The following is a 122261-nucleotide window of genomic DNA, read 5'->3' as shown; positions in this document are numbered from 1 at the left end:
AAAAGTACCGAAATGTATTTTTTTTTGTCGGAGACCGGGTTCGAACCCGTGTCGCCCAAATTGCAGTCCTTATAAGCCTCGTATCCACTGAGCTACGACGCCTTACTCTAATCGGGTGACATAATTAAGCTATAGACCTAACTCGGTAATATCACGTGATAATATCGACTAGCCAATCACGCATAAGGAATGAATTATATTAGGTAGACATACCCAGTAATCGTTTTTAATGGAAAAATACGAAATAACTGCTAAACTTAAATAAATTGTAAACTATGTGGTACTTCAGTTAGTAATTTTCAATGCATTGTACACATTAATACCAAGTTTATGTCAGTTTTCGACAATTTTCTTTTTTCTTGGAAATTGATCATCTGGTGCACAGTTGCTTTAAGGCTGCAGTAGCTAGACGTCTCACAGATATACCGTTTTTACAACTTTTTTATATTTTATCATGGAAAGGGCAAATTTTTGCGTAAATATCTGCAAAACAGTGATAAAATACTGCTGACAAAGTATTAGATAAATTGGCATGTTCCAAGACAATTTTTTTTTTTTAAAGTTGTCAAAACATTCAATATGTGAGAGTGCAGCTTTGAGCATCTCTTCGCGATGTTTGTAACCACATTTCTGTAAAATGCAACAGTAATTATTCGATTGTGCTTACAAAATAAGCAAAACGGTTAAAAATATGCAAATGTGTTCACTTCTTATTTTTGCAAATTTGAGATCCACCCAGTTATTAGCAATGTTGATTTGTATACATAATAAAGTGTTCTTATTCTGAATCAGTATAGTCATGACTTGGGAATTGTTTCTCGACCAACAAGTTTAACTGGTTGCAATACTATCAAGAACGGCACGTTCACCTACCACACCATATAGGTCACCACTTTCGATAGACTAGTTCAAATAACCCGCATAGTCGGTCCAAAAGTGCCACAAGATCCGTTTTCCGACAGGGTCTAAATGCACTAGAATGAGGTAGGCAGAGTACAACCTACTAGGTAATTGTGGTAGTGGACACGCCCGCCTACCATCCCATGTAGGTCACAATTCTGTGAAAACTCATGTGCTTATTCAAAAAGTTGGTTCTAATTATATGGCAACAAACCGCGTACTCCTGCAGCGTCTGGTACTCACTAGTGAAGTAGGCGATGTACCACCTACTAGGTGTTTGTTGTTACGGGGACACAACCGCCTACCATCCTACGTCACACGTCTGGCAATACTCATTTACTCCTTCAAAACACTCGTACAGTTGGTCCCAAATGACATTAAAACACGTATTTCGGCTGCGCCCAGAATAATAGGTATCAAATGGAACAAGCCTACCTACCATCTCATAAAGGTAACCACTCCATGAAGGCTTGTAAACTCGTTTTAAACTCAAAGTTGGCCCAAAATGGCCCTCGAAACCATTTTCCTCCTTGATCTTTTCTCAACACTGTTGAGTAGGCGGAAAACCGTCTAGTATTTTAGGTAATATTTTAGTAAAACCACTAGGAAGTCAATGAAAAAGATGCACCAATGCAACAATAAATATCGCGTGTTTTACTATCCAGAAAATAAGCAACGAGGTACATATATTGTCAACTCTCGAGTCGCAACGAAGTTCATGTAAAATTTCGCATCTTTTTTAATTGAATTACAAATGAAAACACAATAGTTTTCCCATATGAAGTACAACAAATTTGAAAGAAAAAAACTATGTGATTATGTAACAAACAATTACGGCATTCTTTTCTCGGGCAATTTAAAACGCAAGGTGTGATATCGCAATGGCTTTAATAGGCTTCCGTATTTCTGAAATCCCCGCCATGTAATTCTTTCTATATTTAATTATATTGAATTGCCGTAATTCTCTTCTATACAATTCTTAAATGATAGCAAGGCTTATATACGGATTATCTCTACCTTAGTCTGACCATACGTACATGACAAAATTCAATATCCTCACCATCAATCATATTTGCAATTGCGACAATTTGCATCAATTGTTGATGTATAATTATGCCTCTTCGAAAAGCTGGTTAATATTGCTTTGCACATGTATGTCGGTCATTCAATAGATCAAGTTAGTATAACTGATGAGTTACCATAAGCTCAAACAGCTTGTCCGATATATGGAGGTTGGTTATGACCTGCAGATGACCCCTAGTGATTTGAGGTCAGAAGGTTACGGCAATCATCAACACATACAACTGATTGATAACTACAGTAGGCGTGGTAAACGGTCCTCAAACTTAATAGGGAGGTTGCTTATAACCAACAGATGGAATGTTGTGATAATGAGATCAGTTGTTTAAAGGTCGCAGTGATCATAAACAAAAACATCCTGCTCGATTGATATCTAGTGTATGCTTCGACATTAAGTCCTCATACTTGGTAGGGATATTAGTCATGACTGGAAGATGACCCCTATTGATTTGAGGTCAGTAGCCAAAGGTCGCTATGACACAGTAACCTTGAACATTGAAACCTGTCTGAATGATGAAGAGAGTCTGTGTATGGGGTTGGTAAGACCAGCAGAAGACCCTTATTGAGCTGCAGTTCAAATGTCAAGGCCTCCGTGGACCTTTTAGACACAAACTTCTTCTTTAATCAATATAAAGAGAACGTTTGGACAGGCGGTACTCAAACAAGGTGGGGAGTTTGGTCATCGGCAGGCATACTATTTGTACAAACATCTCTTGTTACATAAAGTTTCATAGACTTAGGTCAAACCGCTTTCAGATTTTGTGCACATAACATTCTTTTGAAAACCATGACCTACTGACCTAAAAAGAAATAGCGTCAACAGCAATCCTACACAATAGCTTCATGGAACTAGATAAAACTATTCCCCAATTCGAAGTTTTCCTAAGACTGTTGACCTTTGAAAGTGGTTCATCTACTGGTCAAGGTCAACCTAGCAGTGTTTTAGGGTCCAAAGTCATTGTTTTACGGTGAAGACAACACCTGGTCAATGACCAACCTATCAAATGACAGTTGCAAGCATACATTCCAGTTGTGACCTCTTTTCGAATGAGGGCATAATAATTAACACTTTGTTTTATACAATAACTATTTAACCATTGGCAGAATTAGGTATATATACATGTCAAACTTTGGGTTTAAATCTGAGCAGACACAGTAGCTTTCAAAGTGTTATTTAACAATTTATTTCTTGACATCAATCAACAGTTAATAGATCCAAATATTAGATATACATTTATATATATACATATATACATTATAAATGATATGACATTGATAAAATTTGATTTGTGAGTAACAATAAAAACAGAAAATTGCCCCAAAAATTAACAAGAGCTAGACTTTTAGCCATACTTTTTCCTTTTAAAAGGCAGGGTAGTGCAGACAAGGACAGGGTGCTTAAGGTTAAAAGGGCACATTGTATCTGGTTTTGAAGAACTTTTACATAATCAACTTGACAGAACAATGTAAGAGAATGTGTCAAATTTAGGTAATTAATTTTTTTCTGAATTTATAACCATGAAATAATATTAACTTTAAAACAAAGCAAAGGAAATATTTGATATTCTAAAGCATTAAATTCTAAGAAGGCATAAGGGTGCACATGTTGGTGGTCTCCAAGAGGGCTGAGGGGTTCTTCCAAAACGGGACAGGCTGCAGCACCCTACAATAACTCATTTGCTAAAACCCTGAAGTATATTTATACATTGTTTTTATTGTTTTCTTTAAAACAACTTTGGAAAACAAATGTCCTATATCATTTGCGTAGTATTGTGAATGTGGCTTTAATCACACACACTAGGCTATTGTGTGATATGGAAAACAAAGTCTGTGACGCAGAAATTAATCTTGGTGTACATATTTTATGTTTGATAAAGTCATGCAGTATTTTAAATGTTATGAAATAAAATATCATGTCATAAAAACAGGATATCAGATTATTTAGTCATCAAATTATCTGTCTTAATGTTTGCTTTTTAATGGATCATGGTATTTTTTACATGGTATGTAATGATATGAAACAAAATGTGGTCTTAAAGGCGAACAATATAGGTTACACTTGATAGATGCGAAAAATAATTAAATAAAAAATATGCATCATTATGTTTAACTCATTTGACTTTCAGATCAAAACAAAACAAAAGCATATGATTTGTGTACAGAAATGAAAAGTGATAATATTTTGGCGCATTTTGAACTAGGGAAATTGTGGCTATGGTAGCTATAAATTGAAAACCCCATTAACAAGAGATGTTTGTCAAACATTATTCCCCCCCCCCGAGCGCCATGTTGTCAGGATTATATGGACAATTGAATGAAATATGCATGGACCGAAATGACAGCTGATTTGTTGCCATTAAGGCAGTTTTCAGATTATGACCATTAAAGTGTGAGGATAGAGTGTGTTATGACCATGACCTTTGACTCTATGAACTCAAAATCCAGAGTCATCAGCTGGTCACCAGAAACCTAAATGTCATGTTCGAGGGCCATGGGTGCAGGCATTGTCAAGTTATCACACAGACAAGTTTTTTCGTTCAAGGTCACTGTGACCTTGACCTTTGACCCAATGACCCCTTAAATCATAAGGGGTCATCTACAAGTCAGATGCAACTCCAAGTCAAGTTTGAAGGCCATGGGTTCAGGCATTGTTGAGTTATCACTCTGACAACCTTTTACCATTCAAGATCACTGTGACCTTGACCTTTGGCTCTGTGAATCCTAAAATCAATAAAGGTGATCTACTGGTCAGGCTTAACATCCATGTCAAGTTTAATGATCATAGGTTCAGGCATTGTTGAGATATCAGTGGGAGAAGATTTGTTAACTTTTTTGCGTTAAAGGTTGCTGTGACATTGACCTTGGCCTGATGATCCCCAAAGTCGATAGGGGTCATCTACTGGGCAGGCCCAACCTTCATGTCAAGTTTGATGACCATAGGTCCACGAATTGTCGAGGTCGCTTTCAAGGTCACTGTGACCATGACCTTTGACCCCTAAAATCAATAGGGGTCATCTACTGGTCAGGCCCAACCTCAATGTCAAGTTTGAGGGCCATGGGTGCAGGCATTGTTGAGTTATCACTCGGACAACCTTTTATCACTCAAGGTCACTGTGACCTTGACCTTTGGCCCAATAACCCCTAAAATCAATAGGGACCATCTTCTGGCCAGGCCCAACCTCCAAGTCAAGCTTGAGGGCCATGGGTGCAGGCATTGTCGAGTTATCACTCGGATAACCTTTTACCATTCCAGGTCACTGTGACCTTGACCTTTAGCCCAATGACCCCTAAAATCAATAGGGACATATTCTGGCCAGGCCCAACCTCCAAGTCAAGTTTGAGGGCCATGGGTGCAGGCATTGTCGAGTTATCACTCGGACAACCTTTTACCATTCCAGGTCACTGTGAACTTGACCTTTGGCCAGATGACCCCCATAAACCATAGGGGTCATCTCCTGGTCAGGCCAATTCTCCAAGTCAAGTTTGAGGGCCATGGGTGCAGGCATTGTCGAGTTATCACTCGGACAACCTTTTATCATTCAAGGTGACTGTGACCTTGACCTTTGGCCAGATGACCGCCAAAAACAAAAGGGGTCATGTACTGGTCAGGCCCAATTCCAAGTCAAGTTTGAGGGCCATGGGTCCAGGCATTGTCAAGTTATCACAATGAAAACCTTTAACCATTCAAGGTGACTGTGACCTTGACCTTTGGCCCGATGACCCCCAAAAACAATAGGGGTCTTCTACTAGTCAGGCCCAACCTCCAATTCAATTATGAGGGCCATGGGTGCAGGCATTGTCAAATTATCACTCGGACAACCTTTTACCATTCAAGGTCACTGTGACCTTGACCTTTGGCCAGATGACCCCCAAAAACAAAAGGGGTCATGTAATGGTCAGGCCCAATGCCAAGTCAAGTTTGAGGGCCATGGGTCCAGGCATTGTCAAGTTATCACAATAAAAACCTTTAACCATTCAAGGTGACTGTGACCTTGACCTTTGGCCCGATGACCCCCAAAAACAATAGGGGTCTTCTACTAGTCAGGCCCAACCTCCAATTCAATTATGAGGGACATGGGTGCAGGCATTGTCGAATTATCACTCGGACAACCTTTTACCATTCAAGGTCACTGTGACCTTGACCTTTGGCCAGATGACCCCCAAAAACAATAGGGGTCATCTCCTGGTCAGGCCCAACCTCCAATTCAATTATGAGGGCCATGGGTGCCGGCATTGTTGAGTTATCACTTGGACAACCTTTTACCATTCAAGGTCACTGTGAACTTGACCTTTGACCCGATGAGCCCCAAAAACAATAGGGGTCAGCTACTGGTCAGGCCCAACCTCCAAGTCAAGTTTGAGGGCCATGGGTGCAGGCATTGTCAAGTTATCACTCGGACGACCTTTTACCATTCAAGGTCACTGTGACCTTGACCTTTGGCCTGATGACCCCCCAAAACAATAGGGGTCATGTACTGGTCAGGCCCAACCTCCATGTCAAGTTTGAGGGCCATTGGTGCAGGCATTGTTGAGTTATCACTCGGACAAGCTTTAAAATTATTTTACCATTAAAGGTCACTTTGACCTTGACCTTTGACCCGATGACCCCCAAAATCAATAGGGGTCATCTATTGGTCAGGCCCAACCTTCATGTGAAGTTTGATGACCATACGTCCAGGAATTGTTGAGTTATCACTCGGACAAGCTTTGGTCTACCGACGGACCGACCGACCGACATGCCTGTGCAAAGCAATATACCCCTCTTCTTCGAAGGGGGGCATAATAAAGGCTAATACATGTATTTGTTTTATCTGTACACAAATCAAATGCTTTTTTGTTTTTATTATTAGAATAACCAAATGAGTTAAAAATAATAATGCATTAAAAATTTAACACTTTTTAATTTAATTATTTTTTTTTGCATCATCTTATATTGTGCCCCTATAACAAACTTTTTATAGTCCAAAGCATACACCTTACAGCAAACAAAAATAACAGCTGTGCAACAAGTACAGACGAAAATTGCAACATATTTTAATATATTTCTACAAAGAGGAATGTTATATAATCTGTAGCATGCTGGTTGAATGGGTCTGACCCAATGGCATAAGGTTTTACCAGCTACCAAACACCCCCATAGCATTATGTTATAAATTATGCTTGGTTTGAACAAAGATCAGATTCAAATAAAATGTATTAAAAACAGCAAATCAATTAATTTGATCAGCATAGCATCTGTCTGAATGGTGGTTGATATGAATAATGGTATTATTGACATTGTACTTAAGAAATATATTATACCGAACACTTTTCATTACAATTTAATATTTTTAAAGCGATTTATATGTGTTTTATTGAACAAAGTTAATAATGTTTACTTGCGACAAGATTTCGCTGTTGTGAAAATAGCAAGCCACACTTACCAATTGTATGACGTCAGCGGTCCATATTAAATTTTTGGCCGGGTCCGGACCGGCCAAAAATATAATATGGACCGCTGACGTCATTAAACTGAATTTTCATCAAAATACAGTGTTATACGGACCGATCAAGTTTATATGTACATAGAAGGGACAAATTTATGTGAGGTATAATATATTATGATATAAAACTGAACATAATCTTATAGTCAAAGTATCCATTGTATATCCTAGGAACATTAGGACCTCCATTAAATTATATAAATAGGCATATCAAAATAAAATTGTGTGGTAAGGTTTACATCTTGTCCAAAAACAGGTAGGGTAGGGTAGGTAGGTTTTTATGGTTGTATTTTTATATTAAGCTTAGAACATTATTGTCATCATAGCGAAATGGCGTTAAAGTTATCTTCAGTAGGAAGCTTTTTGAACTACGTCTTCAAACCATACTATACCATCTCCCTGGCTTAGTGGTTAAGGCGTCGGCCTACGGAGTGGGAGGTCGTGGGTTCGATTCCTGGCCGCGTCATACCGGAAGACGTTAAAAGTCGGTACATTAACTCCTTAGCCTGGAGCTTGGCATTTAAAGAGTTGTGCTTGGAAAAGTGGTGTACACGCACCCAGACTTCCTTGTATCCCACTGCTGTCTCTTCTGTGTGCTGTCCCTTCAGCAAAAACAAAGGACCCCGTTTGAAATAAGTGCTTGCACTTTCACAGGTTATCCTTGACTGCAAAGTCTAAAGAAATACATACACAAATACATATATACAATAGGGTCGGCACTTATTTTGTAAGTAGGGTTCGAACCCGAACCAGAATTATTTTTCTTAGCCTTATTTAAAATGCTTGGTCTCAACATAATTTAAATTCAAATAATGCAGTTCATAAAATGACGAACACATTTCATTCTTCCCCGCTTTGCAAAGATACTCTCCAAACGGATTTAACCGATAGTTAAACTTCAGGAAACCTAAATCTTCAAGCTTTTTCAATAAGTCATATTTCTCCAATAAATCGATTTTCGATGGTTTATACTCGATTTCTGATTCAAACGGGGGTGGAAAAAGGTGGACTTCAAACGCGAGCTGTTTAACGTTGTGCAGAGAATCGTCACTCAGCATCCATTTAAGGGCGCTCCACTCATAATACTCGATGTCAAATTTGAGGTAGTCAATCACTCTCTGAAAATATACGGAAATTGTAACATCAATGTAAAAAGAAACACATCTGGCTAATTTAATTTTTTTGGTTACTCATTGGACCCATTGCTAAAAACTTCCTGTGCCAAAAAAGGCAAAGCTAAAAGCTTAGCTACAGGGCTTCCATTAAAGAAAGTTTGGAAGTATATAACTCCCTAGAAATGTGTCAAAACTTCCAAAATCGATTTCTTGGAAGTACAAATACTTCCATTATTTTGAAGAAAACTTCCAAAGTAGAAATCTTGGAAGTTCAAAATAGCAAAACCTTGAGTCAATATTACTTTTATGGTCACTATTTCAATCAGTCTTTAAGTAAAAATAAATTATTTCAGCTAGGGTTGTTAAAGTTAACAATCTTGTTAACATCATCATTGTTACCTTTCAGATTGTTTCTGCTCTGGCAATTTAATGGATACACTTTTAAACTGCAGTATTAAGTTGAACAAGGTCCGAGTCATAGCTGTACATGTTTATACTAAAACATGTGAGCGCATCATCAAATATTTCATGTTGAAAGTTAAAAATGATCTCGTTTATTAGTTGTGTAACAAAATTCTAAAAATCTGCCCATAAAAAAAAAATTAGCTTTACATTAATATAATGCAACATATTGCATAGAGAATAATTGTTTGTTTCAGTGTAAGATCGTAATATATTTCATCGAGTGAGCAGCAAAATTTATATATTCACTTTCATTGTTCATGAGGAGAAATATAATGCTATCTTACACTGAAACAAACAATTTTTCTTTTATTGTGTGACTTAAATTGTAATTCAAGTCAATTATTTACATTTTTTTCAGAAAATCGCATATTTTGCATGTGCAAATAGCTTCATCTTGAAAATGACAAAGTTCAAATTGAGTCCCATGCCTACGCACACTGACATTTGATTTGGAACTGAAAGCAGGTTAAAATTTCAAAAACAGTGAAAAATATCAAAGTGATATTTTCACTGTTTGTAACAGTGAAATATCAATTTTACTTCACAGATAATTCTCTATAAACCACCAGAAACTGAAAGCATAAAATAAATTGCGGTAACTGTTGATAAATAATAACATTATGATATTGAAAATTTAGGCGGGACAATGTTATTACATTTATATGACATTAGAAAGATTCAAATTTATTAAACATTTCGAGATTCAGTAAAAAGCAAATGTCATGCAGTGAAAGAAATTATTTTTTTAAAGTTAATACAATAAGGATAAATTACAACTATATGCAAGTTCTTACATTTAGATGTCCAGCATCCCTCAGGTGTTCGCGGAATGTCTTTAACGTCCAATCAGCATCAAGATTGAAGTCATTTTCCCCTGCAAGACCCTCAGGCTTGAAGTGTATACGATCCTTACGAGTGTGTTCATTGAGATTCATACTGAAAGTATTGGGAGAAAGTATAATTGACAGTAAAGATAACTTGATAAATTAGTTTAAAGCTGCACTCTCACAGATTTACCATTTTTACAACTTTTTTATTTTTTGTCTTTGAAAGAGCAAATTTTAGTGTAAATATCTGCAAACCAATGATATACATGTACATGTAAGATTGCTGACAAAAGATCAAAACGCAGATTTTCATATTTCCGTTCGAAAATTAATGTTTTATGGCTTAAACCGTTACTAACGGTCTAATTTTTTGTCAGCAGTGTTGTATAACTGGTTTCCATGGATTTTCGCAATAATTGGCTCTTTCCAAGACAAAAAAATAAAAAGTTATCAAAACGTTCAATCTGTGAGAGTGCAGCTTTAAAGTGACCCTCTTATTTAAAATCAATACATAAAAACATTAACAAACATTAATTATGAGTGATAAACCTTTAACTACTTACTCAACTAGAACTGTAAGCCAAAGGCTAACGAATACCCCCCCAACCCTTCCCTGTCTAGGTTGTTTGCCCTGGCCTTAGTTATGGTATCATTAGAAAGCACAAGGCAATACATTTATTTAGTTTATTTAGAATACCTATTACTGAATCAGGTTACAGGTGCACCAAATCACATATTCAACAGTTCATATCATGGTCATTGACATCTGAAAGTTTGAAAAAGATTTATAGAAAAAATGAGAAAAAATGACCAAGGATTAGGCTAGACAAAGCTGTATAATTTTTGCCTATTTTAACTTATTCAGGGGTCATAATTGGAGACATGATCATGTGATTCCAACCACAATCACAGGGGCAAATGTTCTCACCATGGCTAAAAGTTTGAAAAAGATTCATTCAAAAATGACGAAGGAGTAGGACGAACAAAACTAATTTTACCCAATTTAACTCATTAAGGGGCCACAACTCCACTCAGGATCATGTGACTCCCACCAAATTCATGGAGGCAAAGGTTTACATCATGGCCATTAATATTTGAAAGTTTGAAAAAGATTTGCTCAATAGCTTCAAAGAAGAATCCTGGACAAAGCTAATTTTGCCCAATTTAACTCATTAAGGGGCCACAACTCCACTCAGGATCATGCGACTCTGACCAAATCAACGGAGGCACAGGTTTACATCATGGTCATTAATATTTGAAAGTTTGAAAAAGATTTGTTCAATAACGACAAAGATGAATCCCGGACAAAAAAAAAACGGACGGACAGACGGACAGACGGACAACCCGATTCCAGTATACCCCCCCCAAACTTTGTTTTGGGGGGTATAATTATGCATTTATGGAAAACATTAATTACTTATAACTATATTGTAAGAGTGTATCTAATACATTTTGTAACTGAAAAAGCACAGATATAAAATGACTGGTGAGTCCAAAAATATTCACAGTGATCAACAATCGTCTCATAGGGTAGTAATATGATGTTTTCTGTACCTTTCTTTCAAATTAAGCATAGCAGCGTTATAACCATTGTTTTGGAAATTATTCATCAATTTTGGTAAAAAAAAACAATTGTATTAATTATGGTCCTGTTCATTTGGTAGCCAAGGTCTTTTTACCAGTAATGGGGAAGACACTCTTGCCCTTTTTGTGGGAAAAGAGCATGTATTTTCAGTTTTTGGGAAAAATTCTCAGAGTAATTCTTCTAATAGCTTCTTCGGATTTTTATACAATGTATCTTAAAGATTTCACCATTTCTACCTGGGATCAAATGCCATCACTGTGCAGCCATAGAAGTCATTCAGATCATCTTCAAATCTCCAGTCCCCTCCAATCCTGAAAAGAAGTTAATAAGAATTTTATAAGGTTTAAAGGTTAAGTTATCTTACTGTTTGTTTATGACTCCTTGTGGGTGTGAGGTTTTAATGTCAGTTTTCAAAGTTTTCCATGACTGTACAGACATGAGTTCACGCCCCACTAAAACCATTATAGTTTTTTATACATTATGTATATTCTTTTACTGAGTTATGATATCAAATAGTTAAAAAAAGATAATATTTATAAGTGCAGATTTCAGATGCATTACTTGAAAAAAAAGATTTGGTGCCTTAACATGAGCAGGCCAGTCATGATAGCTTTGGAATATAACATCAATGAAAACATAACTCTACATTTATGAAATAAAGAGTTATTGCCCTTACAAGTTTTCAACAACTGGGCTGTATTCACTTATGTCTTGAGTCTAAGACTAAGACTCAGACTCGGAGAACTGAGTTCTTAAATGGTTCAAAATATCTATATTATATCATTCTAATTTTGGCAAACGATGTGTGGCTGACTGTGGAGAAAATTATACGGCATTTTTTTTATTTTAGTGTCATAATTTTATTATTCTGTTGCATGCAATATATCAAATATTTTGTAAAGATTGATAAGTAACACATTAAGGTACCGTGGAACACGACCCTGAACGAAATTTCCAGATAATTGGTATACAAAATAAAACAGCATACTGCTCAATTAGGGACTATTTTAACTTCTTCAATAATCAAAACAGTTTTGCAAGGGTTTGCAAAGGACATATTCAGTGGTTTAATAGCCTAGTTTAAGCTTTCTATAATTGACCCCCCACCCCCACCCCCCACAAAACCGTGTATTTGTACACAACCTCTGTTAATTGATCTTAATCTTATAATTATTGCGTAATTGGCTTATCATATCTCCCATCTGAGTATTCTGCTGTGCAGTTTTCGATGTTTTAGTAGAAAAATAGGCCCTAAATGGTCCTGATCCAATAAAAAAATACACAGAAAAGTGGCCCCTACTGTGACACCAGTGCGATTAGCAGGAGAAGCACAGCAGGGGATTATCATGCCAAACATTCCTTAAACTAGACCTTTAAATTCATTGCCATGAATGAACAATTGATGAAAATATCAGCTATGGTAGCTGAAACACAACAGACAGACATTGATATTGAGGTAAGTGGTATACTTTAAAGACTTGTAGTTTCAAAAACTGTTTTTAACTGTAATGACTCAACAGAGAGGATTTTGCTTGTTAAACTTATTCAACATCACCCACCCGAATGAATATACGAGGCAAGATTTGTTGAGCGTAAAGGGAGGTGACATACACACATTCCACCCTCCATCGTGTTGGAATCCAAGCCGGACATCATTGTCACACAGTATTTTCTTCTGTTGCAGAAACCTTTTGGGCAAAATAATAAAATATTTATCATACATTATATACAGTGGTCGAAAGACGCACAAGCATGCAAGCCCAGCCCTGGTAAAATGTTTTCCAAGCTTGCTCAAATTCTCGATTTTATCATTGGTAGGCTTACTAAGCAGGGCTTGTTGTTCTGTTGCAATAACCTAAATAATAAAATATTTATCCAGTGGTCGAAACAAGGACAAGCCTGCAAGCACAGCCCTGGTAAAATGTTTTCCGGGGTTGTTCAAATTCACGATTTTATGTGTGGTACTTAAGCAGGGCTTGTTGAAAAAATATTGGCAAGCTGTAGTAAAAGAAGTCAGGATTGTTCATGTGAAATTCTAATTTCATGTTATTATAAATAGGTTCTGTACCCTCAACCCTGGTTATAAAAATATGGCCAAACAAAAAAATTGTTTGGTTTTGGTTACATCCTTTTCAATAACAGGTACACGTAGGGTAGGTAGTGATTTTATTAAAAGATGCACTCTTACTCCCAGATAATATTTATAACAATCAATAATATTGTTTAAATATTCCAAAAAAATGAATAAATGTCGAAAACAATGGAACTTATGAAGGATACTTTGTTTAATTTGAAAGAAATCAACATTAAACACGTTTTTCCTACCTTATGAGACGATAGTAGACCACAGTAAATCTTTTAGCTTTCACAAATCATTTAATATTTTTGCGCTTTCTGCTATTAAATACATGGTTACAATCTTGTTACCAGTAATGAATATTTTCCATAAATGCATTATTTAGTAAGTAGTTAAAGGTTTGTCAGTCAAAATTGATTTTGGTATACATGTGTATGTAATGATTTTGAATAAGAGTGTCACTTTAAAAAAAAAATCATTCATTTTTTTAGGCTTTTTGTAAGAAGGTAATTAATGTCATCATTGGAGAATTCTGGTTATACCCCCATCACACTAAGGCCAGGTTGCCACCAGACATTCAAATTTCACATTATTGTAAATAACATACATATACCTTAATTCATAATTCCTTTTTGTGATTGCCTTGATTTATACAATGAAAGGCAAATATTTAAGTACATTGTACAGCACGCACAATCCAGACAACAGAACCATTGCTATATCAATAATAGTTATAATCGTTTGAATTCATTTATCATACTGATAGAAAATACCTGTTAAACAGCTGCTCAATGTGTGATACAGTCATTCCGTCATCGATACGCAGTTCAGTCACGTTTGTCATGTGCAGACTTCCCGCTACTTTGTTATGCTTGTTCTGAGATATAATAAATAGGAATTTATGAAACAAATTTCTTCCAGAGTGTGTACGGATATAGCTGAATTACCTTTATGGAAGGGTGCTGCACCCTGTCCCTTTTTTGGTAGCACCTTCTGCCCTAATGGAGACCAGCATGTGCACCCTCCTGCCTTCATTAAGAATTTAATGCTTAAGACAATCAAATATTTATTTTTTTGTTTTAAATAGAACTCCTGTGACTATAACTTCTAAGTGAAACACAAACAAACATTACATGTTTTACAGTTGAAACCTATTATTACTTCCAATTAAGCTGAATTCTTAACATTATCTGTGTTCAAATTCTTTTCAACCCAATACAATGTGCTTTTTTCCTTTAAAGCTGCACTCCCACAGATTTACATTATTGGCATTTCTTCTAATTTTGATGCAAAATCAGCTGATTTTTCTTAAACAGTTTGAAACACGTTTAGCCATAAAAAATCAATTTTCGAACACAAATATGAAAAACAGCAATCTGATCTTTTGTCAGTAGGCTTTTATCACTGTTTTTCAGGAAATTTTCGCAAAATATTTCTCATTCTAAGACAAAGTTTAAAAAAGTTGCCAAAACAGTAACTGTTGATCTTAGAGAGTGCAACTTGAACACCATGTACATGTACCTTTTTTGCAGCACCCTGTCCTTTTTAAAACCTTGTGTGTTATTCATTATGACATTATTTTTATACAAAAATATTTTCAAATATCATGACCTTCAATTTTCTTTCCATTATTTCCATGCCAGCAGATATAATTTCAAACCAAGTACTACAGGTCTATAATTTGGTCAAAAACAGAAATTAACTGTCAATAGAAATTTGATAGAAATTTGATCAGGCCTAAAAAAAAAATTGTTTGGTTAGGGTTACATCCTTAAAAAAAATAGGTAGGGTAGGTAGGCTTTTTATTTTTTTTTATTTTTTTTTTTTTTAGGTTTTATATAAGAATATACTTTTCATCATTGGAGAATGGTGTTAAAGCTATCTTCTGTACAAGCATTTAAGGTTTAAACTTAATATTAAAAAGCAATTAAAAAAAAACGATTTTTTTTTTTTTTTTTTTTTTTTTTTTTTAGTTTTTCATTTTTTTTTCAAACTGACTATAAAAACGGTAGGGTCGGCGCCTATTCCGTAGGTAGGGTCGGGTAACCCGAACCAAATGTATTTTTTTTTTAGGCCTCACTTTGGAGAAGTATGGCCCCATTCCAAATGCCAAATGCAATCATCAAATCGTGGAAAGGTTGTAGGCGTGACAAGCGTGATTTCACTTTTTACAATACTGTTCAGAGCCAATAAAAATCAAATCCAAAAAATCTTTTTGGTCATGTTCCATGGCAAAAAGAACCTTTTCCAGGAAATTCCCCAATTTTCCAATATAAATTCCCAATCAGAAGTTCAGAAAAATTCGAAAGAAAAATGACCATTAAAATATAATACATAATAGCCATTTCCCTAACAGGCAAGTGTCTGTTAAGTGTAGTGTGTAGGGTCTTAACTGAGTTTGTGCATATTATGTTGAAAATACACATTTATATGTTGGACAGTTTTTATTCATAGTATATGCTCAGTATTATACATGTACACCGTAAATAATTTCAAAGGACATAATTTATATAATACTACAATGAATTGGAGAACTTCAGTAAGGCCATCCTTAAAAAATTGTATGTTTGCTGTAACGCTACCCATCATTTTTACAGTGAGTAGGTAGGTAGGGATTTTTTTTTTCCCATTGTGTGCCTTAAATTACTCAGTAAATAAGTTTCTTATCATTTCAGATTGCTTGACACTTCATTTTGGACAGACCTCATCCATTAATCCATTATCATGTAGTACAGTGCGATGACTATCATCAGACATGTCTCATTCCATCATCCTCATTTGGACAGATCCCATGGACACAGACTTAGATACTTCATCAGTGTGTCTACATAGTTGTACAACAAACTCTTAGGATTACAATATAAATAGTTACAGAACATTATAATAATAAATTTGGTATTTATAATGAACATCCAAAATAAGTTTCCTGTTAATAAAGTCATATTGCATCATTTTTGTTTATTGGCTTTGTTTGAGTAACATTTTTAGAAACCTACTCACAATGTTCCTGGGCAATCTCAGTCATCCTGAGTTGTTTACCAGTTCTATAAAGTTCCCATACTCCTATCAGTAACTGAGAACAGCAAGAGGGACCAAAATGCTGTAGAAATCATGTACAAATCATGACCCATGAATGTGTTGTAAACCTGGATTTTGGGCACCTGCACCGACGCAATTTTCTCAAAATGTTCATCTATTTCAGGGTCAATTGCGACATTTTCAGTTAAAGCGGAAAAGACATCAAACCAGGACTCGTTTGTGCTGACTTTTCTAATGGAGTTTCGAGCATGGAATATGGTTTCAGGCCCCTTTTTCTCGATAACTGTAACCGCAAAGGTTACACGCTCGCCTTCGTCGGCCATTTTGTCGATAAAAACAAAAGTCAACCGCATGACGTAATATAAATGAGCCGAAGGAAAATAATGAGCGGAAAGAAAATATAATGAGCGGAAAGATTATTTTCCGTACGCTCGGAGATGCGAAAAAAAAAATTTCGTCCTGAAGGGCCTAAAAAAAAAGTTGAGTCGCGGTAATTTCTTGAGTCGGTCGCGCTACAGCAAACATTCAATTTTTTAAGGATGGCCTAAAGTAGGGAGAAATTCCCAATTTTGCCAAAAACAATGCGAAATTTCCTAAATGCAAAGGTATAGGTCATATGCCAGAATGCCAACAAAAATACCTGTTGCTGAAAATTATTTGATTATGAATTGATCATTGATTGCTATTAGTCTCCAGTAATCAATAGTAAAATATGTTTTAATTATAACACTTTAGTCTGTCCATCTTCAATGTTTACTGTATTACAAGTACCTAATCTGACAGGTTGTGTATATGTATAAAAGGGGTATTCTCGACCCAGAATATATTTATGTAAAAATAACAACTCTAATGACAAATTTAATCCAGTTTAGATCACTGTTGGGTATATATTGAACAATGTTGTCATTATTATTCAACATCGATGCATAATATTACTATATATTCTTTCGCCCGGCATTAAATGGTAGAGAGTTGTAGCATCACAGGGATACACAAGAAATCATCTAAAATGTCAAATTAATAAAAAGTATCCCTGATCGCTCAGTATTGTAGCTAGGTAGTGGGGATTCAGCATATCATCCAATATTCGATTTTTTTTAGATTTCAGGTGAACTGGAGGAACTCACCCTAAACCCAGCCGCAACTTCATTTTCAGCATTTGCTTTTCGTTGCAAAATAGCGAGTTCAGCAGAAAGTTCAGCAGATCGCTTTAACTCATCTGTTTGAAATGTTTTGCTCAGCCATGAATAAGTAGTCATCAATATGAACACAAATATAATTATTGGTAAAATATATCGTTTCTTATGACGCGATATTGTCAAAGGCATGTCTGCAAATCATGTTTTCAAAGTTTTGGATGTTTACTGTATTTCCCGCAATATTTATTTTCAACGGAACCGGAAACATGAGTAAAATAAACACCGACTTTTTGATAGTCAACTCGGCAAAGAGCATTTTAAGCAAATGGTCGCATTTACATATTATAAAACTCGTTTTTTTTATTTAATTCTAGTTTTCAATGAAATTCTATCCGAGTAATGATTTTTGGAATCCATCATTTATATATAAAATTTGAACATGATACGAAATCGAAAATCAAGAAGATAGTCTTTCCAAACATTATCAAGTATTATAATTTTATGTTACTTTATTTTTTTAATTTAATAATAGTTTATTGCATGTATGTTGACAATAAAGCAATACAAATATATCATATATATATATATATATACCTTATTTAAAACAAATGAGTGATTATCTAACATGCAAATGGATCGGGCCACGAGTTATACCAACATCAGTTACGGCCCTCTTCCATGTTTATGTTACTTATGTATCATATATTTAATACTTATTGTTATTATTATTATTATTATTTGGTACGGAATTGTTCCGGTCCGACCAGTCTTAAAACTATCAGGGAGTAGGATTTGTTTTTGGTACTAGAATCTATGAATATTTTTTTATGATATTTCTATACAGTATCTAGTCACAATAACATGTGCGTTTAGGGAACTTTTTTAACATTTGGATATTCATTTTGTTCCCTAACCGCCACAAGTCGACTGATTCATACCAGTGTAAAATATATTTTGCAATTGTAACTTCACGATATTTGACACTGCATTGTTAAATAAAAACACAAAAGTTACAAATAAAATATTTTGAGTCAATACCTTTGTCTTATTGCACTTAGTGTTTCATAAAACAAAAAATCAGATCAATGTGTCAACAAAGCATCGCCATTTTTTAACTACGTAGCAGGTGCCCGTCATCTTTCCGCTCAATATACTTAGCGCAGGGATCTGTCATTCTTGGCTAGGAAAACAACAATTGGGATATGGACGCGTAGAGTCGCCAAAACAAAAATTGTCAAAGACTCTGAAGCCGTTGTTTTATATGGACGAAAAAGTATCATGCAAAAAAAAAAAAATGAAACTTTTCTTCAGACAATACTTGTTAGTTAATTATACAATTGTAATCATTTTCACTATTCTGTCGTTCATTCAAAGATATTCAAAGTCATAGTTGATTTTTGTGGAAATTGATACCGGGCCTATCGATACGCTGATTACTTTAGAGAATAATGTATAACCCGGTACCGACTGTGACGAAAACGCCGGTATCGACTTGGTCTGGTAGCATAAACTGTGATACCGGCTTTTCCCGATACCGGGTACCGGATTTTGAGCACCACCCCTATTTTGAAAACATTTAAATAGAAAATATTTTATTACTTTATGTAGATCATAAAATAAGCTTTCCATATGTCATTAAAATATGTAGGGTACCCTGTTATGAATTTAATTTTATTGATACAACATTTACATCCCAATGATAAAAAAATACTTAACATAAACCGTTTCCAGTCTCAAAAATAATAATCACAAATACACGACATAGAACAGATTCACTTTAAAAGTTAAACGTATTATTCCTTAAGATTTTGGAGAATTAAATGGCATTAATACCTTTTGTTAAATATATTATTTTAATGCATTTATTAGATTTTCTTTCATGCTTTTTTATGAAATATGAAGTTTTATCAGTGAAATAACAACAGTGAAAATATCATTTTGACATATATTCGAGGTCGTTTTCGATAAAAATGACCGAGGAATTCCGAATGTCAATTAACAGTTGTTGTGTTTATCGAGAGCATTTGATTTAATTCTAGCCTTTTCCCAACGTACGTCCCCCCTTTGTATTTCATTTCTGTATGTGGGTATTGTCGCTTCCAATTTGCGTGAGGCCCGTCTTGACCTCTTCTTGTGATCAAACGAATTATCTCCGAAAGATTCTTTCGGTTTGTTTTATTTGCTGCCATTGTTGTTGACAATTTTATAATTCACACACAAAAGCATTACGCTTTTAAAACGCATGGCAAATGTGATTACGTTTCAGCTTATTTGTTAAAAAACTCCAAATTTATTTTTCGTATCAAACGTTTAGAAAATTGAAAGAAAAAATGATGTTTGGTACATACATCTTACCATTAGAGGACATTTGAAAATTCTTCGTTATTTTTCTCATACTGATTTATTTTCAAGAGACCTTGTACTTTCGTTTTGTGCACATGCGAACGTGTAAATGTTTATTAATGTATTCAATGAACCAGACTTTTTTTTATAAATTACTTAACGATCGTTTTGACGTCTTCTTACACTAATTAGTATACATAGAAATTAAAATAGTATTTTAGAAAATGCAAAACAATTGACAGAACGCATTGAGAATTTGATAGACAATTCGATAATTTGTTTAACAAATAAAATACTAAGACGGTGCACACAGTGAATTTAGATATTCACAAATCTAAGCATATATACATACAATTATTTTTGCTACACTTTGTGATTGAATACACTTATGTATCGTTGAAAAATTAAAATACAATTTTACGATACCCAAAGTGCAAGTTAAAAAAACAACAACATGAAATAACAACGTTAGCCCAGAGTGCTGTGCCAATTATTCCAACAAGCTGAAACATTTTATGACTTATTATACAAATTGTAATGACGCCATTATAATAGTGTAATGAAGCGCTGAAGCCGAGACAAGCGAGATCTTACTTTTCAAAATTATACTCACATGTAATAGATATCTAATCCAAAATATCTTTCGAGTGGCCACAAACTGTAAACAATAAGTACCTGTTATTTCAAAAGAATATGTCACATGGATTGGTGATTTTAAATGAGCTAGTCTCATAATAGAAACTATATGTAATAGGATATATGAAGATTGTTTTTATGTACGAAGTTAATTACTAGTCTAAGGTTAAGTACATGAAATCCTATATTGAATGAGAACGTTTCAAATATCTGAGGTAGATTATGTTTATTGGGCTTGCTTTTTAAATTAACATTGCACTCTTCTAAACGTATTTAAATAAAGTGGTCGTTTACTTCGCACTAATTTAAACCGAACAAAACCATACGTTCCATTTTGTAGCTCCGGCGCGCAAATTCAATTAACTTGTCAGGTCAAGTAGATATGACGAAACCTGATTTCCATTTGCGGTACTAAAGATTGCAGTCATGCTGCCTACAGCCTTCCGTTGTTATAAAAGAGTCATGATACCACGATGAAAAGTGGTCCGAGTGTTGTTATTTCTGTAACCTTTACTTCTCACTGAAGTTTCCATTGCATTATAACAACGCAGGCCTTAGCCTTGTGGTATTAAACAGGGTCTTCGTTAAGTTGCTGGTTCCTAAACGTGACCCTGTAAGTTCCATTGTATTGTTACAATGCGTGACGTAGCCTTTTGCCTTCATACAGGGTCTTTGTTGAAGTGCTGGTTTCTAGACGTGCCCCCTTTAAGTTCCATTAAATTATTACCATGAGTAACGTAGCCGTGTGCCTGTATACAGGGTCTTTGTTAAAGTGCTGGTTCCTGGACGTGCCCCTATAAGTACAACGATATTATTACCATGTGTACTATACAGGGCGTTCGTTGGGTTGCTGGTTTCTAGACGTGCCCCCTGTAGTTTGTATTACTAAAATTCGGGCATTAGTCTTGTGCATTTATACAAGGTCCTTGTTTAGTTGCTGGCACATGTGCTTGTCTCTGTAGTTTCCATTATCTTACAAAAACGCGGGCATGAACTTTGTGCATTTATTCAAGGTCTTCGTCAATTTGCTGTACTGCTTCCTGGAGGTGTCCCTGAAGTTTCCATTGCATTATTAGCATGCTGGCCTTAGCCATGTGCCAATATACAGGGTCCTTGTTTAGAATTTGGCTCCTGGGCGTGTTCCTTTTCACAGTATTATTATGATGCAGAACATTTACAAACAAATGGTTCGCATTGTGAGATGCGGTTTGTGAAATTAAGGAATGAATTGCGGGCTTGATGTCATTATCGGGTTATGAACGTTCAATTGCGTTCATATCCCCGATAATGACATCAAGCCCGCAATTCATTACTTATATTTACACCAGTATTCCATTATTTCAGTCAAGAATTGTTTAATAAATACTTCATTTCATTTAAAAAAAAAATAATCAGTAATCCTTCCTTACCCATTCTATAAATAGAACGACCCGACTGTAATCGGAAACGTTTTTTCAAATGACGTCACAATATCGCGGGAAAAGATCAACCACTTGAAATCACTTTTAAACGTAAAATTGAAACACTTTTGGCAACACTACGTTTAAAATATAATAAATTAACACTTTCTTAAATGTTGATTTATATTTTACTGGACCTGCTGACACAATACAAACAATAACAAGATCAATAGTTTTCATGTATATTGTTATGCGATGAATTGCGATCCGAACATATCCGAAGATGTTGCGTTCATCGATTGATAAACGCAATTGCCGAAAGGCAGTTCATTTAAGGAATGGAAGTTGAGGTGTAAATATGATAAGATGAAATTTGTTTTTAAGTTTTCGATGTTTGTTATTGTTTTGTTCATACCAAAAACGTTATCTGCATTCGAAAAATGAGGTAAAACGGTATTTTATTGCTAGTATATTATCCAGTTTTACAACCGGCATTTAAATGTTTACAATTTTCCTTTTTAAAAAATCAATCTATTTGTACTACATTATATCTGTAATTTTAAAGAAGAGGAAGATTTATTTGCCCTTTATTGATAAAAGCTATTTTAATCCGTGTAAGGTCTGTTGGTAATGTTTGTACGTTTTTGTATCTCATTCGGTTGCCGCAGTCTTGATTACTAGGTTTGTATCAAGCGAATGATAAATCTCTATAAATGTCTTTTAAGACATCCTAGTAACTTAATGTTTCTTCTAAATCACATTTTGTAAAGATTTTTATAGGGTTTGTCAACTTAACTCTAGCCTAAAATTCATACTATTTTTGGTATTGTAAAGGCCCATTAGCTGTACATTTGAAGTATTTGAATGTACAGTAAGTCGGTCAAAGGTTAGAACTATTATATATTCTTTGTATACAAAACTAACGAAGAAAGCATTTTATTATGAATTTTAACTGTCTCATGACAAGCAATTCTTCAGTGACGTAGTATTCTTGTTTTGCGAATAAAAGGTATACATAAATTCATAAAATGTTTTGTTTATCATAATTGAAACCACTAATTCTTGGATGAGAGGCGGGCGACTTAACTAGACAACTCTCATCCTGGTAGTGATGGAATCTACAATATCTTAGGTAAAAGAGCGACGCTTTAACCACTAAAACATTCACTATCTGATTGGGATAGAACCCACAACCTTTTGGTGAATTGGTAGACAAATAACCAGAAGCATGCTTACACCTTGTGATGCCATGAAAAAGTTTCCATGATTGAAATCGATCACCATCTTTTCGGGAAAAGGTACTGGTGCTGACTGAAACCCGCAGTGCCAGGTGGAATACACCTATACCACTCTCACCCTCTTGTGTGGCCATGATTAAGTACCCCTGGTAGAGATCGAACTCACCACCGCTTGGGTGAAAATTACCTTAACAATATACCAGTCCCACTCTCCGTGATAAAGTAACAGTGGTGGGGTTCGAAGTCACAACATCTGAGATGATGAGAGACGAACGCCTTTACCACTTTACTCTCCCGACTTTTCATTCATACTCTCACCAAAGTTTAGTAAAAATAGAGAGCGTACATGTAAAATCAAATTGCCCAAAGTGTGCGGGGGGAAAGTGTTACCGATATATGTACGTATATACAGTCGAACCCCGTTGGCTCGAACTCCCAGGGACCGGCGAAAATACTCGAAAGATTCGAGCCAAGCGCAATGTCTTGGTTAGACGAAAAATAAAAACGCACTGAAGAAAAACGGTAATAGACTATGAAAATGTTTTAGGGTACATCTATTTGGTGAAGAAATTTTGGAACTTCATATATTATAATACCATATATTTGCCTATTTCTGGTAACACAGAAGAAATTGGACTTAAAAGTCAAATAATAAGTAAAACGCGATACTTTCATTAGCATTTAATTATATTGTTTGTTAAAGGATATGTTTATATAAATGGGAATATAAACATCTGAAAAATTAAAGTGTTCATGTGTTGAAAACATATTTTAAACATAGAATATATCTATCGCCCAGACCTTTTTTCCCATACAGGTATAAGACTAACAGGAAGTGTCAACTAGATATATATTTCTATTGCTGAACATAAACTTTAACGCTGTCTAATGAATTGAAAATACATTCATTTTATTGACTTAACATTCCTGTATAACGATTCAACGGTATTGGCAGATTCGACAATTCCTTTTTATTGCTATCACATTGGTTTTTGTGAGTTAAACGGATTTTGATCAAGATGGAATTACACTGGGTATAATAATAATAATAATAATAATAATAATAATAATAATAATAATAATAATAATAATAATAATAATAATAATCATCATAATAATAATAATAATAATAACAATAATAATAATAATAACTTTATTTCATAAAGATAACACATTAAGTTACATAGGTATCATCTTTACCATATGGTTTTTAATGGATTCTACAAACGTATTAGTATACATTTCTCATTCAAACAATAACAAACAAGACAACATTGAAACACAATGTTCAAAATTGTGAAAGATAAAAATAAATCGCATTTAAACAAACAATTGAAACAGACAATCATTCACTAAAGTCATTGATTTGTTATAAGGTGTTTTTGAATTGTGTTTAGTGCAAATAAAGATTATGATTCTCGAATAAAATGCATTCCATAAAGAATTCCATACAGATTCAGCAAAATAAGTAATTATTTCTTATCAAAGTTTGTCTTGTAACAAAATGTGAACTCAAATCAATATTAGTGGCAGACCACAATAATTAATTTGTGTTATCGGTAAATGAAATTACTACACTTAAATATTCTGGCATGAGACCATGCAAAAACATATAGATAATAAGATAATAGGTCCAACATTAAATTTACGTCTATCATTAAACAAAAAACAGTCTAATTCCTTGAACAATGGACTGGATGATATTTCAACAGGCTTAAACGGTAAGTAATACTTTTTGACAAGAAACAACACTTTTCGAATGTAAATATGAAAATCAGCCATCTGATCTTTTGTCAGCAGTCTTTTTGTATTGGTTTCCAGATATTTACACATGCATTTGCTGATTCAAGACAACAAGAGCTGTCGTAAAATAGCACACTCATCTACGCCGCCTTGACTTATAATTGAATACAATAATTTGCCTGTCAAAAGCAATAAAAAATCAAATTTAAAAGTAAACAAAAATCGCGATGTGACAAAACCGGGTTTTTAATAATGGGCATAAGAGATTCGGTTTCAACTGCTATGTATTTTGTAGCAGTGTCGTTGATCCTAGGGCCCCCAAACACAATCCATGGCAGTTCTCCATAAGCACGTCCTACACATCAAGTTTGGTCACAGTATGTCAACCATAACTATAACCTGATTTTAGTATTTTTGTTGAATAATCACTCAGAGAAGCTTTGTCAACCTGTTCGCGTTAAAGGTCACTGTGACCTTGACCTTTGAACTGATGATCCCTAAAATCAATGAATTGGGGACATCTACTGGTCAGACCCAACCTCCAAGAAAAGTTTGATGACAAAAGGTTCAGCCTTTGTTGAGTTATCACTCGGACAAGCTTTGACAACCTAATCCTGTTAAAGGTCACTGTGACCATGACTTTTTAAACCGATGATCCCTTAAATCAACAGGGTCATCTACTGGTCAGGTCCAACCTTAATGTCAAGTTTGATGACCATAGGTCCAGGAATTGCTGAGTTATCTCTAGTACAAGCTATGGTCTACCGCTGACGGACGGACCGACCTACCAACATTTGCAAAGTAATATACACACCCTATTCTTCGACGGGGGACATACTTATTTGATACATATGTGGCTTTGAAACTTTGAATTATACTTACACAAGCAAACTGGCTGACCGGAATCTGCAAAGGCTCTTTTTTTGCTCTCTTTGGTAATGGCAAATCATCCTAATGTTATTGTAACTATGTAAATTCAAGCAATATTTAAATTCTCATTCCTTTAAACTAAACTACACTTTGTTTGTTATGCCATGAAATTAGCCCGTTTAATATCTAGTAAGGCTTGTTCCATATGCAGAGACTTCCACGGTATACATGGGGTACAAAGGCAATGTATTGCAAAACATACTGCGGTAAATCTGAATAAATATATATTTTATGAAAAATAATGTACGCATTATGCTCTACATCACCCCTATGATGGTTATCAAATTTTACAATACAAAGAGTAATTAGTTTACTTACAGATATGTCCACAACACTTTGTGGGGCAAAGTATCATATGTCATGTGTATAAATCTGGACCCAATACTGTACCGGGGCACTACCGGGGGATATCTATAACTAATACGATGTACAAAATACTTTCAGGTGCCATTAATAAAAAGCTATATAATTGGCCTGAAGACAACCATAAAATTGATGAATTTCAAGCTGGGTTTCGTCGTAATTACTTGTCGGTCGATAACCTGTTCTTTTCACAAGCCATGGTGCAGAAATATTTATAAAAAAGAGGGTGCTTCTCCTGCTTATACATAGACTTTCGTAAGGCTTTTGACAAAATAAACCACGTTAAACTGTTCCAACCACTCCAAAATATCGGTATACATGGTAATTTTTTAAGAGTTCTTAAAAGCTATGTATCACGATTTAAATTATTGTGTTAAAGCACCAGATGGTGCAACAAACTTGTTTCCATGCAATTTCGGTACAAGACAAGGAGATAAGTCAAGTACGATTTTTTTATCCTATTCATTTACGAGTTATCAGCCATTTTACGAGAACATTGTGGTTCTGAGATGATGTGATCCGATGACGTAGCTAATTGTGCGGAAACAGTTTTTAAATTGCAACAACAATTAAACGTAATAGATAGTTTTTGTTCAAATACCAGTATGGATGTCAATCTTGGCAAGAGTAAAATAATTAACTTTAGAAATGGTGGCCCTTTACGAAATAATGAGAAAAGTTTTGGTGTAAATAAATGCACTAATATATGTATGATTCTTGGTTAATGTGGAAAATTGCCTGTATGTATATTTTATTTTTCTAATTGTATTAGATATTTTTGCAAAGTACTTTCTAATAAAAGATACCCTAAACAATGTTACTTAATGCTCAAGTCGTTGAAGAAGTTGGACGTACTTGCTGGGCAACTTATATTAAGAATATGATTTTTATGTATGGCTTCGGTTATATCTGGATATTTCAAGATATCGGCGATATCGATATTGATTAGAGAATTGTTCATTGTTTCAACCAAAACTGGCACGAATCTATTAACAGTTCCAGTCGGTGTTTTCATTATAAAGAATACAAAATTTTGCTTAATGTAGAACGTTATTTATCTTTAGACATACCTTACAAGCACAAATTACCTTAAGCAAATTTAGATGTTCAAATCAAAAATTGTTAATTGAAACTGGTAGGCATAATAATATCCCAAGAGAAGAACGCGTTTGTCGGTTTTGTCTAGATAATATTGACATTTTTGTTTTAGTCTGTGAATACCATGCTTTCTTTATATGCTGTAATAATGATATACGAAGGCAATATGTATTTAATTGGTATTATAATGGTACTGAATTAAAATATTTTTTTAGGTTATTAAACACAAATCTAAACATTTACGAAAACTAGCTTATTATGTATACCATCTCATTTTGAATATTAATAGTTAAGATATAGGGGAAGTAATCATGATTTTTATTTACACTTTGCTTGTGTCGATTAATTACCCTGACACAACTCATGCTTTTCTTGTATGATATGTATTTTGGGCCAGTGGCTGCCGTAAAGGAAAATTCTGGCCACAGCTTATACAGGTTTCTTTCAAAGCGTCATCGGGAATCTGGACAAATAAAAGTAAACAAATGAAGAAGACACTTATAACATACCTAGATGAGAGTTGAAGAAGCACACCTGAGATTTTTTTGATTTTTTATGGTTCCTCATTATGAGCCTATTAATAAGTACTGTCAAATTTGTTTTGTCACACAAGGAAACGGAGATGCATGTTTCATGAAATAATTGATTAAATAGTTAAGACATATTCTTAATGTTTGTTTTCTAAAACAAAATCAAATCAGAGATATTATCAAATATCTCATATCAATCTTCTAGCAAAGACCACATTTTGCAAAACCATACCCTCTTTAATAAGACGGGATTACATGTTTCTAATCATATATCATATACTCTTACAATTGTCTTTTATCATGTAAGTTAACTTACATCTTCACTTGCATCAGTTTTATTGGTGTCCAGATCCCTTTGAATTGGCCTTATGTAACACATAGCCTGGAAGAGGTTACTGCTGTCATTTTATTTATGTTGTAATTTATGTTGTATCCCCCCAGGTGGCATGGGAATAACTTCCAAGTTTAGCTGTCTTCTGGCTGATGAACGCAGAAGTTCATAGCCCCCACAATTTTCCAGTTTAGGAAAATATTCCTCTACTTTTGAATTAAATTCAATGGGGTCAGAGTCTTTAATGAATGTAAGCTTCTTCTCTCCAAGGACTGCAGCATGCAATTCAATGTTTTCCTCTCTAGTTGGTGTAGCATCCTGCAACAAATGCATTCATCAAATTATCTTTTTAATTAGTATTAATTGCTACAGTAATTTTTGGTGCAGTTTACTGCCTTCTAAAGGGTGTTTCCCCTTGTGAAAAATTGTTTTTTTTCCCAATTTGATAAATGCATATTACGTTAATGAATACATAAGCAATGCATTTCTTGAAAAATAAACAAAATCTTGACAATACTAAGTCTTACTCTTTCACAGCATACTGTATGAACAAAAAAAGGGGAAAACATGTATATTTGTCATTGTATTAGCTATTTTACCAGATTTTGTTATTTCCCAAAATCTACTTTTTGCCCAATTGCAAGGCATAGGCAGTGAAAATAATTCCAAAAAAAATCACTGTACTATAGATTCTGTTTATGTTTTCTAACAATCAATCCTATAATTAGACTTGGTCGGAAAACCTGAATCAACATATCGTTTTTAAGCCGTAATAATGCAGAACACGCGCTGCAGATCCAGTATTTTTTTTGCAATTCATTCAGAAAACGTGCAAGCATTTTATGCGTGACGCTTGACTGAGTTACAGATAGTTGCTAAGAAATATAGCATTGACCTTAAAGAACTATAGGAATATATATAAGCCAAATTTTGTGTATGACACACAATTTCATTGTTCTTGAACATTCTGTAAATGAACTCACATCAATAATAGTTATCTTTGAGACAAGAATGTGACATACACACAGACTAATAGACAGTGCTAATTAATACTATACTTCAGGGCATAACAAAAGACTGTTCAACATTTATTATAAGCATGCTCTTATTTCCCCAATTTAGGGCACAATTATACCTAACGGTAATCAAGTAAATAACAATGTCAAACAGGCTGAAACATAAATATTCTTAAATCTATATCTCATTTGAAATCATTATGACTCCACAGCAAAGCAATATTTGATCATTATTATAATCATATTATACATACCTGTTTACAACTGCCTAAGACACAAAATCGGTGTGTCCAATAATGTGTCCACCTGGCAACGTTCGCCTTCCTGTCACAGCTGTGTTGGAATTACGGTAAGGGGCAAATAATGCCCTTGTTGCTGCAATCAAAGCTGTTGATGGAGTCTGACTGCAGGCAGCTGGTATTTAAAGTAACTGAAATAAAATTCGCACGAACAGAAATCACACAAACGACCAATTTAGACTTTGATCCATTGGTTGAGCATGGGAGAGGTGTAACCTTTTCCTTTTTCAGGGAGGTCTTAACTCGATCCCTATCAAATTTATTAATTTGAGAACCTAATTAGAAGAAGAAAAAAATAATACAAAGTCCCTGTCCATGCCATCTTTATCTCTTTTTTATTCTTCACAAACAAACACATTACGCTTTAAAAAAATCAAATTTTATTTTCCGTCCCGAAAAATTTGAAAATCGAAAGAAAAAAAAAAGTTATTATATTTGTCATGGATTTTTGATGAATAATTAACTGCATTAAATAATGCGCAAAATCCCCTCAATCAAGCAAAGCGCACATAACTTACACAAGACTTTATCATTTTTCACATATTTAGAATACACTAGTCTTTTTATCACTTTTGTTATCAAGCTTGCATGCTTGACACAAACATATAGGCAAGTGACCGATTTTACATATTGATTTGTCTAGTATGAATGACATGTTCATCTAACATTTCACCTGTGCAGTTTATTCCATAGTATCTTCGAAATATCGCGTACATCAGTTTAACACTGTTTTACAACTTTGTTTATAAACATGCTTTTTACCTTTGCAGGTGATTATAGTCCCAATTGTTGGTCTGTTGTTGTTTATCCTGGTCATCATTGCGTGTTGTTATGCATGGCGTAAATGTGAGAAACAACGAAAAGGACAGGTAGAGAGGTCATTACGGAGAGAAGAGCTAGAAGGATCCGCTACGTTTGAAGATGGTTATAACAGAAGAACCTTTGCACATTCTGCATCAACGGGAGATTATGGATTAGTATCCGCTACGTTTGGATATGAGGTCGCAAAAATTGTTCCATGTTCTGCATCAAGAGTAAATGATGTTTATATTGTACGTTCTGCATCAAGGGGTGGTGAGGGATTAGTATCCGGTACGCGTCGGGGTGAGAATCTCAGAACAACTGCTGCAAGTTCTGCATCGAGGGTAGATGAGAGATTATTATTCGGTGAACGTTCTGTATTTAGAGGAGGTGAGGAATTAGTATCCGCTACGCGTTCGAGTGAGAATTTCAGAAGAACTGTTGCACGTTCTACATCAAGAGAAAATGAGGGATCTTTTGCACCTTCTGCATCAAGTGGAGATGAGGGATCTGTTGGACGTTCTGCATCAAGGGGAGATGAGGTAGTATTATTAGCTAGGCGTCAGATTACCGGAGAAAATTCAGTTACTCTTGAGGAGTCCAATCATCAATATACAGCAAACAAAAACACCGGAACAAAGCAACCCACCGTGGAACATATGGATTACAATGCAAAAAATGCAATAAACATTTCATTTATGTTAACCAAAACATCGATTTTAGGAAGGTTTTGTGTTTCTTATCACCTTAAACATTTATTGGAATATCTTTCCGTAAACATGTCATACCCTTCTGAGACAATATTGGCAAGCAATCGAGATGCGATCCCAAATTTCTGTACAATGTTTCAAAACGATTTTGCACACGGCATGTTAACAAGCGTTGTGTTGTCAAATACTGCTGAACGCAAATCTGGCTTACACCACTATCAATCAGAAAGAGTGAAAATATCGTATTACCCAAATGGAATATTTGTGCATGAGGTAATAGGAGGTATAGGCGGCAAGATTACCTTACAAGACATCATATTGCACATTCCTTCAGAGGCTTTAGAGCAGGACACATTAATAACTCTTGGAGTGATCTGGGAAAGGCAGATGTTTGATTCCTTAAGGTCTGGCAATGAAGATGTTGTTCTGAGTCCCATAGTCGTCTGTCAGCCAAGCGGGTTACAGCTCAAACGAAAATGTACATTAGAAATACCGCACTGTGCTTACCAACCCAACACCTTTTGGGTGATGGATGTGAAGACGTGCCATGGAGATCTCTTAACAACTTGTTCCTACAAATGGATCACAGTTTCAACCAATAGTATTGCAATTGAAGAGAGAAAGCTGTTGATAGATGTCAACCATTTTACACTGTATGCATGTGTAGGAGTAACAAAAGCACCTTCCCATGCAGCAAAGCGGATGCATCTTGTTAGTTTTCTCGATGCAACACAAACTACACACAACACGGTTAAACAAAGAGTCTATTGCTTGAACGACTACTCGGTTGATTTAAAGGTCAGTAAAAAGAGACATGTTATACATAGTTTTATTATATGCTTTTCGGTAGTTTAAGAGAGTAAAATAAAAATGACGTTTCCTTGATCTAGCGTCCCAATTTAAACGTCAGGTCGCACTAGGTCCGTATTCACTAACGTCTTTAACCTGAATACGAGACACAGTGAGTTAAATGTTACAAAGTTTCTTTGATAGTTTTTAAGTTACGAACATTCGAACTATTTATAAGAAAAACTACAGCTACAACTTTTAAACATAAACCCCTCTCAATAACGCAGAGTAGCACGCTAATGACAATGTCTGGAATCAGACTCTGAAATTCAATTTTAATCGATCATAAAGAATCATCGTTATTTCGTTCGGTTTAAAAAAAAGTTAAATAATTGTGCAATTTTTAATATAAATAAATTTCGGCAAACGTCATCATCAAAACGAAGCTATAAAGAAAGTTACATTGAAATTAAGATTTGTAGTTTTTCAACTGGACAAATGTTATGACCACAAATCACGAAACAATAATGGTTTTTATTTATTATGTTGTATAAAAATACGTCACATCAAGTTACAAGTTTCGTTTCATTTTATATTTCTTAGACATAAGATAAATCTTTAACATTCGTACTCAAATAAATTTCAAACGTTTGCGAAAATGTTTTACTCTATATTTGATCACACTCAATAGTAGCTAAAAGGCCTTCTGCATTTTGTTTGAGAAACAGGTTGCAGCTGAAAGAGAAATCACGTTAGGTGCACCTCCGAAAATGTCTGACTCCACCCAACTGCTCGTCTACGATACTGGAAAAGATGTTATTGTAGAAGTGGACAGCCTCAATGACCAGTGGAGGGTTTTAGGTTCTAGCTCTGAGGTACGAAATTGTTTGCCGTCTTATAATTTGGCTAACCGTTACTTGGTGTCCATATTGGAATGAAAAGTTCACTTGTGCATTTCACATTAAACAGCATTTTTTGTTATAAGAAAATCAAAAAATAAATAAACGTAAACACTATGCATCCGATGTATTCAAGTTGTATCACAAAATCATTCCGCTTTAAAATCTACTATCATATATGGTGTAACCAGGATTTAATGTACTGCCAACTGTTTATAAAAAAAAATCACATATCATACTGAGTAGTAACTTCTAAAATGTAAATTTTCCCTCCAAAATCATGGTTGATATAAGATTCGTATTATGAGGTTAGAAATTATTTGTCGCCTTAGAATTTCACAAACTGTTGTTTGGTACACATTTTCGTCGAATAAATTACATGGATGCAAATGAAAGTTGATCAAACAAAGGCAATCGATTATTATTGCGTCTTATAATTATCTCATTCATATCAAAAGCACTATACCTTATTTCAAAAACGTTTACAGCCCCGTGCAATCATTCGGGTATGTTCACCGTTTTAAGGGTGTTCCAAGTTAGATAAAGAGTAAGGCGAACCATTTATATTTCTAATTTGTCTCATTCTTTTGGAAATATTATCGTTTTGATTTCTCCAGAGATTACCGTATGCTCTTGTCTGGGAAGCTTACACGCCTCACTGCACGTTGGTTTTTGAGGGAGCCACAGTTGCTGGAACAAAATCAGAGAAACTCGTCTGTGATATACTAGCATATCAAGATGGCAACGACAACAATGTTGGGAAACTGAAAATTGCCGAAAACGTGTTTGGGGTAAGTAGTTGTGCTTGGTATAAAAATGTAATGCAATTTGTTGATCAAGTAACTATTTGACGCTCTTTTCATTCAAGTTGTTTTTGTCATATTTCGTTTTAATTTGAATGCCAGCGTTTATAATAACCATGATTTCCGATGGTATTATATTTTGTTCAGGAATTACCGGAAAGCATTGTTCGAATCCAGTCGCAGAGGAATCAGGTAGCTGAAACATTAAAGGAAATGCTAGACCCAATAAATGAATGCGCAACAAACGCTGGCGACTGGCAAGCGCTAGCCGAGAAAATGGGATGCAGTTACGTACGAATAAAATGGCTTGAGACACAGATTGGAAGTCCAACGGTTGTACTGATTCACCAGTGGTTTGCTGAAGGAAGAACGCTTGGGGAGCTGATTCAGAAACTCGAGGAAATCAACAGGCCGGATGCGGTCCAAGAGTTAAGGAATCTTAAAACACAAAATGACCTGGACAATCAGAAGCTACATCTGAATGAAAACATGCAAGTGCATGGGCCATATCTGAATAAAAACAAAACACTAACTCCAGCCCAAATGCGTGAGTCAGAGACGAGCGGACCACTAACGACATACTTATAGTAATGTCAGCTTTGGAGCTATAAACCCAGACGAAAATCATGATCATAAATTTGGGCTCATGCTAGGGAAAGGAAGATTAAGTTCAAAGCATGCATGTGAAAGTTAACAAACAGAGAATAATTTGTTAGCAGTTTAAGATTTGTGCATCAATTCAATTAGTTTTTGGATTAGTTTTTGGATCTGTGAAAATTACTTTTCATTCTTGAATGTAAATGAACTTTTACATTCGTTTTGTGTATATGCGAACGTGTGAATTTGTATGTATGTATTTATTAATTATGTTAATCTTCTTCACAGTGTATAAAAGAATATAAATGGTCTTCAGACAAGCGCAGTGAACTTTGAACGTGTGTGTTTGAAAAGGTCTAAAAATGCCGAGACGGCGCAAACGATGTGCCTAAAGGTTTTATAACATAAACATATAGACATACATTTACAGCTACATCTCATTGTGAATGTTTTTACTATGTACGAGGTATGTTCGGAAAGTTCCCGGACTGTACTAATAACTTTGTTATTTTTCAACATAGAGCTTTGAAACTTCGGTCAAGTTGAGACATATATATATTCATTATGATAATAAGCGGACATTTGCCTAAGTCGATACATTCTAAAAATATTGTATCCATAGCAACATACTATTTGCTGTTGTGGAGCAAGCCTTATATATTCCTATAATGTTCACATTAAACGCATTTTGTAAAGTTAAAAAGCGCGGGAAACGTCATCTTGACGTCGAACCACAACATGACGTCATTAGTAAAATAAGCATGACGTCATTTGAGCAGACACCGCCTCGCAAAACAAAATCCAAAACAGGTGCTCAAAGCAAACATGCAACGCGAAATTATTGAAAAACAGCGTGTCGTGATACAGTTTCTCCAGAGTTTAGATGTTTCACCGTCGAAAACATTGATAAAGTTGAAGAAATCGTTTGGAGATCAAGCTTTGAGTCGCACAGCTGTTTTTGAGTGGCACAGACGCTTTAAGGAGGGGCGCGAGTCAACATCCGACGACGAGAGATGTGGGAGGCCGGCACTTGTGGCGAAAAAGCGCGAAATGGTAAAGTCGATGCTTGATAGGGACTGACGAGTGTCTACAAGGGAAGTGGCCGAGGAATGTGACATTGGGGTAGCAACAGCTTATAAGTTAATTACTGAAGAGTTTAAGATGACAAAGGTGTGCGCACGTTGGATACCAAGGCTGTTGGATGACAATCAGATGAATGATAGGGTGAATAAATCATTGAACTTTTTGAGGTCCTATCGACGTGAAGGGGACAAATTTCTTCAAAGAATAATCACAACGGATGAACCGTGGTTTCTGTTCGACCCAGAGACTAAACAGCAAAGTAGGGTCTGGAAAACATCGTCTTTACCACCACCAAAGAAGGCCCGGGTGACGAAATCGAAAGGAAAATTCATGTTCATCGTATTTATGGACGCCAACGGTGTAATCTTGACACATGCGGTCCCGGCGGGCGTTACCGTAAATGCAGCGTATTATTCAAAGGTAAACATTTTTATAAACATATTTATAAACGAAATTAAACATTTATATAATCATGCTATGAATCAAATATAGAGAACTGATGCATAAATTTAATCATAACAGCAGTGAAACGGTGTAACCTCACAATGCATTATTTTTCAAATAGTCAACTTGGTATTTAATTTTGTGTTATTTATTGAACAGGTCGTGAGGCGGGATATGGTCCAAGCACTGCGCAAGAAGAGGCCCGGCATGGAAGAGGACATAGAAAATGTTCTCTTACACTAGGACAATGTCCCAGCGCACAGGGCCCGGTACACAGAGTTGGAGTTGGATGTTCTCGGGATCGGCAGGTTGGAGCGCGCCCCCTACAGCCCAGACATTGCGCCACTTGATTTTGCGCTTTTCTCGGCCGTCAAAGCCCAGATACGCGGAATCCGATTCGACGATCTCGAGAGCCTACGTCGTCACGTGCAGACAATAATGTCTTCATTTGATAAATAATGGTTTCAAACTGTTTACACATCATGGGTCAGGAGACATGAACGTTGCGTGCAAGCACATGGCCGCTATTTCGAGCAAGAGTAAACTGAATTGACATTGAGGTTATAAATTTTAACGTCGGGTTACTCCGCCATATCGTTGGTACATGTTTTAAATTTATTGTAACTTATTTACTGTTATATGTATGGAATCGAAATTTTAGAGTGATATGGAATACTAGATGTAGTAAATCCGTACTTAGTTTCATTATAATACAATGAGCCTTTCAAAAGGAATGCGTTCAGTCCGGGAACTTTCCGAACATACATGTACCTCGTATTATTGGAAGAAACAACAGTTTTACGACACCAACAAAATGAAAACAACAACAATGTTATCCCAACGTGCAGTGCTCAATATGCAAACATGCTAAAACATTTTACAATTAAATGTTATGACATCATGGAAGGCCATTAGCATTACCCCATAGGCTTTAATGAAACAGGCCCTAAGTTCTTGTTTCTGGACTTTCCTTCTAGTTTTTTTATTGTATAATTATCATGAGGCCTTGTGCCTTTAAACAGGTATTTCGTTAGATGTTTGGTTACTGTGATTGTCCCTGTAGATTCCATTGTATTTTTTATCATGCGAGGCTTAGCCCTTCGCCTTTAATCAGGGTCTTTATGTTTCTGTTCCCGGGATATTATTACCTGTAGTTTTCATCCTTGTAATGTTATGCAAAACTTGTAAAGCAATATCTTGAACAATATTAAACATAATATTGAATGCTCGAGCACCACTAAACGACTTGGAAATTAAGGAGCTACAACTAAGTGAAAACAGGCACATGTTGAGCCAAACCTGAGTTTAAACATGCAAATGGTTGAGCCAAGTCTGAATAAAAACAGGCAAGAGGTTGAGCCAAGTCTGAATAAAACACAGGCAAATGGTCGAGGCAAATCTGAATGAAAACAGGCAAGTGGTTGAGCGATATCTGGAATGGAAATGGGCAAGTGGTTGATCCAGATTTAAATGAAAACAGGCAAGTGGTTCAGTTACATTTGAATGAAACAAATGCAAGTGGTTGAGTCATATCTGAATGAAAAAAGGCAAGTGTTAGAGCCAAGTCTGAATGAAAATATGCCAATCGTTGGGCCACAGTTGAGCTATGTCTGAATGAAACAGGCATATGGTTGAGCCATGTATGAATGGATAAAGGCAAATGGTTAAGCCAAATCTAAATGTAAACGGAAAATGGTTAAGTCAAATCTGAATAATAACAGGCAAGTAGTCAAGGCAAATGTTGATCCAAATCTGAATGAAAACAGGCAAGTGGTTGAGTCATATTTTAATGAAAACAGGCAAGTGGTTGAGTCATATATGAAGTGAATGAGGCTAGAGGTCGAGTCATATATAAATGACAACGAGACTGTTGAAGTTTGTGAGTCATGGACGGGTGCAACACATATGACAACACTGTAGTCATGACAGCTTTTGGAGTTCGAAAGAAGGTCGAAAATCCGGATAAAGGTCATAGTTTTGCGTTCATGCTTTGAAAATCATAATTAACTTTAAAGTATTTAGCTCATCTCACAGTTAAAATACAAAGAAGGTTTTGTGACAAGATTGGCCTTTGGAAAATAATCCTTTAGAGGACACGTGAAAATTCTGCCTTATATGTTTCATACTGATTCCTTTTCAAAAGACCTTGTACTGTGCACATGTGAACGTGCAAATGTTTGTGTTTTGCAGACTTGTTTTTATAATTAGTTAACGATAAGTTTGACGTATTCTTTTTATAATTAGTATTCATAGAAATTAAGATACTATTTTAAATAATGCAAAACCATTTGACAGAATGCTTCGGCATTTCGATCGACATTTCGATAATTTGTTTAAAAATAAAATGCTAAGAGGGTGCAAACGGTGAATTTAAATGTCCAATAATTAAAGCATAAATACAATTATACTTTAATACTACCGCACTTTGCGAATAAAAGCTCTTATTATCGTTGGTGAAATACAATACAAAACAAAGGAAACTTTGTTAGACTCAAGCTGTAATCATCAAAGTGATATAATTGTATGGCGTAGAAATACTGACAGATCAGCATATTTTACGATACCCCAAGTGCAAATTTGCGGGAACAACATGGAATAACAACGCTCACCAAGAGCGCTTTGCTTAATATACCAACTCGCTGAAACAGTGTATGACTTATTGTACAAATTATAACGATAGCATTATTATCGTGTAATGAAAGGCTTTAGCCAAGGCAAGTGAGCACTTACTTTTTCACAATTCATTCTGTTAGACATGTAAAAATCTAAATATTGTTCTTTCGAGTGGCCACGAACTGTAACAAATAAGAGCCTGTCATAACAAAAGAATAGGTCACATGGGTTTTCTAATGAGCTACAGTCAAACCTGATTGAACGGTCACCTGCTTTAAAGGGCCAACTGCCTTTTCGGACCACGACAAATACCCCTGTACGGTTTTTGCTGTATAGAGTACATGCATTAAGCGGCCAACTGTCTAACGCGGCCGCAGTCGCGGCCACTTATTTTTGCTCACATGAAGCCATTGAAACACTTATTAGCGGCCACTTATCCCTTGTCACTGACACTTCCGCTAGTATTTTTGCCAATTCACAGCTTTATTGATACTGAAGTTGACGGACAAGAACGACAGCTTCGGATATTTCCGTCGTCCAATAAAAATGCATAAAACATCACTCGATTACAATGTGTATTTCCTCATCGAAAAATAATGTTTATAAGACGTCGGCGAAAGTTTTGATCAGAATTGACACACTTAATGAATATATTTAAATAATTACGAAGTTAATTGTCAAATACTGACAAAGAACGCCGGTTATAATAAATATGAATTTAACATTTGCGCTGTCACTTGACTGTGTGAAACGAGTTACGACGCGTATTAATTTCCGTATTAATTTTAAAAGTGCACGGCTTTTTACTTCCACGAACGGATCTTTACATTGCATTGTTCGTGATATTTGTTTTAATTTTGATGGTTAACGAAAAACAAATCGGTGTTTGTTTTTAAGAGAACGTGTCGGGTGTATAAATTATTAGAAAGGGCGTTACGTATAAGAAGAACAACGGACGGACTCAATGCATTTCTTGCTTAAAAATGCTAACAATTGAAATGCAAACGGTGGACAAAGGAAAACTTCAGGAAACGAGGAATTCAATGAAATCGTGTATTCATGGCTTTTGACTCACAGAGTTACATGCTTGGCATGATAATGTCAGTTCAATATAAATGCACTTTAAATAAGAGAAAGATGTTAAGCATACGGAAATGAAGGATTACTTTAAAAATTGAACTTAAAAATATACATGTATTTTTGTGGACTAGATTTTGGTACTTTTTTATGCCATATATTTTTATCTGTTGCATTTTATTTGTATTTTTGCAATAAGGTTATTTTTAGATTTTGCATTGAACCTTCTTTAATGGTACTGATGTGCGGATTGTGGGGTGAGGTTGTGGTTAAGATACATAATCGACCTATGTTTGAACAAAGCCAAAGTGTCAGAAAAGTTCAACATAGACTAAGTGACCACCCGTCGTAAGCAGCCACTTATACCTTTTCCCAAAGGTGTCTATTTAATGCAGGATTGACTGGTTTCATAACAAAGCTCATTATCCGATATGTAATAGGATATTTGATATGATGCCGAAAAATTCCTGTCTACATTTCAAAACGTGTGTATGGTGCAACCTGATTTCGAAATGCAGTTCTCTTTACAGGTATAAGGTGACAGGAAGTTTCAACTAGATAAACCTTTGTTAAGCTGAACATAAACTTTAACGATATCTTATGAATAAAAATTATATGTGTTGAATAGACTAAAACTTCCTGTTTGGCGACTTAAAAATATTGTTAGATTCGACAATACGTTGCTATTGCTATCACATTGAATTTCTTGAGTAAACGGATTTTGATCAAAATGGAATTACTCTGGGTATGATTTATTGTCGTTAGGTCCTTTCTTGGTATTATTTATATTTGTTATTGTTTGTCTATGTTATGCCGCTTCTTTATATAGGTCTGAGTGAAACAAATTTCGATGAAGATGGACTAATACTGAATATGATTGTATATGCTAGTTATATCGTAGGTACTTATATACTTTATATTGTTTGGCGGTTTTATATTGGCTCTTAAATGTTAGGCCTTAAATTATACAAATTTATATTAGTTCCTTTGTGAAAACAGTTGAAATAAGATATGAATTATTCTTGAATCCACGTCCTCAGAAGAAACCATTTCTAGCGTCCTTTTTGAGAGGCCCCTTATGTGGTTCTAATCAATGAACTCTTAGGTCAGAAGCAAATACCATATCCACTTGACCACGTTCACCATTGTAAGGTCTTGAACCGATGTTTACCCATGGATAAGTTTTATAACAGAACCTCAGTTAAATTCGCACGAACCTTCTGTAACGAAGAATTTAGACTTTGTCCTTGATCTCTGTTAAATTTTCGAATTGTAGTTAAATTGAGAACCTAATTAGAAGAAACAAAATAATAGAATCCCTGTTCATGAAATCGTTTTCTCTGTTTCATAATTCGCACACCAAATCAATACGCTTTTTAAACGCATTTCTTAAGTAAGTACGTTATAACTATTCTTATTATTCGTTTCGAAATTTTAGAAAATTGAAAGAAAAATAAGAATAATATTTTAGCTACATTAAATAATGCTCAAATTTTACAAGGAAAGCGTATATTACGTTCACAAAACATTATCATTTTTCAAATATCTAAATTTCACCTGACTTCTTATTATTTTCGTTATAAAGCTTTTCTACTTGACATAATGGTTATATTCATTGATAAAACTAGTAATGACACGCAAGTGACCTATTTATCATATTTTTTGTCGCGTATGTATTACGTATTCATCTAGCTTTCTAGCTGTGCAATTTATTAAATATCATCTCCGAAATATCGCTCACATCAGTGGTTTTAAACTTTAACACTGTTTTTTAACTTTGTTTATGAACATGTTTTCTTTACCTTTGCAGGTGATTATAGGCCCTATTGTTGGTCTGTTGTTCTTAATACTGATCACCATCGCATGCTGTTATGCAAGGCGTAAATGTGAGAAACAACGGAAACGACTGGTAGGGAGGTCATTACAGGGAGAACAGCGAGTAGTATCTGCTACGCTTGGAGATGGTTATAACAGAAGAACTGATGATTCCATTCACCGATTAAGAGATAACATAAACTCCGTTATGGGTTCTGATGAAACTATGTATATTAATGATGATAGTAATATTGTAGCAGAGGGAGAATATAATACATATGTTCGATGGAGTCTTGATTTAAACAATTTTATGATGTATAATTCTAATGATGGATATGAATCATGTGGAGAAGGGGGTTCCAATGACCAATATAGAGCAAACAAACACACCGGAACAAAACAACCCACTGTGAAACACATGGAATATCATAAAAACAGGCAAGTGGAGAAAACACACATGACTAAAAAGAAGAAAGTGGTTAAAACACATGTGAATAAAAACAGGCAAATGGTGGAGACAAATCTGAATGAAAACCGGCAAGTTGTTGAGCCAAATCTGAATGAAAACATGCAAGTGTTTAAGCCATATCTGAATGAAAACAGGCAAGGGATTGAGCCATATCTGAATGAAAACAGGAAAGTGGTTGATCCAAATCTGACTGCAAACAGGCAAGTGGTTGAGCCATGCATGAATGACAATGACCCTGTCGAAGAAAGTGAGTCATAGATGGGTGGGTCACTTATGACAACACTGTAGTCATGACTGCTTTTGGAGTTTAAAGGAAGATCAAAAATCCGTCTTGCAGTCATGAGTTTTGGCTCGTGCATTGGAAAGCGTATTTAAATTCCATTTATCTTATCTGACAGTCAAAAAACAAGGAAACATTTAATTTCGTAAGGATATCTGAATATTCTGTCTTATATTTTGGTATTGGCAGTTTTAAAATGATCATGTACTTTCGTTTTATGCGCATGCAATCGTGTAAATGTGTACATATGTATTCAATAAATATATAGACTTCCTTCTATAAATTAGTTAACCATATGTATAGTGATTTACGTCTTCTTAGCATAATTAGTGTATACAGAATTTAAGATTTTCTTTAAGAAAAAAATAAAACACAAACAAAACGCATTGACTTTTTGATGATTTGTTGATTATTTTAACAATAAATATCGGTGCAATTGGTGAATGTAAATGTTTTCTAATTAAAGCATACGTATGCATGCGTATTATGTTACCGTACATAGTGAATGCATTGTTGGCCAAACAGCAGATTAATTTACACATCCATGTGAGAATCAATCTTTCATCATCGAAGTGAATCAATGGCCTTGACATGTTGACAGCTCAACATATCTTACGATACCGTAAGTGATAATTGAAATAAATGAAATAACAACATTATCTAAGGGTGCTTTGCCCAATATGCCAATTTGCTGAAACATTTAATGACTAATTGTGCAATCTGATTGATTGACTTAATTTTCCTGTTTGGCGAATCAACCAATTTGAAAGATTAGACAATATATTGATATTGCTATCACATTGAATTTTCTGTGTAAACGGATTTTGATCAAAATGGAATTAAATTTGGTATGCTTTTATATAATTTTTGTATATACGGTACTTCATTGGTATTAATTATACTGGTTATTGTTTGGCGATTTTATATTGACTCTCTAGTTAGGTATGAGTTAAACAATTTTTGATCAAGATGGAAATTACACTGGGTATGATTGTATATGCTAGTTATTGCGTAGATACTTTGTTCGTTATATATTTGTAATTGTTTTGGCGGTTTTATATTGGCTATGTTGTTAGGTCTTAATTCATACCAATTTATATTAGTACCTTTGTGAAGACAGTTGAAATATGATACGAATTACTCACGAATTGAAATATGATATGAATTACTCTTGAATCCACGTCCTCGGAAGAAACCATTTCTAGCATCCTTTTTGGGAGGCCTTGACGAAGTGCCCCATGGTGTTGTTCTAACCAATGAACTCTTAGGTCGAACCGGATACCATATCTACTTGACCACGCTCACCATTGTAAGGTCTTGAACCGATGTTTACACATAGGTAAAGATTTATAACAGAATCATATTCGCACGAACAGATAGCAACGTAACGAAGAATTTAGACTTTGGGTGACCGGATTACTTTTATCCATGGGATGGGTATGAGAGAGGTGTACCTTTTCTGGTTTTAAGGAAGGTCTTCTCCTTGATTTCTGTTAAATTTTCTAATTGTTGTTAGATTGAGAACCTAATTAGAAGAAACATATAATACAAAATCCCTATTCATGAAATCATTATCTCTGTTTATTATTTCACACAATCGTTACGCTTTTAAAACGACATAAGTAATTACGTTTCAATTTATTTCTTAAAAAAAACTCGTTTCATTATTCCCTTCGAAATGTTAGAAAATTGAAAGAAAATAGTAATGATATTTTGGCTACATTAAATAATGCTCAAATTTTACAAGCAAAGCGTATATTACTTTCATAAAACATTATCAAGTATTTAAATTTCTCCTGTCTTTTTATGACTTTCGTTTTAAAGCTTGCCTGCTTGACAAAATGGTTATATTCATTGATACAACTAGTAAATACACTCAAGTGACCTATTTATCATATTTATTTGTCGCGTATGTAGTGCACGTGTTCATCGAATTTTCACCTGTGCAGTTTATTAAATATCATCTCCAAAATATCGCTCACATCAGTGGTTTTAAAATTTAACACTGTTTTTCAACTTTGTTAGACGCGGCTTGGCCGCGTTTATAGGGATACATGTTTGCAATTGTCAATGGGGAAGTGTATACGGATAAATTTTAGTTATAAAAAAGAAGTTTTGTTAATGATATCAATACGTTTTCAACTTCATTTAAAATTTGTCGTCAATTACCGTTTTGATGCGTGTAAAACTTCCAAAACGTCATATAACACGAATAAGCCTAATGTTTAAAACAGGAAATTAAAAAAGTTATTCTCTGTGTTTTTTTTCTATTAACTGGTCGCCGGTCATACGAGTTCGTTATTTTAGAAATTTATTTTCTGTGAAAACGATATATATACACGCTGTGGTAGTAAATAAGCATGTGAGAATTTACGAGCATGTTGTGAATAATAGTTTAAATTATGCATTTGATAACAAATATAAGTGCCTTAACACGACATTAATTGACTATTTTAAATTTAAGTGATATAAAATGGAAGTACAAGGTTAATTAACACGGATTTACTAACAAATATAAGTCGCAATAACGAAATTAACACAATTTAAATTTAACTGATATAAAATGAAAGTTCAAAGCGTAATTCACGATTTAAAACTAACATTAATGAATAAAAGTAGGCCGAAAAGGATCAGGCCGAAATGATATCTCGGCCAAATCGACCCGACACCAATAATTGTATCGGTGATAACGCAAGCTACCAGTCTAAATAATTTTCCCATGCCGGAGACGACCGAGTAACTACGATCTAGAAAGTTGATTAAACCGTCATAGTTCGGCTATGTCCGTGTTTATTCGGAATGTTAACAATTGTATATATTGTCAAATGATTTTATTGAGCCAATTGGGTATCGATATTGTTTACGTGACACAACGATTCAGCATCCTCCTCCATCTTTTTGCGGGGAAAGGAAACGCGAAAAATCACTATGGTAAGAGGTGTTTTAGGACATTTTCACCAAAGGTAAACTTTGTTTTCTTCATACAATGGCATGCAATGTACCGCCATGGCTCTGGTTGCATTACTGGCTTTTTTTTAGTTACGAACACAACCACATGTCCTCATTAACGGCTGTCGATGTAGACTGTATACTGAATGAAGGAAATGGTTCATGAACATCAATAGATATATATTAATATTCAATAAAACCCATCCAGCCACGTCTTTGACACCTGACATCAACATTCGTCTTGTTTATAAACATGTTTTCTTTACCTTTGCAGGTGATTATAGGCCTTCTGTAGGTCTGATCATACTTGCATGTTGTTATGAATGGCGTAAATGTAAGAAACAACGGAAAAGACCGGTAGGGAGGTCATTACATGGAGAAGAGCGAGTAGTACCTGCTAGGTTTGATGGTTATAACAGAAGAACTGATAGTTCCATTTACCGATAAAGAGAATACATAAAATTCGTTATTGGTTCTGATAAAACTACAGTGTATATATTTTAATGATAAAAGTAATGTTGTAGCACTGGGAATACATGATAACTATCTTCAATGGAATCCTAATATAAATGAATATAGGATATAAAATTCTAATTCTGGATATAAATCATGGGGAGAAGAAGATTCCAATCACCAATATAGAGAAAACAAAAAACACCAGAACAAAGCAACCCACTGTGAAACATATGAAATACAATGCAAAGAACGCTATTAATATTTCATTTTTGTTGACATAAACATCGATTTTAGGACGGTTATGTGTTTCATATCACCTCAAATATTTATTGGAATATCTTTCCTTAGACAATTCATACCCTGCAGAGACAATATTTGCAAGAAACCAAGATGCGATCACAAATTACTGTTCAATTTTTCAAAACGATTTTGAAAATGGCATGTTAACAAGCATAATATTGTTAAATAGTATTGAACTCAAATCTGGCTTACACCACAATCAATCAGAAAGTGTGAACATATCGTATTACCTAAATGGAATATTTGTGCATGAGGTAATAGGAGGTATGGGCGGGAGAATTGCCTTACAAGACATCATACTGCACATTCCTTCGGAGGCTTTAGAGCAGGACACCTTAATAACTCTTGGACTTGTCTGGGAAAGACAGATGTTTGATTCCTTTAGGTCTGGCAATGAAGATGTCGTTCTCAGCCCAGTTGTCGTCTGTCAGCCAAACGGGTTACAGCTCAAACAGCCATGTATATTTGAAATACCGCACTGTGCCTACCAACCCAACACCACTTGGACGATGAATGTGAAGATGTGCCATGGAGATCTCTTCACGACTTGTCCCTACAAATGGAACAAAGTTTCAAACCACAGTATTGTGATCCAAGATATAACAGTGGTGATAGATGTCAACTATTTTACATTGTATACATGTGTAGGAGTAACTAACACCTTCCTAGGCAGCAAAGCGAATGCATTTTGTTAGTTTTCTCGACCGACACAAACAACACACAATACGGTTAAACAAAGAGTCTATTGCTTGAACGACTACTCGGTTGATTTAAAGGTCAGTAAAAAGACACATGTTATACATAGTTTTATTACTAGTATATGCTTTTCGGTAGTTTAAAGAGTAAAATAAAAATGACGTTTCCTTGCTTTTACGTCCCAGTTGAAACGTCAGGTCGCACTAGGTCGGTATTCGCTAACGTCTTTAATCAGAATGTGAGACACAGTGATTTAAATGTTACAAAGTATCTTTGATAGTTTTGAAAGATAACGAACATTTTAACCATTTATAAGAAAGACTACAGTTACAAGTTAAAATGTCGATCGTTTAAATATAAACCAAGCTCAACGGCGATGGGTCTGGACTCTGAAAATCGATTTTATTAGATCACAAAGAAGCATCTTTATTTCATTCGTTTGACAAAAATAAATGTCAAAAAATTGTGCAATTTTTAGCATTGATAAAACTCGGCAAACTTCATCATTAAAACGGAGCTAGAAAGCAAGTTAGACAGAAATTAAGATTTGCAGTTTTGACACTTGACAAATGCAATGTTGACAAATCCCGATACAATAATAAAAAATGCATTTTGTTGTCTAAAAATACGTCACATTAAGTCTCAAGTTTCGTTCATTTTTTTATTATATTTTTCTTAGATATAAGAAAAATCTCTAACATTTGTACTCAAATAAATTTCAAACGTTGGCAAAAATGGTTTAATATGTATTTGATCACACTTAGTTGGAGCTAATTGGTCTTTAACATTTCTTTTGAGAAACAGTTCGCAACTGAAAGGGAAAATCGTTTGGTGCACCTCCGAAAGTGTCTGACTCCACCCAATTGCTCGTCTTCGATACTGGTAAAGATGTTATTTTAGAAATGGACAACCTCAATGACGAATGGACAGTTTTAGGCTCGTGCTATGAGGTACGAAATTAAGTGTCGCCTAAACATTTGGCTTACCGTTGCTTGGTTCCCTTTTGGGGATGAAAGGTTTACTTGTGCACTACACATTAAACACTAACGTTTGTTAAAAGAAACATAACAATGATTGAAATTAGCCACTATTTATTTGATATATTCAGGTTGTATCACAAATCAAACAGCTTTAAAATAGACTATCATATATAGCATAACCAAACTTTGATATACTACCATCTGTTCATAAAAATTCAACAAATATATATTATACAGAGAAGTTACTTCTGAAATGTAAATTTGCCCTCAATAAGCATTGTTCATATAAGATTCGTGTTATAAGGTTAGAAATTGCTTGCCGCCTTTGAATTGCACAATCCGTTGTTTCGTGCACATACTCGTCAATTACATGAATGTAATTTTGATCAGTCGATTATAATTGCGTCTTAATATTATCTCAATTATATAAAATTATATTTAATCAAAAACGTCCACAAGTCATGCAATCATTCGGGTGTTTTTACCATTTAAAGGCGGTTCCAAGTTATCTAATGAACCAGTTATATTTCTAATTGTCTCATTCTTTTGGAAATAATATCGTTTTGTTTTCTCTAGACATTACCGTTTGCTCTTGTCTGGGAAGCTTACACACCTCACTGCACGTTGGTGTTTGAAGGAGCCACACTTGCTGGTATAAAATCAGAGAAACTTGTCTGTGATATACTAGCATATCAAGAGGGCAACGACAACAATGTTGGGAAACTGAAAATTGCCGAAAACGTGTTTGGGGTAAGAAGTTGTGGTTGGTATAAAAATGTAATGAAGCTTTTGGATCAAGTAAATATTTGACGCTTTTTTCATTCAAGTTTTGTTTCTTCATATTTTGTTTTAATTAAGATGACAGCGTTTATAATAACCCTGATATATAATTGTTTCAGGAATTACCGGAAAGCCTTGTTCAAATCCAGTCGCAGAGGAATCAGGTAGCTGAAACATTAAAGGAAATGATAGACCCAATAAATGAATGTGCAACAAACGCTGGCGATTGGCAAGCGCTAGCCGAGAAAATGGGATGCAGATACGTAAGAATCAAATGGCTTTAAACACAGACTGGAAGTCCAACGGTTGTACTGATTCACCAGTGGTTTGCTGAAGGAAGAACGCTTGGGGAGCTGATTCAGAAACACGAGGAAATCAACAGGCCGGATGCCGTCCAGAAGTTAAATAATCTTGCTAAACAAAATGACTTGGTGATTCAAGAGCTACATCTGAATGAAAACATACAAGTGCATGAGCCATATCTGAAAACAAAATACTAACCCCAGCCCAAATGCGTGAGTCAGAGACGAGCGGACCATTAACGACATACCTATAGTCATGTCAGCTGTGGAGTTATAAAGACGATCGAAAATCCATTCATGATCCTGAATTTGAGCTCATGCGTGGGCAAAGATGTTGAAGTTGAAGGTATTCCTCTGCAATTTGACAAACAAAGAATTATTAGTTAGCAGTTTGAGATTCGTGCATAATTTTATTGTTTTATGGATGTGTGGAAATTACTTTTCATAATGGAATGCAAATGACCATGTACATTCGTTTTGTTCATATGCGAAAGTGCGAATTTGTATGTGTGTATTTAATTTTTATGTAAATTTTCTTCACAGTGTATAAAAAATAAAATTGGTCTTCAAACAAGCGCAGTAAACTTTGAACTCGTGTGTTTGAAAAGGTATATATCAAGTAACTGGTGTAAATATAATTTAGTTGTTCTTATCATTTTAAGATACAGCAAACAAATAGACAAAAAGTATTGACCTTTTCAGGATAGTTTTCACAATTAAATGCCGAGACGGCGCTCACGATGTATATAAAGGTTATATAACATAAGCATATAGACATGCGTTTATAGCTTCAACAAATTGTGAATGTATGTTCTATGTATCATTAGTAAAATAAAAATGGGAGAAACAACAGTCTTTACGACACCAACAAAATTAAAACAACAACAATGTTATCCCAACGTGCAGTGGTCAATATGCAACTTGCTAAACATTTTACTATTTATTTTTAAATGACACCATAAAAGGCGTTAGAATGATCCCTTTGGCTTTAATGAAACAAGTTATTGTTACTGGGCTTTCCCTCTAGCTTTTATTGTATTATTATTATGTGGCCTTGTCCCTTTAAACATGATTTTCGTTAGGTTTTAGGTTACTGTGATTGTCCCTACAGATTTTTTTTGTTTTTTTTTTCATTCGGGGCTTAGCTCTTTGCCTTCAATCAGGGTCCTTATGTTTCTGTTCCCGGGATTTTACCTGTAGTTTTCATCATTGTATTGTAAGGTAAAACTTAAAACAATCCTTTCGAACAAAGTTGCGCATAAACGTTGAATGCTCTTCAACACAAAACGACTTGGAAATTCAAGAGCTACAACTAAGTTGAAACTGGCAAATGGTTGAGCCAAACCTGAGTAAAAACATGCACGTGGTTGAGCCAAGTCTGAATAAAAACCGGCAAGTGGTTGAGCAACATTTGAATGAAAACAGGCAAAGGTTGAGGCAAATCTGAATGACTTAAGGCAAGTGATTGAGTCAAATCTGAATGAAATATGAAAGGGTTTGAGTCACATTGGAATGAAAATATGCAAGTGGTTGAGCTAAGTCTGAATGAAACAGGCAAGTGGTTAAGCCACATCGGACTGAACATTGGAAAGTGGTTGAGCCAAATCTGAATGAACACAGGCAAGTGGTTGAGCCACATCTGAATGAAAACAGGCAAGTGCTAGAGGCGTATCTGAATGGAAACAGGCAAGTGGCTGTGCCAAATCTGAATGAGAACAGGCTAATGGCCGAGCTATATCTGAATGACAACGAGACTGTCGAAGTGCGTGAGCGATAGATGGGCCGACCACATATGAAAACACCGTAGCCATGACAGCTTTTGGAGTTATAAAGAAGGTCGAAAATCCGGGATAACGGTCATGATCTTAGGTTTGTGCGAGGGATACATATTTAACTTGTCTGACGGTTAAAAAATGAAGTAGGTTTTGGGACAAGATTGACGTTTGGTACATACATCTAACCTTTATAGGATAATATCAAAAATCTGTCTTATTTTTTCATACTGATTTCTTTTCTAATGACTTTGTACTTTCGGTTTGTGCACATGCAAACATGTGAATGTTTATTTATGTATTTTATATGTATGCAGAATTTCTTTATGAATTAGTTAACGATAGTTTTGACGTTTTCTTACAATAATTAGTATACATATAAATTAAGAAATTATTTTAAATAATGCTAAACAATTTGACAGAACGCATTGACAATTTGATCGACAATTCGATAATTCGTTTAAAAAATAAAATGCTAAGACGGTGCACACAGTAAATTTTAATGTTCAAACATATTTGCATACGTTGAATGTTACCGCTTTTTGTGAATGAATGCACTCATGTATGGTTGGTAAAATACAATAAAATTTTACGATACCCCAAGTGCATATTGAACGAAACAACATGAAAAAATAACGTATGCCCAGAGTGCTATGCCTAATATACGAACTTGCTGATACATTTCGTGACTTATTGTACAAAGTGTAACGACATAATTATTATAATCTAATGAAAGGCTGTAGACGAGACAAGCGATATTTTACTTTTCACAATTCTGTTCACAGGTAATAAATATCGCATCCAAAATATCGTTCGAGTGGCCAAAATCTGTCACCAATAAGTGCCTGTCATTACCAGAGAATAGTTCATATGAATTGATGATTTTTTAATTAGTTAGTTTCATAACCGGAACGGATAATCCTATATATGATTTTTGCCGCAAAGTAATTGCTTTCACATGACAATAAGTAGATATGACGCTACCTGATTTTGAAAGGCGGTTCTCTTTACAGGTATAAGGTGACAGGAAGTTTAAACTAGATATTTCTCCCTTTAGCTGAACATCAACTTTAACGCTGTCTTATTAAAATTACATGTGTTGAATCGACTTAAACTTCCTGTTTGGCGACTCAACAATATTGTAACATTCGACAATACGTTGTATTTGCTATCACATTGAATTTTTTTTGAGTGAGCGGATTGCGATCAAAATGGAATTACACTGGGTATGATTTTATATATAGTTTTGTCGTTAGTTCCTTTTTTGGTATTATTTATATTGGTTATTGTTTGGCTATTTTATATCGCCTCTGTAGTAAGGTCTGGGTGTCTTTGTGAAGACAGTTGAAATATGATATAAATTACTCACGAATATACGTCCTCGGAAGAAACCATTTCTAGTGTCTTTTTGGGAGGCCTTAACGAAGTGCCCCTGGTGGGTTTCTAACTAATGAACTCTTAGGTCAGAAGTGGATACCATATCCACTTGACCACGCTCACTATTGTAAGGTCTTGAAGTGATATTTACACATGGGTGGGTTTAAAACAGAATCTCAGTTAAATTCGCACGAACAGAAAGCAAAGTAACGGAGAATTAAGGTGTTTGGTGATCGGGTTGCTTTTATCCATGTGATGGGTATTAGAGAGGCGTCCCCTTTCTGCTTTTAAGGGAGGTCTTCTCGTTGATGTCTGTTAAATTTATTAATTGTAATTAAATTAAGAATCTAATTAGAAGAAAGAGATAACACAAAGTCCCTGTTTATGGAATCGTTATCTCTCTTTAATATTTTACACACAAAAGCATCACGCTTTTAATACGCATGCACTAAATAATTACGTTTCAACGTGTTTGTTAAAACTCTGATTATTATTTCGTGTCGAAATTTTAGAAAATTGAAAGAAAAATAGTAATTATATTTTTTATGGATTTTTGATGGATATATGGCTACATTAAATAATGCTCAAAGTTTAAAAGCAAAGCGTACATTACTTTCACAAGGCATTATCATTTTTCACGTATTAAAATAGCACATGTCCTTTAATGACTTTCGTTATAAAGCTTGCCTGCTTGACATTCTGGTTATTTTTAATGATAAAACAATTACGTATAGGCAAGTGACCGATTTAACATATTTAGTTGTCTTGTATGAATTACATGTTTATCTAACATTTCACCTGTGCAATTTATTAAATGTCATCCCCGAAATATCGCTATCATCAGTTGTTTTTAATTTTAAAACTGTTTTAAACTTTGTTTATAAACATGCGTTCTTTACATTTGCAGGTGATTATAGGCCCTATTGTTGGTCTGTTGTTGTTAATACTGATCATCATTGCATGTTGTTATGCAAGGCGTAAATGTGAGAAACAACGGAAACGACCGGTAGGGAGAGAGGGAGATGAGGGAGAAGAGGGAGTAGTACCAGTAGAGAGGTCATTACGGGGAGATGAGTTGGTTGAATCTGCTTCGTTTGAAGATGGTTATAACATATATAGAAGTGTTCCACATGAGGATTCCGATAACCGATTTAGAGCATTCGAAAACAACGAAACAAAGGAAGACGAGAAAGAACCGTATTTTATGGGAGAAGTTTATTGTAATCTAAGTATGAATTATGTAATAAACAGTAACACCGGAACAAAGGAAGACGAGAAAGAACCGTATTTTATGGCTATAAATGAAGATTATACTAACGTTGAACTAAACAATGAGATATATGATGAAGATTTTTGTAATGTAAATAAAAATTATTTATCAAGTGGAGCAAACAGAAACACCGGAACAAAGCAACCCACTTTAAAGCATTTGAAATGCGATACGAATGCCTGTAAAATTTCATTTTTGTTGTCCAAAACATCGATTCTAGGACGGTTTTGTTTTTCATATCACCTCAAACATTTCTTGGAATATCTTTCCTTAGACAATTCATACCCTGCAGAGACAATATTTGCAAGCAACCAAGATGCGATCCCAAATTACTGTTCAATTTTTCAAAACGATTTTGCAAACGACACGTTAACAAGCATAATATTGTCAAATAGTATTGAACGCAAATCTGGCTTACAACCCTATCAATCAGAAAGTTTGAACATATCGTATTACCCAAATGGAATATTTGTGCATAAGTTAATAGGAGGTATGGGCGGCAGAATTGCCTTACAAGACATCATATTGCACATTCCTTCGGAGGCCGTAGAGCAGGACACATTAATAACTCTTGGAGTGGTCTGGGAAAAACAGATGTTTGATTCCTCAAGGTCTGGCAATGAAGATGTTGTTCTTAGTCCAATAGTCGTCTGTCAGCCAAGCGGGTTACAGCTCAATCGATCATGTACATTGGAAATACCTCACTGTGCTTCCCAACCCAACACCTCTTGGATGATGGATGTGAAGACGTGCCATGGCGATCTCTTAACAACTTGTTCCTACGAATGGAACGTAGTTCCAAACTACAGATTTGCAATGGGAGACAGAACGGTGGTGATAGACGTCAACCATTTTACATTGTATACATGTGTAGGAGTAACAAAAGCACCTTCTCAGGCAGCAAAGCGGATGCATCTTGTTAGTTTTCTCGACACAACACAAACAACACAAAACACTGTTAAAGAAAGAGTGTATTGCTTGAACGATTACTCGGTTGATTTAAAGGTCAGTAAAAAACATGTTATAAATAGTTTTATTATATGTTTTTCGGTATTTTAAAGCGCAAAATGGAAGTAAAACGTTCCATTGCTCTAATGTCCTTATTTAAACGTCAGATCGTATTCACTAGGTCTTTAACCTGAATTTGAGTCACAGTGATTAAAAGTTTACAAAGTATCATTGATAGTTTTGAAAGATTACGAACATTCTAACTACTTATGTCGAACATTTAAACATAAACCAAGCTTTACGGCGCATTGATGAACGCCAATGGCAGTATCTGCACTCAGACTCTGAAAATAAATTTTATTAGATCACAAAGAATTATCTTTTTACCATTTGTTTTATAAAATTAAATGTCAACAAATTGTGCAATTTTTAGAATAAATAAAGTTCGGCAAACTTCATCATCAAAACGAAGCTAGAAAGAAAGTGACATTGGATTTAAGATTTCAGTTGACAAATGTAATTTTTACTATTCCTGATATAATAATAAAAACAAATGTTTATTACGCTGTTTAAAAAAACGTCACTTGAAGTTTCATGTTTCTTTGCATTTTTCATTTGATATTTCTTAGATATAAACTAAATCTTTATACTCGATACTTAATCACACTCAATTGTAGCTTATTGGTCTTTAACATTTCTTTTGAGAAACAGGTCGCAACTGAAAGGGAAATCTCGTTTGGTGCACGTCCGAAAGTGTCTGACTCCACCCAACTGCTCGTCTACGATACTGGAAAAGATGTTGTTGTAGAAGTGGACAACCTCAATGGCAAATGGGCAGTTATAGGCTCGTGCTTTGAGGTACGAAGTAGTTGTCGTCTGAAAAATGTTCATACAGCAAACATATGTATTACAGAGTAGTTGCTTCTTATGTAAATATACCCTTAATAGTCAGTTGAGAATATAAAATTCGTGCTATCAGGTACGAAATTAGTTGTAGCCTTAGAATTTCATAATCCGTGGTTTGGTGCATATAGTGCTCAAATACATTACACGGATGTCAAGAAAGTGGACAAAACCAAGGCAGTCGTTTGTTATAACTATATTCTATGGCCGCTAGTGTAAGATAGTTTAAAGCCACAACAAATTGATCATTTGTTCTACGGATTTTGCCAAAAAAGTAGGAGCAAGCGACAGTTTAAGGCAAATCAGAGGCGAGCGAATAGCGAAAAAAAAAATTAAAAATGTATATTTCTTACCAAATTTATCATACAACTATGTTAAAATATGCTTTTTGATTGCAAAAAAAGGGTTCTCAGATATAAATGAAAAGGTTTTGATTGTATATCACATGAAAATCTGTCTCAGTATTTAACAAATGGCAATAACATCCAGTGCTTTACTATTAACTTTCATTGCATCAGCAATTTAAATGTGGATATTATTGTAAAGACAGCATTCCAGTCACAGTAACGTGCAATTATTCGAAGACCAAAATGATCAACTATTATATTCGTTCCGTACTAATCTAACTTACTCTCACAAAAAAACAAAACATTTTAGACAAGTAAGAGTAATTCATCATTTGAGCATTTCTAAATACCGGGTCACGTCTAAATTTGAACCTCTTGAATCACAGGATAAAATTGTAGTGACATTGACATGGCAGAATATCAAAAATGTAAATAACACAGAGAACATTTCTGAAAAAATATACACTGTGAATTGAATGGTGGGACACTATAATTGAAGCAGTAGCAAACAAATCTGCAAATGTAGCACTGGTCATTATATAAAGTGCAGGTGTTGGATTAAAGATGTTTCTGTTTCAAGAACTCACCTTGACCACGAACCTTTGGTTTATAGGTCCGTGCCTTGAAAAAGAATAACATGACAGCCTCCATAGCTTCAATGCCAGTAAGAAATAGGCCACTTAAAAAAATAAGTGCGATAATGCACCAGTCAATTGTAACCACGCCCCCCCAGGTCCCGGGAATAGTGGGGACTTCGACTTTCGGTCCAGCCAAGCCCGGGCAAAGTCCCTGCCCTGCGAGGACGAACTGCTCGTGAAATTTACTGATGCTATTTTAATACTGTATGTGTAAATACAGACTGTTTCTAAAACATTTACAAGTCCTACTGTTTATCTGTTTATAACACTCATGAGTATATGAATACTAAGAAATGCATTTTAGAATTTAAAACAAAATACTCACGAAAACATGTTCAACGTTTGTAAGTCGTGTGTCCTGCGTGTATTTGAATAGAAGTTTTGCACTCAAAATCTGATTTAGTTATTATTTAGCACTAAATTTTGAGTACAAAACATTGAATTACTTAAAACATACATAGATAATTATTGCCTTCGACGCTGTGAAACTGCTGTTGTTTACTAAAGACTATAGTCCATTGACTATGACATTGATTTTCACTTAAAACGTGTATTTTACATTACGAAAACTGATTTAGTAAATTGAAAATAATACCGGAAATGAATAACAATGGTGCGTCTTGCAAAATATGCCCGAGAAAAAAGACTGTTAACAAACATCAGCTGTTTTGCGGTTACCCGAACCTGATTTTGTCCGGACACGAGGAAAGTTTGCTTGCAAAGAATGTGAAGCATGGAAATACCTTAAAAAAGACGAACTCGACGTTGCAGGTTTAAATTTTAAGTAAAAGAAATTCAGAAAATAGGGAAAATTCAGAAGTATACAAAACAAATCCGCGCGGCCAAAAAATATATGCAGGCGCATTTTTTTTTTCGTTTTTCGAATTTTAGTTGCGGCAAATCCGACGAACAAATGATCAATTTGTTGTGGCCTAATACAAACTCAAGCGTAGTGTCTTTTTCGGAAACGAGGAGTTTCCGCAGAACACCCTACACTTGGATTGGGATGAATGCTTTTTCTTCCACTTCATTGGAACAAGATCATGTTACTTAACCCTTTTCTGCGTAGTTAACATATTTTGCGTATATATGTGTAGTAATTTTTGGTTGTCATAGATAAGTGCGATTTAAATTGTTCTGAGGAGGGTACAACAGTATTTCTTTATTCAGCGTTATTTGTTGTGCCATTTAAAGCGGGAAACGATTTAGTTGACTCTCAAATAGTGCCATTAGACAAGGTTTTTATGGTATTACAGACAACGGTTGTTCACCAGGGAGGAAAATGCGTCATGACAAAAAGTAGTTCAATTCAAGCACATTTGTCCGTTGGTAAGATAAGGTTTCCAGCCAATTAAGGATCTTCTTATCTAGGTTTGGAGAATATTGCGTCATATCAGATCAAACACAATTTACCTTATTTCAAAACGTAAACACACTGTGCAATTATTCACTGGCTGTTCTAAGTCAGAAACATGGTCAGGCGAACCATTTATAGTTCTTATATGTCTCTATCTTTTAGAAATAATATTTGTTTAGTCGTTTTATTACTTTTCTCCCTAGAGATTACCGTTTGCGCTTGTCTGGGAAGCTTACACGCCTCACTGTACGTTGGTGTTTGAGGGAGCCACACTTCCTGGTATGAAATCAGAGAAACTTGTCTGTGATATATTAGCATATCAAGATGGCAACGACAACAATGTGGGCAAACTAAAAGTTGTTGAAAACGTATTTCGGGTAAGAATGAGTCCTTGGTAATTAACTTTATCGAATATGGATGATCAAGTAACTATTTTACGCTCTTTTCATTCTAGTTTTTCTTTTCCTTTTAAAGTTGAATGACAGCGTCAAGAATGACCACGATTTTTGATAATATTTGTTTTTCAGGCATTACCGGAAAGCGCTGTTCTAATCCAGTCGCAGAGGAATCAGGTAGCTGAAATATTAAAGGAGATGCTAGACCCAATAAATGAATGCGCAACAAACGCAGGCGACTGGCAAGCGCTAGCCGAGAAAATGGGATGCAGTTACGTAAGAATAAAATGGCTGGAGACACAGACTGGAAGTCCAACGGCTGTACTGATTCACCAGTGGTTTGCTGAAGGAAAAACGCTTGGTGAAATGATTCAGAAACTTGAGGAAATCAACAGGCCGGATGCCGTGAAAGAGTTAAAGAATCTTGCAACCCAAAATGATTGGAAAATTCAGGAGCTACATCTGAATGAAAACATGGATGAGTGGGATGTGCACTAAATGAATACTCCTCTACCTTAATGCGTGAGTCAGAGACGAGCGGACCACAAACGAAATAAATAAAGTAATGTCCGCCTTTGGAGTTATAAAGACAGACGAAAATCCGTTTACGATCATGATATTGGGACTCGTGCATGGGAAAGTATATAAACGTTCAAAGTATTCACCTAAAAGTTGACAAACAAAGAAACATTTATACTAGTTTGAGGGTTATATATAAATTTAATGATTTTATGAATCTGTGTAAATGTCTTTTCATATTGGAATGCAAATGAACTTGTGCAGTCGTAGTGTGCATATTATGCGAACGTGTGAATGTGTATATATTTTATTAATAAATATGTTTTCATTACAGCTTATTAAAAATTAAAACGGTCTCCAAAGATGCGCTGTGAACTTTGAACGCGTGTTGTTTGAAAAGGTCTATATCAACTAGCTGGTTTAAATATAATTTAGGTATTCTTATTATTTTAAGAAACTGCAAACACAGAGATAAAATGTATTGTCCCTTGTATGTTTCAGTTCCCGGGTTTGTACCTGTAGTTTTCATCATTGTATTGTAATGCAAAACTAAAAAGACAAACATCTTGAACAATATTGCGCATAAACGTCGATTGCTCTTGCAACACAAAACGACTTGGAAATTCAGGGGCTACTACTATGTGAAATCAGGCCAATGGTTTAGTCAAACCTGAGTAAAAACATGCATTTGGTTGAGCCACATTTAAATGAAAACAGGCAAGTGGTTGAGGCAAATCGGAATAACAAAAGGCAAATTGTTGAGCCAAATCTGAACGAAAACATGAAAGTGGTTGAGTCACATTTTAATGAATATATGCAAATGGTTAAGTCTTATTTGAATAAAAACAGGCAAGTGGTAGAGCCAAATCTGAATGACTATGCGAATGGTTGGGCCACAGTTGAACAATACCTGATTGAAAACAAGCAAATGATTGAGCCACATCTGAATGGAAACAGGCAAGTGGTTGAGTCAAATCTTAATGAATAGAGGCAAGTGAATGAGCCAAATCTAAATGAAAACAGGCAAGAGATTGAGCCAAATCTGAATGAAAACAGGCAAGTGGATATGCCAAATCTAAATGAAAACAGGCAAGTGGTTGAGCCACTTTTGAATGGAAACTGGCAAGTGGTTGGGTCATATCTGAATGAAAACCGGCAAGTGGTTGAGCCAAATCGGAATGAAAACAGGCAAGTGCCTAAGCCATATCTGAATGAAAACAGGCAAGTGGTTGAGCCATATCTGAATGAAAACAGGCAAGTGGTTGAGCCATATCTGAATAAAACAGGCAAGTGGTTGAACCAAATCTGACTGAAAACAGGCAAGTGGTTGAGCCATGCATGAATGACAATGACCCTGTCGAAGAAAGTGAGTCATAGATGGGTGGGTCACTTATGACAACACTGTAGTCATGACTGCTTTTGGAGTTTAAAGGAAGATCAAAAATCCGTCTTGCAGTCATGAGTTTTGGCTCGTGCATTGGAAAGCGTATTTAAATTCCATTTATCTTATCTGACAGTCAAAAAACAAGGAAACATTTAATTTCGTAAGGATATCTGAAAATTCTGTCTTATATTTTGGTATTGGCAGTTTTAAAATGATCATGTACTTTCGTTTTATGCGCATGCAATCGTGTGAATGTGTACATATGTATTCAATAAATATATAGACTTTCCTCTATAAATTAGTTAACCATATGTATAGTGTTTTACGTCTTCTTAGCATAATTAGTGTATAAAGAATTTAAGATTTTCTTTAAGAAAAAAATAAAACACAAACAAAACGCATTGACTTTTTGATGAGTTGTTGATTATGTTAACAATAAATATCGGTGCAATTGGTGAATGTAAATGTTTCCTAAATTAAGCATACGTATACATGCGTATTATGTTACTGTACATAGTGAATGCATTGTTGGCCAAACAGCAGATTAATTTACACATCCATGTGAGAATCAATCTTTCATCATCGAAGTGAATCAATGGCCTTGACATGTTGACAGCTCAGCATATCTTACGATACCCCCAAGTGAAAATTGAAAAAAATGAAATAACAACATTATCTAAGGGTGCTTTGCCTAATATGCCAATTTGCCGAAACATATAATGACTAATTGTGCAATCTTATTGATTGACTTAATTTTCCTGTTTGGCGATTCAACGGTTTTGAAAGATTCGACAATATATTGATAATGCTATCACATTGAAGTATCTGTATTAACGGATTTTGATCAAAATGGAATTAAATTTGGTATGATTTTATATAATATTTGTATATACGGTACTTTGTTGGTATTAATTATACTGGTCATTGTTTGGCGATTTTATATTGACTCTCTAGTTATGTATGAGTTATACAAATGTTGATCAAGATGGAAATTACACTGGGTATGATTGTATATGCTAGTTATTGCGTAGATACTTTGTTCGTTATATATTTGTAATTGTTTAGCGGTTTTATATTGGCTATGTTGTTAGGTCTTAATTCATACCAATTTATATTAATTCCTTTGTGAAGACAGTTGAAATATGATACAAATTACTCACGAATACACTTCCTCGCTAGAAACATGTTCTAGTGTATTTTTGGGAGACCTTGACGAAGTGCCCCGGTGTTGTTCTAACCAATGAACTGTTAGGTCAGAAGCGGATACCATATCTACTTGACCACGCGCATCATTGTAAGGTCTTGAACCGATGTTTACACATAGGTAAGATTTATAACAGAATTTTGGTCAAATTCGCACGAACAGAAAGCAACGTAACGAAGAATTTAGACTTTGGGTGACCGGATTAATTTTATCCATGGGATGGGTATGAGAGAGGTGTACCCTTTCTGTTTGAAGGAAGGTCTTCTTGATTTCTGTTAAATTTTCTAATTGTAGTTAAATTGAGAACCTAATTAGAAGAAACAATATAAGACAAAATCCCTATTCATGAAATCGTAATCTCTGTTTAATATTTCACACACAAAATCAAACGCATGGTAAGTAATTACGTTTCAACTTATTGTTAAAAAAAATAACTCGTTTCATTATTCGTTTCGAAATTTAAGAAAATTGAAAAAAAATAGTAATAATATTTTGGCTACATTAAATAATTCTCAAATTTCACAAACAAAGCGTATATTACTTTCATAAAACTTTATCTGTTTTTAAATTTCACCTGTCTTTTTATGACTTTCGTTATAAAGCTTGCCTGTTTGACAAAATGGTTATATTCATTGATACAACTACTAAATACACGCAAGTGACCTATTTATCATATTAATTTGTCGCGTATGTAGTGCACGTATTCATCTAGCTTTCTAGCTGTGCAGTTTATTAAATATCATCTCCGAAATATCGCTCACATCAGTGGTTTTAAAATTTAACACTGTTTTTCAACTTTGTAAGACGCGGCTTGGCCGCTTCTATAGGGATACATGTTTGCAATTGTCAATGGGGAAGTGTATACGGATAAATTTTAGTTATAAAAAAAGAAGATTTGTTAATGATATCAACTCTTATTCAACTTTATTTAAAATTTGTCGTCAATAACCGTTTTGATGCGTGTAAAACTTCCAAAACGTCACACAAAACGAATAAGCCTAATGTTTAAAACATGAATTTAAAAAAAGTTATTATCTGTGTTTTTGTATTGACTGATAAAAAATATAAGTGCCTTAACACGACATTAATTGACTATTTTAAATTTAAGTGATATAAAATGGAAGTGCAAAGCTTAATTCACACGATTTTACTAACAAATATAAGTCGCAATAACGAAATTAACACAATTTAAATTTAACTGATATAAAATGAAAGTTTAAAGCGTAATTCATACGATTTAAAACAAACATTGATGAATAGAGAAGAAGGCCGAAAAGGATCAGGCCGAAATGATATCTCGACCGAATCGACCCGACACCAATAATTGTATCGGTGATAATGCAAGGTACCAGTCTAAATAATTTGCCCATGCCGGAGACGACCGAGTAACTACGATCTAGAAAGTTGATTAAACCGTCATAGTTCGGCTATGTCCGTGTTTATTCGGAATGTTAACAATTGTATATATAATGTCACATGACTTTATTGAGCCAATTGGGTATCAATATTTTTCACGTGACACAACGATTCAGCATCCTCCTCCATCTTTTTACGGGGAAAGGAAACGCGAAAACTCACTATGGTAAGAGGTGTTTTAAGACATTTTCACCAAGGGCAAACTTTGTTTTCTCCATACAATGGCATGCAATGTACCGCTATGACTCTGGTTGCATTATTGGCTTTTTTTAGTTACGAACACAACCACATGTCCTCATTAACGGCTGTCGATGTCGACTGTATACTGAATAAAGGAAATGTTTCATGAACATCAATAGATATATATTAATATTCAATAAAACCCATCTAACCCATCTTTGAATCCTGACATCAACATTCGTCTTGTTTATTAACATGTTTTCTTTACCTTTGCAGGTAGGCACTACTGTAGGTCTAATCATACTTGCATGTTGTTATGCATGGCGAAAATGTAAGAAACAACCTTGAAAGACCGGTAGGGAGGTCATTACAGGGAGAAGAGCGAGTAGTACCTGCTAGGTTTGGAGATGGTTATAACAGAAGAACTGATAGTTTCATTTACCGATAAAGAGAATACATAAAATTCGTTATTGGTTCTGATAAAACTACAGTGTATATATTTTAATAATAAAAGTAATGTTGTAGCACGGGGAGGACATGATAACTATCTTCAATGGAATCTTAATATAAATGAATATAGGATATACAATTCTAATTCTGGATATAAATCATGGGGAGAAGGCGATTCCAATCGCCAATATAGAGAAAACAAAAACACCGGAACAAAGCAACCCACTGTGAAACATACGGAATACAATGCAAAGAACGCTATAAATATTTCATTTTTGTTGAAAAAAAACATCGATTTTAGGACGGTTGTGTATCTCATATCACCTCAAACCTTTATTGGAATATCTTTCCTGAGACAATTCATACCCTGCAGAGACAATATTTGCAAGCAACCGAGATGCGATCCCAAACTGCTGTTCAATTTTTCAAAACGATTTTGAAAATGGCATGTTAACAAGCATAATATTGTCAAATAGTATTGAACGCAAATCTGGCTTACAACCCTATCAATCAGAAAGTGTGAACATATCGTATAACCCATATGGAATATTTGTGCATGAGGTATTAGGAGGTATGGGCGGCAAAAATACCAGTTAGCATTTGTTAGCAGTTTGAGATTTATGCATAAATTTAATTATTTTATTGATCTGGGGAATTAGTTTTCGTAATGGAATGCATATGACCTTGAATTTTTGCAATTATTTTTTTTTCAAAAATTAACCAATTTTACAAACAGTGTCAAAACTAGTGATGTTCCGATGATCGATTATAATCGAAAATCGATTGGTTGGGCCTGAAATCGGCGACAATCGATAGTATTTGGTTATAATCGATTATCAAAAAAAAGAGTAAATGTTCAGATGTTATCTTTAACAAAATGGCTGATGAAAGCCACAATGAGCAAGTAAATGAACTATTTTTTATACAACAACACTTAATAACTTCAATCATAGACATAAGTATATGCATATAATGATTAAGAGTTTAATATTGTACATGAATAAAACTACAACTAGGATTTTAAGAACCGATTGTACTATCGATAATCGGTTACTTGAGTGGAACCGGTCATCGATAGTAAAATTGCAACCGATTTCCAACTCTAGTCAAAACCATTCGTTTCATTGAATCACGTAATTCATATAATGTTTTATCTGCAAATTGTGTAAACAAAAAGTTCATTTGATATATATTTACTATGATATTGTGTGTGTGTGTGTGTGTGTGTGTGTGTGCGTGTGCGTGCGTGTGTGCGTGTGTGCGTGAGTGCGTGCGTGCGTGCGTGTGTGCGCGTGGGTGCTTGCGTGCGTTCGTGCGCGTGTGCGCGTGTTTGCGTGCGTGTGTGTATGTGCGTGGATGCGTGCGTGCATGCGTACGTGCGTGCGTGCGTGCGTGCGTGCGTACGTGCGTACGTGCGTGTGTGTGTGTGTGTGTGACTCATTAAGTGTTGATTCGGCCTCTACATTGTGCCTCTATACACCGTTTACGTTTCAATTTTCGTCTCCTGGGCTTGTCCCTGAATTATCATTGTATTCGGAATAAAGTATCACAGGTGGGGATCAATAAAACTGTCTCTAGGTTCGAAACAGCTTTATCACTAGACTACTCTGATAAAGCCTTTACAGGTACCAATGATGCGGATCAAAACCACAACCCTGGTTGAGAGACTTCTACAACACTTGACCACTCTCACTCTTTCCCGTGTCCATGCTTAAGTGTCCCTCGTGGGGCTCGAACATGCACTCCTGGGTGAGAGACACCTACAACACTTTATCACACTTGCGTGTCCACGATAAAGTGTCCCTCGTGGGGCTCGAACATGCACTCCTGGGTGAGAGACACCTACAACACTTGATCACACTTGCGTGTCCACGATAAAGTGTCCCTCGTGGGGCTCGAACATGCACTCCTGGGTGAGAGACACCTACAACACTTGATCACACTTGCGTGTCCACGATAAAGTGTCCCTCGTGGGGCTCGAACATGCACTCCTGGGTGAGAGACACCTACAACACTTGATCACACTTGCGTGTCCACGATAAAGTGTCCCTCGTGGGGCTCGAACATGCACTCCTGGGTGAGAGACACCTACAACACTTGATCACACTTGCGTGTCCACGATAAAGTGTCCCTCGTGGGGCTCGAACATGCACTCCTGGGTGAGAGACACCTACAACACTTTATCACACTTGCGTGTCCACGATAAAGTGTCCCTCGTGGGGCTCGAACATGCACTCCTGGGTGAGAGACACCTACAACACTTTATCACACTTGCGTGTCCACGATAAAGTGTCCCTCGTGGGGCTCGAACACACACCCCTGGGTGAGAGACACCTACAACACTTTATCACACTTGCGTGTCCACGATAAAGTGTCCCTCGTGGGGCTCGAACATGCACTCCTGGGTGAGAGACACCTACAACACTTGATCACACTTGCGTGTCCACGATAAAGTGTCCCTCGTGGGGCTCGAACATGCACTCCTGGGGGAGAGACACCTACAACACTTGATCACACTTGCGTGTCCACGATAAAGTGTCCCTCGTGGGGCTCGAACATGCACTCCTGGGTGAGAGACACCTACAACACTTGATCACACTTGCGTGTCCACGATAAAGTGTCCCTCGTGGGGCTCGAACATGCACTCCTGGGTGAGAGACACCTACAACACTTGATCACACTTGCGTGTCCACGATAAAGTGTCCCTCGTGGGGCTCGAACACACACTCCTGGGTGAGAGACACCTTCAAAACTTGACCACTCTCGCTCTCTTGCGTGTCCATGATGAAGTAACCTTCGAGGGGATCGAATATACACTCCTGAAAGAGAGATACCTAAACCACTTGACCACTCTTACTCTCTTGCGTGTTTATGATTAAGTGACCCTCGAGGGGGTCGAATACACACTCCTGGGTGAGAGACACCTAAACCACTTGACCACTCTCGCTCTCTTGCGTGTTCATGATTAAGTGACCCTCGAGGGGGTCGAATACACACTCCTGGGTGAGAGACACCTACAACACTTGACCAAGCTCACCCTCTTGTGTGGCTATAATAGTGTAACCCTCGTGGGGAAAAAACACACACTACTTGATGAGAGATATCTACACGACTTGACCACTCTAACCATCTTGTGAGGCCGTCATATGTTGTAAAGGGAAATCATATATGTACATGGGAACATGGTTTAAGCTAGCTCTTGCACGTAACAGGGTTTTAATAATTGTTTTCCATAAGGCATAAATCGGTCATTTCTGACCCTTGACATATATCTAGTAATAAATACCTATAGGATCAGGGCCTAAATCTAGTAATAAGTACCTATCGGATCAGGGCCTAAATCTAGTAATAAGTACCTATAGGATCAGGGCCTAAATCTAGTAATAAGTACCTATAGGATCAGGGCCTAAATCTAGTAATAAGTACCTATAGGATCAGGGCCTATATCTAGTAATAAGTACCTATAGGATCAGGTCCTATATCTAGTAATAAGTACCTATAGGATCAGGTCCTAAATCTAGTAATAATTACCTATAGGATCAGGGCCTATATCTAGTAATAAGAACCTATAGGATCAGGGCCTATATCTAGTAATAAGTACCTATTGGATCAGGGCCTAAATCTAGTAATAAGTACCTATAGGAACAGGGCCTAAATCTAGTAATAAATACCTATAGGATCAGGGCCTAAATCTAGCTATAAGTACCTATAGGATCAGGGCCTAAATCTAGTTATAAGTACATATAGGATCAGGGCCTAAATCTAGTAATAAGTACCTATAGGATCAGGGCCTAAATCTAGTTATAAGTACATATAGGATCAGTGCCTAAATCTAGTAATAAATTCCTATAGGATCAGGTCCTAAATCTAGTAATAAATACCTATAGGATCAGGTCCTAAATCTAGTATTAAGTACCTATAGGATCAGGGCCTATATCTAGTAATAAGTACCTATAGGATCAGGGCCTAAATCTAGTAATAAGTACCTATAGGATCAGGGCCTAAATCTAGTAATAAGTACCTATAGGATCAGGGCCTATATCTAGTAATAAGTACCTATAGGATCAGGGCCTAAATCTAGTAATAAGTACCTATAGGATCAGGTCCTATATCTAGTAATAAGTACCTATAGGATCAGGTCCTAAATCTAGTAATAAGTACCTATAGTATCAGGTCCTAAATCTAGTAATAATTACCTATAGGATCAGGTCCTAAATCTAGTAATAAGTACCTATAGGATCAGGTCCTAAATCTAGTTAAAAGTACATATAGGATCAGGGCCTAAATCTAGTAATAAGTACCTATAGGATCAGGGCCTAAATCTAGTAATAAGTACCTATAGGATCAGGGCCTAAATCTAGTAATAAGTACCTATAGGATCAGGGCCTAAATCTAGTAATAAGTACCTATAGGATCAGGGCCTAAATCTAGTAATAAGTACCTATAGGATCAGGGCCTATATCTAGTAATAAGTACCTATAGGATCAGGGCCTAAATCTAGTAATAAGTACCTATAGGATCAGGGCCTAAATCTAGTAATAAGTACATATAGGATCAGGGCCTAAATCTAGTAATAATTACCTATAGGATCAGGGCCTAAATCTAGTTATAAGTACATATAGGATCAGTGCCTAAATCTAGTAATAAATTCCTATAGGATCAGGTCCTAAATCTAGTAATAAGTACCTATAGGATCAGGTCCTAAATCTAGTATTAAGTACCTATAGGATCAGGTCCTAAATCTAGTAATAAATACATGTAGGATCAGGGCCTAAATCTAGTAATAAGTACCTATAGGATCAGGGCCTAAATCTAGTAATAAATACCTATAGGATCAGTCACGAATCGTCAATGATATCAATTGTATTTAGGAAATTGGTTAGTAATGTTGGTGTGTAAGCTTATTTATACTTGCACTCTGCGAATGCTCTGTTAAGATTTTAAGTCATTTTAAAATTAGGAGCATAGTGCACAGACAGAATGTAACCCTGGTTAGAGCCACCCTGGTTCTTCAACGTGCACCAGTGTAAAGCACTGCCACACGGGCCCCATTTAACGTCCCTCTTGGAAGACGATTAATTTTCATCAGTGATGCGACGGGAAACCAAACCTACGACCCCACGATTGATAGACAAGTGTGTTACCAGTAGAACGCGGATCCGCCACATTGGTAAGTTATCCAGCGCTTTGCGAATATCAACCGAGCAGAATGCAACAAACTGACGAAACAGTGATATATCCTACATTAACGCTACAAGAATTTTAGTTGTGCAGTAACGACAAAATAACTAGGTGATCAATTTAACTCCATTTATAAGTAAAGTAAATACTGAGATGACCTTCAGAAAGAACCATAACATAAAGATAATACTTTAAACGAGTTTTGCTTTCTTTCAAATACAGATGTCACGCATGGTTAGACGACGTCATATTTTAAATATGTTTGGGGCATCATTTTCCTGTTTAAATACAGGATCTGATGAAGGGTTTAATAATGGTTTTCATTTCTGAGTTGCATCCCAGTTTTTCATGAAATCAAAAGAAAATATCACATTTTCTTCTAGTGTTATATGAAAAAGTAGATTTCTTAAATAACATTGATCTTTAATATAAACAAAATTATAGATAAACGTACAGTAGGATGTATGACTTTCTAACTGATTGTTGCTACCAATGTGATTGTTAACAACATAAGGTGCTTTATTGTTATAGCACACATGTGTATTACAGAAATTTCGTGATTGTTATAGAAAACTGGAAACAAGGTATACTGTAACCTGTCAACATTGGTGCATGCTATCAGAGTAGCTGCTTTTTTAAATAAAAATATGGACATGCACTCCTGAATAGTTGTATTAGCCCGAGAGCTCACTTGTTTAGCCTGGGCGATTAAACCACAGGGTTAGCTCAGACAATTATAAATATTTTCATTTCATTCATCATTTCATTGTTAGATTTATAGATATATTTTTTCATCTATAAATACAACTTATTTTCATCTGTAATCTTATATCAGTAAACGATTTTATTTGTAATTTCTATTTGCTTTTAGTTTATTTATTCTGCGTTTCAAGTCTGTCCATCCTTTCCGTCCTATTTTTTGCCGACAGTCGGTAAACGCGCTGGAAAGATATGGTAGTATGTAACCACGATTACCGGAAGTGAAAAACGACCTTGGATAGAAAACAAAATGTCAGCATCTAGAGGGTTTTTCGCTAAATTAAGGGAGGCCAGGGCTTTCCGTGCAAGATGGCGCGGTGGTGCTGGAGACGCAAATCCAATGGATGAGCTCATTCCAGTACATGTATGTACATAAAGATCTCAAAAATAAAGAATGTTCATGTTTGTTGTCATAGATTCATACATTTTCGCGAGCTGACAGGTTAAGTAACGCAATTTTCATCACAGGTAAAATAATCACGTCGGCGCTGTGAAACTGCAGATGTTATTTTAGATTATAATCGATTGACTATGATACTAATTTTTACGTGAAACTTGTATCTGACAATTATAAATACTGAAAGTAAACTTAAAATTAATTCTGGAAAGAGAAACAACAGTGCATCCTCCAAAATAATCCAAACAAACAAAATACTTTTAACACATAGTCATCATTGGCATGGGTGATAGTTTTACGTATAATATTAGAATTCCATATTTTTGGCCTTCACAGAGGTCGTTTTTCCAAATCATATAAATCCGGGAAGATTTTATGCACCAGTCAATTGTAACCACGGCCCCCCCCAGGTCTGATGAATAGTGGGAACTTTGACTTTCTGTCCAGCCAACCCTGGGTAAAATCTCCGTCCTGTGGGGACGAACTTATGGTAAAATCCCCCCCAAATGCCCCCGCACCCAAGGGACCCTAGGTAAGGCCCATTCCCGCTGTATATTGCACGAAGACAAAACCACCGTATTCACCCGTCACTGTGGGCCACCTGAAAGGTAAAAACACGGCCCATTCTGGCTATCCCCGGACCTGGGAGGTGGGGGGCTTGGTTACAATTCGAATTCGGCCATTAACATCACCTTAGTACCAAAGCCAGGATTTGAAAAGGGCAAGCTACAAGAGCCATGTATCTGCGAATGTGAATGGGTGTGTATGTTCCACCCAGGTGGGAAGTTTGGGGGTATTCCTATATAGTTTTTTTTTGTTTTCATACCCAATTTTTGCTTTTATCTTCATTTCAAGGCTTAAACTAAAATTAATGTTGTGTACATGTTTTTTTAGAAGGGTATCTTTATTTCAAAATTAAATTGTGTTTATTTGGGGGTAGTATAAGTGTACTTCTCTGGAGTCTCCTTTTGTGCTAAGTCACAATTTTCTCATAAAAAGCATATTAAATGATGAAAAACGTTTAATCATTTGAAACAATCATACACAAAAACAAATTTGCAGGGGGTGAATCTTAGTTAGGTACAAACAGGATGGGGAAGGAAAATTTCATTCAGTCAGGCTGTTATTTGATTATCTTTGGTTATATAAGTCATCCTCAAGGTTCTCAAAAAGAACTTGCCTATGGACAAAATGGAGAATTCCAGTTGGTTTTGAGTCTGTTAGAATGTACCCTTCAGTTGGTTTTGAGTCTGTTAGAATGTACCCTTTATTAAAATATTGTCAAAACATAAGAATACTGGTCTGCTTAGTAACATTTCTTCTTTGGACGATTTAGTCCCGAATTATTGAGAGCCCAGTCTCCCATGAAAAAAACATTTCAAAAAACCTATGCTGAACATTATCTACACCAATCTCTGTGTTGGATTTAGACTCAAGAGACTTAGTAAAATAGTTCTAGCATAGCATATATTTAGATGACTAAAATTGCTATCATTTTATGATTGTACTAATACATCATTTACATAGTCTTAGTATGAAGCAAAAATGTTAAATAAGTAATTTGAGTCATTTGAACAATTTGCTTAAAAGAATTGTGTGTCAGACTGTCACTCTGAGTCTAGGCCCAAATTGTTTGTAAACTTGGGCTCGTGGCCATGACTTACAAACAGTCTCATGTCTGAGTTAAGGCTCAATTAAGTGGCAAATCTTTATTTAAAAGTGTTCATTTTCCCCCAAAATTCATGATATTTTCCCAATTAATTAAACACAGATCCTGTGAATGAAAAAAAAAACACAATGATTTTTTTACAAAATAAACAAAATCTTGACAAGACTAGCTCCTATACAGCAAAATGTATGCAAATAAAGGAAAAAACATGTATATTTGCTATTATATTTGCTATTTTAGCATGATTTTGTATTTTTCTCAGAGTAAAAAAAATCCCAATTAGGAAGGAACAGGTGGTGAAAATAATTTAAAAACCCCCACTGCATTGTAACTCTTCTTCCGATTGAGTTTTTTTTTATGATAAAACTTGCTGATTTGTAGTATCTAAAATCTATTAATAGTTTGTTATTTTTATGCAATTAATGAAATTAAAATGATTCTTGTAATTTAAAAAACACACTAAATCATGGACTTTAAACTGTTCATAATCAAGGCCTTTTGATTTTAGATCTAATGATGAAGGTATAAAGGTAACATAAAAAGTATAAAGGTGAACATGATGCTTTAAGTGAACATTGTCATATATACTTTCAGAACCAAATATTTGAGGTGCGCCACCCAACCTCATTTGCGATCAAGTTTGGCATCTTCTGTTCAACAGGATTGTCCGCCCCATTCTATCTGTGTAAAGTCAAGATGCAAAGGGCTGCTGACTCCTCATAGATGTAAGTATAGTTAAATCCAATGAATTTTTGTGTAGAGACTGAATTGAGGTAACTATATGGTATATATTCAATGATTTCTTATGGAGATGGTTGCTTATGCGGAAAAGAAGTAAATATACGGTATATATTCAATGATTTCTCATGGAGACGGTTGCTGGGGCTGAATAGAGGTAAATATATGGTATATATTCAATGATTTCTCATGGAGACGGTTGCTGGGGCTGAATAGAGGTAAATATACGGTATATATTCAATGATTTCTCATGGAGACGGTTGCTGGGGCTGAATAGAGGTAAATATACGGTATATATTCAATGATTTCTCATGGAGACGGTTGCTGGGGCTGAATAGAGGTAAATATACGGTATATATTCAATGATTTCTCATGGAGACGGTTGCTGGGGCTGAATAGAGGTAAATATATGGTATATATATTCAATGATTTCTCATGAAGAAGGTTGCTGGGGCTGAATAGAGGTAAATATATGATATATATATTCAATGATTTCTCATGAAGAAGGTTGCTGGGGCTGAATAGAGGTAAATATATGGTATATATATTCAATGATTTCTCATGGAGACGGTTGCTGGGGCTGAATAGAGGTAAATATATGGTATATATTCAATGATTTCTCATGAATATATGGTATATATTCAATGATTTCTTATGGAGACAGTTGCTAAGGCTAAAAGAGGTATATTTTGTCCGAGGCAAATCATTAGGATTAAAACAAAAATACCAAAAGCTGTAACCCTTCAGCAAATGATGATATTTGCTCAAATGTCGTCTTTGAAGACCACAATTTTCATTAGCTTTTATAACGCGATTGAAAATTAATTAAGGCTGTGGCGTTGCGTGATTGGTTGATCGACATTATCGCGTGATGTTATCAATGTATCCATAACAGGTCAACATATCCACCAATTATATTAAAGTCCTGGTGGCAGTGTGGACTAGCCGGCTGTTTTCTAATTTTGAGCTCGACTATTCGAAGAATAACGAGAGCTATACTACTCACCCAAGGTTAATATCTCAGCAACTACTTGAGGTATTGCATTGAGACTTGATACAATGGTACTCAGCCATCCAACCTACTCAATTAACCAAGTTAGATAACTCTAGTTTGCATTTAATGCAAATAATAGGCCTTTACTATTTGACTTAGAAATTCTGGTTAAGGTTTTGTGTGCAAGCACACATAGGTTAATATCTCAGCAACTACTTGAGGTATTGCATTGAGACTTGATACAATGATACTCAACCATCCAACTTACTTAATTAACCAAGTTAGGTAACTCTAGTTTGCATTTAATGCAAATAATAGGCCTTTATTATTTTACTAAGAAATTCTGGTTAAGGTTTTGCATGCAACCACACATAGGTTAATATCTCAGCAACTGCTTGTGGTATTGCATTGAGACTTGATACAATGGTACTCAAACATCCAACCTACTTAATTTACCAAGTTAGATAACTCTAGTTTGTATTTAATGCAAATAATTGCCCTTTATTATTCGACTCAGAAATTCTGGTTAAGGTTTTGCATGTAAGCACACATAGGTTAATATCTCAGCAACTACTGGATGAATTGCATTGAGACTTTATAAAATGGTACTCAACCATCCAATCTACTTACATAACCAAGTAAGATAACTCTTGTTTGCATTAAATTCAAATAATGGCCCCATTTTTATTCAACATAGAAATTCTGGTTAAGGTTTTGCATGTAACCTATTTTAAGTCAATGCTTCAGCAAATACATCATGTATTGCATTGAAACTTTACACACAGGCTCCCAACCATTTAACCTTCTTATTTAATCAAGTAAGATAACTCTATCTTTCATATTATATAATTTTTGCCCCTTTATTATGCGACTTAGAAATTTTGTTTTAAGGTCTTGCATGTTAGCACACATAGGATAATATCTCGGCAACTGCTTGATGTATTGCATTGAGACTTTATACAATGGTATTCAACCACCCAACCTAATTAAATAATCAAGTTAGGTAACTGTGTTTTGCAAATAATGGCCCTTTATTATTACACTTAAAAATTCTGGTTAAAATTTTGCACATTTATGTTAATATCTCCGCACACCATGTATTGCATTGAAATCTAATCTAACTGATCCATGCATGTTTCGCCAAAACTTTTCAATCATTACACTGAAAAGCGGCGGAATAGTCGAGCGCGCTGTCTCTGTGACAGCTCTTGTTTCTTGACAACCTTTGTGGGTTCGAATCCCACTAAAACCAAAATACTTTTTTATGCTATAGCTCAGGGTTCGAATTTAACTTTGAGGAGCGCTTGCAAATTTTTTGCTTTTTGAGGCTAGTCGCAAAAGGAAAAATGAACTTGCAATTTTATTATTTGCTATATTCCCTTATAATATTGTCTAATTAAAGTAGAAATTTACATCTAAGACATATTATGAATATTAAAAAGTATCAAACTTGAGTGACTCGACTACTAGAACTTGTTGATGGCTTATTCTATTTGGGGGGTACGGAAAGACCCATCAGATGCTGGCCGCTTTTTGATAACAAAGCTGTCCAATAATTTGACATTGTTCACTTTGTACTGTATATATTAGTGCCTCACAAATTGGGGAAAAAGGTTGACTCTGGGAAATATACAAAATCAGGCCAAAATAGCTACATGTAGTATAAAGGCAATGACTCTTTTTATGTAATCATTATGCCGTGAAAGTGTGTGTCTTGTCAAGATTTTTACATTTCAAGAAATTCTTTTCTGTTTTATTCATTAACGTAATCTGCATTTATCAAATTGAGTTAAAATTATGGGGTATAAAATTTTGGGGAAAAAATCGTTTTGGTAAGGGGAAACAGCCAGTAAATTGCACGAAAAAAATCACTTTATTGCAAGTGAAAAAAAAAATTTGGAAGACTTTGATCCATCGCATGGTTGAATGCTAGTTATATTCGGAGCTCCTCGGCCATTATTTTCAAAAACAACCTAGGATGTATTTGGACGGTTTACATATTACTCAAAAGTGGTACGTTTAAGTCCGCTGCAAATAGATCACGCAGTAATCTTATTTAGTAGTTTAACTTTATGACTTAACCCTTGGGAATCTTTATTATGTTTGCAATAATAAACTTCACTGGCAATCAATTAAAACTAAGAGCAATGAATACAACTCTTAAACACTACATTTAATTAATGATATTATTCAAAACTTTACGGACTACTTCAACTGATGTACCGGCATACATCCGAGGTTGTTTTTGAAAATAATGGCCGAGGAGTTCCGAATGTGCTTGTTAATGATTTGAGAAGTTTCAAAATGCTATTGATGCATTGTGTGTCTAAATTAATAAGGCATTTATTTTATGTTTCTTTTTTTTCAGGTTCGCTATGCTATGTATGAAGCCCCACAGCAGTTCTCCATAAAATCAGAAGGGATTTTAACAAATAAACAGTTTCATCAGAGTGCTTTTCAGTGGAATACAAAATAAATAAATTTAGAATAAACATTGAATTAGGGCTGTAGTACTTTTGAAATAAAGTTTCATGCATAAAAATTAAATAAGGTGAAGTGATAATTGGAGAAAAACATTGTTAAATATATGTGAAACTTGTAATGATTTTTTTATTGATATAATGCTGATGAAGTGTTGTATTTATAGAAATAAATTGTCTACAATACAAATATCCTTGGTTTTTTGTTGAGCCCGTTTGCGATGAGCTCGACATAGATGTCACAATGGCGGTACCGTGTGTTTGCGTCAGTGTGTGTGTACTCTTTGACGGTCCGTCCAGACTTTGACCGAACTTGGGTTGTATCTTGAGCATGCAAACTTATAGAATTTTCAAAAAACTTGCTCTGAAGGTTCAACTTAATGAGGTGGAGTAGTATGCACATAGCAGTCTGTACAACAAAGGTCAAGGTTAGAGGTCAAAGGTCAAAATTATCCTTGTCAGGATTGTTTTTTGCCAATGGATTACTCTTAAGGCTACTCTTCGAGGTAAAATGTCAAAATGGGTACTGTTTATAGGGCTGGGTTGGACAAAACCTTGTCTGGGCTGTTATCCTTAGTACAATGGTGCATTGTAGGATTTTCAAAGAGACTTGCCATTTAGTATCACCATGATGCAGATGGGGCGGTGTGTCAAAAGTTCAGTGTATGTGCATGGGTTAGTACATTGATCGGTCCAGTCTGAACTGTTCGGGCTGTATCTTGGCGATGCATGATAGGATTTTTAAAAACCCAATGCCGCCCATGGAAGTTCACCATAAAGAGGCGATATGTAGCCGGTTTTGAGTGTGAGTTCGAGTTGAGCTGATCTAAGCTGTATGTTGACCATGCATTATAGGGTTTTTAAAAACATGCCAGGAAAGTTCACCAAAGTGAGGCGATGTGTGGCCGGCTCCGAGTGTAGGTTTGGACTGAGCATTTCCAAGCTGTATATTGACCATGCATTGTAGGATAATCATAAAGGTCGACCATTGTTAGGCAGTATGTCATGCACAAGAGACAGCTCTTCACCTTAAAGGTCAAGGTCACACTTAGAGGTCAAAAGTTAAAATGGGAACTGTTTATTAAAGAGCTACCTTGTCTTGGCCGCCTCTACTGAACATTTCAAGATTTCCATGAAAATTTACATGGATGTTTATGATAGTGAAGCGATGTGTTGCACTGTACCTCAAAAATCAAGGTTACATTTTGAGGACTTGTGTTACAATTTGTATTGTTGATAGCATTGCTCAAGACTCAACCTTGTGCAGTCTGTATCTTGACTATGCATTTTGTGTTTTAAGAAAAATGATGAGGTGGAGCGTCGCAGGTTCCATCTATGTGTGTCTGTCTGTCCATCTGTCAAATTTGATCCTTGTTAATTTGGCAGTATCTTTACCAAGCTACTAGTATAAAGGAAATTCAAATGACTAATGATTCATTGACTGCCATACAAGACTGAACTATGTCACTTCCACGAAGGAAACATTGCCTTACATTATTAGCTTGACTATCCAGATGATAAGGAGTGCTATCGTACTGCTCGCTCTAGCACCAGTGTCTGTGTCCCGCCTTGGTTAAGGTGTTCCATGCAAGCAACTTAAAGCCATTATCCCAGCAAATACATCATGTTTTGCATTGGAACTTTAGACAAATGTTCCCCACTGCGCAATTACTCAATCATCATCCCTGGATATCCCCGATACACACTACGCTATGCTTTGTTGTGTACCGTGGGCAATTTTGGCTAGGAAAATCTCGTAATCATGATCAATTAATGAGACAGTTTCATTGGCTCCGCAAAGTACCAAATGCTTGATGGTTGAAAATTTTTCTGGCGATTTCCTGAGTTTGAACTGGGTCCGCCTTCTCAGTATATATTCAATATTCAATATTGGCAGTAGTCAAGAGTAAGCGGCCATGGAGGCTACTGACACTGTAAAATGGAACGATATTTGAGTGCTACATGCAAATGCATTGGAAGAAAAGTTGTCTCTCCTACCTCAAGCATATTCATTATAACGAGATTTTGATAGTCGATTGTCCCTAGGTATGTACGAAGGGAATGTAGTATGTACGAAAGTACCATGGTTGCCGTCGATGCTTAATCAAGTAGATTACTAGAAGCTCTGTATTGCTTAAAAAAATGTAAATTTTATTGGCCTTGATTATTAAAAAATCTGATTAGGCCAAAAAAAATAATTGTTTGTTTAGGGTAACCTTCCCAAAATTTCTAGGTAGGGTAGGTAAGGATTTTTTTTTATTATTTTTTTCAAAATCTGTCGTAAGTTCAGAGTGTTTTCTTGCACATGGCAGTCTTTTCTACATTACTGTCATTGCCTGACCTTGTTTTATCATTTAAACAATAATTCTGATTAAAATCTGCATTTATCCGCCCTTCGTAACTCTCTATTTGCTAACGAATATTTTTTTTTTGCTCAGAAACGGAAAAATAGTTAGGGTCGGTGCATTTTTATAGGTAGGGTCGGGTTACCCGAAACAGACATATTTTTGTAGGCCTTAGGGTTGTGCATATATATAAGCACAGTTATTTCAGTATATCTGAACTACTTGATGTATCGCACTGAGACTTCATAGAACAGTACTAGACCATCCAACCTATTTGATTAACCAAACAAGATGACTCTATTTTGCATATACTGCAAATGATGATCCTTTATTGTCGGACTAAGAAATTCAGCTTTAGCTTACAGACCAGTAAGATAGTTCACAGAGATTAGAAAACTACAACTTCAAGACTTGTAGTACTGAATTAAGTACAAAGAGTAGTCTGCAGGCGCACATGAGACAACGCACAAGATAGATTTACCTGATTGGATAAGTGGTAATGAATTCACAAGTAGTAGTAGTACACAGAGTGTTCTGTAGGTGCACATCATCGGAGACAACGCATATGATAGATTTACCTGACTGGACCAGTGGTAATGAATTTAGTATACAGAGTGTCAGGGATGATAAAATTCCGGATTAATCCGGAATTCCGGATTTAAGGCCTCACATATCGATTTTGAGATTAATGTAAATCCGTTGTTTTTTTTTCTAGGGGGGGAGGGGTACAGGGAGCGATTCGAGCTCAGTTCGAACAATATGGGTACAAAAGGTGAGTTTTCCGGAAGTGTACAGCCGGAAATTAACGAAACTATTTACGTCTTGGCAATCGAGCAATATGATTGGTTAAGATAGCATCCGGTGATTACGGAAATTACCGATGGGACTAGAAGACAGTATCTGGATGGTTGTATCCGGATATGACAGACGACGAAGGCGAATAAACGGGTATTGGAAAATTGGAAAAAACGACCACCACCAACTTCTAAAAACATCGAGTCGTCGGTTTTTAGGGTACATATGCCATTTTTTTTTAGAGAAATTCCCGAAACGTTTCTTTTTAAGTTAATAGAAAGTGATCAAACTGAGAATGAATTTTGCGCATGTAGCATTATTTCGGACATCCCGATTCGGATTGTGTCATAATAATCGATTTTTATTTTACAAATTTTAATTGGCCGATTGAAATTTACGCTGTAAACCGTTCCTTTATTATTCTCATAATTTTTGAAGCTTTGTTCTCAATAAGAAGTGGCTGTTGACCTTAATGGGAGGTTCAAATGAAAATTGGTTTGGTTCAAATTGAAAAAAAAAATGAATAAATATTTTGTAGTAGTAATATTTATTACATAGAGGCAGTCATTTTATTTTCTATTTGAGACAGTTCAATAAAACTTCTTGAGGACCCAGTTTGAGTGAGATTTAAATTCTATAGTTGTAATTTGTATTTCCAGGTATGTTGATGGTTAAAAAAGTCAGGGATGAACAGACACCTCAGCCAGTGCATCCAGTTGTTCCTGTCAATGACTGACAATTCAATCGAGAGGCCATGATTCTTGGATTTATGGCTGAACATGCTCCCTGGCACCACAGTAGTGTGTCTTACTTAAGACACTTGCCAAAGATACAAAAGCTCTCAGCAAATTAAAACTTCAAAGGTGTACAGCATCATACAAGATGACTTACAAACTGGCTAGCCATTTTAATGATGAACATGTGGAGGAGTTAATGGATCTCGATTTTGTTTCAACTAAGACAAATCAACAAACACAAACAATGAGAAAACTGTTGCAGCAATTTTTCTGCTATAGAGAAAGAAATAGTGTTGAGATATTTGGCCTCCTTAAAAAACACAAGGGCTGATTCTGAATCAATTTTTATAGAATTTGAAAGCCTGTTTGAGAGACTTGAACTGCCGTGGGACAATCTAGTCTGTGCGCTACTGGACTCATGTAACACCATGAGGGGAAAAAATCTGGCTTTGGGACCAAAATACGTCAATATCCACCATGTCCACAACGGCTACGCTGCCAAAGCATTTAAGTCCCGTTTAGATATTACTTGGAATAATATGTATAATAATTAAATACATTATATTCTCATCAAATGTGCAGAAAATGGAATAAATACTCTTATGATACATAAAAATTGAATAAATAACACTTTTACAATATATATTTGCAAGCATGATAATTGATATGTTGTTCATTATTATTTATCAAACATCCCACAGTATAGACTATTCATACACAGGCATTTGATCATAGCCAGTTGACTTTTATGGGAAGTGGACAACTGAACCAAAATGTCAGGTACATGTCTTATGCCTGTGACTTAAGGTAAAAAAGTAAATTTAACTTTGTTTAAAGACAAATTAAGGTGTTTAACTTCACTGCTAAGATTCCTGATAATTGTTCTGATTGAGGATGTCTCATGTTGAACATAATTATATCTACCAAACCGAAAGGTGTACTCCTTGAACACTATTCTAAGGCAGAAAAGGGTATTAGAAACCCTGAAATACTGAAAGCTTCGGGGGGGGGGGCTTTGCCCCCTTGTCCCCCCACCAGGGCTATGCCCTGGACCCATCGGGGGCCTTTTAGTGGCTCCCTGAACCCCACGCATACATTTTCAGGATTGGCAACTTGGCCCTGTTATCATCCCTGGAGTGTTCTGCAGGTGCACATGAGACAACGCACAGTACACAGAGTGTTCTGTAGGTGCACATCATCGGAGACAACGCATATGATAGATTTACCTGACTGGACCAGTGGTAATGAATTTAGTATACAGAGTGTTCTGCAGGTGCACATGAGACAACACACAGTACAAAGAGTGTTCTGCAGGTTCACATGAGACAACGCACAGGGTAGATTTACCTGAGTTGGGCAAGTGGTACTAAATTTAGTACAAAGCGAGTTCTGCAGGTACACATTAGAAAACGCACAGTACAAAGATTGGTCTGCAGATGACCATTAGAATTTCATATAATAGATTTATCCGAATGTGACATGCATTAATGAATTTAGTACAAGGAGTGGTCCGCAAGTACACATGAGAAAACTCACAGGATTATAAGTATCTTCCATGGCCGATAGTGTAAGATAGGTTCATTCCGACCCGAGCGTAGGGTGTTTAGCGGAAACGAGGTTTACCGATCTTACACGAGCGGCTATGGTAGATGCTATTTCTCCCACCTCAGTTAAACAAAATTAAGTAAAAATGTATTTTTTTGCTGGAACTCTTTTGTGCTTAGTGAAAATAATTGCGTATGGATATGCGATAATTTGTGGTTGTCATGGAAATGCGCGCAGTCATTCAGGTCGGTTAATAGTCAAGTCGGTATTTAAATAGTTATAAGGAGTGTGAAGCATTATTTCTTGAAATGTGCGTGAAAACTGTTTTATTTTGACATATGAAGCGAGAAATAATAAATTAGCATTCTAAATATTGCCACAAGACAAGGTTTCCATGATGCTACAGACAGTAGTCTTCAACAAGGGAGATAATTACAATGTGGTGACCATTAAAAAGGAGTTCCATACGGGCATTTTATCTTCGCCCGTGGGCAAGATTTATCTGGTTGTTATACGTGGTAATGAATTTAGTACAAAGAGCGGTCTGCATGTGCACATAAGAAAACGCAAAGGATATATTTTTCTGTGTCGGGCAAATGGTACTGAATTCAGTACCGTAAAAATTATGTTCTAAATTTAAGTTGCACTAGAGTTTAGACACAGCTACTTTTGACCAAAAGTGCAGTAAGCAGATGCCCATGTAAATACGCACAAAAGAACTTAGCCATATAAATGTAAGACAATCACAAGTATTGCTGCCTTTGTCCCCAGAAGGTAGTTTACATCGGCACATTGGTATACATTATTCATAATTCATTTCTCGTAACTTCTACGAGTACACACAATTTCAAATCCTTGAAAAGTTTTGAAAATGACGCAAGTTCCAAACTAGAACGGAATGAATAAAAGTTGAATAATCTTGATTTGACGGTCTTGCAATTCATGTCTGCATTTTACATATTGATATGAAATAATAATCAGACATATTGAGTACGCCCGTCATCTGACATAGACATAACGATTTGTTGGTAAAATTGAAGCGTAAACAAAAAGAATCCGATATAGTTTTTCAAAGCCATATTAAAATATTTACCTTTACTTTTTTGTATTTCAAAGTGTATTACCTGAATAAACATTGATCAAACAAATGGGATACGAGCGGGTGCAGGACGAAGTGAACCAGTTCACAAGTGAACCAGTTCCTAAGTGTACCATTTCAGGACCAAGTGAACCACATATATTTTATATAGTGGCTATTTGTGATGGCACACTGTCTGAAAGGTGATACTAACTAGTAATTATCGCCATTTGAATGCAAGACTTCACACATTTGCTACACTTTTATATGTGAAAATATGGAAACATACATGAAATACAAAACATATCAACATGAAGATCACAAATACTTGAATACATATTGTCCACATTCAGCACAATACACAATTAGTCAATTTATTGTCATACTACTCATCGTCTTCGCTGCGGTTTTCGACTGATGCTTGGATTGGACCCATACCAATCAGATGACTGGCTTCCCTGAGCATTTGGGATGTTGTGAGGTTGTCGTCTTCATATTTATCCCACATGTCGAAGAGGCGCCCATGTATATTCTTGTACTTTTGCCTCTGTTTTCTGGTTACATGGTTGTCTGACACCAGTCAGACTGTGATACTGACGTCCTCTGCTTCGGTCCGCAGGAGTGGAACCAGAACATAGAACGGTAGGCTGCACCCGTTGGCTCTGCTGTTCAGTCCTCGGTGCCAACCCTCTACGTCGTTGTTTGTGCGCACGGTTTCTCTAAAGACCGACCAGGTCTCTGGCTTCCACACACTTCCCTCCACCCATGCCCGCTCCACGTACTGTACCAGACGGTATATGCCCCTTCATTGGTGATGTCATCAAGGAGGAAGTCATCAGCTTTGATGAAATTCATATCGATTTCGAAATTCAGTTCATCAGGTTTTGGGTCACTGGGTCTCATAGCTTGGTGATGACGGTTGGCGGTTCTTAGCAGGTTGACAGGTTTGACTTGCAAATGTGCGTTGACCTCAGCAAGCTCTCGCAGGGCCTCCTGGCAGGTTCAAGAATATCAAGTGGTAAAAGTTCGGGCATCCTTGATTCTATGGTTCTTATCAGGTAAATGATATATTTTAGTGAACATATTATAAAATTTCTTTTCTGCTTTTTGATTGAATATTGAGTTTTATCAGGAAAATAACAACATTGAAACTTTTAATTATTACAACAACTAAAACCTGTATTTCAAACGTTGTTCTGAACTTGAAGATGAATGTTCAAAAAATAATAATCTGTTTTTGTACAAAGCAAATCGCAGATGAAACCATTGATCAAAGATCTTTTTACTCTGTATGACGTTACAAGTTCGTAGTACGTAGGACCTATTCGAACTTCTCAGAAATTTTGTACAACAATTAACTGATATTTTTTTTCTATTTTACCCCAAACAACCTAAATGTTTGTGATTGTCTACATTGAAAACAACTTTAGTCCTTAAAAGTTGTCTATGTTGTTTTGAAAATAGGAAATTTCATTAGATAAACATAATATCAATTGCATTTATGTTCGACTTGAAAATGTGTCTCGTGGGCCTATGATCAATTTTACCAGGACAATCTATCAATACGCCATGACTTCGAACCGATAAGCAAGACTGCTGTGGCCTGAACCTTCGCTGATTTAGTGCCAGGTCGATAATTGAGTAAGCCGGGACTGCTATGGCCAAGACATTGGCTGATAACTTAGTGGTCGAAATAAGCCCGTAAGCCTGAAACTGGTTAAATGTCTGCCGGGCTTGTTCATTATCCAATACAGCAAGCCCGACGGGGTTGTAGACTTGGATACAAATGAAATTCAAGTTACATCCATTTTCTTGTCATTTCAAACTTATATATACTTTCTGTCAGTCGCCATTTAAAAAAAAAGTTAGTGTGGATCATCTAGACGCTTGCATCTGATCAGGGTCCTTATAGGTTCCATCTGAACAATATTAGTAACATGAATTGAATACTAGCTATAGAGCGACGGAAATTGACATTAAACCACCACCAGAAATCGTTTGAGGGTTTAAGGCAGAGGTTCAAAACCATCCAGATGCACAAATATTTTTGATAAATATTTATATTTTTTTGGCAAAATGTTCCCAAAAGTTAAAGTTAATTTAGAACTAATTAAGAAACAGGTCATGAATATTTCTAGAACTTGTTGACTTTGCTTTAAAATGTTTCAATTTTTATACAGTCAAAACAACTGTATATTAAAATTGTTAAAATTGTCATACCATAAGGCTATTTCCGGTTATTACTTGTTTCTCTGATTTTAATATTATTACCAAAATGTTGAATAATAAATGAAATAAAGGTTTTTCTTGTCTCTCGGGTAATGTTGTTTTTATAAAAAAATGATCTGAAATGAGGGTAGGGTGAGTTTAGATCAAATTGTTATTTGATGGTAAAAACCTTTTAAATTTTGCTTTCAGATCCGGGAAATACACATTTAGAAATTATCAAGCTTGTGATAGTTTGATATGATGCGGTTTGCTACCTTAATACGTCCTTTGTTTACAAACAAACATGTTTTCCTTGAAATATATGCCAGGTGCAAAACCAGGTTTTCTTTCTGGTTTTGTTTTTTGCACATCTCAGGGTTTGAGATTGGGTTTGTTCAAATATCAAGATTACGAGCCCGAAAGGCTTGCTGTTCAAAATCCGAATTTTGATGACTGATTACTGCTAAGATGGGATATTTAAAACAGTCAGAACTGCTGAAACCACGACTGCTTCAATTTATGCTCAGGAGATCATATATCCCGCAAACTACGTTTGTTTCAGACCAGGTTCTAAACAACAACCAGGGTGTCTTTTGGTGGGCGGGCGGTAGTTCATCAAACATTGGTTTCTCCAACTGTCTTAAGCTGGTTTTAATGGATAGCAATAAAAGTTGGTGTGTAGGTAGCTTATGTTAAAGCGAGGTTGGGATTGCTTTTAAGGGGATGGGGTAAAGATCAAGTTCACTGTTACTAAAAATAGAAAAAAAAGTGTTTTGTGTGAATGCAGCTGATGTGAAGAGCTAGCGTGTGAATATGTATGAGAGAAGTGGGCGCAAGGTCATGTCCACTGTTTCTTAAATGGAAAAAATGGTTTCTTCTCAATAACTTCTAAGTAAGAATTGATTGAAAGTATAATTGAAAGTTTGTGAGTAGGTAGCTTATGTCAAACACTAGCTTGGAATTGGTTTTGATGGTGCGTTGTAAGGGTCAATGTCACTGTTATTTAAATACAAAAACAAATGAGGTATTATTGGTTACCGCCCAATAATATTAGCTACAATTGACTGTTAGTGATGAAAGTTGGTATGTAGGTAGCTTATGTGAAATGTTAGGTTGGGATTGCCCTTGAAGGGCGGAGTGTCAAGGTCTCTAATACTTAAAATATTAAAATCGATTTCTGCCCAAAAACTAAGAGTTGATAGATAGTTATGGAATTTGGTGTGCAGGTTGCTTATATGAAGAGCTAGCCTGCGATTGCTTTGGAAGGGGACCAGGTCAAGGTCAATGTTTCTGAAATAGAAAAATAACTTTCCGCCTAATATTTGAAGTAAAACTTAATGGATTGTATTGAAATTGTTTTTGAAGGTAGCCAATAACTAGCTTCGGATTATTTTTAGGGTGGGGTGACATTCCAAAGTCGAGGTCACTGTCACTTAAATTTTAAAATGGATTCCGCCCAACATTTATTTTTGAAAATTGCCATGAATGTAGCTTATGAGGAGAGTTAGCTTGGGATTGCTTTTATGGGGTTGTGTCAAGGTCAATAATACTACAAATAGGATAATGGTTTTTGCTGAATAACTTTAGGCTGCTACTTCTTCCTAACTCATCCAAAAAAATAATTGGCTTTAATCAATTATGGTTTAGCAGAGTTTTGGCGTTTCTAATTAAAAAAAAGTACACCAATATAAATTTTTTTTACTTATTTTTAACAAAAGGATGTACTAACAAATGAATGTTTTTAGTTTTAGTTTGAACTGAATCGCAAACAAAATAATCTCTAAAACATAAAAGGTGATAACATGGTTACGGTTACCTGCCAATAGTAAACCTTTCGAATATATAGCACATAATGATGGATAATTCCGGAAAGCATTTGAAATAAAAAAGAAGTAATCAAGAAACGAAAAATTCAAAAAATTCTTCATTAGTACTAACTATTCCGTGGTATTAATAACGTAAAACCGTACCTAAAGAGAAGTGTGATTATTGTTTATACAATTGTTGTTTTTGTTGTTGTGGTGTTTGTAGTGGTGATAACTCAAAATTTGGTAGACAGGTCGGTTAGGACCTATTAATTTTGAGATGAATGGGTCAAGGGTTTAGTAGCCTTAAGCTGATAATCCATTTCCGGTCATTAACTGAAGAACACTTCCGGAAAATGCTCTCGAACTTGGTAGGCTGGTTGGACATGACCAGTGGATGAACTGTATTGATTTTGATGTTATTGGGTCATAAGTAAAGGTCATGGTTACTCTAGGCCGAGCAGTGTCCGATTAATTACTGCAGAACGCTAAGGCCAAGGGGTCTCAAACCTAGTATGCATGCATGCCTTGAGCAGCTGCTGCACAGTATTGATTTTGAAGTAAATCGTTCAAAGGTAAGGGTCGTGGTGACCTTAAGCTGAAAATCCATTTTCGATCAATAGCTATTAAAAGAACCCCTAAGCTCTGGTACATCAACCTTGCCATACAGGTTGGTCATGAAAAGCTGGTGAACGCAATTGATTTCAGGTCAGTACTTCAAATGTGTAGGGCATGGTGATCTTTTGCTGGAATTCTGCAGTTTCAGAATGAACTATGATCAGTTTTTAGTTTTTTCACTTGTATTTAGAAATTTACAATATTTTCAACATTGCAAAAGGGACTTCAGTGGTGCCATGTTTTAGAACATTCATCTTTTATTTTTGAATGCTGGTGTGATGGCTAAAGAACAGAAATGTTCAAGAGTTAAAGCATGGTGCTGTTCCCGAATTTGAGTTTTGATTTTTCAACTGTTGAAGAGAGTATTTGGTTAATGTTAAATCAGTGGTGAATACAATCATAAATTGTTTCAAGTTTCCCTGGATAATGGTGATCTTAATGTCACCATCCTGTATTTGTGCACTTAAATTATTCTATTTTAATACTATCACATTGTTTTTATAACCTAAACTATTGGTGCGGAGAGTCGCTCAAACAAAACAATATCGTCAAATTGCTCCGAAACGGCTGTTAGTATTGACCCTTTTTGGACCAAGTATTTCAAAGACCCAAAAATTATCATAGTTTCCTTCCTTTTTAATTGTATTCTAAACAAGGGAAGACCATTTGCAGACGGGATGGCTTGTTTAATATATTGTTTTATAATGTTTCTGAATTATTTCAGGTGACAATAGAATATGTGGCTAGGGGATATATACAGGCGCCCATGATAATACACACATTGCAGAACCGTACAAGCAGTAGACATTTAGTTCTGCCTCTTCACAATTATTTACAGGAGCACATGATAATGTTTTCCGGTGAAAAGGCGTACAGCTGTACAACATGTGGGGCTTCTTACAATGCAAAATGTCAATTAGAGATTCATATGAGAAATCATACTGGAGAAAGGCCATACAAGTGTCAGGCATGTGATGCTGCTTTTACTCAAAGGCCTCTATTACAAAGACATTTAAGAATACACACAGGAGAGAAACCATACGAGTGTGAGACATGTAGCGCTGCATTTTGCCAAAGATCAAGCTTACAGAGGCATTTGAGGTACATACTGGAGAGAAACCTTATAAATGTGAGACATGCAGCGCTGCATTTTCCCAAAAGCCTAGTCTACAGAATCACATGAAAAGACATACAGGTGAGAAGGCATATAACAGTCGGTCATGTAGTGGTGCTTGTGCTCAAATACCTCGATTACAGGGCAACAATAAATTACACACAGGAGAGAAACCTTACAAGTGTGAATTATGTAGTGTTGTATATACCAAAAGCTCTGCGTTAGATAACCATATGAGAGTTCACAGAAAGAAGCCATACACATTCAAGACATGCAGTGCTGGGAATCAACTCGAGACGCCTAGGTGAATATCGAATGCTTTTTTTAAGTACCAACTCTCAGACCGATGGATTTATTTGTATTGAGGTTTAGACAGGAATATTTTAAAAATGATCCCAATGAACAATTCAAATTTTTAAACGATTTTTTCTGAGCCGCACATTGCATCATAAGCGAAAATGGATTGATTTCTTTCAGAGTCACCGATTTTATTCCATTGATATCATTGTTGTGTAATTTATAGCCTTAAAATATTTGTAGACAAATGACGAATAAAATGGAAGAAAGTAAACACCCTTTGCGTTCTCCCTTTTAGCTCGACTATTCGAAAAAATAGGTCGGCTATACTACTCGCCCCAGCGTCGGCGTCTGGTTAAAGTTTTGGGGCAAGTTGGGATTTTCACTAATAAGTCCAATACCCTTCATTCAATGACTCATCACATGATGAGGTTAATAACACAATAAGGTTACATAACTCCATATTATCATAAATACAAGTTATGGCCCCTGATTTACTTAGGTTAAAGTTTTAAGGCAGGTTAAAGTTGTAAGGAAAGTTGGGATTTTCACTTAAAACTCTAATACTGTTCATTCTATTAACTTAATACTTCACACAGTTGTTCAGAGCCATCACATAATGAGATTAGATAACTCCATATTATCTTTTATACAAATTATGGCCCTTGATTGACTATGGAAATTAGGTTAAAGTTTTAGGGCAGGTTGGGATATTTATTAATAAGTTCTATACCTGTCATTCAATTGACTTAATATTGTACACAGGGCCATCACCCAATGAGGTAACATAACCTTAATACAAGTTATGGCCCCTGATTGACTTTGGTTAAAGTTAAAGTAAAAGTTAAGGGCAAGTTGGGATTTTAATAAAAAAAACACTTAACACTTAACTCCATTTTAACCCTAAATACAAATTATGGCCCTTGAATTTTTTAATTTTTTTAATTTCTTTTGAATGGCATATTTGTATATTCTTAAACACATTTTCATAATGGGAAATCAAGTTATTTGAATGACTTGCGTCATTGTTCGGGCAGGCTGGTAGGAGAGCAGCGTCAAAGTCACGTATCAAATAATTTTCGCTAGGTTTGACATATAGTGACCAAATTTGGTATAAAGGAAGAGTTCATGGAGAACTTTCCGTGGCCGGGATATGGAAATGTACACATACACGATTGAACTAAACGGTCACCAAAGCAGCTATTGCTACATGTCAAAATCAGTACATATAGTATTGTCAGTTATTTCTTCGGACAATTTAACCATGTGCTATCACAATCTGCAAAACTGTAAAATCCTATTATTTTTAAATAATACATGTTCTGCGATTCTTATTGGTTAAAACGTGGGCAGATGTTGTTTAATAAACATACGTATTAACTTGTAGGCGGGGCCTAAACTTTTATTGACCAGTGCGAAACTTCTTAAGCTCGAAATTGCCGAGGTACGAACTTAATACGTCACAAAGGCTTCTTTCGTGTAAACAAAAATGGCGTTTTCCAAGAGTTCCGTTTGTGCGACAGATGAACATAAACAAACAAATATTGAGCAATATTACATAAACTCAACCGACACTTTACTTACGTCGAGGCTGCGAAAATAAAACGATGCAATAAGACAGCGGTTAAATGTTTGCATGACTATCTATAAAGCACGAATGTCCCAGCCGTTTTTGAAAACCCTTCCATCGGATTTAAATCATTTGATGGGCAGTTTCTATTTTAATTTGGAAGCCACGAATTACTATCAAACAATGCATCCAAGTCAGTGTCAAAGGATCTAGAGACCGAGAAAATCAGACGAAGAGCATCAGCAGCCTAACTCAGACGATGATCTACCTATGGACGTATGATTTTGCAACTAGACAAGATTCAGTACAGGTTTGTAAAACACCTCTGTCGGCACTGTTACTTCAAACAAATACCAGAGTTAATACAATTGTTTAAAATTACAGAAAGGACGAACAAATGTCATAAACAATTATTCATATGAAGAATACAAGTTTAATTTGAAACAAAGGTGCAGAAAACACGGTATTTCTACATTATTAGATCATAGAAGATCACAGGAAATCTTATAGCATTCACCAATCGTTAAATATGTTTACGTTTTCAGCTATTAAATACGCGGTTATAATCTTATTATCAGTAAATTATATGTTCCATAAATGCAATATTTAGTAAGAAGATAAAGGTTTATCACTCAAAATTTATGTTTGTTATACATGTGTATGTATTGATTTTGAATAAGAGTGTCACTTTAATATTTTGAGTAGTATTAAAAGTATTCATGATGGAATAAAAAACAAATAAAAATGTTGACATTTCTTTAGTGTTTTCCTGGAAAAGGACAGAAATATCTTACTTGATTGGCACATAATGACCACAGATTAGAAGGGAATGAAAATATGTCTACTTGACTAGAGATTTTCTAGGCAAAACAAATGATGAGACGTGTTTATATATGACTTACTATGAAAATCAGTTCAAACGATCCATGTATTTTATCATATATGCTTAAATAAAAAAAACAATGGTTGCACTTCAGTTTCGGTCGATCTGGTGATTCATTGCGAAGTCGACTGAAGTGCAATAACCATTTATCAACGTGTTGTTTGACCTGCACCTGGGGACTGGTCAGTAAACCTTTCTGCTTGATGAGACGGAATAAACAAATATTCAAAAAGAAACATATTCGGAAATCTGAATAAAAAAGCATCATAATGCATGGGCATTTTCTGTGTTTTACTGAAGGTAAAAAATCTCGCAGCAGTGGCATGTAAATAATAAATCGACTATTGAAACAAATAGATCGGGATGGTATTCAATATTGATCTTAATTGGATCAAAGAATGGTGTAGCTAATCGGATGACTTGTTATTGATAACAGACTAATAGTGTGAATGAAGTCAATGATGCATGGCAATAAAATTTACTTAAGTTGTATATTAAATACCACCCCAGCGATACAGCCTACTGTACACTTTAAGAAGCAGTCTTAAAGCAATGTTAAGCGATTAAATGTGTAAACATCAAATAGGTATGTACGCATATTGGAAGATGGAACATACAAATATTATTTAAACAGTTAAAACGTGAACTTAAAAGTACCCGGCTGCCCAGTTTGAGTTATTTTATATTACACAATAAATCACACTTTTCGAGCTTCAGTACTTGTATGACAATAAAGAAAAACATTAGTTGAATCGTCATGTTCTCAAAGTTACAGCAGCAGAACATTAGGTTTCACTTTAAAACTTTATTTAAGTGTCTAAATATTATCTGATAATGTATGAGGCATACTTTATAACGACACAAGTTAGAGATAGTAATCAATTTTGATTTAAAATGACTCACCGTTATAAACTAATTTAGCAACGATATTTTTGAATTTATTATGCAAAATCGAAGCAGCGGTTGTATACTGCCGTTAACATGTCGGACCGTCGGTCGGTCGCTCGGTCGGCAATCTGACAATATAGTTTGTTAACAATAACTGAACATTAATACACATTGTGGCGCCTGATTCACATAAAAATGGTTTAAGATATTTGGCTCCTTGAGACGTTTGATCAGATTTCAAAAAATGTTCATGTATTCGATTCCTCACAAAGTTGTTCAGGACCAGCATACTATACATTGGACAATATTGTATGTTTCTCAATAACAGTTGAGAACCCTGTTTTACTTTGATTGAAGCATTTCAGCAACTTCTTTTTCAGTATTTCCTCTTCCCCTGGGTCTCAAATCTCTGTCAGATATGTTGGAAAATCGAATTTTGTGGACAAAGAAACGCTGAGATTCCCACTGCACCTTTGCGTGTTGTACTACAGCCGATCCTTTATCACATTTTGGGTGTTCGATTAAAATATTTAGAGGTGTCTCTAGACGTTCCATTTCAGCACGAAGTGTATAAGGTGCCTTTGCTGTCTTGAGACAAATTGGTGATTTGAATGTGATATTGTGTGAGGATAAATCTTTTATCGTTGTTTTAAAGCTGTAATTTAGACGGGTACATTCGATTTCGATCTTCATATGAACGGTGAATTCAATATTGGGATCCATTAGTATCTTTCTTATCGTCGTCCTTGTAACACCGAAACCTGATGATAGACTCATTTGATTCTCTAGAATTGTCATCATAAAATTATGAGGGATAGGTGTTATTTGATTCATTGATACAGATATTTTGGAAAATTGAATTCCTTCGCAGATAATATCTTTCCTAACTTGTATCTGATATTCTGATTGAAACCCCAAGTCAAGCATAGATGTACCTTCTCTATTTATTTTTGTACTTTTGTTGATTTCGAGTACTTCGTTTTTTGGCAATCTGTTAAGATGGAATTCGGCTGTGGAGCATTTATTTGCAAACTGTAATATGTCTATCACTTAATCTGCATTTAAGGTGCTTCCTCCACATTCTGAAAACTCGGCAAATGACAACGCTCCTAGACGGATGTATTGGAACGCGTTCCCAAGGGTGTTTCTAAAATGTTTTACCGTAATGTCGGATCCGATGTCTTCATTTTTCTTAACGGTGTTTTCTTTGTTTAGATCTGTTTTGTGTTCCTGATGTTTTGCCCACTCTATTGCCCGATGTAATATTGTCTTCTCATCAACGTGAAACGTGTCTCCTTTAAACATGTACTCGAGACAGATTTGTGACACCTGTAAAAACTCATCCGTTTCTATCACCGCAGCAGCACTTTGATCGATATAGTCGCACGCTGCCTCTCTTAGATCGAAGTTGTCATATTGCAAAGCGAGGTCTAGTATTCCACAAACGTTGTCCTTTCTGAAGATGCTTTGAAGAAATAGACTGCATACGTCAACAAGTACTTGGTAAAAGTATGCCATCTCAAAAGTAAGTCGTGCTGTGCCTTCGATAAGATGTGACTTCTCTGTATACAAATACCTGTGAATTCACCGATATCACGATTGAAAAGCACGTATAAAAAATCAGAACTTTTCCGGCAATTTTAGAGTATTCAGTTGAGACTTACACAAGAGTTTTGGCATTTGGATTTTAAGAATGTATCATTTTTACTCATACAATATATGGACAAGTATTAAATTATATATATCATAAAGCATGAATTTGTAAAATGACCAACAACTCTTCGGTGCATTTCAGATTGAGGAGTCATATGACGCCTGAGATTTCCAGACTTATACATGTATTGGGTTAAATCATTTATCAAAACGTTAGTAAAATACAACTACAAATACGTTTAGTTCTTGTTGTGTATATAAAAATATTATAATTGGGGAAGTAAATACATGTATAAATATAATTAACATCACACTTTGTCCATGAACTATTATGTACATTTGCATTCATATGATTGTTTCATTGTTGTATAAAAAGACTTACCTTATGTGTTGACCATATGCTTGTGAACTCTCTTCATAGTTCATGGTTTTAAAATATTTTTAACACGCTGCTTTGGACATGAATCCCTAACACTCCAATCCAGTTTTTGGAATATAAGTTTTAAGGTCCTATATCAATAAACCATATAAACTTATTTAGTGAACGGCATTGCTGTTTCAGTCAGAATAGAATTATTCAAGGGAAACAACCGCGAATGAAAGCATTATTGTCCCTTACACTGTTCCCTTACGCAAAGTTTCGATTGAGCCGTAAATGGTGCTCAAGAAATACGTATTCATCTTCTTTGAATTCAGTATACCTTATATAACAACTAAGATGTTTATTTCAGAATTGATTCGATTGAAAACAGACAAGATACACTTGAATAAGTTCCCATCACAATACTCAGAACTAATCGAACTTTGGACTGGCGTATTTGGACAGAAAGGCAGGTTTTAAATTTATGTTTCTGAATTTATCCTTGATATTATTAAAGGAATTGAGTCCTTATTGGTGCTGCATGGAATATCGAATCGTGTCTTACTTACCAGGCTTAACTTTACAACTGAAGTCATATTAAAACAAATGCTACACACATCCAGCAATGATATACGCAAACTTTTTGGGCAACCATATTTTTAGTTTGTGCCGTTACAAGTTTTGGACATTTTATATATGTTACGACAAACGTTTTTTTTTCTAGACCAGATTTTGTGTATTCAAAAAATATAATTCTTGGTACATGATATTTCTTTGTGATTTTTGGACATTCAAACGTTCGCTGTATCATATAGGGTAGTTTAAAAATGATTTGCTATTTGTGATTTGTTTAGATTTTCAGACACTTTGCATAATCATAGTTTAAGTTTGCATAACTACATTTTGACTATATCCAATTTGCTGCCTACAAAAAAATCCTTATTTTAACTACTGTATCAACCAGATTTGTAAGGTAACTTCATTAACTACACCCTTCAGAGCTCCTCGGCCATTTTTATCGAAAACAACATCGGATGTATATGGACGGTTTACAATGTCAGAAATCGGTACACTTTAAGGCCGCTGCAAGTAGGTCGCGTAGTAATTTAATTTAGCAGTTAAACTTAATTACTCAACTCATGGGAATCTTAATTATGTTTGTAATAATACACTTCACTGACTATCAATTTAAACTTAGATCAACAGATACAAGCTAAAACACTACATTTAATTGATGACATAAATCAAGTTTTACGATCTACTTCTACTTATGTACCGGCATACATCCGAAGTTGTTTTCGAAAAAAATGGCCGAGGAGCTCCGAATGCAATCACATAATTGTTTTGACGTCCACACACCTTATTCTCTCAGTCGGAACACCTCGACCATCTCCGCGAGTCTTGGATGTATGCTGGTGCTTAAGAAAGAGTGATTCGCAACATTTATTATATTGCTATTAATTAAGTGTAGCGATTTAACGACAGGTAAAGGCAGGACGTTGACTTGAAAATGAAAATATCATTTAATGATGTTTGTCAATGATTCTTGTGCCTTTGATAAGGCTATGGTTTAACCAAAGAACAGCTAAAGAATATGGTGGTATATGTATCTCAATCGTTGAAATACTATTCAACCAATCAAATCAATAACAAATCCTGATTAACAGTTATATATAACAATATTTTATTGTATACAGGTCATAGCCATAAAGATGTACTCGAAATGAAATTGAATGAACATGGCACATTGTTCGAACCTTTTGAGCTTCTATCAATTATGGTTTAGTCGAACGAAAGCTGGAGTTAAATGTGCTTTTGTTACTTCATATATATGGGATCAGTCACATGTCGTCACGAGTCTTCATATAATACATACTTTTATTCAAAGAATACAGATACTTTGTAATAAAGTGAACAACTGGCGAGCTTGCTAACAATTTTTTCAAGGGCCGTATTCATAAGGCGTCTTGAATCATTTCCTCAAACTTCCATAGTCAAATTGAAAGAAATAATTCAATAAGTTTTTATAACATATCACAAATTAGATTTTTTGAAATAGGGGAAGTGACTCAAGCTAGCTTGTCTTAAGATGTTTTATGATTATCATCCATGGACGGTAAATATAATACTAGATAAAGTTTATTTGATTTTTGAAGTGAGATTTGATTTCTAAAAATGTGCTTCGTATTCCATCGATGTTTTACCGTTATATATTTGCTCATTTGCTGTGAATTCTTAGGAATGTCAAACAACTGTTTATAGTTTCAGCTACTGCACAAACAGAAAAAAACAAGAAACTTTATATGAATACATGTATACAAGAATACGAACACCGAAGGAACATTGATACACATTTCGATTGTTATCAGCCCGACACTGCGGTTGGGATACAGAAACATGTCTTTAATCTTCCGAGTCATCATTTTGTGTTCCTTCCACTGACTCGGCCAACGCTCTAAACTTTAGTGCCAAGTCGTCGGACGCAATTTGATCGGGGGGTAGTGCAAAATCGTCGGACGCAATTTGATCGAGAGACAGTGCCATGTCATCGGACGTTACTTGATCGAGAGGCAGTGCCAGGTCGGAAAACATCTCCGTCAACGATCTATGTTTATTCCATCCCTCTCCATCGTCAGTGACTTGATCAGGACTTATTCCATCCTCAATGGCTAGTGGGATACGGAAGCACCCTAGTTTCAGATGAACTCTAAACCTTTTGATCTGAAACGAGAGGATACAAGAACTACAATACGATGTGGATCATAGTTATAACAGTACATAATATCTCCAAAATGAATAACTCAAAGAGTGTGGCTTATCATGTAGGCGGTTATCCTATCATGTATCGGTAACTTTATTTTGATAAGTGTTAGGCCTATTTGTGGTGCCTGTTTATATGTATGTGGTGGTTATACGCAAAGTAGTCTGTCTGTGTTGCTTGTGTATGTGTATGTTGTATTATTTATGTAATGTGGTCTAACTGTGGTGCTTGTATATTTGTTTGTTGTGTTTATATGTAATGTGGTCTAACTGTGGTGCGTGTATATGTGTATGTGGTGTTTATACGCAATGTGGTTTATTTATGGTGCTTGTATATGTGTATGTGGTATTTATACGTAATGCGCTCTATCTGTGGGGCTTGTATATGTGAATTTGTTGCTATTCGTTATGCGGTCTATCTGTGGTGCTTGTATATGTGAATGTGTTGCTATTCGTTATGCGGTCTATCTGTGGGGCTTGTATATGTGAATTCGATGTTTATACGTAATGCAGTCTATCTGTGGTGCTTTTATATGTGTATGTGGTGTTTATATACGTGTGCGTTTCTAGTTAATTGTCATTTGCAACCTTGCCTTGTGCCTCTTAGCAGGTTCATATTTGAATTTTAGACTACTGGTCTTTTCCCTGACGTTTTTATTGTATTATTTTCATCATATAGAGTCCCCGTCACTGTGAGAGCAAATGCTAACCTGAATCCTGTTAAATCTGTCCAATGATAACACAAGTTTTATTCAAAATATAATTCAGCCGTATTCGTCACATCAGATAACACATATATAAGACTTTACTTCAACAAGGCAAGTGTTTGTTTATGCTTTTCGGAGATTTTTAAGAGATTTCGTATTAAAATAAATTGATTTTATTCTGTTTCAGACGATAAAAGTATCTATTTTTCGCTGTTTTGATTTTTTTACATAGATTTTGAGGTTTTGAGATTTTCCATTCGGTGAAATACAACATTTGATTCAATACTACTTTTAGGAAAAAATTTCACCTGATGTATACTAAAATTACATATATAGAATTTGGTGCTAAATCGGTGAAATGTTTTGTGATATTACACTGAAACAAACAATTCTCCTGTACATTTTGTGTTACCTTAAGGTTTAGCTCCCCAACAAAGCGGGCGCAAACCCGCATACTATGAATAGATAGGGGTTGTTGCTAAATCGGTTAAATATACTACGATATTTCACTGAAACAGACAATTCTCCATTACGTTTTGTGTTACCTTGAAATTTAGTTCCCCAACAATGCGAGCGCAAACCCGCCTACTACTGAATATATAGCTTTTGGTGCTAAATCAGTGAAATATATATATATTGGGATATTACACTAAAACAAACAATTTCTCCTTTCCATTTCGTGTTACCTTGAGATTTAGCTCCCCAACAATGCGAGCGCAAACCCGCCTACTTCTGATGTTGATATTGTACAGCTCAAGACAGACCCTTGCTATTCTCAGACCGGGCACGTGGTAGCACAAACGCGGAACACGGCGAACTGATGAGGTAAAAAATAAAGGCATAACTTATTTTACGTCGGAACAATTTATAAAAGCTTTATTGAGAATTCACAGCGACAAACATATGTACAGATTTAAAAGTTGCTTGATGTGATTGAGAATCATCATTTATTCCTTGGTGATAACCAGGCCCCAATTTCGCGGAACGTCTTAAGTCTCATTTAACAGGATTAAGCTTTGCTTACTATTTTTGCTTTTCAAATTTTACGTAATATTTAATTCGTTAAGAGTTTTTTTTATACTTTAGATAGGAATGATCTTTATGATAATCACATTTTTTTTATTTATCAAAATTCAATTTAAGTATGTATTTTGGCTTATTGAAATAACTTCTTAAGCCTATTAAGCTTAAGAAGTTACGAGAACTTGTGATCGAATCCGTGACCTTCAGATCCGAATTCTGACACCCTGCTGCCGTCACGGAAAACGGACTCAGTGAATAATATACCAGGTCAGGAAACGCAGCAGTTCTGATGATTAAAACATGTGATTTATTCAATGTAATCTTACAAGTTTGGCATGAAATGAAGTCAAAAGTATTGTGAATAAAACGAACACAGACACGCTATTTTACAAACGTCACATATGTATAAATATATATGTACATATTGTAATATTGTTACCACAAAACTAGTTTCATCTATGTTTTGGAACTGTATCAATCCAGCTTTCCTTTATGAAAAGCGCAATACCAGTCTTTCATAATTGTGCTTGATCCAGTAGAAAATCATATAATCGTATTGTTTAAAGTAAGCCATATATCATTAGGATGCAAAGATGTGTTAGTGAATTAAATATTTTAACATCGAAATTATTTATGTGTTTAATTTATATTATATGATAAAATATATCAAATGGAGATGATAAGTCAAAATTTACTTTCATTATACAGCAATTACACTTTTTGTTGGTTAAATGACATATGCCTATATGACATATTTTATAAAAACCTATCTCGGTGAAAAGTCAAATTAAAAAAAATAATTGTACTTTAAAAGCTGCACTCTCACATATTTACTGTTTTGACAACTTTTTTTATTTTTTTGTCTTGGAATGAGCAATTTTTTGTGTAAATATCTGCAAACCACTGATATAAGACTGCTGACAAAAGATCAGATCGCAGATTTTCATATTTTTGTTCGAAAATGTATGTTTTATGGCTTAAACCGTTACTTACGGTTTAAGGAAAATGCATAAAACATCAATTTTTAAACTTAAATATAAAAATCTGCGATCTAAGTTTTTGTCAGCAGTCTTATATTACGCGTTTCCATGGATTTTCGCAAAAATTGGCTCGTTTCAAGACAAAAAAAAGTAGTTAAAACGTTCAATCTGTGAGAGTGCAGCTTTAAATTTAAATGAGATTCTACCAGTATCCATTTATTGAATCAATAATGGACGGCTTGCATTAAACGCAAAGTGTGGCTATATTGTTATTACGGTGTGTGTATACCACAAATTACATCATAAATGGTTCGTCGGAAGACAATGTTTTGCTTTAAATAAAGTCTAAAACAAAGATAACTTAACTATTTCTTCACCATTTAAAATGAAACCTAGCGCTATCAACACCACTTACATAGACCCGCCTTTAGTATTTTACCAACGTGTTTTTGAGAGTTTAGTTTCTTAAAACACTTCCACAAACCTTTTAATAAAACCGCCGCCTGATAGAGCACTGTCAAAACATTAGTATGAAAACTGGTTGTCGAAGTGTTTGAGGAAATAATCACCTTATCAAACTCCGGTTATAAAACGATGGCGGGGCTCTTTAAGCGGCATAGACTGCATTTTGTTTTATTTAAAATGAAGAAGAAAAAGAAAAGTAATCTTTGTTTTGAGTCTTTATCCGAAGCAAAATATTGCCTTCCGACGTAGCATTTATGACGTAGTTAATCACGTGGTATACACGCACTGTATTAGTTGTCAGGGAATGCAACGTACGGTTGATCCTCTTGCTAAAGAGTCGACGTCCGTTGAGTGTGAAGGTCAGCGAGAATAGTCCACGACTAAATCGTGCAGTCACGCAAGCTGTAATGGCCAAATATACCATCATGAAAACGGTATAGCTAATCGGATTGTCAAATTAATGATATTGAGAAGGTGACTTGGTAAGAAATATGCCGAACAAACTATATGAAGCAACATTGTGATACAGAGGGGTTATACTTTAGTCGTTTGATATGTTAGATGGTGTTGAACCTCGTTGACTGCCTTAAAATGAAAGAAAAGTGATAATATTCTACAAAACAACTGACCTGTACATTATCTTTATATACATTCCTTTTAATATTTGCTTTTAGATGAATATAAATATTTTGATTTTTTACTAAAATACATATGAAGTTAGAGTTAAACATTGGTATGATGTAAAGTCAAAATATTGAAGCTTTGACCTACCTTTAAGTGTGTGTTCCAGAACCTTAGTCTACCTTTCAGCGTGAAGTTTATCCTCATAGAAGTGATCTTGGATATTGGACATGCCTTTGAGTGTGAACGTTATGCTCTTTCATGTAATCTTGGATATCGGACATACCTTTGAGTGAAAACTTTATCCTCGTGTGATCTGGAATATTTGACCTGTGTTTTAGTGTAAACTTTACTCTCTGCCATGTGATCTTAGATATTGGACATAACTTTGAGTGTAAACTTTATCCTCTTCCATGTGATCTGGAATCTTTAACCTGTGTTTTAGTGTAAACTTTACTCTCTGCCATGCGATCTTAGATATTGGACATACCTTTTAGTGTAAACTTTATCCTCTTCCGTGTGATCTGGAATCTTTGACCTGTGTTTTAGTGTAAACATTACTTTCTGCCATGTGATCTTAGATATTGGACATACCTCTGAGTGTGCACTTTATCCACTTCCGTTTACAATTCAACCTTCGACCTACCTCTGAGTGTAAACTTGATCCTTTTCCATATGATCTTGACGCTGAACCTTTGCGACACACAACATTTACACTGGTGACTTTGACAGTGGCACGAAGCACGCGCATGGTGATGATGATGGTGGTGGTGGTGGTGATGGTGGTGGTGGTGGTGGTGGTGGTGATGATGGTGCCAACTCAAGGAACCCAAGTTGATTTGGTCTACAAATAGTTTCTTCTTGTTTAGCCTGTACTACATATACTTCATTTATTCAATGTGCAAACGCATCTAAATGAAAATCGAATAGAAATATATTTGGTTTTGTATCTAAATGTGACTTTACAAAGAAAAACTTATGAGTGTTTATATTTATACTTCATCACATAATGGTTAAATACCAGGAATGCATCTTGGTTCGTCAGCTTCCTAAACATGGAAATAACATATACAACCAAATAAAAACAAAACAAAAAAACAGCAACAAACTTGACTGTTATACGTTTATCGCATTGAAATACTAAGTGGCCATGTAATTACAAGCACAACATCAAGACTATAAGCACACAAAACACAACAACATTGACTTAAGTTTACCATCATCTTCATTTTCCTCATCAACTGCAGAAATAATACCAAGCGCATTGGCAAGAAATTCAACATCCAGTTCATCATTCGGACCACCTGGAATATCTATGATGTCATCGTCATTGCTTTCCTCCATTGTTTGATTTCCGTCTGGGTAATCAGCATCAGATTCTGTTGGACAACGATTACATTAATACATTTACACAGTAATCCGTAGAAAGACAACATATACAATAAATTAAATGCTAATCAATATAATAAAGTTTTATCAACACTAATGTAAGGAATGCATATCGCTCGTGTTGGGTAAAGAAAACACGTGAAAATAATTAAAAACAATGGATACGTTACCAGATATGTAGGGTTCAATAGCCTTGTAAAACTCGTAGTTCGTCAAGGATGAGACGCTTGGAACCTTCATTGACAACGTCAATAGCAACATGAAAACTCCAATAACAGCCATTTTAAGGTTTATAAGATGTTTAAAAAATTCCCATTAACTGTCCGTGTATTTAAGCTAACAATGCCCGTAATATGACGTAGCTCAGTACACACAAACTATTTGTTAACCCTGAGGTCAAGAAAGCGGCACGAAGTAAGCAACATAGATATCCTAATTTCTGCTGTGTGAAGCGCGAGCCGGAGATTGCGCACGCTGTGTTTGAAAATCGATGTGCATATGTATTTAAGAAGCTCTTTACAAAAACAGGATGTACGTTATCGTAAAATGACCAATCGTTATTCATCTTTAGACTTTAGATATTGTGTTGAAATCATAGTTTTCTTAATTACTTTTGTACTTGTTGTTGCGAAATAAAATAGACGATATACCAAATAAAGGTTATTATTGTTGTTGCTGTTGCTGTTGTTTTGTTGTTGTTTGTAATTATGTGAGCAAAGAAGCTCCGCCTCTTCATGCAAATCAGTAACCGCTCGGCAAAGGCACCAAGGTGGAACTCCTAGAGATATTAGAGTGGCAGTATTGCATCAGTCAATTGTAACCACGCATCCCCCGTCCAGCCAACCCCGGCTAAAATCCTCGTCCTGCGGGGACGAACAGACAGTAAAATCCCCGCCAAATGCCCCGCACCCCAGGGACCCTAGGTAAGGCCCATTCCTCGCTATATTTAAAGCGAAGACAAAACCACCGCATTTACCCAGCAATGCGGGGCCACCTGAAAGGTAAAAGCACGGCCCATTTGCCCGGCTATCCCCGGTATACCCCCGGACCTTGGGGGGACCGTGGTCACAATTGACTGGTGCATATGATTCAGACTTTTGATGTACTCACATGTAATAGACCTGTAGAATAAATATAGTCAAAGTTTTTTTATTACATACCTACATGGAAACACAACAATATTGTTGTTGTTGAAAAAACAACAACAGTTTTTGATACCCAGTCTATCGAGAAGTCATAACCTTGGTATTTTTACTGTCGTCGGCATGAAATAAGCCTTAACTTGGATAAAAACGTTAAGAATTATCCGATTGTTCAGGACGTTGTCAAATTCAACAACGCTGTAAGCTTTATCAATGTTATTTTTCAATTTACAGTCGAACCCCGTTCGCTCGAACTCGCAGGGACCTGCGAAAATACCTCGAGCCTCGGAAAATTCAAGCCAAGCGGTAATACTTACCTTCAATTTAAGTAAATTGGTCCTTTACATCAAGTTCGAGCCATCGAGAAGTTCGAGCCAAGCGATTTTGAGCCAATGGGGGTTTACTGTATTAATGGTCTAAAATTATTATGGATGCATTTGTGATAAGTCTTTACAAAGGTTCGAGACAACTGTTTCAGTTGTAACACCATGTTATACACAATTGTTTTTAGGAATTTCACAAAATAGTTCACATTTTAAAGTTAACATCGATGCAATTAACAAGGTTACTTGATCACTGGTCTGAACAATCAGGCCAATATTTGCATTGAACGCGGTAAGCTTGTTATCAATATAAATACACGCGTGTGTAACAACACCCATAACTCTGGCGAAAATACTACTGAGTTTTGCACCTTGATTGTTCAACATATTCACATGAACACAATTTCAACAGACACGAAATTGAAAATGTTGAGTGCTGAGAACAGGTGACGTCGGTCATTAAGTACTTTGAATTATTTGTTTAACTTTATTATATAATGTTTTCAAGTTGATGGTGGCTGCGATAAGGCATTCATGTGCGGATATGTAAATAAACCGATTAAAAACAACAACAGTATTTGTGCCTCAACTTCCATTTCTTCATTAAACTGCCTTTGTGCAATTGCGAATATTTTCGGATGAAAGTAAATCTTCGGATATGTTCGGATCGCGAATTATCATGTTTAAATATAAATATCATACTCCTGTTTGTATTGTGTCAATTGCGTGAGATTGTTTTGGCAACCATTGTCGGTGCGTTGTTAGGGTGTTGAATTATAATGTTATTTTTGTTTAATGTAAAGGCGCACAATTAAAGCTGCACTCTCACAGATTTACCGTATTTACAATTGTTTTTTTATTTTTTGTCTTGGAAAGAGAAAATTTGTGCGTTTATATCTGCAAACCAGTGAAAAAAGATTGCTGACAAAAGATCAGATCGCAGATTTTCATATTTCCGTTCGAAAATGAATGTTTGATGGCTTAAACCGTTACTAACCCCAAAAATAAGCCCAAAATGCACAATTTCGGACTAGAAAGTTTTAAAGAAATAGGGGGAGTACGCATAAACCCGCCTGCCAACGTATCAAACCAATCAAATTTTGGTAACGAGGGAGGGGTGTAAGTCAAACGTGTACGTTCCTAAGTTACGCCCCCTCTAACATCATACCCTTGATCCGCCCCTAAGTTACGCCCCGTCTTACATCATACCCTGGATTCGCCCCTAAGTTACGCTCCGTCTTACATCATATCCTGGATCCGCCCCTTAGTTACGCCCCGTCTTACATCATACCCTGGATCCGCCCCTAAGTTACGCCCCGTCTTACATCATACCCTGGATCCGCCCCTGTGCCTGACCATGTACTTTAATTTAGTTCATATTCGGTATAACCTGTGCATCACCTAGGTTTGTTTTGCAATTTAACATAATAAGTGTTTACGAAGACGATGTGCATTGTATAAGTTTCTTTTTCTTCACCATTTCAAATCAAACAAAGGGCAGTTAATGCCGCTTAAAGGGCAACGCCCTCTTTTCGTAGCCGGAGTTTGATTACGTGATTAGTTTCCTCAAACACTTCGACAAACCTGCTTTTGAAATAATGTTTTGACAGTGCTCCATCAGGTGGAGTTTTTGTGCAAAGGTTTGTCGAAGTGTTTTAAGAAACTAAACGCTAAATCAAACTCTGTAATAGACCAAAGGCGAGGCTCTGTAAGCGGCGTAGACTGCACTATGTTTCATCAAAATAGTGAACAAATGGTAAAGTTATCTTTGTTTAAACTCTTCATTCGAAGCAAAGAAGCAAAAAATTGCCTTTCGATGAAGCATTTATGATGAAATGTATTGTTTGGTACACACGCATTGATTATTTGTTGTGCTATTAAATACTATCACACCATAAATTGAACCAATGGCAAAGCTTGCAATTGTATTTGTAATTAAATTGATCCAGTAGTATATGTAAATCATGGTTTGCAATAATAGCGCTCGCTATTAACGTACTCCTCTTACAAATGCGGATATAATCTTATATACGTTAATAACGTACTCGAAATCTTATCCTGGTTTATCATATATATACAAGATCCATACCAGTATATATATTATCTATCATCTGCCAGTGTTTCCGTTTCGTCGTATCATTAGTGAAATCACAAACATCTACGATATTCATCCTACCTTTGTATCCGTGTTATCGTATCTTTATTTAAAATCACATGGATTGATGCTTAAGCTCCTTTAAACGGCCATTGGTGACATCAAGAACATTGAATATTGGAGTACATTGCACTTCTCAATAAGATGGACACTTGAATTCATAATAGCTTCTTAATGAGGACACAATTACTCTAGAAATAACATCTGTTTACATCTACATAAACGTATACAATCAATATACATTCATATAAGAAAAGCCGTCCCCAATTTAAGAAAGCTCCTAATATTCTTTGCAACAAATTGGTATTTCTTCTAAACAAGTCTTATAAAGTTTTCATAGACATTCTCAAATATTTACTTATTTGAATACACAATTTAAATCCTGAATATAGTGAAAACGAAAAGTAGAGGCTGGACTACTATTTGCTGTTAGAGGGGGCGTAACTTAGGGGCGTACAATTTAACTTGCTAGGCCCTCCCTCAGAACCAAAATTGTTTGGTTTAATGTATATGGAGGAGGTTTTGCGGGTACTCCTCAAATACAATTTTAACACTATCTAGTCCAAAAGGGTGTTTTGGGCGTATTTTATCACTCTTTTATCCTATGTTTAATTATAAATTGTAAACTTTGACGTTTTAAGGGACGGAGGCACGCATCGGGTGTCCCCCCCACTTGATCCGCTCGTGGAAAAGAAACACAAATATATCCAGATATTTTTCATGATTGGATTTTGTTTTTAGTTTTTAACAGTTTTTCCCAACATTCGTATGTCATATCTTATCATAGTATGAACAACAGTTGAGTAAGTTAAAACTTAAATTTTCGAGCTATTTTTCAGTAACCTTTCTTCCTTTTGAACACATTTTGTTTAAATTATTGACGTAACACTTATATGAACATATTTCATGTAAACATTCATGATAAAAAAGCGGTTTTCTGAATCATGCAAAATTCTGAAAAGGGCTGTGCTGTAAAATGATAAAATAAGTTGAGTAAAAAAATGGCCTCTTAATTAATGTTCTAAATTATGTATTCTAAAGAAGGCTGTTTTGTAAAATGTTACTTAACTGGCGGCAAAAGACACAGTGGAAAATAAGTATACATGCAAACAGAGACTAAACAAAAAGTCAAAAAGAGGTACATAAAACATACGTAAAAAGTAGTAGAAAAGCCAATATCATGCAAAACATTCATGTATGGCAAATGCAAAACAGCTGCGATTAGAGTATGATAGGATTTCTGTCGAGTGTTGATATGCAAAACATGTTAAATTGTGGAAGTAGGGCGGCGGTCGTATATACTCCTTTAGGGGATTCACGCGATGTTCATTCGCGAAGGACAAATAATAACATTACATTTCTTTTAGAAAAAATCACTTATTTGTATACGCACGTTACGCTAACATTTGAGTTTGAAATGAGAGGGAGCTAAAATTTAAGAAACAATGAAACATCAATGTTTTTTTTTTACTGTTAAATCTTTATAAATACCGGAAAACATAAAAGAGATATAGCAAAAACGCTTGTCCGTATTTCATTGAGTGCAATGCAGCCATATTCCGACAACGTCTCACTATTACAAGTTTTATTCCGAAATGTTAAAATGACGTTGGAACAAACATTAGTGCTTGATAAGAATTTATTTATTATCTAATATATGATTTAAACCACTTATATAGTGCAATATTTATTGGTTTTGATCCGGATGGCCTTTTATTGATTTTTGAAACTGCAATAACTTATATATGTCGAATACAACCATCCGTCTAATAAACCTGTTGTATCTTCATTCCAGTATAGAGAAAGACATCAAAGTATCATATATATTTGTTCTTTGTTAATTTCTCTGAAGTTTTGATATGTGTATTAAACAGTCTACTTTACATTCACGCATCCATATATTAATTTCGATTCAATATACTGAATATGATTATATAAATATTAGTGTCATTTAATAATCCATATTGGTCAATGATTTCCAGAGCTCGGTTATGAAAAGAGCAATCAGTTTATCTTCTGGCTTTGCGACGTCATCAGATGACATGTCTACGTCATCAGCTTCGTATCTCATCGTATCGTCGTTCTCAGCCAAATTTGCAACGCCATCATTTACTTGGTACTGCATCTCAGCTCCATCTTGTCCCAAATAAAGCCACTCTGCGTTCTTCAGGATTGGTATACGTACGCATCCAAGATTGAAGTTCACTCTGAATTTCTTGATCTAAAATTTCAAATTTTAAGAGTACAATGTAAACTCCAGAGACAATTGAGGTAGTCAAAACTTAATGGAAGATCCATGTAAGAGGATCAAGGTAAAACATAACAGACACTTAATAAGAGACACAAGGTATATTCTAACGATGTCCTCGTTTGTTCATATCATGTTAACTACAGAGTCAACTAAAGTAGTCAAATCTTCATGGACGACCCCCATGAGCGATTCAATTACAAAGCGTAACAGAAACCAAATAAGAGACACAAGGTATATTCTAACGGTGTCCTCGTTTGTTCATATCATGTTAACTATCAGAGTCAACTAAAGTAGTCAAATCTTCATGGACGATCCTCATAAGCGATTCAAGTAAAAAGCGTAATAGAAACCAAATAAGTTATATTCATACAGTGTTCCATTATAAACGTATTATATAAACTTTAGCGACAACAAAATTATTTAAAACGTCATGTTTAGTAGCGGCCAACACTTAATGTTAAGAAGCGGTAAAAACTTAATGTTAAGTAGTGGTCAACACTTAATGTTAAGTAGCGGTCAACACTTAATACTAACAGTTATATGGTTTAAACGATACTTTTTATGTAATTACGATACCTTTATGTCCAGCGAGCCAACAATTTTGGCACAGATTCTCCTCTGAGCAATGTTTATTCCATACAGTTCCAAGCAAACTCTGGCTATCTTCAGACCGGGTACTCCGTAACACAGACGAGGGACACGCCTTACTAAAAGGATAGCGATATATTGAATTATTTTAGTTATTTAAGTACCATATTTTTTTACACCGTAGTGCAATCGAAAGTGGACATGCATTCTTAAAAATATAATTAAAACTGACAATTTTAAGTCCATCCAGTTCGCTGCGGACTCTGGCTACAATCTGGCCGGTTACTGTCATACTGACGAGGGACATGCTTAAACGAACTGTTGAATATTGTAATTTAGATACCATACACGTTTTTTATTTCTAAAGCGTGGTACATCTTAGGACAGTGGAATGAGATTATTCAATAAAGACAGAGTGTAATACTGGCAAAATCGATTACGCACAGTTTTATGCATAACAACTACCAGAAGGACTAGAACTGAAATTACTAACCTAGATCCGATAAAATTTATATACTGTGAACAGGGTGCCAATAAATCTTATCTACATCCAGCCCGAAAGTACTTTAAACGAAATTCTACACAGTGAAAAGGTACCAACATATCTGACCAAGATTCAGTCCGACAGGACCATAAACGAATAAACTATACTGAATAAAGGCACATACAAATCTAACCTAGATCCAATGCGAAAGGACAATAATTGAATTAACTATATTATAAAAAGAGAAATACAAATCTAATCTAGAACCAATCCGAAGTGACTATTAACGAAATTACTATTCTGAAAAGGTACCAAGATATCTAACTTACAATTGACGGCTCTTCTGAACAACTGACGATTGTTGAGGGCGAACGCCAAGGTGAATGTTCCACGACTGTAGCCGACAGTCATGCATCCTAGAGGTGAACGAAATAAAAGAGCAATCATTTGGGCTACTAACATCAGGCAGGTTACGAGTCACGTCACAATTCATATGGAAATTGCCAGCCAGTACTCAATTGGTTAATTTCACAATGAAATAACGTCACTGACCAATAGCATACTGGTTGTTTTACCTTCCATATGCATACATGCAAAAAAAACAACAACATTCAAAATGTTTATATGCCCAAAGTTATCGACATTCCTAAAGCTGGACAGCATTCAAGAGACCTTTTCGTTATGCCAAAGTTTTTACTTAAAACAACAGAATGCCCAAATTTCTGGAAACTTCTTAATAAAAGCTGAACAGGTTTCAGCAGCTTAATTTTTAAAGCCAAATGTCTTACTAAAACGACAATATTCCCCCAATGTATCGAAACTTCTAAAGCTGATCAGAGTTTATGAGATCATTTCGTAAAGCCAACTATATTTCTTAAAAAACAATTAGGCCCATATTTCTCGAAATTAAAAGATATGTTTACAGAGGATTAAAATATGTAGCCTTGTTTATGGCTAACACTCCACAAATATATCATTTGTTTCGGACACCTCTTTAAGATCTAGAATATTATACAGTAGTATTCCGTATAACTCATTTGGTGTAAAAATTTAGATGTATTTGATATATATACTGTAGGGTGACTTAATTTCACGAGATCCTTTTTCTTGCATGTTTTGAATTCGTGACAGGGGCATGTCGAAAATATAAGCGAAAATGACCTCTGCTGCAATGTACAGCAAACAAACGTCCGTACCTTTGAGAGTAAACCTGAATCTGTGCCAGAAGACCTTGACGCTGAATGTATGGGACAGACAACATGAACAGCTCATCCTGTGACATCTACAACTTGCGCGAGCCCCTAGGCGCTGTAGAGGGTTCAGGCTGCTGTCTTCTTCTTCAGAGTCTACATCATTGTTAATGTAAGATTTAACAATATTGTAATGTAGATTTGTAGGGTTAGCAGCATTGACAACTGTACTTGCGGTATTTACAGCTGACCTATGCAGATGATTGTGTCTGTTTTTTCTTATGCCATGACTCTGAGTATAAAACTCTGGCTTAGAAAAGCAAAGGTGTACTTTTGTTGTATAAATGCCATAACATGAGTAAATAAGGTCAACACTGCTAAAAGTAAAAGCTGCTATACATGATTCCTAATTTTATAGTTGCTCCGCAGTGTGAATTATCATGTACCATTTAAAATTTGTGTAAGAAGTAAAGGTTATAAAATATTTCTTCATACTTGTATGGTTATGTTTGTGGATTGACAGAATGTTCCGTTTAAGCATGTTTAACACGCATTTTGCCTCTTAGTTATTCTACTATTAGTTTTTGCCATGACAGACTTAAGACGGCTAAACAGAGCATTTACATGTAAATGGAGTTAAACCATGAACGTATGCATTTTTCATTGAGTGTTTACGAATCTAACCGGATTCAACGTCGTCCAAAAGACCCATTTTCTCCATCAGATATTCCACGTCAAGTTCATCGTTCGGGCCTCCTGGAAGATCTATGACGTCATCATCGTCGATAACGGTTATGCCTGCATACTCAACTGCTTCCTCTGTAAAGTAATTGTTTGACATAATAACTAGACAAAACAACACCTTCCTTAAACTACATTTGATAAATATCCAAGTTTGTAGTTTGTAACACCAAGAGCTAGACTCTAAGGTCTCTGCCACAAATAAGGGTTTAAAATAACTGCACAAAAGGTGCCATCTCGTCATTTACGAGCAAGTTTAATAGAGTATAGTGTAATCACAATATAGCAAAGATATAAAAGTTTCAAAACAAATATTCATTTACTAAATATGTTTACATATCAATTAACATTTTACTTTTGAGAGGTCAAGGAACAAATATATATGTCCATTACGTTTGAAAATCAAAAGAAATCATTGCTCACCATTGATGTAGGGTTTCACAGCTTGGTAGAACTCATAATTTGTCATTGATGCAATCATTTGCATTTGTACACACACGACCGCCAGCAAAATCAAAGTTGTTTTTAACGGCCCCATTCTGAGTCCTCCTGTTCAGAAACGCCCTTAGAATAAGTATCAGGTAACAAATGCCCGATATTAGTACACCGGAGTGAACACCCAATATCTGCCTTTAAGAGTACATGGACGGCTCATTATATAAGAGGTTAACCGGATTTTAGATGAACCGGATGTTCGTCCTACTGGTTTACGTTTTTGAGGGGTGTTATAAAAGTTATTGTGTTCATATAATACTAAGCCATAATTTGCAAATATTATTTGTACTGAGACTAAACGTGTGTTTTTAATAGTTCGATCCGAAATAATAAGCCATTTGTTTTGAACCTTGTTTAAGTTAACAACTTTGTTAACGAATGTAAACGCTGTTATATATCAAATATGTAATGCTTTGGAAGTTAATTGATACAGTAATGTTTTGCAGTATTTAAGACTGTTTTAGCTGAACTTGTTGAATTACAATGTATGAACACATCATACACCATAACATCTTTATTAGTTTGACAACGATGTTTATCAAGTTGTTAACTTTTACAAAGCTCTGAACTATCGGGAAAATGTGTTGTGCACATATCTGTACTATATATATCTGGTCGTTGAGTGTTAAAGTGTTATTACAAGAATTCAGGATTAAAATTAAAAAAAATGAATTATGTAGGAAAATATAAAAATTGACAACGGATTCGTTGTGTTGAATCGACATACGATACAACAAACATAGGGTATATGAATATATCACGATCGTTATCAATATATGAATTGGCTACAACAATGGAAAGTTGAATTTGTCATGAATATAATAATATCTCATTGCCGTTTTCTTAACGATTATCACGAGGTCTGTCAATAAAACTTGCTCAAATTCCTCGACCAGTCCCATATAACAGCTAAGTACAGTCATTTTGTTTCCGTATAAATTGATCTGTCACGAATATACTCGGTCATTTCGTAATTTTAAGCTCAACTCAATTTTCAACATTATCAAAATTATTAATGCTTTATTATTTCAAGAGGCGAAACATCTTGTGCGCTTAGCTGATTGTTCATCTTTCTTAAGGAAACCATTCTAGCGAACAAAACGTTCTTGAAAATAACTGACTCAAATACAATACTTGCTCTAGAATTAATTTCTTTTATACATTTTCCATCAATTAAATATATGAGAGGAAATGTTTTTAGTAGGAGTTAAATATAAAAATATCCTTCTTCGCTGTAATGTAGTGAAATGAGTTGAGCTTGAGATAAAGAATTGACTTACGTATATTGACCGAACGCATGTTAAGCGTTTTCGTTGATAATTATAATTTTGAATAGTTAAAGGAATGCAGAAATCACTTTGATCAATTCAGTAATTTGATGAACAGCCCCCCGCCTTCGCTTAGTTATGTCGACACATTTATTCAAGTAAACATGTTTGTTAAGATCTGGGGATGTGAGATTATGATCTAGATTGAGGGATTGGTTTATTCCTGTTGAAACAAATATAGAGGTACAGGGTTACTGATCTCGTTCAAAGTTATGTTATAAGTACGTCTATTTTTCGATGTAAAATGTCATGTTTTGTCCTTGCGTCGTCAATTTAGTAGTTAGTGTTAGAAATCCGTTCCAGTTTGACTATCGATAATCGGCTTCATTCAAGTAACCGGTGTTTTATCGATTTAAATTTCGACAATACTTTAATTGCCTTTTTATTCTTGTACATAACTTTTCATCCTTAACTATGCGTATGTTATGTGTATGTTTAAAGTTATTTAGTGTTATTATTGCTCTCGGCCATAATGTTAAAGGTAGCAGCTGAACACTATCGAATGTATAATAAACTGAAAAAAGAAAATTAGCAGGAATTAACCGAACGCAAATAATGAGAGGAAATATGAAAAAAAAAAATACAAATCGCTAGTTAAATCGATGCACGATGCTCGATTATGTCCAAATTCAATATATTATTGCCGATTTCAGACCAACCAATTAGTTTTAGATTATAATCGCTCATCGGAACATCACCTATTAAGGTGCAAACAAATTTAACCTTAGCGATTACCGAAAACATTTCGTCAGCTATTTAACCGATATTTTGTGTGCCCACGTTGTCAGAGTCAATACGCGTGGGTAGGGTAAAGCCCATACTGTTATGTTTTAATTAACTGAAGAGTAATATTCCTTTTTCGCCAGCATTTAAAACAGACGAGAATTTGCAACTTTTATAAAGTAACACTCGTATTTATGATCAATAATGCATTTATGAAAAATGTTGATGACTGATAACAAAATTGTAGCCATGTATTTATTAGCTAAAATGCACAAAATTTTAATGACTGGTGGTCCTGAACGATAAAACGAGACTAACTATCGTCTTATCAGGTTGAAATATCATGATTTCTGCACCCATCTTTTAAACTGAACACGGTATCCTTCATAATAACCATTGTTTTCTATATCTATTCATTATTTTTCCGTAAATTTAAACAACTGTATTAGTTGTGGTACTGCGTATTGGGGAAAAAGAGTGCATCATTATCTTTTCTCATATGGTGCAGCAGAAAATAAAAGTAGGACCAGAAAATATTGGTACCAAGAACAAACGAAAACAAAACAAAATGTATAAGATATTGAAATAATATGACCAGCCCTTCATGAGTTTTGGAGCGTAGTGTTACCGCCCGCTTTTAGACAGTATTGGTACAGACCAAAAAGAGTTAAGATATTTCCATTGAACGGTTCATTTGTTTTTACACACAAACATAAACAATACTATAAAGTTAAAATACTATTGTTCAGAAAGTGTTAAAAAGAAAAACTTCAGTGAAAATAATTGGGATGTTTTATTATTTGGACAAAGTAGTTAGTGAATATGTCATTGACCTATACATTGAGAATAAGGTAAACACTAAATATTTATCGAGCAATCAATTAATAAATAATGATGTCGATTTCGATCTTAAGCAATGCAAAGGGTTTCTATTACACTTATTTAGAAAACACTTGTATCAAATCCTGCTTCTTGTACCTTACCGATCAAGTGTCGTTCACTCCTGTCGTATGAGTATTTATGTACGAAGACATGGGTTGATCGTGATCAAAAGATGCTAAGTCATGACCAATGTTTACAAATTGCCTTGCCCCAATTTCTCGAAGCATCTTAAGTCGTTATTACAGAATCAAGTTCAGCAAACATTTTTGATTAGGTAAAACATGTGTAATACTCTATTTTTAGAGAGTTTTGAGGCTTTAAAGGGAAATCATATTTCAGATATTAAATAAAAAAAATATATTTTACAAAATCATATTTATGTATGTAATATTGCGAAATAATAAGATACTTAAACGAGTTACGCTAAAAATGTGCCTACATCTTAATTCTAGCACACCGGATAGGCATTTCCGGTAAATTCAGCCGTGCAAGAAAACTCCATCTGGCACGTGCTGTGGCGTAATACTTTCAATTTCTTTTATTAAACACTTAATGTAACCATAGTTATGAGATTTCAATAGATGAGTTCCATTAACATTAACTTTACAAAAGTATTCCTTAAAAACAAAACAAAATAACCCTTAAAAGACGTGATAGCGAAGGAACTAATTGACGTATGCAGTGAATACAAATTACTGCGCGTCATGACGTCAGTAAACATCATCGCACGCGCTTTTTGGTGAAATGTACAAAAACTCGCTTTCTTATGTATTTTCTTCACAAAAAATGTAATTTAAGGTATGCTAGAAAAAATATCTATCATTTGTGTCCGTTCCGGATAAAAAAAACCGACCCTCGGGCACGCTGCGTCGGCAAGCCTCGTTACCTGGCAAGGCAGGTGCCCTAGGGTCTGATTTTTCTATCCGGAACGGGAACACATGACATATATTATTATTTATAGATGCTTAGTCCTTACCCATGATTACAATGCGTCTGTACTTATTTGCATTAAAGTTTTGCAAAGCTGAACATGCTTATAAACACTGTGTGAAATGTATCCAAATTCGGACTCATACACAGACATAAGACTCACTTGACCATTAAGCCTTTTGTTGGGTCGCCTTACTAACGCTCTTTAAAGTCGCGGACTTCAAAGACAATGTTTGAGCATATATGAACATTTGTTGAAGGGTTCCAACCCTCAGAATCTTAGTTTTAACACTCCCAATGACTTGCAGCAATTATAAATATATTTTGCTATTTATGTGCGGATATGTACTCTTGTAAGCTTGACTCTGTACTTGTGATGGCACCGAGCCCGAAGTGTATAATATTTATAAACTGTGGTTTGCAAAAATAGTGCTCACTATAAATGTATTCATCTAACAAATGCGGATATAACCTAATATAGACGTAAATTACGTACTCGAAATCTAATCTTGATTTATCATATATACAATATCCATACCAGTATATATTTATTTTATCTATCACCTACCAGTGTATCCGCTTTGCCGTATCATTAGTGAAATCACATATATCAACGATATTTATTCTATCTTTATTTAAAATCACATCGATTTATACTTAAGCTCCTGTAAACGGCTTTAGTACCACCGATGACATCATACAACACCACTGAATATTGGAGTTCATTGCACTTCTCAAAAAGATGGACACGAACGATTCTTAATGAGGACACAATTACTCTAGAAGTAGCATCTGCTTACATCTATATAAATGTATACAATAAACATACAGTCGAACCCCGATGGCTCGAACTCCTAGGGACCGGCGAAAATAATTGGAGCCTCGAAATATTCGAGCCAAGCGGGATTGCTTATCTTTAGTATAAATAAGTCGGTCATTTACATCTAGTTCGAGCCAACGAGTAATTCGGGCCAAGCGAGTGCGAGCCAACGGCGTTCGACTGAACGCCAATTCAGAAAAGCTGGCCCCATTATTTCGAAATTTCAGCGTAACAAGCTTAAGAACCTTATTGTATTCAGCCATAGTTTTATATTTGATGCTCGTGTTACTAAAGGAAAATTAGTTAATTGTGAAAAGCATACAAATTTTCCTGAAATGTCAAAAACTCTGAAAATGTAAGTGTAACACAAATCTTACTAAAACAAAAATAGTAAGCTAAACTTCTAAATCCTGTTTTAAGTGGCTTAAGATGTATCGATAGATAAGGGCCTGGTATTGAAATTATAGTATTTGGAGCAACAACTCTTTGCACCAAATTGCTTTTTCATCATCTGAAGTAGTATAATAGTTCAACAAAGACATTCTCAAGTATTTACTCAATGTAAACGGAAAGCAGGGGCGGTCCAGGATTTGGCTTAAGAGAGGGCATGTTTTAGAGCTAAGTTCCCTCAGAATTCTAATTCATTTGGTTCAGTGTTGGCAGTGGGGTTTGCACGTACTCCCCTTAGAAATTTTTTAAGCAATTTCTAATCCAAAATGGTGCTTTTTGGGCGTATTTTATTGCGTTTTTTTTTCTATATAGAAATAAAAAAATAAACGTGGATGATTTGTGGAGGGGTGGGGGGTGGATGCGCCAGGTACGCCGCCTCCCTATGGATCCGCTAGTGGCAAGGAAACACAATTACACCCAGATGTTTTTCATAATTTGATTTTGTTTTTATTTCTTATCACTCTTGACCAACATTCGTATGTCATATCTTATCAAGGAATTTAAAAATGCAAAAAAAGAGTATTTTTGTTTAATTTTCGAGCTATTACTCAGTAATCTGTATTCTCTTTCAAACATCTTTAGTTTCAATTATTGACCTAACACTTCATTGAACATAATTCATGTTATTAAAAATCGTAACAAATTTATCAGTAATTTATCCTAATTAGTGTTCTAAATTATTAAAGATAATAATGTGCTGTAAAATGATAAAATTAGCTGAGTTAGCTTTTGAATAGTTTAGAATGTTTTGGAAACTCAGGGCTGCATATCTGTTCTTATTATATATGCATCATGCATCTGCAAACAATACATTAATTTGTATTTCACCTAGTGCAATATAGACATATTCCGACAAATAACGTCTCCCCAAAGCAAGTATTATTCTTTTCCTAAGTTATACGTCCAATCATAGACTCACAATTTTCACAACGTGATCATTCAATTTATTTCTGTATCGGACGCACGCGCGTACATTTAAAGAAACGACCAACACATATGAGGGTTACATATTAACAAGAATTCAATTTTCTGTTTGGCGCGAACAGATGAACTGAATGAATAGCACTCTCAGAACCCGCCTGGACAAAGGTCGTTACGGTCAGGTGAGCTCAGACTGCGCAGTTGCTCGCACGTTTAAATGAAATTAAGAAATGTTATTCTACAAAATCCTGTATCTTATCCGTACAACTCACAAGTTCCGTGTTAAACCTACGATAAGGACCAAAATGTGTGATATAAATCCTCTTTATTGACCATGATGTTTTCTTGTTTGTTTACAAAAGAACCATCAAAATGATATCAAAATCTGATATCAACGCTATCAAAGTTAAACTATTTGGAATAATTAAGGTATAGAATAAATAGGTTATTTAACATTGTTCTGTATAATTCGGGATACAGTTGGACGATTACACAGCTAAAAAAACTAGATATATGCCGTTAGACATGCTTTACCAAACTGTGTACTCGTCCCAAAATATCTGCATATTGTACAGAACAATGAGGCGATTGTTCAGAACTGTGTTAAAGTTAACAATGTGATTTACGACATCGTTGTCAACTTCTAAACGTGAAACAATTTATGATGTGCTCGTGTAATATCCCTCCGTCTGTAGATAGAGTTGGGATCTCTAATCATAGAGTACTTAGGGTATACCTATACGTTTATTTTATTTGTTTTATTGATAAGTTTCCTCAAATTAATGCATACTTTGATAAGGTTTACCTTTTGCGTTTATCTTTATTAAGGATTGATGAGATAGGAGTAAGGTTTATGCACATAAACTGGTTTAACCCCCCAGTAAATTTACATTTTACTGACCGTTCCAAGGCGGTACCTAACAATTCTTGATAAACATACCTTGTTTCTATATATAGATTGTATGCACTGTGCTGTTTGTGGAGTTTTGTGCTGTTCTTCTTTGTTTCTTGTTTGTGATTTTATGTTCTATGTCTTTGGCGTTTACCCAGTGCTATTAAACCGGGTTTATGTTTCAACTTTTTGCTTCTGAGCTTGTTTCTGCAGCTTGTTGCATAAATATTTAATAAAACAAGTACAGCTGAAACAGTGTTTCAAATCTTGTTACACATACATAAGTGTATCCTTGCAACTTTGAGCGCTGAAGACATTTAAATGTTAACAACGCGTTCGTTAATATCATTGCGCGATGATAAAATGACGTTGGAACAAACATTATTTCGTGATAAGAATGATATGTATTATTTTGTATAGGATTTAAAAGTTATGTATATAATAAAGTGGTTAATAGTATTACATTTTGATTTGGATGGTCGTATTTGACTTGCATTGGTTTTTGAAACTGCAATAACTTACTAAAGTCGAATACAACCATCCGTCTAATAAATTTGTTGTATCTTCATTTCAGTATAGAGAAAGTCAATAAATAACCATATATGTATGCCAATTGTTTATTGCTCAGAAGTTTTGATATATGTGTATTAAACAGTCTACTTCTTACAAAAGTCTACATTCATACATATATATTAAACTAGTTTCAAAACAGTGAATATACATATATAAATAGAATTATGAGTGTCCTTTATTAATCCATATTAGTCAGAGATTTCCAGAGCTCGGTTATGAATAGAGCAATCAGTTTATCTTCCGGCTTTTTGACGTCATCAGATGACATGTCTACGTCATCAGCTTCGTATCTCATCATATCGTCGTTTCCAGCCAAATCTGCAACGTCATCATTAATGGGGTAATCATTCTGCATCTCAGCTCCATCCTGTCCCAAATAAAGCCCCTCTGCGTTCTTCAGGATTGGTATACTTACGCATCCAAGTTTGAAGTTCACTCTGAATTTTTTTACCTAAAATTTCAAATTTTAGAATACAATGTTAACTCCAAAGACAATTGAAACTTCATAAACGACCCTCATAAGAGGTTCAAGATAAAACAATACAGACACCAAATAAGAGACACAAGTTGTATCCTAACGGCGTCCTACTTTGAACGTATGTGTAAAATACATGGTCAACTAAAGTAGTCAAAACCACATGGACGACCCTCATCATAGATTCAAGTACAAAGCGTAACAGACACTAATTTAGAGACACAACTTATTTCAAACAGTGTCCTACTAAGATAGTATTATGTCAACAATAGAGCCAATTTAAGTAGCATTTGAACACGGGTGTGTATGCAAACAAAGATTATATAGGACATAGATAAAACTAACAATACAAAGAAGCTTGGCTATGAAACACGTCAAATAAGTCATTTCACGTCCGCTTTCAGTTGAAACATAAAAAGTACTAATTACAATATCATTTTGCCTGATTCAATCATTTAAACAACATATGAGTGATGCGCTTGTATTGACCTTCATATTTTACCATGATTTCATCAGGTTAGCAGGCTTCACTATTTTATATTTTGGTTAATATAAGGCCTCTAGCAAGGATCCATAAACAGTGTTGTTTTATGTGTGTTACAAAATCAACAATTATAGCCAAGGCATTATGAAACAATGTTTACAAGCACGCTTATGTCAACATTTGAAACACGTCGGCCCCATTTTCCATCGCAAATAACATTGCAGCAAAGATAAATAATTTCTGATATTGTAAACCTTTCGTATACATCCGAGGCTGTTTCCGATGAAAAATTGCTAAGGGCGTTCCGAATGTTTAACACAGTAGCGGTCAACACTTAATTATAACGGTTATATGATTACACTATACTATTCATATTACTACGATACCTTAAGGTCCACCGTGCCAACAAGTTTTGCACAGAGTCTCCTCTGAGCAATGTCGATTCCATACAGTTCCAAGCAGACCGATGCTAACTTCAGACCGGGTACACGGTAACACAGCCGAGGGACACGCCTTACTGAAAGGATAGGAATATATTGAATAATCTTGGTTATTTTAATACCATACCTTCAGGCCGGGTACACCGTAACACATCCGACTGACATTCCATAATGAAAGGATAGCAATATATTGGATAATCTTGGTTATTTTAATACCATACCTTCAGGCCGGGTACACCGTAACACAGCCGACGGACATTACTTACTGAACGGATAGCGATATATTGGATAATCTTGGTTATTTTAATACCATACAGTTTTATACACTATAGTGCAATCGACAGTGGACACACCTCACAGAACATATTGTTAAATACTGACACTATTTATGGCATCCAGTCCGCTGTAGACCCTGGCTACAATCTGACCGGTTACAGTAAAACTGACGAGGGACATGCTTAAGTGAACTGTTCAATATTGTAATTTAGATATCATACACGTTCTTTCAATTCTAAAGCGTGGTACATCTCAGGACAGTTGAATGAGATTTTTCACTAAAGACACAGTGTAATTCTGGCAAAATTGATTACGCACAGTTTCATGTTCAACAACTAACAGAAGGACTAGAAAATACCAACCTAGATCCAATGGAATTACTATGCTGCGAAAAGGTACCAAAAAAACTAACCTAGATCCAATCAAAATGGATAAGAATGAAATTACTAGACTGTGAAAAGGTAGCAGCATAGGTAGCCTAGATTTAGTCAGAAAGAACCATGAATTAAATTACTTTACTTTTAAAATGGTACATACAAATTTAACCTAGATCCAGGCAGAAAGGAAAAAAACCCACAAAATTACTATACTGTGTAAGGGCAAAAACAAATATAATCTAGAACCAGTCCGAGGTGACTTATAACGAAATTACTACGCTGAAGAGTAAACAACATAGTATCTAACTTACAGTTGACGGCATTTCTGTACATCCGACGCTTGTTAAGGACGAACTCCAAAGTGAATTTTCCACGATTGTATTCGACAGTCATACAGCCTAGAGGTAAAAAATAAATAAATGAGCAATTTCAGCTGCAAACCATAGGCAGGTTGACGAGTCACGTAACAAATTATATGCAAATTGCCAGCCAGTACTCAATTGGTTAATTTCACAATGAAATAACTTCACTGACCCATAGCATACTGGTTCGCTACTTTGCATATAAATAAATGCAAACAAAACCATTCGAAATGTTAAAAGGCCCAAATGTATCGAAACTTCTTAAGCTGAACAGGATTCAGGAGTTATTTCGTTAATTCAAATCTCATTCCTAAAAAACAGTCCCTAGTTTCTCGAAAGTCAAAGATAATCCTTAAGCTAATTAAAGAGGCACTATCACTCCCGAATACGATTAGCCACTATTAAAACAATTGTTTTAATATATCAAAAAGGACAAATAAATGTCGAAATTAATGGTTCTTATGAAAGCTATCGAATTTAATTTGAAAGAAAGCTGCAGGTATTTCTACCTTGAGCTGATAGTAGATTACAGTAGCACTTACCAGTCGTTCATATTTATGATTTTTTAGCTTTTAAATACACGGTTACAGTCCTGTTGTCAGTAAGATATTTTTTTTCTATCAATGCATTATTAAGTAAGTAGTTAAAAGTTTATCACTCAAAATTATATTTGTTATACATGTATATGTATTGATTTGAAATAAGAGTGTCATTTTAAAATATGTAGCCTGCTGAATGGTTTACATTACAAAAATCGCATTTGTTTCTGACAGTTCCCTAAGATCTAGAATACTAGTATTTCATATAAGTCATTTTGCTGTAAGAATTTAGATGAATTTATATACTGAAGAGTGACTTAATTTCGCGAGATCCTTTATTTTGTAGGTTTTGTATTTGCGACAGGGAAGGGTCGCAAATATTAGCAAAATGACTTCTCGCAAAGTCAAAGCAATGTAAATCAAACAAATGTCCCTACCATTGAGAGTAAACTTGATTTTGCGAAAGACGACTTTTACGCTGAATGTATGGGTCGTACAACATGTACAGCTCATCTTCTTACATCTACAACTTGCGCGAGCCCCTAAGCGCTGTAGAGGGTTTAGGGTGCTGTCTTCTTCTTCAGAGTCGGCTGCATTGAAATGTAAGATTTAACAAAATTGTTATGTAAAATAGTGAAGTTTGCAGTATTGACAAGTGTACTTACAGCTGACCTTTGCAGATGATTGACAAACAATTATGTGTATGATGGTTTAACAGAGACACTTATTTTACATAATTATGTAATCAAACTTTATGTTATTGGAGTTAAACTGTGAATGAATGCATTTTGCATTTAGTGTAATACAAATCTTACCGGATTCACCGTCGTCCAAAAGTCCCATTTTCTCCATGAGGTATTCCACGTCAAGTTCATTGTTCGGACCTCCTGGAAGATTTATGACGTGACCATCGTCGGTTACGGCAATGCCTGTATACTCAACCACTTCATCTGTAAAGTAAAGGTTTATTATGTTAACTACATCTATTCGTGTCTGTAGCATATTACACCAAGAACTTAATGCAAAGGTCTCTGTCACAAAATAAAGTTTAAAATAACTTTGCCATCTCGTCATTAACGAGCAACGATGTACTGTGTAAACACAATATTGCAATGATATTTCCAAAAAAGTATATTTTATTCATTTACGCTTATTGTTAATATAACAATGAACATTTTACATTTCAAAGGTCAAGATTTTTTTTATGTCCATTACGTTAAAGAATAAAAAGAAATCATAGCTCACCATCGATGTAGGGTTTCACAGCTTGGTAGAACTCATAATTTGTCATGGATGCAATCATTTGCATTTGCACGCACACGACCGCCAGCAAAATCAAAGTTTTAAAGGGTCCCATTCTGAGTCCCCCAGTTCAGAAATGACCTCAAGAAACGATATCAGGTGACAAAGGTCCGATATCAATACAACGGGGTGAACACCCGATATCTGCGTTTTGGAGTAACTGGACAGGTCATTATAAAGAGGTTAACCGGATTTGAGATGAACCGGATGTACGTCCTACCGGTCTCACTACGTCTTATGTTTTTGAGGGGTGTTTTAAAAGTGATTGTGTCCATATTATACTAAACCATAATGTGCAAATATTATTTGGACTGAAATTAAACGTGCTTTATTAAATGAACTCGGTCCAAATTAAAAAGCCGATTGTTCAATACCTTGTTAAAGTAAACAAATTTGTTAACGATTTTCGTCGTTGTTA

The 122261-nt window shown here is 35.3% G+C and overlaps 8 protein-coding genes and 1 long non-coding RNA gene across 9 annotated transcripts; 5 read left to right on the top strand and 4 right to left on the bottom strand.

Annotated features, from left to right (window-relative positions):
- Window positions 1–3445: 3445 nt before the first annotated feature.
- On the bottom strand, window positions 3446–17958 carry LOC128222493 (uncharacterized). The gene is made up of 6 exons (XM_052931525.1): window positions 17699–17958; window positions 14306–14409; window positions 13015–13143; window positions 11692–11766; window positions 9838–9979; window positions 3446–8581 (listed from the first exon to the last, which is right to left on the bottom strand). The coding sequence occupies exons 1-6, from the start codon at window positions 17897–17899 to the stop codon at window positions 8234–8236; spliced, it is 999 nt and encodes a 332-aa protein (XP_052787485.1). The 5' UTR covers window positions 17900–17958; the 3' UTR covers window positions 3446–8233.
- A 6320-nt stretch (window positions 17959–24278) lies between these two features.
- On the top strand, window positions 24279–34528 carry LOC128222507 (uncharacterized). Its single transcript, XM_052931546.1, has 5 exons — window positions 24279–24361; window positions 30408–31946; window positions 32666–32812; window positions 33454–33627; window positions 33787–34528. Exons 1-5 carry the CDS (start codon window positions 24347–24349, stop codon window positions 34225–34227), a joined length of 2316 nt encoding a protein of 771 aa, XP_052787506.1. The 5' UTR covers window positions 24279–24346; the 3' UTR covers window positions 34228–34528.
- Window positions 34529–40023: 5495 nt separating this feature from the next.
- LOC128222518 (uncharacterized) lies at window positions 40024–42642 on the top strand. The gene is made up of 2 exons (XM_052931563.1): window positions 40024–40198; window positions 41264–42642. Exons 1-2 carry the CDS (start codon window positions 40184–40186, stop codon window positions 41993–41995), a joined length of 747 nt encoding a protein of 248 aa, XP_052787523.1. The 5' UTR covers window positions 40024–40183; the 3' UTR covers window positions 41996–42642.
- Window positions 42643–45988: 3346 nt separating this feature from the next.
- LOC128221631 (uncharacterized) lies at window positions 45989–50257 on the top strand. The gene is made up of 6 exons (XM_052930236.1): window positions 45989–46366; window positions 47237–47368; window positions 47975–48148; window positions 48298–48441; window positions 49024–49088; window positions 50035–50257. The coding sequence occupies exons 1-6, from the start codon at window positions 45989–45991 to the stop codon at window positions 50255–50257; spliced, it is 1116 nt and encodes a 371-aa protein (XP_052786196.1).
- A 1052-nt stretch (window positions 50258–51309) lies between these two features.
- On the top strand, window positions 51310–59774 carry LOC128221140 (UNC5C-like protein). The gene is made up of 5 exons (XM_052929595.1): window positions 51310–51478; window positions 52537–53904; window positions 54559–54705; window positions 57296–57469; window positions 57620–59774. Exons 1-5 carry the CDS (start codon window positions 51464–51466, stop codon window positions 57983–57985), a joined length of 2070 nt encoding a protein of 689 aa, XP_052785555.1. The 5' UTR covers window positions 51310–51463; the 3' UTR covers window positions 57986–59774.
- Window positions 59775–68786: 9012 nt separating this feature from the next.
- LOC128221313 (uncharacterized) lies at window positions 68787–75048 on the top strand. The gene is made up of 3 exons (XR_008258959.1): window positions 68787–68944; window positions 71241–71371; window positions 74747–75048. It is a non-coding gene; the product is annotated as an uncharacterized LOC128221313 (long non-coding RNA).
- A 19571-nt stretch (window positions 75049–94619) lies between these two features.
- LOC128222250 (uncharacterized) lies at window positions 94620–101186 on the bottom strand. The gene is made up of 6 exons (XM_052931204.1): window positions 100871–101186; window positions 100529–100690; window positions 99958–100155; window positions 99006–99092; window positions 96909–97039; window positions 94620–95476 (listed from the first exon to the last, which is right to left on the bottom strand). Exons 1-6 carry the CDS (start codon window positions 100980–100982, stop codon window positions 95159–95161), a joined length of 1008 nt encoding a protein of 335 aa, XP_052787164.1. The 5' UTR covers window positions 100983–101186; the 3' UTR covers window positions 94620–95158.
- A 4759-nt stretch (window positions 101187–105945) lies between these two features.
- Window positions 105946–110133, bottom strand: LOC128221630 (uncharacterized). Its single transcript, XM_052930235.1, has 6 exons — window positions 109998–110133; window positions 109518–109652; window positions 108717–108989; window positions 107973–108098; window positions 107148–107278; window positions 105946–106541 (listed from the first exon to the last, which is right to left on the bottom strand). The coding sequence occupies exons 1-6, from the start codon at window positions 110110–110112 to the stop codon at window positions 106272–106274; spliced, it is 1050 nt and encodes a 349-aa protein (XP_052786195.1). The 5' UTR covers window positions 110113–110133; the 3' UTR covers window positions 105946–106271.
- Window positions 110134–117652: 7519 nt separating this feature from the next.
- Window positions 117653–121832, bottom strand: LOC128221629 (uncharacterized). The gene is made up of 6 exons (XM_052930234.1): window positions 121787–121832; window positions 121357–121491; window positions 121063–121131; window positions 119952–120038; window positions 118934–119064; window positions 117653–118039 (listed from the first exon to the last, which is right to left on the bottom strand). The coding sequence occupies exons 1-6, from the start codon at window positions 121830–121832 to the stop codon at window positions 117767–117769; spliced, it is 741 nt and encodes a 246-aa protein (XP_052786194.1). The 3' UTR covers window positions 117653–117766.
- Between the last annotated feature and the right edge of the window lie 429 nt (window positions 121833–122261).

The sequence above is a fragment of the Mya arenaria genome, chromosome 16 (genome assembly GCF_026914265.1).
Source record: "Mya arenaria isolate MELC-2E11 chromosome 16, ASM2691426v1".
Taxonomy (NCBI): Eukaryota; Metazoa; Mollusca; class Bivalvia; order Myida; family Myidae; genus Mya; species Mya arenaria.
Note: the sequence above shows the minus strand (reverse complement) of the source record. Positions and strands in the feature narration are given on the sequence as shown.

Excerpts from the sequence above, each read along its gene's own strand:
- LOC128222493 (XM_052931525.1), bottom strand. The coding sequence starts at position 17,899 with ATGCCTTTGACAATATCGCGTCATAAGAAACGATATATTTTACCAATA. Across the intron at positions 11,767-13,014 it reads TGCCTCGTATATTCATTCGG|GATTGGAGGGGACTGGAGAT; the intron begins GTGGGTGATGTT and ends ACTTCTTTTCAG. Across the intron at positions 9,980-11,691 it reads GTGATGGCATTTGATCCCAG|TATGAATCTCAATGAACACA; the intron begins GTAGAAATGGTG and ends CAATACTTTCAG.
- LOC128222507 (XM_052931546.1), top strand. Across the intron at positions 31,947-32,665 it reads ACTACTCGGTTGATTTAAAG|GTTGCAGCTGAAAGAGAAAT; the intron begins GTCAGTAAAAAG and ends TTTGAGAAACAG. Across the intron at positions 33,628-33,786 it reads TTGCCGAAAACGTGTTTGGG|GAATTACCGGAAAGCATTGT; the intron begins GTAAGTAGTTGT and ends TATTTTGTTCAG.
- LOC128221631 (XM_052930236.1), top strand. The coding sequence starts at position 45,989 with ATGGGCGGGAGAATTGCCTTACAAGACATCATACTGCACATTCCTTCG. Across the intron at positions 47,369-47,974 it reads TTTTAGGCTCGTGCTATGAG|ACATTACCGTTTGCTCTTGT; the intron begins GTACGAAATTAA and ends TGTTTTCTCTAG. Across the intron at positions 49,089-50,034 it reads GAACTCGTGTGTTTGAAAAG|GCAAGTGGTTAAGCCACATC; the intron begins GTATATATCAAG and ends TGAATGAAACAG.
- LOC128221140 (XM_052929595.1), top strand. Across the intron at positions 53,905-54,558 it reads ATTACTCGGTTGATTTAAAG|GTCGCAACTGAAAGGGAAAT; the intron begins GTCAGTAAAAAA and ends TTTGAGAAACAG. Across the intron at positions 54,706-57,295 it reads TTATAGGCTCGTGCTTTGAG|AGATTACCGTTTGCGCTTGT; the intron begins GTACGAAGTAGT and ends TTTTCTCCCTAG.
- LOC128222250 (XM_052931204.1), bottom strand. The coding sequence starts at position 100,982 with ATGGCTGTTATTGGAGTTTTCATGTTGCTATTGACGTTGTCAATGAAG. Across the intron at positions 99,093-99,957 it reads GATCAAGTTTACACTCAGAG|CTTGCGTGACTGCACGATTT; the intron begins GTAGGTCGAAGG and ends TGGCCATTACAG. Across the intron at positions 97,040-99,005 it reads CTTTAGCAAGAGGATCAACC|TTCGCCGTGTTCCGCGTTTG; the intron begins GTACGTTGCATT and ends TTACCTCATCAG.
- LOC128221630 (XM_052930235.1), bottom strand. The coding sequence starts at position 110,112 with ATGGGGCCGTTAAAAACAACTTTGATTTTGCTGGCGGTCGTGTGTGTA. Across the intron at positions 109,653-109,997 it reads TGTGAAACCCTACATCAATG|AGGAAGCAGTTGAGTATGCA; the intron begins GTGAGCAATGAT and ends ATTACTTTACAG. Across the intron at positions 106,542-107,147 it reads TTGGCTCGCTGGACATAAAG|ATCAAGAAATTCAGAGTGAA; the intron begins GTATCGTAATTA and ends TTGAAATTTTAG.
- LOC128221629 (XM_052930234.1), bottom strand. The coding sequence starts at position 121,832 with ATGACAAATTATGAGTTCTACCAAGCTGTGAAACCCTACATCGATG. Across the intron at positions 121,492-121,786 it reads TGTGAAACCCTACATCGATG|ATGAAGTGGTTGAGTATACA; the intron begins GTGAGCTATGAT and ends TTTACTTTACAG. Across the intron at positions 120,039-121,062 it reads GGCTCGCGCAAGTTGTAGAT|GCTGTATGACTGTCGAATAC; the intron begins GTAAGAAGATGA and ends TTTTACCTCTAG.